Source organism: Vanessa cardui, chromosome 9 (genome assembly GCF_905220365.1).
Source record: "Vanessa cardui chromosome 9, ilVanCard2.1, whole genome shotgun sequence".
Taxonomy (NCBI): Eukaryota; Metazoa; Arthropoda; class Insecta; order Lepidoptera; family Nymphalidae; genus Vanessa; species Vanessa cardui.
The window spans coordinates 1,906,330-2,025,268 of record NC_061131.1 but is presented as its reverse complement, the minus strand read 5'-3'; the positions used below and the strand labels follow the sequence as shown (position 1 = coordinate 2,025,268).

Here is a 118,939-nt window from a genome sequence, read left to right as displayed (position 1 = left end):
TTACTTTTAATCAACGTCTTCTAAGAGATTTTTTTGATACGTTTGATGGGACTTGTTAATGGGATTGCACTTGTAGTTTGTAGCCTACTCCACCACATGGCTCTAATACGAGTTGGTGGATACCTAGATTAGATAGATTCCTACCTGTCACCGGTTAACTCTCGATGTCTTCATTCAACTCTGAAAACGAGATGAATAAAAAATTCAAATTTAACCACATGATACATGTCGCCCGGACTTGAACTTAGAATCTTCGGTTAAAGTTTGACTAAAGTGCTCCTTAGCAAATTATTTTGTATGTTATATTCATTGTTATGTATTATTAAATCACATGCTACGCATAATGTCACCACGACACGTTCTAATCTCCCGTTCTAAAGTGTAAATACTTTTGAAAATGGAACAAAAAAATAACATCAATATTTTGTTAGTACATCTAGATAAAATAAAAAAAAGTAATAAGCTGTCAAAGTATAACCACTATCGTATTAAGCATAATCCAGACTAACCTGCAACTAATGTGTTTAAATAAACATTTATTAAAATTGTTATTTTACAAAACACACTAACTTGTGTTCTGGTTTAGGTATGCCTGTGTAACTACAGGTCCAGGGGCATGACATCATGGGAACTCCCGAGGTTCGTGGCGAATTGGTGTGATGTAAAAATTAATATTTCTTACAGTGCCAATGTGGTGAGGCAGTTGGTATCTTACCATCAAATGATGCAAATTCTCATTAGCATAGCTATTTAAAAAATAAAAATAAAACGATTTAAAATTAAATTTATGAGAACTCCTCAACCGCTTACAGCACATATAAAAAATTTTGTCTATAAAACCTTGTCGAAGTAAACTTCTTTCCAAAGGTTGTCATTAAAAATATCGATTAAATGAAAATGCGTCACCATCACAAAACGACAACCAATACAAAAAAAAAAAAGAAAAACACACTCTCATATTTTTGTCATTTGTTTTAATATTTATTTTCCTTACGTTTCCATAAAAACTCAATAGAATATCTTATCGTAAACAACATTTTAACATAACAGAGCACTCGTATAATCGCCAAATTTGAAGCATGTTCAGGACACTGTTAAAACGGGAGTGCTTTGAATATTAACATCAGCGTACGTCACGGGACCCGTTTCATCGCCTCGGTGATGGATCAGAAATCCAATTTTAAGTTATTGCCTGTAGTATCACGTCCTCACAAGCTTGTATTCGATGTTAGGAAGAGGATTTTTTAACGTCAAAATTTCAATACATAGATTAGTTCACATCTGTGGAACTTGTTTTATTTTATTACGCAAAATATCGTATAATTTTTAATTAGAATTACATATTTATATCTATGTGAATTTAAATTTATAAATTCAATTGTCAGCTGATCGAAAATGATTTGAACAGATTCTAACGAGAAAAATCAATAAAAACCTCTTTATAATAGAACATTTTTTGTGTACATGTATGTATATACATATGTATGTAGCGCAGAACATAGGAAATAACGAACGTAATATCCTTTAAACTAATTTGAAAATTGATACTTCTTATTAACAGAACGAAAAAAGGGGGCATTAATTAGTCAACATTTTTTAATTTAAATACAAGAATATACTCTATGTGTGTAGGTCATACCACACACATAGAGTAACCCTTGACAGATATATGTTTTTATATTTATATATATTATATAGTTGATTACATAGTTATTTTATAGTTGACTGAATGATCGAATGACAACAAAGTTTTAGAATGTTTTTTTTTTCTTTTTCCTCTATCCGCGCTATGAATTGAAATTGTTTATACGAATTTTCTGACATAAAAAATACAAATGACTTATCAGTTCATATGAGCAATTGAACTTTGGAACACAAGATCCAAGATCTTTGGAACACAAGTAGCCTAGATCGTAAGCAATTATAACATTATATGTAATTAATTAAGATTTAGCAGCTATTTAGAAAAGAAAGTACATTATATTTATTATTATCGTTTGTAATAAAAATAAAGGTAGACCATAAAAACAGTGCTTACAGGAAATACATTTAAATAACACCTCTTTCGAGGTACACATTCTCAAAAAACAGTAAAATAGTATCGCCACAAATATCACGTAATCTAAACACAATTAAATTATTGGTTTATCAATGTCAAGTCAAAGACAAAAAACTTTTCTGAATATAGATCTATATACTTGCTTAATGGTGGTCAAAAATCTACAACAGGTTCGGAATTTAAAATCTGGGAACTGAGAAAACCGGCTAAAGAAAATCATTTTGTAAAAGAAAAAATATATTAACTCTTTTCATTGACTGGATTGTATTGCCAGTAACAAAAAACATTCATACAAAATTTCAATACTATCATTTGATTAGAACTAACCAATTGTTTTGCGGAATTAACACAAATAAATGTAACTTTAAATTAAATAAAAATTTGAATTAAGAACTCCTTACAAGTCGATCATAAAACAATAAATTTTCAACATACAACTGTTACTAAATAACTAAACTGTACTATTAATACTAGAAATGTGTTATGGAACTCAGTCTGTTGTCCACCACAGTACCGAATTTGATTAAATTTTATACAAAGCCAATTTGAACTTCAAAGAAGACATAATCATTTTTTATACTTAACATCAGACAACTATAAAACGCAAGTTAAATCTCCGGCGATACCTAGTGTTATCTATATATTACCAGACACAATTGCAATGACGATTGGATGTTTACAAGCTATTAATCCATTATTCCATTGTTAAAGGGTTAGGCTTCATCTTACTAGGTGTTTTGGTATAGAAATCCGATGATCAGTATAATTACAGTACAATAACACAGTTCCATGTAAACTCACCCTGTGCCTTATCGATTTTCGTTCTATTGCATAGTTTTAAGTCAAGTTTTAATGATCATACACAGAGTTTGTAATATGTATGTCACAGTTATAAAGAAAAAAATAAATATTGGACAACGACACATACGTTATTTTGATCCCAATGTAAGTAGCCTAGCACTTGTGGTATGGAAAATCAGAAGTAACGACGGTATCACAAACACCCAGAGCCAATACATAGAAAACTAATAAACTTTATCTACATCGATTTGGCCGGTAATCGAACACAGTACCTCAGAATGACGTACCAATGAATATAGGCGTACACACTACTTGACCAAGGAGGTTACATATTACAAAATTCGACAAATTTCATAACATATTGCTTTCTATAGATAAAGTGTCGGACAAAACAAAAGGTTGAAGAAGACGGATTAACGTTGTGCAAATACCAGGAGGTAGTGTGGAGTGTATTTGTAGTTCCATGAGCACCCTTTTTGCTTTGGAATTGTATAGCGATTTACTCGAAAATCGGGTGATATACATGACGCTATCTGTCTATCAAACTTCCACTACCGACTTTTTTGGCTGATGTGTAATATGGCAGCTTAAACTTAAGGGAAAGATCTATAAGACTATGATCAGACCTGCTGTTCTATATAGATCAGAATGTAGGTCTACAAAAAGGATGACTGAAAGGCAGTTGCATATTGCGGAGATGAGAATGCTGAGAGGAATATATGGTGTTACGCGAATGGACAGAGTAAGGAATGAGTACATAAGAGGAAGTTTGAAAGTGACACCGATAGCCGAGAAGTTATGTGGAAGGCGGCTATCATGGTATGGGTATGTTATGCGGACGATAAGGTAAGAAAGAATGTTACTTGTTCAAACATAGAAGTATGGAAGGAAAAAACATGCTGCGCCGACCTCAAATAAAATTGGGATAAGGGCAGGAGGATGATGATGATGTGTAATATAAGCAGCTTGGACAAAAACTGCGCTCAGGTGCCTTGTGCCATATTGTTGAATCTATATACACAAGACCGCTAACGCATTATAAAGATTATTTTTGAAATACTTCCATAAACCCTCTCCGGTGCATAGTCATAAATGAGATATATTAATGACAACAAAAATGGTTTGTGTCACAATTTTCTCATAAACAGAAACAAAAATGTTCACGGATTACAGATTCAAATTTGGATAATTTAAACTTTAAAGCAAACGTTTTTCATTTGTTTTGTGAGTAATTTGGAATCATCGATTTATTTTTAAATATTAATTCGAATGTTATACAATCCTAATATAAATAAATTTAATAATAAGTGCCTGAATAACTAACTTAATAAGGATTAATATTTAATTGGATCAAATTACTCCAGTAATTAATAATTTATAATAAGATCGAAGTCATAAATTATGAGTACCATTAAAAGAGAGACAGAGCTGTCACTTCTAGTGCACCTAGACCTTCTAGTACATTGTTTTGATGTATCTTGTTTCCATCTGAGTTTTATGGCTCACACTGCTTAAATCTTAGGAGTTGCGAAATAAACTGCTTTTTTGATAAAATACCTTTACAATTGAGTCATTACGTACAAAATATTAACAAGTCACATAGACAAATCATTGATAAAGACAGAGGCAAAAAGGGACTCTGTAATACTATTTATAGATATAGATAACGAAATTTAATGCACTTAAAATTTTTGAAGACGTCACAAAAATTGAATACTTTATTGACAAATCTACAGTGCGTTTTCTGAGTGTAAAGGTATTACAATTATTGGGAGAGAATCTGCTGATTTAATTACTTTGCTTGTTAATAACTTACACGATGTTACAAATTTCTAGTTAGATAATTAGCTCAATGAAAATTTAAGTAGAAAGCGAAATAATGTAAAGATCTGTAAAAAAGTAAATATTTTAATAAATATTTCTTTATTTAGAATCAGTGTGTTGTCACTTAAGTAACATCAATTGTAACCAAGATCAAAAGGAAATAAATTTCTAATAACGGGTAATTAGGAGAAGGCTAAATCAAATTCAGGAGATTTTAATTATCAAGTAATTTCATTGTGTCCTACAATTAATGTGTTGATTCTTTTAATTTCTTAATTATACTTATTATCATTTTGTAATTAAAAATATAAAACTGGCGATTAATAATTGTTATTAACAATTACCATCGTTACATGTAGCGCCATCTGTTGACAGTTTTAGTAAACTTATTTATATATTAAAAGTTGGACATACCGTAAGCAGCCAATAAGTTCGTCAATATGCAACTAGATGGCGCTGTCAAGTAATTTTTTTTACAGATATTTTATTTATATTTTTAAGTGTTTATATTTTTTATTGAACTGTTTGCAAACATTTTTTTTATCGTTTACTGGAATGTTTTTATTTAACTGTTTCGATCACAGATCGTTTTCATTCAGATCCATTAGTCACTAAGTCTCTCTTACGAACAAATCAACACGCTTTTTGTAACTGTGTGAAAATGGAAATTGGTACTTCATCTATTCGAATATAATTAAATTACTATTTATTCTGGAAAATGTACGGTTGCACTGGGTCAACATTAATAAAAAAGATTTATTTGTTTGTTATCCATATATTTTTAGTAAACTCATTAAACATATTTTAAATTAATAATATATATTCAATGAGCTTACTAGCCTTTTAATATCAGAAAACAATAACAAACAAGAAGAAAAAGCACCACCAAACTGCTCAATCCGAGTGCAACGAATGAATGTCTTAAATAACATTTTTAACATCTTTAGTAAATCTAAAATATAGCACCATTGTAACTATCTTTTAATAAATAAACCACAATATATCGGAATAATGTAGGTCAAATATGAATTAAAAATAGCGAAAATGACTAATCAATACCGAATTAACTTTAAAAATTCAGAACTGTGAGCCCTAGGATTGAACTTTAACATAACAGTAGTAACAGCCTCAATTTTAGAATTTTATTGCCTCATTAATTTATATATTTTGTATCTATAATTCAAATATGCTATCAAACTTCAAAACTCATGACAGCTTATTCTTAAAATGAACTTAGGATATGTTATCTGTGTTATAAATAAAGGCGGGAGTATTTGGCGGGTTTTTGACATACATCATTTTTAATCCATTTGAAGGAAAAAACTTTATAAAATAAGTATGAAGTTTATCATTGATTTATATCGCGGACTGTTTTAATAACAATTTTAGTAGCAGGCTAATTACAAGAATTAATCAATTAATTACATAACGTGCCTTTGTAATTACACGCTTTGTTTTTTAATAACATCTTCGTATAATTAGACAAAGAAAAACCTATATAGTAAGTTGTGGCGATGATAGTAATTATTTTAAAAATTGACACTGAACGAAGATTAATAAAAATATACAGGTCTAGGCTATATGACTGATTTTTTTATATCGTTTTTTATATTATTTAGAAGAAGTTAAGAAACGCAGTAAAATTTGTTTTTTTTTTTATTTCTAGTACAAAAATTCTATATTTTAATAGCGTACAAAACGCTACTTGGACAATATCGCGCTACCAATGGGGTCGATGAAGTCACTGCCTGTATTGTAATCTGTGATACATATAATCCACATACAGTAGGCAAACGAGGTAAACAAGCAAGTGACGTCATCATAAACCCGACCAATCAGGAGCGTTTTGTGTCAGGTGACAAACGTTTGAAATTTGCATTTTTATGTATGGATCTTTGAATGAATTAATGATTATTTTCAACGTTCGTAAATAAATAAACATTTTTAAATTCTTAATATATTCTTAACATGCTCTGGATAAACCTAACCATTTTATTCGATTTGATAAACCACAGATCCTCACTAAAGAACACAGATTCATTCCTAGAATGATACGCGAGGCTATTGAAATTCAAAAACAAACGAACTTCAATAGAGAACATGGTTGAAGACTTTCTAACACCTGGGATCCACTTATTAAAAAATCCCAAATCCAACAGACTGCAAGACCTAAAGATACAGTCAGTGCCTTCTGCGTGCAACCAGAACGTTACTCAAGATACCAATTGAGAAATCGGTGGCGGTAGTTGTAAATAATATTTCCTTTGTTCTTCAAATAGACAAATGCCACCTTAGTCTACCCGTGACCACGAACGCTGTAAAGTGCTCGAAACGTCGGAATGTCAAAAATAATTAATATACGCGATTCAAATCCGTTATAACTAGTTTTATTTCAATATGTAATAATCGCGAAAATTTAAGACAACATTCTTAATATATACTTATTACAAATATTGATACTTTATTTTTGTCGTTGTCAAATAGCCTAATCCCCACGTTATTATTTACACGAGACGACCTGCCTCATATCAGCGTCTGACCATTGTATTCGCATTATTGCGTTCACGATCCTCAGATGTTTTATATTTAGGGTTGTCGGCGAAGCAATAAACAGTACAGGCCGTGACGTACAAATTCATTTCTGAGCCTATTTTTATATCATGGTTAAGCTAATAGTATTTGTTCGGAGAAATGATGTTCCGTGTGAATTATGTTAATTGCAAACCCTAAATATATTATTCTTAGAAGTGGATGCCGATGGATTCATTGTTGTAATGAAAAAATTAATGGATAGGATTTTTTTGGGCTCTAATGGATCTTCTCAGCGCGAAGTTAAACAAGCGCGGGGCCTCAAGCAATATCTTCTAAATAGTAATTGGTTTGCAATGGGTTCTTAAGTTAAAGTCTTAAAAAAACAATTAAATTTAGATTAAGTTTTTTTGGTAATTAAAAGTATATTATGAACCTTGCTAAGGTCTGAAAAAGTATAAAAACCCAAACATTAGGTTTCTACCAAACTAACAACTAAAAACTGATTCATGAAAAATATTTCAAATAATTGCACTCACATATAGATGAGTGTTTAAAATGCGGGGCTCTCTTTCGCGCGGAGTCCTCTTTAGCGCGGGCCCCTTCTTCGCGTGGGGTATAAAGCAATAACAACTGTTGTTACGTGGTTAATCCGGCTCTGGATCTTCTTCATAGTTCTTGTTTCCTTGTTTTGTCCTTTCGCGATATTTTAATATTTGAAAATATATCTCAACTTTTGAATATATCCTTGATTTATAGATATTTTACTAGTTGCGTGATATATTGCTGCGGAAAATCGAGATGGCCCATTGGTTAGAAGGCATGCATCTTAAGCGATGAATGCGGGTTCAAACCCAGGCAAGCACCACTGAATATTCTTGTCCCTAATTTGTGTTTAAATTCATCTCTTCCTCGGCGGTTAAGGAAACCATCGTGAAGAAACCTGCATATGTGTAAATTAATGGAATTTCTGCCACATATGTATTCCACAACAACCCGCATTGGAACTACGTGATGGAATATGTTCCAAACCTTCTCCTCAAAGGGAGAGCCCAGCAGTGGGATATTTACAGGCTGTCACATGTGACGTTTCAAGAGAAGACCACATCCACACGCGTCACGTTGCGAGGTATACAATAATGAACACTATGGGAAACTCCCATAGCGTTAATTTGAATCAAAACAAACACTGTGATGTTTCAATGACACTCCATTAATAAACGTAAAAGCTATTAAATCATGCTTGACTGAACGAAATTTAGTAGGAGCTGATATAAAATCTATTACGACATGGAACAAAAGTCAAACAATAAGATATATTTTTGTTTTAATTTCAAACAGTTCTTTGACAAAACACAACAGGAAAGTGTTTAAATACTGTGTCAAAGTTTTCCTATAAAGAAAACCGATTGATGTATAGGTATTCTTTTCGGTCCATTTTTGTGTTTCCTAATATGTAAGAATAGTTTGTAGTCATACGTACTGATTTTATATGTAAAAGAGTACAGACTCCTAGCTTAGTTCATAATTAAAAGGGTTTCCCCAGCTGAATATATTATGAGCTAAATATAAGTCAAAAAATGTGGAGAATGTCCAAACGACCTTTGCCGGGTGCATGCCAATCACCTTCTTTGGTGCACCCTGGGCAACGAGGCCGACTTGAGTATGCCCGTCAACCACGGCTAAGACTGGCGGAAGAAAAGAAAGTAACTTATATTCTACCTAACCACAGGATCATCTTATACCGGCTATTTACCGGCTCCAAATATAACAATAACTATAACTACGTTATATAATCGTAAATCGACTTTTAAGTAGTCTAATATTTTTCATTTCATTTTACTTAGGAGGACTTTAAAAAATATGTTGAATACGCAATTATTTTTAATACTTTTTAGTGCATATTCATTTGTTTTATAAATAAAATTTTAACAAAAAAAAAAACCGACTTCAAACAAAACACTATCTTAAAACAAATGAATATGTACTAAAAAGTAATAAAAATAATTGCGTATTCAACATATTTTTAGAGTCCTCCTAAATAGAATGAAATGAAAAATATTAGACTACTTAAAAGTCGATTATAAGTATTTTGTTTGAAGTCGGTTTTTCTTTTTGTTAAAATTTTATTTATTTTTTGATTTTAAGTGAAGCTGATGTAGACTAACTATTTCTTCTTAATATGGAAAGATTAAGCGTGCCGTTTATAGTAATCAGAAACTACTTCGGTGACAATTTCAAAAGAAACTTTCGAATAAAGCAAATATAGACTTTCGAAAATGCGGCTTTAACACGTCATGCGGCATAAACTACAAGGTACCCTCGAAAGAGCTGTAATCGACCTCAGTAAAAAAACTTTGCAAAACAGCTAATATATGTCGTACATCATATGGCATCACATCATATGCACAAAATTTGATTAAAGACAGTAAGAAATTCTGCCCCAAAACGCACCCTAACTGTAAGCCGTTTAGGAGTTCCATCACTACATAGTATAAAACAAAGTCGCTTTCTCTGTCCCTATATCTTTAAAACTACGCAACGGATTTTGCTTCGGTTTTTTTTAATAGAAAGTTTAATTCAAGGGAAAGGTTTGTGTATATAATACATGAACAATATAGTAAAGAAACACAGACAATTTTAGAAATTTGCAATGTGATATCGTAAATAAACAAATTCTGTAGTATATTTATTAGTATCAGTATTGCACCCGTGCGAAGCCGGGGTGGGTAGCTAGTTGATTATAATATTCGATTATGATAATTATTTAAACATACCCACATTATGGAAGGCGACTTAAACATCCAAATAACCTATAAATAAAAGATTCGACCGAGTATCGCTAACGTGCTCGTCAGAATAGTTACGTTCCCTTCCGTTCCGTTACTTTGTCATGGATGCTATGCTCAGAACCTTACCAAACTTTCACCAAATTACCCTTGAAGTATATATTTTATAATAAAAAAAGAATTATCAAAATTGGTTAACGTGATTTTCAGTTATTCACCTATTTGTCGCGCATATACATAATGCAAATTTAAGACTTATGTCGTTTTCATATGGATACCATCATCGGAAAAAAATAAAAAAAAATGGGACCCCACGGGAAGCACTACCTTTCAAACAAAAAAAAATATCAAAATCGGTCCACCCAGTGAAAAGTTATGAGGTAACAAACATAAAAAAAAAATACAGACGAATTGATAACCTTTTGGAAGTCGGTTGAAAATGGTGTTTTGTTTGAAGTCGGTTTTTCTTTTTGTTAAAATTTTTATTTATTATTTAATATTTATCATTATATTTCACCACAGTACCTAACGTAGAGACGTTGGGTTATTACATTCACAAGACAATAAATTTAATCCCAGACATTAAGGTTTAATAACGATGTTTTTACTGCTCAGCATAACCTGAATTATGAATGTAAATTAGCACAGGAAAAATTTCTTACAACGAATATTCAGGTTTGTTATAGTAGATATATGTTTGATTTTCTTTTGCCACGACGAAGGAACATATGGTTTAAATAAAAAGTCTTGCTATTGGCTACTTCCCGCTACCAAACATGTTGTATAATACGACACAACTTAGATGTAGAATAGGCAAATTCAATAAAACCGATTACTGTCGATTTCTACAATCAATAGAAATAGCTCCATTCGACGCTACTCGTCGCTATAGATTCTCGCGTCGGTTCAACCTGAGAAAGCAAGTGCATGTAAATCGACGTGTCAAATTGACGAATATTGGTCATATCATATGACCAATATTCGTCAATTACAAGTTTATACGTTTGTGTAAAGATCATATTCACATAAGAAATAAATATTGATAATTTGGGATAGCGTACTTAATTCGGATGTGATTGGTTTTACGATTCGCCGATGCTACATCTAAGTTGTGTCGAACTATACTTAAATCACTTAATCTGTCATTTGGTTCAAAAACAAATAGTTAGTTTTAAGTTTTATGTTTTTTTTTCTCTGTTGACAACCATAACCTAGAATCTAGCACATGAAGATACATACATCCTCATTCACAATTGTGTGACGGAACTCGCTATATCGTTTCGTTACGAAATTACTCCCCGTACATTCACACTAAGTCTATTCTGTGTCGTTCAAATATAGCTTAGTAAAACCTTAACTCTTTTCGAAAGAACGAATGAGTGATTAAATGAGATAAATTCGTTCTTTCGCCTTTTATTTCTCTCAATGGTATGTCTTATGCTACATCTTACTCGTTTGAAGGATAGCTAGTGTCGCCTTAAATGGTAAATTTTTAATTAAGGAAATATTTAATTGTAAAGTTTAATAAAATTGTTGAATATGAAAAAAAAAGTTTATATTTATGTATTTATATAGTTAGCATATATGAGAAAGTATGCTTATTTGTTATTTATAAATACTGAAAACACAGAACCGAATGACAATTACTTTTAATAATTCTTTCCACACTGTAAAACTAAAGATTTTAGCCAAATAAGTATAATCTAATTCTCAATGTCCTTCAGCCAAAGAAAAAGCGCTTTCGAGCTTATATAAACAACAATAACAGTAAAATGATCTTTAGCAAATCTAACACGAATCTAACCTTGCATGCTTACCTCTTTTAATAAATGAGGAACAACGGATTTTATGTCAAATATACATAACAGTACAGTAAATACTATGAGAACATAAACAAGAATCAAATCAAATCACTTGTAGAATTCAAAAGTTAAGGAACGCTTGTATACTAAAGGATATTGTAAAACAAATAAATTTTAGACGATTGCACACTTTGGGAATAAAAAGATCGCATGTGTTAGAAAAACCGCTGAGTTTCTTCCCCCAGTTCTTCTCAGGTCTGAAGTGTTTTTTTCCAAAACGGTAGTAAATTTTTGACAGTAAAAATACGAGTTTAACGCTTCTATATTTAATAAAGATACTGACTTTGACTTCACTTCATACACGTACGTAGTAGCGATTAGACAATTAGCACATCTTGGTAGATGCCATACAATTAACATCTGAATTACGCAATTAAAGACACCAGAGATACAGTACTTGGTCGCATTCCTTACTGACAATAATTGTGTATACAATGAGCGATTATATTTATCTTTATATGTTGATGTATTTTAGTAGGTAGTGGTGTAGGAAACGATCTAGAGGTACCCTGCATGTGTGTATGTGTGTATATTCTAAACCCACTTTGGAGAAGCTTGTTGGAATAAACTCGAAACCTTTTATTCCAAACAACAACAACAACAGCCTGTAAATTCCCACTGCTGGGCCTCCTCTCCCTTTGAGGAGAAGGTTTTTGGAACATATTCCACCACGCTGTTCCAATGCGGGTTTGTGGAATACACATGTGGCATAATTTCTATGAAATTTGTCACATGCAGGTTTCCTCACGATGTTTTCCTTCACCGCTAAGCACGAGATGAATTATAAAGACAAATTAAGCACACGAATCAGCGGTGCTTTCCTGGGTTTGAACCCGCAATCATCGATTAAGATGCACGCGTTCTTACCACTGGGCCATCTCGACTCCATATATTTTGACACACATATTGTGAAAACATGGTAAGAAAACCTGCGTGTGTCTAATTTTGACGCAATTCTGCCACATGTGAATCCGCCAACCCGCATTGGAACAGTGTGGTGGAATATGCTCCAAACTTTCTCTTCAAAAGGAAGAGGGGGCCTTAGCTCAGCAACGGGTGATTGACAGGCTGTTGTTGTTGTATATATAAATAGTATGTGTATCTGTATATTAATTTATTTAAAGCTTACTCTAAATTTTAAATTACAATTAGTTTACAAAGATTTTAAATTATTACCATTACCCCTTACGGTACTATTCTATTAACTCACGGTTGCCTGGAAGAGATCACTGTATGATTTAATACCGCATCTTGTAAATGTTTCTTCTATGTAATTTATATCTATGTTTATTGATGTACTAGCGGCTCGCCCCGGCTTCGCACGCGTGCAATGCTGATACTAAATATGCTACAATTTTTTTCATATTTCTTTACACCTACAAAAACATTCTCGAATCACTCCATCTATTAAAAAAACTTCATCAAAATCCGTTGCGTAATTTTAAAGATATAAGCTATGTATATAGGGACAACGGTAAGCAACTTTGTTTTATACTATGTAATGATAATAAATAGTGTTTGGTATCGTGTTTTAGAATAGATACTCGAGCGACTGATTCGATAACGATTGTCCTTTTAGTAACATTGGGTCACATTTCACATAATAGTGTCACTTATCGAATTATTCGCAGCTGACCGCATCTCGTTTGGTCTTTCCCTGACCTTTTAGATCGAAGCAGGTGACCATAGCTTGTGATGAGCGGACCGGCGTTTGACATAAATGGCATAGTCTAAGACGTATTTAAAAAAAATGTCAAGATATATTGTTTATGGATTAAATATTTGATTTCCATAAGTACTATTAGTAAAGATATTTAAAAAACAACTGTCTCATTATATTATTACAAAAACTTCTGTTATTCCATTTAACATACTCATGTTAAATGGAATAATTGAAGTTTTGAAATCGTAGTGATTTTTGTTATATATTATTTGATGATTTGTTTTATTATCTCCAGTGATAAATCTAAGTACGACAGCGAATGTGTGTTAATTGTTTGTATTATTCACTTGACAAAAAAAGACCCGCTGAGTTTCTTTCGCCGGTTCTATTCAGGTCAGGGTGTTCCTTTTTCCGAAACGGTGGTAGAGTTTAATTTGACACTCAATTAATTCTAATTGAGTGTCAATTTAAACTCTGTACTATGTAATGATTCTACGTTGAATAAAGTAATTAGAGTTTGATTCAAATAAGTGATGTAATTTTCTTTATGAGAGTAAATAATCTTTAAACCTAAAAATTCATATTTCAGGACTGTTTGAAACGTCACCAATGTATGGAAAAGACTTGGAAAACCTTCTCGATGGCCTCGATTTTGTTTTCCATTGAAAGCAACACCTTTAATTTTAATCAATCTTTCAATCAGAACAAACACCATTGAGTACCTTGAGACATCCAAGTGGCACTTCATTATCTTATCGCAAATGTTTTCGAAAGATGTTAATTGAAAACAATTCTATCAATTCATTGTTCATTAGCTTTCTAGTCCTCTGTCGAATTAAACCATCCTTTATTATTATCATAATTGCAATATTTTAGTGTATCAAGATGAAGGGGGAACACAGCAGTAACGGGAAAGAAATTATGCTAGAAACGTATGGCCCACAATTGGAAATACTTGGTACGTAGTTTGATTTATTTTTAATCGACCTCCTTGCTAATTTGTAAGGTTGAATTCCAGAATATTCTAGAACTTGAGTACACTCAAATCGGGTCAGTAGAATGTATTCGATATTCAAAAGTAGTCTCTACTTTTAAAGTTGGACGTTATCTTTCTAGTGTCTTAAATCAAATCAATTTTATTAAAATAAACTTTGCAATGAAGCGTTTTTGAATCGTGAATATAATACAGAACCATCGTTTCGAAAAACAGCCCCGCGAGTAGAATCGAACACAAAATCGCATAACTGCTCTTTTTAAATAAACAGATTTAAAATGCAGTTTTTCAGAATAATTAGTGTCTGTGTTGGAACCCGAGCTCAAAACAGGCTTTTTCTAAAGAGTATTCTTTATTCTTGAGGCAAAAAGAGGCAAATGGAGAAGTCTGGAGGAGGCCTTCACCTGCTTGCATGAGAAATAACTAAAATGTTTTAACTTATATTTTAATTAAGATTTTATCATTTAATTTTAATATATATTATATATTTCAAAAAAAAAATTTACACGATTATTAATTTAACTAATATTATAATTAAAATGTAATGAAATGTAAATCGTAATTAATTCTACGCGAGAAATAAAAGTTGGTGAAAAAAAATTCAGTGGTGCTTGCCTGTATTTGAACCCACAGTCATCGGTATCTTAACCGATGATTGTGGGTACGTGTTCTAACCACTGGACCATCTCGGCTTAACAATAAGGTGAAACATGTTATAAAAGATTTGTCTTTAAAATAATATGACTGTAATTTGAATTTAGAACACAAAATAATATTTTTATAAAGAAAACTGCATTTGAAAATCGAAATAGATCACTAGTTTACAATAAATTACACCGTTCAAACAATTCATATTATCAAAACTCCTTCATACCATTAGATTAAAAAATCGCCTTAAAGCTAAATGCTAATAGTACACGTAATTGGTATAGTTGACCCGACCCATATATAAAATACCAATTTAACTAGATCCCTCCCCGCTCCCTCGTTTTATTAAAAATGTTCGGAAAGAAAGGAAATCAGTAGAACCATAGAGGCCGATGTTAACTGGATTAGACAAAGATAGCCCGTGCAGTGTTATTCCCATTGCTGTCAGGGTTATAATACCACTAAAAATAATCTTTGCTTCTTAAATGTTTTACGTATATTTTTATTGGGTTATCTAAGACATTCAATACGATTTACGTCTAAGTACAGTGTTTAGCTTATTTCAGGTCATGAGTTCACCAGTATTTTCACGATCCATTTATTGAATTTTCCTTAAAATATATTTAAAGTAGCCGCCCAAAATACAGATGTTACACTCCTGTGCTTTAAAAATCACGTTAATCTTTTGCATTTTTGTTAATTGTTCTGAACGCAGACTTTATTTAGGTTACTATCGTAAAAACCACATACAATCAAAACCATAGAGAACCACACACACACTCGCGCACCGACTCCTCTCAGTTGACATTCGATTTGACATTTAAATGTTTATAAAAAGGAAAATGAAGTAACAGCCTGTAAATTACCCACTGGCGGGCTAAGGCCTCCTTTTTCATTAAGGAGAGGGTTGGAACAATATTCCACCACCGGCTCCAATGCGGGTTGGTGGAATGCACATGTGGCAGAATTTCGATGAAATTAGACACATGCAGGTATCCTAACGATGTTTTTCTTAATGTTGTCTTAAATTTTCGCGATTATTACACATTGAAACTAGTTTAAACGGATTTTAATCGTGGTCACGGGTAGACTACCCGTCTACGCGTGTGAACGCTGTAAAGTGCTCGAAACGTCGGGATGTTAAAAATAATTAATATACGCGATTAAAATCCGTATCGTGGTCACGGGTAGACCACGGTGGTAGGTGGTAGGTAGTCTACCCGTGACCACGAACGCTGTAAAGTGCTCGAAACGTCGGGATGTTAAAAATAATTAATATACGGTATTAAAATCCGTTTAAACTAGTTTTATTTCGATGTTTTTCTTCACCGCCGAGCACGAGATGAATTATAAACACAAATTAAGCATATATATATATATAGTGGTGCTTGCCTGGGTTTGAACCCGAAATCATCGATTAAGATGCACGCGTTCTAACCACTGGGCCATCTCAGTTCTTTTTAAAAGTTTTGACGTTTAAAATTTTACCCATTATCATGAAACACATATTAATCCAATCGAGACAAATGCTTTAAAATTCTTTAATAACACTCTCCGTAATAGGTTCACCGCTCTGTATTAACATTGTACAATATATATCAATAATTGTGAAAAAAATCAAAGATAGTCGAGATGTAAGAGATGTTAACCGTCTAATCACCAACTCCGCACACACTTTACCGCGAAACAACAATACTTAGTACTTTGGTATTTCAGTTTGAATTTGAGAAAGTTAGTATAAATATGGATACAAGACATAACATATTCGGTTTAAAGGTTTGGCATCGGCATTTTAACAAGAACAAGTTGCTACACAAGAAACAATTTGGATTTACAAGGGGACGCTCGACAACTGACGCTGGTGTTGAGCTCATAAAGAATATCTACAGGGCTTGGGAGGAGTCACAGAATAACTTAGGGATTTTTTGTGATTTATCTAAGGCCTTTGATTGTGTGCAACACGAAACCTTGGTCAGGAAGCTACGACATTATAGAGTCAGGGACACTACACTCAGTCTCCTGATTTCGTATCTAAGCAATCGGATTCAGAGGGTTGATGTAAATGGAAAGAGATCTCCCGGGGCTCAGGTTACTGTGGGGGTCATTCAAGGATCAATTCTTGGTCCATTTCTCTTCCTTGTTTATATAAATGACCTACCACATCTCTTAGGTGATAAACTCGAGATAGTATTGTTTGCTGACGATACTTCTTTAATTTTTTAAATAAAAAGACGTCTTTTAATGTATGACGATGTGAACAATGCTCTCTCGGAAATAGTACATTGGTTTAGTGTCAATAATTTAATGTTAAATAGTAAAAAGACAAAATGTATTAAATTTACTACTCCCAATGTAAGGGTTGTCAAAACGAATGTACTTTTAAACGGGGAAGCATTAGATGTATTAGAGTCAACAGAGTTCCTTGGTATGACAATAGACTCTAAGCTCCAATGGGGCACCCATATAAGTAAATTGGCGAATAGACTCAGCTCTGCGGCCTATGCGATAAAAAAAGATTAGATTTTTGACTGATGTGGACAGGGTTAGTAACTTTGTTTTGGGGCAATGTATACGTTTTTACAACATGGATCCCAGAAAACGTTCATCAAATATTCAATTATAAAATTTAAAAGAATCGTTAAAGAGCGTTTGTGTGCTAAAGGATATTACAGCACTAATGACTTTCTAGTTAACTGCACACCTTGGGAATGAGATGATCGCCTCCAGGCTGTTTCAAATAACAAGAATATGTTTATTACTGTAAATTGTAAATTTACACGATAAAAAAAAATCCCGCTGAGTTTCTTTCGCCGGTTCTTCTCAGGTCTGAAGTATCATATTAAGAACCGGTAGTAGATTTTCGACAATCAATAAGAAAGTGTAAGCACTTCTATTTTGAATAAAGGTTTTTGACTTTGAAATTGACTTGATGACAGTAATACTGTCTGTAAGTTACCAACTGTTGCGTTAAGGCGTCCTATCCCTTTGAGGAGAAGGTTTGGAGCTTATTATTTGATTTATATGAAGGGATAGTCAATATTTCTTGCAGCAGACTACTAAGAATATCATGGCTATTTAAAAAATAGTGCGATTAGTGTTGATTTATGAATACAATAACGGGAGTACAGCCGGTGCGGCACTGGCTAAAGGTCGCGACCAATGACCCCGTCATACAGCACGCCCATTCTACACTGCTTTGTCTGAAAAATACTTATTTTTCATTTCTAATTCAACAACATATCGTGCTACTAAACTTTCTAACCCGATTATATGATATATGAAAGTGTAGTCGAGATAGCCCAGTGGTTAGAACGCGTGCATCTTAGACGATGATTGCGGGTTCGACCCAGGCAAGCACCGCTGATTCATGTGCTTAATTTGTCTTTATAATTCATCTCGTGCTCATCGGTGAAGGAAAACATCGTGAGGAAACCTGCATGTGACAAATTTCGTAGAAATTCTGCCACATGTGTCTTCCACCAACCCGCATTGGAACAGCGTAGTGGAATATGTTCCATACCTTCTCCTCAAAGGGAGAGGAGGCCTTTAGCCCAGCAGTGGGAATTTACAGGCTGTTGTTGCAGAGTAATATATGGAGGACCAACAAAATGTTCATCAGTGAAATTTAATATTAATATGTGTAACTAGAGTATTACCATCAAGTTAATATACATAACCAAAAACATTTTCATGTAAAATGTCTAAAAGATGATACAATACTACTCGCACTGTCAAAAAGTTATCAGATAAACATGCAGAGATTCCAACCCACTAACTTTACACGTCCTTTTTTTATCGCTCGAAAAACGCTGGACGCGCTACCCCCACGTGATGGAAAGTAAGGGGGTGTGTGGGACTCCCCGGTTTCCTCAACGCCTAGCGCCCAGGTCCACCGGGCTTACCCATTAAAAAACCAGCGGTACCCTAACGCCCTGACGGTCGGCCCGCCTATGTGGGCCTCCAACACCTAGGGGGGGTTCTCGGGGTAACTCTACACGTCCTAACTCTACTAGGCCTATCTACACCTTAGTCAAAAATAGCCAAAACAAAGCAACCTTTGTCATTTCACTACATTCAAATGGGCGTATGGTGAAAAATTTACTGTGATACAATATATAGAGTTCCTGTACAAACGAAAAGTGTAAGGCGCTGTGAGCTAAAATTTACTAGTTTTATATTTTATTTTGTTTGTGTATTAACTTACATATCAAATTTAAACTTTCTACGATATTAGGAAATACCTTAAGAATTTTGATGATCATCAGAAGTGCGATGAAAAAATTTTTAAAAGTGAATAATCTAATTTATAAGAGCTATGCGACAAAATATTTCGAGAATTTCGTTTATATGGTATAATCTTAAACCGCATCGCTTAGCTTGTTTTGATAGATCTGCAGGATCACTGTCCGCTTTTTTAACTTTGCCGATACGTAAATTCGAAACGCTATTAAAAAAAATTTAATCAACATGGTTATTTTTATTATTAAAGTGATTAGTTTCGGGATATTTACCATGTTTTTTATTTTTGTTCGGTGGAGCTCGATATTTCGACATAATCTACGAATGTCTTGTTCACGAGACATGAGTAAATATGCCGAAATTAATAACTTTAATAAAAAAAATTGTAAAAATTTGTGCCATATTATTCGATACAAGATTTTGTAGATGATTAAAAACGTTGAATTAATACCTGTTGACTTCCAGACATGATACATTACATACATATATAATTGTATTTAACTAACATGACTGTATTTTTTAAATTTCGAATAATTGTAACTACTGAGTTTCTTGCCGGTTCTTCTCGGTAGAATCTTCTTTCCGAACCGGTAGTAGCTTCATTTAATTGTTAAATGACGATTCAAAAGTGCTTGTAAAAGCCTACTTAAATAAGGTTTATTTTGATTTTCATTTTGTAACGAAACTAAGAAACAAATAATCACGTTGATATTATTTTTATACTTTTTCTTTCTGGTTGGGTGTGTAAATAAAACTGTGCATTTACTGACACCTAATACATCAGAATCAACATTTAATTACTAGCTTGTCTATTATACATTTGAAAAAGTATTCCAAATATGGCATTATTAATATAACGACTAGAGTATCTAGGAGTAGCATAAACATCTATTAGTGTCAATCGATATAGCAAATTGGTACCACTTACCACTAGGTAGGCTATTGGTCATTATACACAACAACAAATCTTTGAGTAAAAACTTCACACCATCAAACAGCTCTAAAACAGTTTACATGAAAATAAATCTCATAAACACACGAATGTCTAAAAACACGCACACAAGCAAAATATTTGAGGAAATACTTGGAAATAATTATATAGAAATTTATTAGTGTTTATTTAATAACGGTTCAGTCGAAATATCTATCAGAGGTTAATTTATTAATTGATACAAAACATCTGGTACTTTGAATTAAAACTAAGCCTACACGTAAACATAATCAAACTATTACATACTATATTGAACTAACAACCAGTCCCGGTTTCGCACTCGTGAAATGTGCAACTTAAACGAAAAAAAATTGAAGACATCACATTGTTTATCAAATTATCAGTGTTTCTCTACTATATTTTGCATGTGTTATACATATAAAACCTCTTAAATCACTCTATAAAAAACCGCATCAACATCCCATGCGTAGTTTTAAAGAATTAAGCATACATAGCAATACAGAGAAAGCGACTTTGTTGTATTCTACGTAGGGATTTTTTTTATGGTATAGGTTGACGGACGAGCATATTGGCCACCTGATGGTAAGTGGTTACCATCGCCCATAGACAATGACGCTGGAAGAAATATTAACTCTTCCTTACATCGTCAAGGTGCCACCAGCCTTGGGAACTAAGATGTTATGTCCATTGTGCCTGTAGTTACACTGGCTCACTCACCCTTCAGACCGGAACACAACAATACTGAGTACTGTTATTTGGCGGTATAATAACTGATGAGTGGGTGGTACCTACACAGACGGGCTTGCACAAAGCCCTACCACCAAGAGATTAGATTCGAATAGCTTCACTACGCACTTGACGTATGGTCTACTTGGTACCATCTGATTACCTTAGACACTCTGTAACAAATACGTATACTATCCTCATTGCTCTACCAATCTTGGGAACTAAGACGTAATAATCCTTATGCTTGTGGTGTCACAGGCTTATTCATCTTTCAAACATACATCGATACAAAATTTTGCTGTTAATAGAGACTTTTATATTGACTTTTTTTTCACGGTTCGTCTAAATACTCATACTATTTATTCAATACGATTAGTTTTAAACTAACTAACTTTTAGACCAGCAAACTCCCCGGCGTTGCAGATGTCTACGAGCGTGGTAATCACTTCCCATCGAATGAGCCTCCTGCTCGTTTGCCACCTACAACTAGAAATAGTTAAAATTGTAACTATATCATCATCATCCTCCTGCCCTTATCCCAATATTATTTGGTGTCGGCGCAGCATGTCTTCTCCTTCCATACTTCTCTGTCAGACGTCATCTCACTAGTAACATTCTTTCTAACCATATCGTCTTTCACACAATCCATCCATCGTTTCCTTGGTCGTCCTCTACCTCTATATCCGTCCACATCCATGCTCAAGGCTTTTCTCACAATATGTACCTATACTTATATTATAAATGCAGAAGTAACGCTTCTCTTCTTTGACACTCCCGTGGACAAAGCCACGAGTGAATTATAGTTGAAATATAAATATATCAAGTATCTAATTATTAATTTATAAATGTTCTGTATGTCTATTTGTTGGATTGTATTTCTTTCACGCAACAACGCGTATAGGATCAGCGCGTAGATCCGTAAAATGGAAGGCAGTGAAGCGGAGTATGAAATAGAGATATATGTACAGTCAGAGTAAGAAAAACCTTCGTCAGTTTTCAAATGCATTCCTTTATCAACTTTTAGTACCTTTTGAATCTAAACATAAAATCATTGCGATGCAACATTTCATTCTCGATCGGTAAAGCAGATTATCGCTCATTCTGAGCACACAAAAATAGATCTTAAGGTGACGAACCCTTTTTTACCCCGACTGTACTTGTAAGATCCTATGATTAGTGATGATAACTAGAATATGTGATACCTTCTAAGAGAATATGTCCCTTACAACTTGAACACAGAGATACAAATGATGCCATAATAAAATACCACAGACATTTTTAACTTTACCGTTTCATAAATTTAAATCACTTTTAAAAAAATATACAGGTAATGAAGGCATATTATTCAATACAAGATTATGCAGACGATAAAAAAAGCGTGGAATTAATACTTGTTGACATCCTAACAGGATAAATTACATACATATATAATTGTAATTAACTAACATGACCGTATTTTTAAAAAGAGTATAGTTGAAAAAGAGTAACCACTGAGTTTCTTGCCGGTACTTCTCAGTAAAATCTACTTTCCAAACCGGTGGTAGCTTCACTTAATTGAAAAGTGTAAAAGCCTACTTGAATAAAGTATATTTTGATTTTGCAATCTGACCAACTTTTTAGTAACAAACTAATTCTTAAAGCGCATTATCGCTGTAAGCGCGCGTAAAGGCCCAGTGGTTAGAACGCGTACATCTTAACTGATGATTGCGGGTTCAAATACAGGCAAGTTCCAGTATGTACATATGTGCTTAATTTGTGATTATAATTCATCTCGTGCTTGGCGGTGAAGGAAAACATCGTGAGGAATTTCTGCCACATGTGCATTCCACCAACCCGCATTGAAACAGCGTGGTGGAACATGTTCCAAACCCTCTTCTTAATGGAAGAGGAGGCCAGCAGTGGGAAATTTACAGGCTGTTACTTTACTTTACCTTTACGTTATTATCGCTATAAGAATTCTGGTAAACATTGTATCTAAGGTGTCATGTCATTCAAACCGGAGCTCTACAAACTATTCATCATTACTGTATGGGGGAAAAATAACTGATAAATATGCGCTCCACATCTAAATGTATCATAATATAGAAACCATTAAATACAATTATTATGACAATAAGTGAAATTTAATTAACAAATATTTACAAGATTAAAAATGTTCACGCGTTTTCGTTTGTTCGTGAATTAAAAAAATCTGAAAAAAAACTTAATAAGCCAAAATAATATAATAACATTCATTTAAATAAATAACACGTACGCTTCGTACTTTTTTCACGATTCAATATCATAATCGATATGGTTACACTTATACGTAACTAATAGTCATTAATGATTTAATTTCCTAACACACACATTACAGTATCGACAGTGTACTTGTGTGTATAATTTATTACTATTTATATTTGTGTTTATTCAAGATGAACATTATTATTATTATTTTGTGCTATTGGTTGGCGGATTATATGGGCCACCTGATCGTAAGTGAAACAGTAGTCATTCCTTTTATCGCCCATGCGCCACCAACTTTGGGAACTAAGATGTTATGTCCCTTGTGCCTGTTACACTGGCTCGCTTATCCTTCAAACCGGAACACAACAGTACCGAGCACTGTTGTTTGGCAGTCGAATAACTGACGAGTGGTTGGTACCTACCCAGAAGGGCTAGCACAAAGCCCTAAGAGGTATTAAAATTATTTACTTCATTAAATACAAATTATAGTATTTTGGTAAACAATTACGAAATAAAACAATCCTCCTACAGTTTTGCTTTTTATAATATGTTTAAAAAATAACAATTCATAAAACAATAGAAAATTAGTTATATTCAATTCTTAACAAATCGGTCTAAAAAAATATAAGACATAAAAAACAGGGAGCATTTGTTCCCGGTAACTGGCAACATTCGTTAATTGCTTGGAACTGACAAACGCCAGTCGCCGCGAAGTCAGCGCGTAGGTCAGAAGTGATATATAGAATTTGTGTTCTCCCGTTCTGTGCGACGAATTAGCAAACATTATCAAAGTGGACACAGTGTAAAAAAAACTACCCATAATCCTTTGTTTTAAATAAAACGGTAAGTAATTTTTGTGTATTATTAAATAAAAATTCGATTAAATCGTCACCGAAATAGAGATTTTTGAAATTCGAACGATAAAATATTAAATGACACGAAAAGTTATCGATGTTTCACAATCATAAAGAGACGTCATAAAGTCACAGTCAGTGAGAGTTATTTTGCGAAATTAAACAGTTATTACACAGCAATGAAAGCGATAAAGACTTTCTTATGTACTGTAATCGAGCAATAAATACTTTTTGTCATATCAAATCGAAAGATAACAAGCAAAGAGTTTGCTGTATTAAAAAGTTTTTAGTATAAATACAAATAGTTGTATTTGTAGCTACGCCAACTCGGATATATATAAAACGAATGGAGCTATTATCTGCGATTATAATAAAATAACTACGAGTTCGAGCAAAACTCTATTAAAGTTTATTAGGTTAATATTAATATGGATATTCCTTTCCTTGATTTGAAATGAGTAAATAAACTTAAACTAATTTTTAAATACAAAATCTAAATACTATTAATTGGATACTTACATTACGGTAATCATTACTGTAAATGTGAAAATTGTCGAAAAAGCCGCGCTAAATTTCTTTCACCGATTCATCTCTTTTCCGAACGATGGTAATCCATAATTTGACTTGCAATAAATAAGTGTTATGTTTCAGTATTGAATAAAGGAATTTTAGTTTAAGTTGGTAATACTTGCGTGACTCGAATTATTAAGCTTTAGTCAATTTAAACCAATCAAGCTTCGCATGCATTGCCACAAAACTCGGAAAGAGCCAATCAAGACGATTACAAAAGTAATTATCATTCGAGATTTAAAAAAAAAACAAATGCGGGTCAGAACTTGAGAGTAAACGTAGAAGATTCCATATTATTTGTTTTCTCTGGGCAATTTACAGTTTACGATTTTCGATAGACAATCGATTTGATAAAGAAACTCTTATTACATTATATTATCCAGTAAATCCGTTAAAAGAACAGCTTATCAATGTACTGATCTGAGGATTCGTATTCCATGTGAAACATTTTCAATCAACGATTCAAACCGTCACGATATTTTCACGATAAAATAATAAACAATAAAATTTGTAATTAAATGACAAGAAGAAAAAGACACGCTTTAACTGAGAAGATTTTTATGCCTGAGAAACAAATTTTGACAGATATAGAATATGTTAACCCATATGTATATTGTGTAAAGGATAAGCATTGTGAAAAACAACACACATAAAGAAACACACCTACGTGTTTGTATGTATGTGTGTGTTATCAGAATTCGGAAGACATTCGTAGTTAAAAACAAATTTTATTAACATATTCGTTGCTATCATTGACAATGGCATAGACAAATATTTGTTTTCTGTCACAAGGAAAGTTAGATGTACATAATCTATATTTTGTAAATATGAAGATAATTAAAATACAATTAATGAAAACGTTTTCTGAGAAGCCAGGAAGTATTTGATAATAGAACGATATAATTAGAAAAAAAAATGCTTGGATGCTAATTAGTATTAATCACCCAATCGATCTGAAAGTTAATGTTGCTCTGACTTATATTACTATTTTTATATTGGGATTAAAATAAAGAAAAAAACTATTTAACTTGAGCAGAGATGGCCCAGTGGTTAGAACGCGTGCATCTTAACCGATGATTGCGGGTTCAAACTCAGGCAAGCACCGCTGATTCATGTGCTTAATTTGTCTTTATAATTCATCTCGTGCTCAGCGGTGAAGGAAAACATCGTGAGGAAACCTGCATGTGACAAATTTCATAGAAATTCTGCCACATGTGTATTCCACCAACCCGCATTGGAACAGCGTGGTGGAATATGTTCCAAACCTTCTCCTCAAAGGGAGAGGAGGCCTTTAGCCCAGCAGTGGGAATTTACAGGCTGTTGTTGTTGTTGTATTTAACTTAGAATTGAATGAAAGATAATAATTGGCAGAATGTTTGTTTACCTTTACGTACATTCTAAAAAAAAACATCTTCCTTATCATTGTGAACTATCAAGTGTAAAGACAACATAGCTGATTATTTGTCTATATGGTAATTAATAATGTAAACAATCACTTAAATGTTACACACATCAATACAATGCAGCTTCAAAACACAAAATCATAGTCTAGGGACAAGTGGATTATTCAGGTCAGTCGGTCCAATTATCTTACTGTCAAACAAACATGCTTTATAGCTTCTAGTTTGAAGGATACAACCAGTGTTGCAAATTACAATACATCTTAAGTGCAGTGGAAATTGGTATTGATGGTGTACGAATTTATTGTTTGTATATGACCTTCTTTAACTGTGTCCTGTATACAACCTCTGTGGAATATGCTGTCGTTGGCACTTTTACCGAAACAACTATTATACCGATATGACTTGATACCTCAATGGTGGAACGCCACTATGACGTCCCGGGTTCGATTCCCGAGTCGATGTAGAAAGTTCATTTGTTTTCTATGTTGTCTTGGGTCTGGGTGTTTGTGGTGCCGTCATTACTTCTGATTTTCCATCACACAAGTGCTTTAGCTACTTTCATCGGGATCAAAGTAATGTATGTGATGTTGTCCAATATTTTATATTTTTTTGAGACCTATGAAAAGCGCCTACGCTATATTAAAACCAGCAACATATCTACTATCATTTAGGCATTGTAAATGTCCAATAGCAATGGTACACTTTCTATCAGATGAGCCGTCTGCAAGTTGACAGAATACAAACAAAAAAATGTTGTTAAGATTCGTTCGAAATTCGAAAAGTTTTTATACCAGTCGGATTGGCAGTCTTTTGTTTTTTTTTTTAACAAGTTAAGAGGAAAAATTGCAATGCAAAAACATTAATGCGAAAATAATTGAACAGGTGAATTCGTAAATCGCAAACAGCATTTACAAGAATCTCGAACTCGTTTTATATTTCGAAATTGGAACGTTGAAAATCGACTTACGACGTTTCGTTATTTTGATGTGTGATTAATTAATTAAATATCTGACATTTGACGATCGTTTTCAGCGGTGAGTTACGAATTTGATCTAACAGAGCTGTACTGAACCACGATTAACAATAGACATAGCCAAATATTTATACAAGCGAAAATAGATTTGATGCAAGCTGAATAAAGTGACAATGTTGATTGATGCAATTGATAACTTGTTTATGATATAACTAGTTTCTGCCCGCGACTTCGTCCGTAGATTTCGGATTTGTGTCAGGATTGGGTATCTCAAAAGCTCTTTTACACCTTGTCTCCGAAAATCGTCTATATATCTTACGGAACCCTATTTTTCCAAAATAAAATTTAGCCTATGTTACTCGTGAATAATATAGCTTTCAAATAGTGACTTGGTGGTAGTGCTTTGTGCAAGTCCGTCTGGGTAGGTACAACCCACTCATCAGTTATTCTACCGCCAAATAACAGTACTCTGTATTGTTGTGTTCCGGTTTGAAGGGTGATTGAGCCGGTGTAACTACAGGCACAAGGGACATAACATCTTAGTTCCCAAGGTTGGTGGCACATTGATGATGTAAGGAATAGTTAATATTTCTTACAGCGTTATTGTCTATAGGTTATGTTGACCACTAATCATCAGGCGGCCTATATGCTCGTCCGCCAAGCTATACCATAAAAAAGTGAAAGATTAAAATAACAACAAACATCTTTCGATGAGAAATAATATAATTTTCTTATTAAAACAATGAAATATCTTGTTTATAAAATATTAATATTACGAGATGTATTGCTCGATGAAAGTTTACATACACCTCAGGTAATAATTTGATAAATTAACGTATAAGATATTAATAAGTAGATAGGTACGTTGTTTCGTACTACCGACAGTTTGTATTCGCTTTTGTGGCGTCACTATAATAAGAAATATGATATAGAGCATAAGAATAGTTAGTTGATCATAAGGATAAATAACATAATCTATATGTATATTTGTGTTTTTGATATAGCTCCTTAAATAGCGCCTTAAATAGGCTTGCAAAATTAATTAGCTATACTTTACTGTACTAATAATCACTTGTTTGTGTTTAAATCTCAAACGGCTGTATTTAGTCTCTGATGGATTTGTAGACTATTAAACGTACGATCATAGTCACTGAACTGTTTTTACTCGAGTGTAAAACAATACACTTATACAATACTGGCGATCCGCCCGGCTTCGCACGGGTACAATACTGATTCTAAATACACTACAGAATATGTTTATTTACTACACATTTCAATAATCATGTATTATATACAGAAACCTTCCTCTCGAATCACTCTATCTATTAAAAAAAACTGCATCGAAATCCGTTGCGTAGTTTTAAAGATTTAAGCAAACAAAGGGACATAGGGACAGAGACAGCGACTTTGCTTTATAATATGTAGTGATATAAAAAAAAATATACATTTTTACAATTGTTTTTAAAAATTAACTGAATAGTAATACTCCAAAGGCACAGCGGTTGAAACAGGCCATTTTTTTTACAAAGAAATAAAAAAGAGCACGCACAGATTAACTCAATATTGCAGTTAAGAATCAGGCAAGCACCAGTGAGCATAATTAGAGCATTGGAGATTAATCTCATGTTTAGTGATGAATATATGGTAAGGATGCTTCCTGCACGCTCTCCAAAATTCAGTCCAGTAATCACCCAAATCCACTTTAATCAAAATTATCTGTAAGCCATCATCTCTAAAGTACAGAAGCAACAATAGGACATGTCTGTTATTTAACGAATATTTAATACTATGAAAAACTTCACTTAAATAGTACAATCGTTAATTTGAATTTTATTGACCCACAATTAGTATATGCCACCATGTTTATAAAGGTCAAACAGACTAAACTCAAGGGAATATAATACTTATTATTAAAGACATAAACTCGAAATTCCACTTTTAACCTCATCTTAGTAAAAATTGAGCTATTGACAACTGACATTTAATGCATCGACTTTTCAATATTACTATTGAAATTAATTTTAAATGTATTCTTTCGGAACATAATCTTCAAATATAGTTCATTTACTATGAAAGTTTATTAATGATATCATCATAAACATCAAGAACATCAAATATTATCGAGATTGATTTCAAGAATTTTAATATCACAAGATCTAACCCAAATTCTATCCATATATTTAATAATTATTGTCGCTAGTATTTTGCAAGTGGAGGAACTTTGTAGAAAAAAAATTGTTTCTATTTTTTTCATGAGATTAAAATAAAACTAAATAATTCACGTACAGGGGGTTCGGTATCTACAATGATGTATTAAGAAATTTACTTTTAATTTTAGTTTACTTGTGCTCTAAGAAATTGTTTCTTACCAAATTCCATGATTCTAGGTCAACGGGAAGTACCCTATAGGTTATGATTGCCTTTGTGATTGTGTTAGAAATGAGACATAAATAGTCATAGCTTTCGATTGAGTAGACTTTGATTATTTGAATTGATGACTTTCAAGGAACGACAGAAATGAGTATTTATTATTAATTTCATTTTTATACCATACAAGGTCTTGTTAGACGGACAACAAAGAGATCTTATAAGGGTTCCATTTTACTTTATATGCCAGAGTAAAAAATAAAAAGAAAATCGGTTACGAAACGGAATAGAACTCGTATTCTCAGTTCCTATTTATACCAAGATTCTCATTTTAAATTTGACTGTTTATAGAATCGTATACGTAGTTTATTAATCGTTCAATATTAAAACCTGTAGATATTGAATGCGTCAGAAATAACCTGATTGATAAAAGAATGTCACACCGATAGGATCATCTGTGATATCCCCGAGTACTTTTTGGATGTGGTCCAGGTATATAAATGGCCGAGTGCCGTCTCAATGCAAGTCTGCCTGGGAATCGCACTGTGTTGCCAGATTACTGAATTGGATTGACCAGATGTATAACGTATTTTGAACTCTAATTGTCATTAATTTAAAGTTTATTATTGTAAACTTTATGATGTTTTTATCGCGGTGCCTATGTTATGCGTCCGCGATTTTTAAGGTTAATCTTTGAGAGAATCGAGATGACCCATTGAATACATGTTCAGTAGAAAAATAGAAAAGCTAAACCACTAGGTACCATCATACTCCACAAAGGTACCATTTAGCGTTTCCTCTGAGCGTTTCTTTCTTTCCGCTTAAGACTTGGTTTTAATCAATAATCACAGATTAATTCCGTATTGGTAGTTTTGATGTGCCGTTGGTCTAATGGCCAGATATCTCGAGGTTCTGGGTTCAAACCTCATATGACGCTAATGACGCTGACAAAAAATATTGAGTTTCGCGACAAAAAATTCTTAATAATAACGTTAGGGTCTAATAGCTGTAGCTGTTATAGTGTATAATTCTTGAACACTTGAAGTCGTTAAGGTGAAGGACCAACTTCAAAAAATCAAAATCAAAATAAACTTTATCAAGTAGGCTTTTACAAGCACTTTTGAATCGTCATTTTACAATTAAGTGTAGCTACCACCGGTTCGGAAAGTAGATTCAACCGAGAATAACCGGCAAGAAACTCAGTAGTTACTCTTTTATAACATTTAAAAAATACAAAGTCATGTTAGTTAAATACTATTACTAAATTAATATATCCTACTTGGAAGTCAACTGGTATTCACCCGAACTGATCCCGTTCCTGTCGGATTTTCCACTCACACACACGCTTATGTCAGTTGATCAACCTTCGTAATGGCCACTATGAACAATATCGGTTGCTATTACATTATCGTCTTTTAAATAATAAATTATCTACAATACAAAACTTTTTCATGTGATTTGGGATACTTTTTTTTTGTCACTATTTATCAATAAAAAACCAAATATTACATGTACCTGTTATTTTGGAATCGTGGATTTAATTTTATTATTATTTTTTTTATTTTTGGAATGCCGCTAATTCGAGTTTTATATTTGAAATCATATGTACAAAATACTTGAGATTGGTAGTAGAATAAATGGACGTATCCATTTATTGTACCGCTGTATAGAATGATTAATCTCCCTTATTTTTTTATGGAATAAATTGGTGGACGAGCATTTGGGCAGCCTGATGGTAAGTGGTCACCATCACCCATAGACAATGACGCTGTAAGAAATTAGATTACCCGATGAAATACCCTATTTAAAAAAGTATAATTTTGGAAACAATATCAGGAACCCAATTAATTGTCTTAAGTATGCAGTCCCGTATTATTCTAATCGTTCACAGAGCGCTCTCTGAAAAATGTTGAACTATCATACAAACTTTTATCCGAATTGTCGAAAACATTACACCGAATTTCTTTAAGTAATTAATGGAACTTATCTTCGATTTCCATATTTCAAGCATTGAAGCAAAAAAGTTTCGTCCGCTTGGATGATTAATTTTCCAAAAAACATTAAAAACACTCCCTAACTCATTTACAGAAGCCTACATACGATTTGACATACTTCTAATATCAAAAATCAATTTTTCATTCATACTATAATCCCCTGTGTTCATGAACTTCCTTATAAAACTCTCCCATTGCTTACCTACTTGTTTTCAGTCAGTTATTTGAAACGTCGCTATGCAGTATATTTATTTTCCTTCAAGTCTCAAATCACACACGTTTAATTTGTATATGTTTTGATTGAATACGCAACACTTGACCACGGGTACAAATCATACTCGGACGGTTATCATTCGTTCTTACCTATCGAGAGTACTATAAATACGTAAGCGTTCCATAGAAATAAGCCTAAGGAAACTATTTTAATCTCGTGAACTACGCCGGTATTATTCGACGGAATAAAATTTTTCACATTCTACGTGTGACTGAAACACGTGTGAGGCGTAAGACGCTCATTACTATAATTGTCTACAGCTGTACGCTAATTTATAATTTAAAGATTTTCATAAAAGTATACTATGAACTCCGGAGTCTTATGAATACAACGGGTATTATTTTTTTCAGGGAACTAATGTCTTTTTTTTTTCGCCAAAGTCCACATCCCGAACCGACTGGTTCGGGATGTGGACTAAATAGTAGCATTAAATCTTATATCGTGAAACTAGCGGCCCATCCCGGCTTTGCAGGAGTGCACGTAAATGTTAAACACATGTGGGGAAAAAAACAATCTTTTCAAATGTCGTTCAATTTCAACTTATTTACAAAAAAATCTCAATAAATTATATACCTAAACCTTCTTCATGGATCACTTTGTCTATTAGTGCAAAACCGCATCAAAATCCCTTAGTAGTTTTGGAGTTAATCGCGGACACACAGACTCACGGCCAAGGGACTTTGTTTTATAATAATCATCACGTTGTTCACAAATGTTCATCACGAAGATGAGAAAGTCTAGGAAGTTGAATATATTACATGTTACAAACACTTTTAAAACAGGAGCAACATACATATTGTTTGACGGGAGACTAACTAATTCGTGGATAGTTTTCCAGACATCATAAATAAAACACTATCAGAATCGCGCCAAACCATCTATTCGCCCTTCTCAACGATCCTACTATGATAATAATGCGTATTGACGCACGTTCTATTTTTTGATGTATTCAGTATTTTAATTTACTAACTACCCGCCCCGGCTACGCACGGGTGCAATGCTGATATTAGTATCAGTATAATTAGTTATACTACAGAATTTGCTCATTTACGACATCACATTAGAAACTTCTATAAATAAAAATTTTAACAAAAAGAAAAACCGACTTCAAACAAAACACTACTTTAAAACAAATGAATATGCACTAAAAAGTAATAAAAATAATTGCGTATTCTACATATTTCAAGAGTCCTCCTAAGTAAATTGAAATGAAAAATATTAGACTACTTAAAAGTCGATTTACGATTATATAACGTAGTTATAGTTATATTTTTAATTCCTTTCTCTCGAATCAATCTATCTATAAAAAAAAAACACATCAAAATCTGTTGTAATTTGAAATATCTAAGCATACATAAGGACAGACAGCTGTAGGCGACTTTGTTTTATATTATGTAATGATGCACGAGCACACACTCTGAGGCTCCGCGTTGTAAATGAGAACTTATGTCCGTCCCAACCAGGAATTCGAACTTGGGCTTTTAGACCTGCGGCATTAATAGTCGCTAGATCAACGAAACAGTTCATTAAACTACAAACAAATAGAAAGACTGTTTCGTGATAAACAAAAGATAAAAAAGGTTTAAAGTTCAAACATAATCAACCCAAATAACTCCCGGGGGAAAAAATACCGTTCACATCACATCATCGTTATATTTAATAATAGAATTTTTGCATAATAATTCATAAGTCTTGTTTAAATAAGCCAGTACGGCTTTGACGGTAAGTGGTCACATATATATAGTCTCATTACACACTGATACTATGAATAACCGTGTGGACAGTAGGCTGTTCCTAAACTTTTATTGTATAAGAAGTCTAGTTGAATAGTTAATAATTGAAGTCTACTTGGTGGTAGGGCTTTGTGCAAGCCCGCCAGGGTGGGTACCACCCACTTATTACTCAGATATTCTACCGCTAAAAACAGTACGCAGTATTGTTGTGTTCCGGTTTGAAGGGTGAGATATTGCAGCTTCCCAAGGTTGGTGGCGCATTGACGATGTAAGGAATAGTTAATATTTCTTACAGCATCATTGTCTATGGGTGATGGTGACCACTTACCATCAGGTGGCCCACATGCTCGTTCGCCAACCTATTCCATAAAAAAAAAGATTTTTAAAGAGGTGTAGTAAGACATCTGCTTGGAACAAAGCTTCTTTTGCTACATAATATACGTCACCGTATAGTACCGTTAGATAATAATCTATCTCGCGAGATTGTGAACTATTGGAAGATTGTAAACTATGATATTTTACCTACAATTTAAGGCATTATTATTCGGTAGTTTATAATCTATCAGAGTAAATTTCGGTTAATTTATATTACTAACCTAGAAATATTACGAACAATCGAAATTATATATGTTTTATTGTGACTTGAATTAATATTCACAATATTTCGAACAACACACTAACACACAGTTTACAATTGCGCGAGATATATTATAATGTAACGTTATTTACATTTTAACGGTCATATACGTAATAAAAAGACAAGAAAATTGAATTAAAACAAAAACAAAAAAATAATTAAAAATAATTTTATATAAAACCGTATATGACAGAAAGAATCAATAAAGGAAAGAGAGATAAAGTTCATCTTAGATCCCCCAGACGATTTTTCCTTGGCTTGACGATAACCGCCAGTTCCCTCTGTAAGCCGGTAAAAGAACTTTATTTCAAATTATGATTACTAGCATCCTTGGCAACTAAGTTGTTATGTCCCTTGTGCATATTATACCAACTCACTCACACTCAAACCGGAACGCAACACTTTAAAGTATTGCGATTAGGCTTTAGAATAGAACTCCCGCGAGGGTAACGCCCTAGAGACAAAAAGCCAATTAATCATAAATATGGTTTGGAAAAAAAATCATTTCCAACTCCAAAAATGTATTCGGAATGAAAGGAATTTTCAATGAAAACGCGAAAATAGCCCGCCGACATAAAACCTGTCAAAAGTTCAAGTTTCAAGGTCAAATACTACAAAGACCCTGGCCGCATGCCGACAATCTAATACAGCAATATTATTTAATGGTATTAAGCCGAGTGCATATTTATAACTTGCTTCAAAAAAGTGACTAATAATCATGGAATTTTGTATACACGTTGGGATACAGGGATATAGAAAATAGGTATAGGATACCTAACAGCTGTCCCCTCTTAAACAACATCAATATGATAGTGATATCTATTAAAAATGTTCATACTTTTTACAGCAATAACCTCGGATTATTACAAGGTCATTCAAATCTTGTGTAATGTTATATAGCTGAATTACATATTTGTTTGTAGACGCTTATCTCAGAATTTATCTTTCTTTTTGGAAAAGGCTCTAAAAGTTAGATTCATTGAGAAATTTGTCCTTTAAATATTACTAAAGTATTCATCCAATCATGATGAAAAATTGGAAAGGTGTACGCCGGGGATGTACATATTGACAACCCGCATGGTCGAGTGGTGTGTGCACCGGTTTTCATGGGCCTAAAATATTATTAGCTGTCTATGTTGTCTTTAGTCTGGGTATTTGTGGTACCATCATTACTTCTTAATTTCCATAACACAAGTGCTTTAGCTACTTACATTGGGATCAGAGTAATGTGATGTTGTCTCATATTTATTATTTATTTATTTACATAGTCCAAATAACAATAATTTCTTAGTACGTTTATCCTATAATATAAACGAACCCATTGCAAATCGGGAAGGTTAGCTAATATTACATAATATCACCCTATGATTCACGTTGCTGTTAGCAGTGTAGCTAGTATGAAATATACCCATAAAGCGTAAAAGCCGCTGACTTGGGAATTACAAAGCAACGCTAATCGTCATACATAGCCAAGTCTTGTTATTACATTTAATCTGCACCACTTTATCGCTCACTTATATACTATTATTTAATCTCCTTTGAATCCATAATACTAGTATTTCTCGTACAAGACGTATCTTTACAGCTTGCATTGCATTTGTTTTGATTGTAGTAACATTTTAGAGCTTACAGCATTTTTTTAACACTGTTAATGAAACTGGAATTATCTTGTGTATTCACGGAAACAGTTATATTATGATGTTTGATATATAAAATTTACAAAAGTGCTTGTATCGTTACAAAACTAGGAACAAACCGTGGTGACATTTTAAAAAGTGATAACTGCAAAGTCAACGAAAAAGTAAAAGCACAAAAAATCTGAATACAGTTTATAAGAAAAAGTCAAACTTTAAATTACAAAGTATAAATTAAAAAATTAACATACTGTTCCTTGGTTCGATTAAATCGTTTTTTTTTTAGCTTAAACATTTCTAGCATTACCGATATGATATATATATATTTGGTTATTAGTTTATAACAAAACAAATATTTATTTCGTTTCGTCTGAGCATAGTTCAAGTCCTGTCCTTAGTGCCCTGACATTTTCCTGACAACTCAAAAAGTGAGAGGGATAGAGAAACAGAGATACATAATATATAGGAAATTCGAGAGATAGTAAGACCATTGGGCAACAAAAATGATGTCTAATGTGTTGATACATCCTGTCTCATATATGTACTTATATATTTATTACACATTTTTTATTTCCTTTTAATTAAGATTTAAATAATTTTCAAGTTATTATAGATTAAGATGTTGATTGTTTTATTTTGGTGCATTGTGTGTTCTTCTTTAAATAATTATGACACTTAGAATATAATTTTACTTTTGTTATATTTTATGAATGTAATCAATGTACACTTTACTTTACTTGGTGGTAGGGCTTTGTGCAAGCCCGTCTGAGTAGGTACCACCTACTCATCAGTTATTCTACCTTCAAATAACAGTACTCAGTATTGTTGTGTACCGGTTTAAAGGGTGAGTGAGCTAGTGTAAGTACAGGCATAAGGGAGATAGCATCTTAGTTCCCAAGGTTGGAGGCCCTTACCATCAGGTGGCCCATATGCTCGTCCACAAACCTATTCCATAAAAAAAATTTTTGGAAGGTTGATTGAAATTCGCATATTTAATTTGCCAAAAGAGTAACAAAAATATTGATAATGATGAACTATAACAAGAGGTTAACGATTGTTACAGTTTGATAAGTAACGAAAACATTTTGCTTAAATCATGAGATTGATAAATTGAATAACTTCCTTTATTTGTTAGCATATTATTATATTATTTTTTCGTTAAAAAAACTCGGAAAATCGCGTTATATGTTTCCACCAGTTAAATTGTGTGGTATACGTCTTGTATTTTTGTTTTGGTGGTGGTATTTTTTTATTTGGGGGCTTAAAGTACTCATGCTAACAAAACTTTTAAACATTCAGTGTGTATAAAAAAATAATGTTATATTAAACCGCAAGTAGTAAAAGAAAAAAAGGAAACGTCACCAGCTCACTCCACTGTAAGCCGTATAAGCCCTTCGTTTAATAAACAAACTATGTATTTCTCAAATGACGAAATTCTAAGATGAACATTAAAACCTATAACGGAATAACCTCTTTCTTATTTAAATTCATTTAATATAATATTGATTCGATTTTCAAAATCTTTATTATAATGTTGTGCCATCAAGTTCGGTCGCTGAAAGAATACATTTCTGACGTCTCTCAATTGGTCTGGCGACTAAGAGCTAGCGCGCACCGGTGATTTTTGTCATGGTGACTGTTTCGTCACTCTTGTCAAGTCCATAAATATGTATGGAGTTGCGCGCATGTTACGACGTAACAATTGGGTGACATTTGTGTACGCCGACCGGCGAACAAGCCCGTGACGAAACTGTCAGCGCCTTTACGTTTTTTCATAGCAATGCGCACACGCGTCAGTCTTTCGCCATATGCACCTTGACTGGCGACTTTGGCGCTCGCTAAATGGCGTCACCATCTATTCAAATCGTAAATATTCATGAAGACGATATTGATAATGATGTTCTAATAGAAGAAGTGGAAAAGAGACCACCTCTTTTAGATAAAAAAATTGAAAGAGTATTCAGATATTCACGTGAAAATTAAAGCGTGGGAAGAAATTAGTACCCAGTATACTCTTCGCTTTCTTTTTCTCTCGAGTCTCACGAGTTTACAGAGAACGACCGTCTCTTCGAAATCCATAGTGGCAAATTACACTTCGATTTCGAAAATGTTTTGTCACTGTCTCTATTAATGAGCGCATTCCACGTTGAAACGTGACATGACAATGACAAACACTTTAAAGTCACCGTGACAAAAATCACCAGTGCGCGCTAGCTCTAATGATACACTACCTTGTAAGATAGAAATGAATTTTCAAACAAATATATTTTTTTAATGATTTGAAATTAAATTATAACATTCATTATGATCTGACTAATGTTATCGTTTTTATTGTTATAATGGTCGACAATTAACCGAAATAATACCGCAATTTATTGCTAATAAAATAAATAAGATACAATAATCCGAAAGATAAGCAAACTAAGGCTCAGTATGATTAACCTTTGTCATTATTGCAATCAAAAACAAAAAAAAATGCGTTTTCTATTTTTAAATTTGACATTACGTGTATTGTCTTTAGCATGAACGTTACCTATTAATGTTTTTGTTTATTTAATATAATTAATTGGTGTTCCAATAATGTTCCAATACGAAGTAATTTTGCACTGCTTCTACATATAAACAGTAACGATGGACATCAAACAATATGCCAAAACAATATTTGTCCTCCTCGCTAGCGTAGACATTGAGAAGATAATACCGTTTGTAAAAAAAACCTGCGTCCTTCCTTTAAAGTTCAAGCTTGCTTCATAATTTCAAAAGATTCGTTTGAGCTATTTGGCCCTTAATGAGCAACAGGTTACTGTCCTATATTATAATATTAGTACAAATTCGCTAGCATCATCATTACATAATATAAAACAAAGTAGCTTACCGCTGCCTGTGTAATTTTAAAGATCTAAGCATACATAGTTACATATGTATGCTTAGATCTTTAAAATTACACAACCGATTTTGTTGCGTTTTTTTTTTGTATAATGTATAATACATTTACAATATATTAGAGAAAAACTGATAATTTTATAAGTTTAAAATTGAGCTTAAATTGCACCCGTGCGAAGCCGAGGCTGGCTAAATAAACGACATTAATATATTTATCTTAAATTCGTGGCGTCTTAAAATTAACATCATTATTCAGCAACTGCAGGTATTCTAGGGACAAATACACTTAGCAACCGAACATTTAGTTCCATGAAACGTGAACTGAAAGCGCCAGGAATATTTTATTTTAGATTCTTCCTAAAATAGTTTTAAATATATTGTAGACATTTATGAGATACACAAGATGTTACCGAAGATAAATAGAATAGTACTTATAAAATACATTTAAATACTAAAAGCAACCGGAACAGATGTTAGAGGAATGTTGGGAACGACGAGCGCGTAGACAGTTCTTCGCGCCAAAACATCTCTCCGAAGCTAATTTATTTCGTAGGATAACGAAAAGACAAGACATTACAGTATATTATTACTAAACGACTCAATATGCTCACTGCGAGACAGAGCTATATAGCGATAGTGTATTTCGAAATGAAATAATTATTCGATTTTCAACAAAACTTGACTAATTTTTTTGTACAGTGAAATTGGCAAATAGTTCTCTTGATTATAGATGATCAGAGGTCACGACCATCCATAGACAATAGCCATGCAAGTAACAAATCATTACACCACCAACAATATCTAAAATGTTATGCCCCTTGTCTTTACACTGGCTTACTCACCCTTCAGAGAACAGAAAAATATCAGATATTGCTCTCTGTATGCTTAAATTTCCCAGGTGGCCACGCACCCAGAAAAAAGCTGATCATAATTACTCGATTGTATCTTTGAGAATTAATGAGTATTCTTTAAATGGTATATATTTGGTTTTATTTGTAATTTTATTAAAAAATATAGGATATATAGCATACACACGCACGCACGCACGCACGCGTATTTTTTTTACTTTCCTTAACTTTTTAAAGTACTGTAAATGAATACATAGCTTCCTATATTCCAATTTATCAATATCAATCAGTCGAACCAAACGATTCTATGGCTAACAGCCGTATAAACATACGCTCATATACAAAAATAGAATCAATTAAACGATAGAACTATTTCCAGAGCACTTAAATACGACAATGGAATACTAGAACGTTACAAGTCCGTTGTCGTACGACATCACAATAATCTTAGTAGCATTTATAAACTCGACCCATTCTACAAATGTTTCATTTATTACGAAAATTGGCAGACGGTTCAGAGAACATATTCGTCTTCGAGCATGAGACGATTGCATCTCAGTGTTCAGAGATGCAGTTCATTGAATTACTCTACAACGTCGAATCATACGATTCTATTAATACTATATTTAATATTGATTGATTTATTGTATCATTGTTATTTTTGTTGTGATGTAATATATACGGAAATAGAATTAAATCAAGATTAATTTTCCGATAACGGCCATTATCAAGATGCTCGCCAATAACACGAAACAAATTATAGTGCGCTTTATGTGAGCAAATAATTGCACTCTGTATAAATGAAATGTCAATCTCAATGGGCCGGCAAACCCGAAAAGACCGGAAAAGTTCGAAAGCGAGATAAACAGTTTCCCCCCTTTCAAAACATGAGTGTAACTGGTTAAAAAGTTAATTACTAAAACAAAGTTTCGTCTATTGATGACCCGAAGAGTCAGTATTAGTGGTTAATCTATACATATAATAAAATTGGAGTGTCTGTTTGTAATATTAAAATAGCCCTTTTCTACTCATGCATATGTATTTATACACGGTACATATACCAAAATAACATTTTTTACAATTTTTGTCGGTCTGTCTGTCTTTTTGTTCCGGCTTATCTCTGGAACGACTGGACCGATTTTGACGGGAGTTTCGCTGGCAGATAACTTATATAATAGGGAGTAACTTAGGCTACAATAATTTCTTTTTTGTTAAATTCAAACGCGTACAAGTTCGCGGGCACAGCTGGTTGAAAAATATCATATATATTTATATCTTGATTCTTTTTAAATATATATTTTTCGTATCTATAAGTAGTATCATTACAATAAATACATTAAATTAAATAAATATATAATCTATTTAACAAAGACTTTTGAGCCGTCATTTGTATTGAGTAAATCTATCACCAGTTCGAAACGTAGATTCTAAACTGAATAAAGGCTGTGAGTGGGTGTGTGTGTGTGCGTGTGTGTGTGTGTGTGTGTGTGTGTGTGTGTGTGTGTGTGTGTGTGTGTGTGTGTGTGTGTGTGTGTGTGTGTGTGTGTGTGTGTGTGTGTGTGTGTGGGTGGGTGTGTGTGTGTGTGTGTGTGTGTTGTGTTTTATCTTAAAAATCTTTTTTTGTCTAGGTCCATACCCCGCGGGCACCATGTTCCGAAGCGAGGAGATGGTGCTCTGCCAACTGTTCGTGCAGCCGGAAGCGGCGTACGTGTCGATGTATGAGCTGGGCGAGGCGGGCATCGCGCAGTTCAGAGACGTAAGTTTTAATTCCTAACTCTTGAACTCATGGACAGCATACTTCCATAGACAATATCTAATAATTAATTCTATGTTCATTAATCTCTTATTCAAATATCGAATCTTTTTTTTTTAACTAATACAACTAGTAACTCATTATATAAACTATAATTGTTAATGTGTACATATGTTTCTAGAATTAATTATTATTTTGAGATTTTAATTTGACTTTCTTTGGTCCGATGTGAACTAACATATTTTTTAATAAATACGTATGTGCAACTTTTAAATCCAACCGTCCATCGCAGCTAAAACTACAATCAACAACTTGGAGGCAATTTACCAATAAAACGATATGTTAACATAATATATACAAAATAGCACTCATATATATATCTTACTATTATATCATTGATAATATCAAGTGTAAATGTATAGCTATTATTACAGTAGGTTGTGTTCGAGTGTAAATCAGACGCAAAAAGGTTTCAGTTCATTGAGGTGTGATAATTTGCTTGCGCTTTATTTATTTATAACTCAAATACCGCATGTGTCTTATGTACTACCTAATTGGTCCAGATATAAGGCGGCTGATTCCGAGGTACTAGGTTCAAACCCCAAGTTGAGCCTATAGAACACACCTGCAAACACTTTTACACTATAATATTAAATCGTAGAGATCTATTTGCGCTTCTATTTGGCTACCGTGGTCAAAATTGTAAATTTCCCACTGCTGGGATAAGGCCTCTTCTTCCATTAAGGGGAGGGTTTGGGACATATTCCACCACGCTGTTCCAATGCACATGTAGCAGAATTTCGATGCAATTAGACACATGCAGGTTTCCTCACGATGTTTTCCTTCACCGCCGAGCACGAAATGTATTATGAACCCAAACTAAGCACATATACATATATAGTAGTGCTTGCCTGGGTTTGAACCCGCAATCATTGGTTAAGATGCACGCGCTCTAACCACTGGGCCATCTCGGCTCTATATCAGTCTATATTATTATTATTATAATAAATGAAGTAATAAAACTAAAACACACCTTTAAAATAACAAACATAACATGTACATACCGGGAGATGCAGTGCGTTTATTGCGTCGAATAAATTTTTTTGAAGCAGAATTCTGATATATTTTGAAGACACTTTTCAACGTTTTTTTTTTTTTAAAAAAAAACTTTGAAAATGTATCAATTTAACAAAATATGCTGTGACCTGTTCATCAGACGGCCAGTGGGTAAGTATCACGTAACATAATTATGCGAATTAGAGTCTGCTCGCTACTGGTTGGAAGCGAACATATGACTAACTACAAACGTACATGGTTATTTAAATAAATAGGTAATCTTATTTCATTGAGTTACCACCATTCGTTACAGATTACGTCATAAAAGCTTCATTGGTCCAGATATATAGCGTTTTAATTTCGAATCGGCCAAAAAAGTTAGAGGTTAATAAAAAAACCCTCAATAAATTCTCAAAGTCAATGTGCCACCAACCTTGGGAGCTAAGATGTTATGTCCCTTGTGCCTGTAGTTACACTGGCTCATTCGCCCTTCAAACCGGAACACAACAATACTGAGTACTGTTATTTGGCGGAAGAATAACTGATGAGTGGGTAGTACCTACCCAGACGGGCTAGCAAAGTCCTACCACCAAGTAAAGCTATTACTATTATTCTATTATTTTAACAATAAAAGAAGTGGCCTCTCACAGTGTATATAGGTAATCACTTATCCACGATACAGTTTGTTAGTGTGTCCCTAAATAAATAAAAGATCTACGTAAAAATATACATCTAACATTATATTCCAAAATCTGTCTTTCTGTCTGTCAGTTGTTTCACACCAAAACGGTGAACTGAATTTGGTGAAATTTGGGTTTGAAGTCAGTTTGAACTCCAAAAGCGACAAATGCTCTTTTTAGTGGCAGATGACATCTGCAACGCGGGCAAATCTACAGGCCAACTAGTTACAAAAAATCATTGTATGTACTTCATGCTTGTATTTCACACTGCATTGAAAATTCAAAATTCACTAGCCAAAGCAATTTGTAAACTGACATGTTCGAGGCCGTTCAAGCTTCAAAACCAAACAATGTATAGAACACATTATGTACGGTATAATTAAGGCGATCGTCTGTTATTTTAACCTAGATGGGTACTTACCCAAATGGGCTATTAAGTATCAAAGCTTCTAAATATTATATATACACAAATCCACCCATAATGTATTGTTATGGTATTCTTAGTTTGCAAATCATTCCATATTCACTGTAAATTACAATTTCCGTCCACGACTTCGAGACCGTATAAAAATCCTATGTGCTTATACAGACAATATCTGCCTCTAGGTCAAATTTCATCTAAACTTTTTCATTACGGATATTACTAAGATTATTTCCTGTCAAATTAACGAATTATCTGTGCCCGCTACATCGTGCTCGATTGTATTTATAAACAAATATTATTGTAGCCTAAGTTAATCCTTATTACATCCGCTTTCTGTCAAAATCTGCCCAGCCATTCCAGAGATTAGCCCGAACAAACAGACAGAGAAAAATTAAAATATATTTGGTTTATATACTGAACAATTAGTAAAAGCAGTTATTTTAATATTACAATAAAACACTCCAATTTTATTATATATAGATACAGTGTATTCCGTAAATAATACTAAGTGCAATACATGAAAAATGTAACAAAACGAAATAAATGTAACTTATCAAGTGCCTCGGTCTAATTTAGTTCAACTAACTTCTAGAAGCAGGATATCCTACTAGGGCCCGTCGCCTCTCTCTATACAATATTAAAACATACTATAATGGCTTTAAAAACTTATCTATGACATACAGACATTCAACTTTCATTCCAGACATTTTTAACTTTGCCTTCTCGTAAATTCAATTCGTTTTTAAAAAATACATTGGTAAAAAAAGGCGTATTATTTGATACAAGATTTTGTAGATGATAAAAAGGCGTGGAATTAATACCTGTTGACTTCCAGGCAGGATATATTAATTTAATTAATTGTATTTAACTAACATGACTAACATGATATAACATTTTTTTAATGTTAAAAAAGAGTGACTACTGAATTTCTTGCCGGTTCTTCTCGGTAAAATCTACTTTCCGAACCGGTGGTACCTTCACTTAATTGTTAAATGACGATTCAAAAGTGTAAACACTTGAATAAAGTTTATTTTGATTTTGATTTTTTGATACAAATATTAAATTTATATATAGTGTTTGCAAATTTAATAAGAGTCTGAAAGTTAACGAAAAATTACTTTGAAAGTGTTACGGTAGAGTAGAATATAAACATTGAATTAAGACTGAAATATCAAACATTTCTTGCATCGCCAATGGCTTAAGAGCTAAGATATTGTGATATTAAATACGAAAACAATCAAAGTAAGTGTAATACTTCTATTCTGAAAAAAGAGACTACATTGGCAAACTGTTTGAAGACATATGACAACTATATAATATTAAATTGTGTTTTTTTTTATATAATTGGTAGTATTATATAGTAGTACCTATCTATATAAGTGGTTTGTATGCACTTGTACATTATAGATTCCGTATATTTAACATATTTTTCGTGACAATTATAAATCTAGCACACAAAGTTAAAATACTTTCAGTTATTCTCTAAAAAACATAAAAGACTAGCTTATATGTAAGTATATTTAACATAATAATTAATAACATTAAATGCTTAAATATATACAAATATGAACTAAACCTTAAATCTTTATCTTGAAAGATATTTTTCATTAATTTATCATCAATCCATAATTATAAAATTTAGAATATTTTTGATTTATTATTTTTAACTGATGCTATAAATGTACAGACTGACAAATGGAGGTACTAGGGAAAATCTTACGGCTACGGAATCCTAAAAAGCCGTAGTCTGTCCAGAACGGCCTACATAACATTTGCAATACCCCTACCATCAGATAAGGATGTAGCCACTGACGGAAACTAGGTTCTGTATTATTCACTATCTATATTATTAATGTGAAAGTAACTCTGTCTCTCTGTCTGTCTGCCGCTCTTTCACAACCAAACCTCTGAACCGAATTCGATGAAATTTTGTACGAAACAAACTTGAACTACGAAAGGACATAGGCTACTTTTTTGTCTGATACATGATAATCAACACCCTAAAACCCGAGCGAAACCGTGGGCGATTACGAGTAGCTCAATAAAAAAATATGCCACATTTTTATCAATGTAAATTCAAGGGTAACTTGTGAATAATAGTCATGGTCCCTTTCACGATCTTTCAAATTAGGCTAATCCCCGAATATTATATCCAACGAAATTGCTAGGCCTGTCTTGTGACCCTCCCAAATCGCGTGCCATCATAACGCATACGCGTTGAGTTCGGCACGCAAAGGAGTGGCTTGACTCGCTATATCGATTTAATACGATGGCATATTTTATTTTAAAATATTTAAGTTAACGTTGAGTGACGACCTGGAAATGTTTCACATCTAGACTTCAGAGTATAGAAATTTAGAAACTTTATAATTTATTAACATAAGAATTAATAACATTAAATGCTTAAATATATACAAATATGAACTGAAACTAGTTACTGTATAAATCTTGCGTGAATAGTGGCAAGAATGCTAGCAGCATTTCCCCGTTGAATCGCAATTCCGATCCTCTGGGCAAAAAGCGAACCAGCCTTCCTGTCACCTGGAGGCAATGAGGCGAGGTGTTATACTTTTGATGAAGCTTTTTGCACCACTACATTTTTTTAGTATAGAAATGAAACATATACAGGTGTCTTTACCTTAACAAAAATGAAACGTCATCCATGAAACAAATGAAACATCACTACAACACTATTATGTATGTATATGTATATTAATAGTAACATTGATCACTTTGATAAAATCTGTGATGATCATTGCAAGTGCACAAGAGTAATTAAGGTAAGTAAGGTAATAACCGTTGTTAAAAAAGAGTAACTATTGAGTTTCATGTCGTTTCTTCGCGGTAGGATCTACTTTCTGAACCGGTGGCAGCTTCACTTAATATAGTTGTTCAATGACGATTCAAAAGTGCTTCTAAAAGCCTTCCTGAATAATGTATTAGAATATTTTTTTCAGAAGATTTAATATTTTCGGCCAATCTTGAATACGGGAAAGTTGGTATCACTCGGATTCACAAATTGTCATCTGTGTTGTCTTCCTTTTTCCAGGCACGAAATAGACTGTAAGTTTGCGTCAAAAATAGAAATAATAATTCCGCAATGCTTATCCGGATTTGAACTCGCAAGCTTCTAGAACTTGTCTTTGATATTTAATCTATACTTATACCTATTATAAATTTGAAAGTAACTCTGACTGTCTGTCTGTCACTCTTTCACTACCAAACCGCTGAACTGATTTTGAGGGAATTTGATACGATGCAAATTTGAACTTGAAGGAAAGACGTAGGATACTTTTTGACGCTGTAAGAAGTATTAACTATTCCTTACATCGTCAATGCGCCACCAACCTTGGGAACTAAGATGCTATATCCCTCGTGCTGTAGTTATACTGGCTCACTCACCCTTCAAACCGGAACACAACAATACTGCGTATTGTTGTTTAGGAGTAGAATATCTGATGAGTGGGGGAGTACCTACCAATTCGGGCTTGTACAAAGCCCTACCCAACTATTCAGATATGATATATATACTAAGGACAATAAATGAAGTTTTCAAACAAATTCCACGTTTAATTATTTTTAATACAATCATCATTCATCTACGCAACTCCACAGTTATAATATAGTATAACACTGTACGTACAATTGTTTTTAATTGAAATGACAATGGCCAAGTCCGAGGCACATTTTTATCACACTTACGTAACGCGATAAATGTAATTGTTTACAAGGGGATAGTAGCATATTGTTCTTCAATGCTGTCTATTATCTGAAGGACTACATATTTGTCTCCTTCGCCTATATTATCGTCGAATGTTTCCTCTATGCGTTTTTTTTTAGTTCGCCTTTGTTCAAGCAAAGGTTGCACAAAGTGAAGCCTAGTGACGGTCTTTTAAAGAGGACCAATTAAAAAAAATGTCGTAGTACTTTTCCAGAGCTTTCTGTGATGAAATTTAAACTGAAACGAAAAAAGAATATTGTGTTTTATTGAAGCGTTTATGTATTGAAATTAGCCCATATGTCAAATTTTTAGAAATTTATTTTTTCAAATATACTCAGTTTGATACTTTTATGCTAAAAATGCACTAACACAAAAAAATGCATAAATTTCATTATCTGCTATGATTTGTCCAAGATAATATAATGCATGCATGATTTTGGAGTTTACTGTACCGCATACTGTTATTTTGGAGTTTACTATACTTACATACAACTTAGGTAAATTTCAGAAACGATTTTTCTTAGAAAATGTAGATCAAGAATATTTTTTGTAAATATTTGCATGATCTAGAATTTCTTTACGAGCAATTTCATGACAAAATAATCGATTCCCGGAAAAAAATCTTCCATTTTTTTTTGCACTAATGATATCGATAGTGTCTTAATTATTTTATTACAACCCTTACGTCCATGCAAATTTTCGGCATCTTGGGGTATTACGGCGGCTAAAATGTGTTTGTATAAGTTGACACGTTTACTGTTATCTCAAGTGCTATGAAACCTAATTAATAACAATCTTTCAAGTATCTTACTTGAGTAGAAAGGTTTGATCAGAAAGTTTATTTAGATAAGAATTATTAACAATTAGACTTTAATTATATAAAAATTAAAATAGTTTATTAAAATTAGTGATATAATTTTTTTAGATACAATTGTAAACTACAAAAATATACAGCAGAGTCGAATAAATACGCTTAAAAAAAACTTTCAGATTACCATAACCATCAAAGCATTAAGCCCGCCTTTTGTTAATACTTTTGTATTGTACAATAAAGCATTAAAATAAATAAATAAATAAAACTAAGTTCATGTAGATTGTTATATACATCCACATACTACTGGGACATTAGTACATAATACTTCTCAACAGTCATCTTACTCCAGAATATTGACATTATAAGGTTATTAAGTTATTAAAACGAAATATTAAAACTATATTCTGAAAACATCCAACAGCCAAAACAATGACATTTCATATTATGAAACACAGAGCAACAAGTTATAAATGGGAGCAATAAAAGTGATAAAGAGATAGGATGCTGCGAATGGCCAATTGATGCTCTATTTTTGGTATTAGGTGTGGTCTCGTTAGTATTTTTATTGGTGTAGTCATTTTTTATGTTGCAATAGTTTATTATTTATGACGATGTGGGTTACAAAACCCTTTCAAGACGAATGGGTTTATCAATACCTCGACTATATATTTATTTTATCGCGTTATATGTTGGGTACATTGAGTATTTATGGTACGAAAAGGCCTGGTGATTGACAAAAACAGAATAGGAACGCTTATGTGCAAAAGGTTATTAAACAATTAGTTACTTGATGGATGATAGCACACTTTGGAAATGATGTGATCGCGTTCCGCCGATAATACTTACAAATTTGACAAAAAATTTCAAGTGGAGTTTCCTTGGTCGGTTTTACTCATGTCAGACTTTACCTTTAGGGATGTAAGGGGGCGCAAACTACACCTTAGTGCCCCAAGCCAACCTCACCTGCCCGTGGTGCATCCTGCCGACCAGCAAACGAGGCTCTGGCGACCGACTGATGGCGGTATAACCATAAACATAATAGGCGTAGCTAAATACCACAGGCCGGTGACGGGCAGCAGCGTCACCGGTGCGAGAAGCTACGCCCTGCGATCGCCAACCCGCCTGCCCAGCGTGGCGATTATGGGCACAACCTCCACATACAGCACACACGCAAGCCACGGCCCCCAGTTCCCGGCAGCCCCGCTATTCCTCGTCATGGTGGCGACGATGGTAACGGCGGGACGGGGGGTGCTAAGAATCACCGGGCTACGGGAGGCCACCACAACCGACTGACCCTTGCGACGTACAACGGACGCACGCTACGGCTTGACTCGCATCTAGCGCAACTTGAGGTAGAACTTGGGAAAATTAGGTGGCACATATTAGGGCTATGTGAAGTCCGTAGAGAGGGAGAGGACACCGTAACCCTCGAATCAGGCCACCTAATGTACTTCCGAGAGGGTGACCAACAATCCCAAGGTGGCGTTGGGTTTCTGGTAAATAAGTCCCTAGTTGACAACGTGGTGGAAATCTCCAGTGTGTCGAACAGGGTAGCGTACCTCATTATAAAGCTCACCGAGAGGTACAGCCTCAAGGTGGTGCAAGCGTACGCACCGACCTCGACACACTCGGACGATGAAGTGGAAGAATTATTCGATGACATATCGAGGGCCCTCCACTTCACCACGAAAACCCACTACAACGTTGTCATGGGGGACTTCAACGCTAAAGTGGGAGTACAGAACTGCAGCGAATCGGTAGTAGGACCCCATGGACTTGGAAGCAGGAATCATAGGGGGCAAATGCTTGTCAACTTCCTCGAACGGGAGGGGCTCTTCTTGATGAACTCCTTCTTCAAGAAGCAGCCGCAAAGGAAGTGGACGTGGCAAAGCCCCGACACTATGACGAAAAACGAGATCGACTTCATAATGACGGACAAGAGGCATATATTCAGAGACGTCTCAGTGATTAACAGGTTCAATACCGGTAGTGATCACCGACTCCTCCGAGGCTCTCTGAATATCAATTTTAAGGCCGAGCGCGCCCGTCTGATGAAGTCCACGCTCCGACCAAAGCTGCTCCAAACCATTGCGGGATCTGAAACATTCCAGTCAATCCTGGAGAACCGATTCGCTGCCGTGGAAACCACAACGGACGTAAACCAGAACCTCGAAAATGTAGTTCGAATTCTCAGGGAAGAAGGCACGAGATATTGTGGCATGCAGCGTAAGGGCAGGAAGTCGAACCTTTCGGAAGAGACTTTGGGGCTCATGAAGAAACGACGTGAAAACCCACCTGTCACTTCGTCAGAGAAACGGCAATTAAACCAAGAGATCAGCAGGCGCGTACGACACGACCTCCGGTGCTCCAATACTCTTGCAATAAAAAGAGCTATTGAGCAGAATCGGGGGTCTAAGGTGTTCGTACAATCTCTTGGAAGGAGCCACCTGACGAAGTTGACCACAGCAAGTGGAGAAGTCGTTTCTTCTAAGCCGGCAGTACTTTCGGAAGTAGAGGACTTCTACGGCCGGTTATACGCATCGCATGCATCTCGACCTGATCCCGAAAATGAGGATCCTAGAGCTACATTAACACGCCATTTCTCCGAAGACCTGCCTGAAGTCAGTATTGGCGAAATCGAGACTGCTCTTAGACAGCTTAAAAATGGAAAAGCCCCTGGAGAGGACGGCGTTACCACAGAGCTATTAAAAGCGGGAGGTAAACCAGTACTTAGGGAACTTCAGACGCTTTTTAACTCTGTCCTCTTCGAAGGGAGAACTCCGGAGGCGTGGAGTAGGAGTGTGGTCGTCCTGTTCTTCAAAAAGGGAGACAAAACCCTGCTGAAGAACTATCGTCCCATATCCCTACTGAGCCACGTCTATAAGCTGTTTTCAAGAGTGATCACGAACCGTCTTGCGCTAAGATTCGACGAATTCCAACCCCCGGAGCAGGCCGGGTTTCGGACCGGATACGGCACCATAGACCACATCCATACAGTGCGGCAGATTATACAGAAGTCCCATGAGTATAATCGGCCCCTGTGTATTGCATTCGTGGACTATGAGAAGGCCTTTGACTCGGTTGAAATCTGGGCTGTTCTGGAGTCCCTGCAGCGTTGCCAAGTTGATTGGCGATACATCCAAGTGATGAGATGTCTCTATGAAGCTGCCACCATGTCCGTCCGAGTACAGAATCAGCAAACAAATCCCATACCATTGCATCGAGGAGTGAGACAAGGGGACGTTATTTCCCCCAAATTGTTCACTAATGCAATGGAGGATATGTTCAAGACGCTGAACTGGAAAGGACGTGGCATTAACATCAATGGCGAATACATCTCTCACTTGAGATTCGCAGACGACATCGTCATCGTGGCAGAAACGCTGCAGGACCTACAACAAATGCTGAACGAGCTGGCTGATTCTTCTATGCGTATCGGCCTACGGATGAACTTGGATAAAACCAAGGTCATGTTCAATGAACATGTTCTACCGGAACCGACTACGATACATGGTACCGTCCTCGAAGTTGTTCAAAAATATGTCTACCTCGGGCAGACTCTGCGATTAGGTAGAAACAACCTTGAGGACGAGGTGAATAGAAGAATTCAGCTGGGTTAGGCAGCGTTTGGGAAGTTACGACGAATCTTAACATCGTCGATCCCACAGTGCCTTAAGACGAAAGTCTTCAATCAGTGCGTCCTACCCGTCATGACATACGGAGCCGAAACGTGGACATTCACGACAAGGCTGGTCCACCAGCTTAAAGTCGCTCAGCGTGCTATGGAAAGGGCTATGCTCGGCGTTTCTTTGAGGGATCGCATCAGAAATGAGGTGATCCGTCAAAGAACCAAAGTCATCGACATAGCCCACCGGATTAGTAAGCTGAAATGGCAGTGGGCTGGTCATATTTGTCGTAGAACCGACAACCGTTGGGGAAAACGTGTTCTAGAGTGGAGACCGCGTCTCGGCAAACGTAGTGTAGGACGTCCTCAGGCACGGTGGAGTGACGATATACGCAAGGCGGCAGGCAGGAGCTGGATGCGAGTAGCCGGAGAAAGACCACAGTGGCGTGCACTGGGAGAGGCCTATGTCCAGCAGTGGACAAAAATAGGCTGATGATGATGAGACTTTACCTCTCTGTACCGATCCTTGTACTTAATTTGACAATCAATAAGTGTTTAGCTTCTACATTTAATGCAGAACTTTGAATTTGGATTGTCAAATAATTTGATATCTACGAAGCGATGTTCAAAGGGTTCCTATAAAAAAGGTTTATAAAAAATATATAAAAACGTTTCGTTGTTCTTTAAAGTCGTAGGTGTATAACATAAAGAGATACAGTAACTGAAACGGTTCATTACTCGTACCTTAAAAACCGGTAACTGATGTACAATATGAATTCGAAAAATAAAATATCGTCTTATTTCTTCCGCTCTTCTTTATATATTCATCAAAACCTGTTAGAGTAACGAATCGGTAGTGGAATTGGGAACCTAAACTTCTTTTCAAAAGAAGGAAAATCCTTTGCCTTATAGCAGGGACTTACTACCTATTAATATCATGTAAGTTTAAAGCACATAATTTTCTTTACAGTTAAATCCACACGTGAACGATTTCCAACGTCGATATGTAACAGAAGTCAGACGTTGCAACGAAATGGAACGCAAGCTGCGCTGGGTGAGCGGGGAACTGCCAGAACCACCGCCTCCGCCAAAGCCGTCGCCTCGAGTATTAACACCGAGGGAGATCAATATATTAGAGGTAAGTAAAATGTCTATACTTAACGAATATGATTGGCTATCTGAATTCCATGCCATACGCGTGATATACTAACTGATATATGCAGTAATACTTAGTGTATTATTATTTTTCTTCACAAATCTACGCGTGCTGACTCGCGATGTCATCGCCTAACTGTCACATCTATCCCAAGGGGCACAAATAAATTTGGCACCTCTTTTCTTTGTCGCACCCCCAAAAAATTGAACTCGTGATTGATTACCAGGACTCGTATTCCTCTCCTTTTATAACCTGAGTGCCTTCAAACGAGGCGTCAAGAGGCATCATACGGGCCGGCATGACGAGGGTGACTAGTGCAGCACATTCTTGCTGTCCGTACGAGTCATCTTCGCGTTTGGACTCCACTCCCACCTACTATCAGATGGAGTGGAGTCATATGCCTACTCGGATAATATAAAAAAAAAATTAAAACAATTACGGTTAAGTGCGATCCGGTTTGAAGTGTGAGCGAGCTACAGTCGTTGGGATCTTAGATCCCAACGTTGGTTCCAATGTCCCAATGGCAATGCAAAAGATTACCTCCAGTGTCAATTTATATGAGCATAGGTGACCAAATACTTGAAATTTTCTTACTAAAATACTTTTCTATTGATTTATCGAACAATTTTCTTTCAGGAAAGGATCGATTACATCGAATCAGAAATACAAGAGATAACAAGAAACGCCCAAAACTTAAAGACGGATTACCTTGCGCTTATCGAACTAAAATTGCTGATTGAAAAGACACAGACATTTTTTCAAGACCACAGCGCTCATAGAAAGATCTCCGCGTCAGTACAAATTTACAATAATGACGGTGCGTTAGGGCATTTGGGCTTCATAGCTGGTGTTGTGGCTACAGCAAGGGTACCTTCCTTTGAAAGAATGCTATGGAGGATATCGCACGGAAATATATTCTTTAAGCAGGCCCAAATCGATGAACCCCTAAAAGATCCGGTTACGGTAAGTTAAAACTAAGATAAACCTACTAGTTACTAAACCCTATTCATCATTGATGACTTAGTGAGCCGAGATGGCCTAGTGGATAGAACGCGTGCGCCTTAACCGATGAATATGGGTTCAAACCCAGGCATGTACCACTGAAATTGCTTGTGCTTAATTTGTGTTTATAATTCATCTCGTGCTCGGCGGTGAGAGAAAATATCGTGAGGTAACCTGACTGTGTCTAATTTCATAGAAATTGCCACATGTGTATTCCACGAACCCGCATTGGAACAGTGTAGTAGAATATGTTCCAAACCTTCCCCTGAAAGGGAGAGGATGCTTTAGCCCAGCAGTGGGAAATTTAGAGGCTATTGCTGTTGTTGTTGTTGCTGTTATGTATCTTTCTGTGCCCGTAACAATTTGTACGTAAAATGTTTAGTATGAAGACTTTAAATCTTTTGTAATAACTTATAATATAAATTAATATGTCATACGAACCTTACGAAATATTTTTACTTGTTAAAATATATTGCAAGTAAAAAGTATCTCAGACTAGATCTATAAACTAGATCTAGAACTATCAACAAATTACATAACAAGTCAAAATCCAAGTAAACATGCAACTAAGAAAAACTCATAATGTGTATTTTCTTGGAGTATATCTAAAAATTAAAACAATCATTGAAATGTAGTGAACACGAGCTCGATAATCACGCGTTTTCAGTAAACAATAGCCGCATGTAATCCTTGAAATACTTGAAAATATAAGCTCCGTATCGATAAAGCGAGTGCATTTTGCTGATAATCATATCAAATAATGATACAGTTCGAAAACAAATCGTTACAACATTGATTTAGAGGCTAGTTAGAAGTTGACATGCTATGGGCCACGCTAAATGCTATACGGTCGTTAACCTAAGTTTTTATTGATTTTTTTACCCTAAGGTTTACTTATTTATTTAAGTGGCCGACTGGCATTTTGTTATTTTAAGAACGACTTAAACGGAAACTAGCGTTTTACATTTACGACCTTACTTACTAATATTTAAATGTTTAGGTAATCAAACGTTCTCTCAATATCGTTTGTATATCTCGTCTCCTTATAGCATTTTTATATGAAACTGTTTGATGATGTCCCTATAGGTCGTCAGCATATACAGAATATAATTTTGCTTCTATATTTCTTTGCTGTCTTTGTTCTAACATTAGCACGCACACTAAGACACCCTATAAATACAAGCGTAACTCACACTATTACACGGTGACATTTAAAAGTAGAATAGCTTTAGTGATAGTGATGAAAAGACCCGTATGAGATATAATTATGGAAATAATAAACTTGTGAATTGTTTCAGAGTCACGAGTTACAGAAGACAGTGTTCGTGGTATTCTTCCATGGAGAACAGATAAAGCTGAGAGTCAAGAAAGTGTGCAATGGCTTCCAAGCGACCCTGTATCCCTGCCCGGCGACGTACAAGGAACAGCAAGATATGCTAGCTGGGATAGAGTCGAGGATTAAGGACTTAGAAATGGTAAATATTCTTATATGACTATATTTTTTTTATGGTATAGGTTGGCGGACGAGCATGGCCACCTGATGATAAGTGGTCACCATCACCCATAGACAATGAAGCTGTAAGAAATATTAACTATTCCTTACGTCGTCAATGCGCCACCAACCTTGGGAACTAAGATGTTATGTCCCTTGTGCTTGTGGAGTTACACTGGCTCACTCACCCTTCAGACCGGAACACAACAATACTGAGTACTGTTGTTTGGCGGTAGAATAACTGATGAGTGAGTGGTACCTACCCAGACGGGCTTGCACAAAGCCCTACCACCAAGTAATATATCAGAATTATCCTCGATATTTTTACTATATAATAACGCTATGAATAGCTTGAGGGTCGTATTGATTTAATTAACTATTTACTACTGGCTTGGAAATATATTCTTCAGATCTGAACAAGGAAATCAGAAAAGTAAACCGCAAAAAATCTTTGCAATTGTTATATTATTGGTATGGCTATAGTACAAATTTAAATTAAGGTGATCTTTTTCAAGCTGTCTATCACAAGAAATTGTAATCGTTATTTTATAATATACTATCGCTTTTCGGCGGTAGAGTAAATATAAATCCTAATCCTTATATATTATAAAACAATATCGCTTATCGCTGACTGTCACTATGTATGCATAGATCATTAATATTTCGCAACGGATTTTGATGCGGTTTACAATAGATAGAGTAACTCGCGAGGAAGGTTTTTGTAAATAAGAGGTTTACATTACATTTTACATGTTTCTAATCCTACAAGATATATAAAAGTATGTATCTGTAACGGTTTGTATTGTCTAATGACACAAAGCTATGAATTTTGTATATATACATTCTGCAGTATATTCAGTATCAATATTGTATCCGTGCGAAGACGGGGCGGATCAAAAGTTTATTTATAATTATTAATAATGTGTATACAAATATCAGACATCAAAATAGAAACGAACTTCATTACATCGTTAAACATAACTTCAATTTGCGTAATATTGTTATCAAAACTTAATAAACAACTATAAACGGTGTCAAGGCAGGATCTTCTTAAGTGGTGTACGTATTATAATTGTATTGTGACTGTTTACAATTAAATAGGTTTACAATATTGTTGACGGAACTTTTTGATAAATATCGTTTACATTATAATCTGTATTTCAAACATTACATCACTATATTAACTTTTTTTACTGTATTAAAAATAAAGTTATATTATCTCTCTCGCACAATGCACGACTTAGTATTTATTAGCTAATATTATTATATAGATATTATCCAAAAACTACCGTCAATTAAATGAGATTAAGAATAATAAGTGAAAAAGGTTTTATTGACCACATAAACACAATAAAGAAAAAAAACAAAAGAACAGATATTGTCTATGTCCAACCCCCTAAAAATAATCGAGGTCGTCCTGTGCTCTGGATCCACCCTAGATAGCAGTTTGCTTAACTAAAATACATATTGATTCGGCCAAAGGGTTACCACCTCAGTTGTATATTGCACGTGTATAATACTATAAATAGACAAATATAAATATGAGACAACATCACATACATTACTCTGATCCCAATCTAAGTAGCTAAAGCACTTGTTTTATGGAAAATTAGAAGTAACGAAATTACCACAAACACCCAGACCTAAGACAACATAGAAAAGTAATAAATTTTCTACAACGTTTCGGGCGGAAATCGTACCCGGGACCTCGGAGTGGCGTACCCATGAAAACCGGTGTACACACTTGACCACGGAGGTCGTCAAATATTGCAAAGCTGCTCAAGTCATTCAAATGTGATAATTAAATTCCAGGTGTTGGAACAAACGGAACAACACCGTAGACTGGTGTTGGCAAACATAGCGAGAGATATCAGCACGTGGATGGTCGTGGTGAGGAAAGAGAAGGCCATATACCACACGCTGAACATGTTCAGTATGGACATCGTCAAGAAATGCCTCATAGCGGAGTGCTGGGTCCCGAGGTGTGACTTACACATCTTGCAAAAGGCTTTAGACAACGGTGTCGTAAGTCCACTTTTACTTTACAAAATTATGTGTCTTGTTTCAAGGAGTTAAGCCCCATATTTGTATAACTACACGGCCGACATGTCATCTTTTGCTTTGCTCCATACTTTCACAAATATATTATATATAGCAACATTATTTAGGTATATTTAAATAAAGATTTTTGTCAAAGTATTAAATTTGAATCCAAAAAATCGACATACCCTAGTTCATCGTTTTCTGTCTAGGTATATATAACTGAAATGTTTTAATACGAAAATATATAACGTAACATGTAACGAACATTTGAGACATCGAGATTTTTTTTTTTGAATATGTACCAGGAAAATTATTGATATCTTTTAAAAGGAACGTAGACACTTTATGTTATTTTGAAATTAATTTTGGCAGTGTCATACTTCAAAAAACTATTAAGATTGTTTTATTAAGGTTTGAGGTTATGCCAAATACAAATAATTTGTAATTTTCTCTTTATCTTTCTATTACATCCATACCTAATGCACATTGAATGTTTATTTTCAGAAAGCTAGTGGTAGTCCCATCCCGTCAATTCTACACCACGTCCCAACGTTAGAAATACCGCCGACGTTCAACCGGACGAACAAGTTCACCCGGGGCTTTCAGACCCTCATTGATTCCTATGGAATCGCCAGCTATCGAGAAGTTAACCCAGGTAATAAACTGTCTTACTTTACCATATCGACAACTGTCAAAAACATAAGGCTCCGTTCGTAACATTCAATAATATGCATATCAATTAAATTCTACTCAACATTATCACTTAGCCAAGGTGTAAGAAAAAGGAGGAAATTACTCATAAAGTTTGTTAAAAGAAAATTATAATAAAAATTAAAATAAGAGTTTATTCAAAAATGTGTATTCTAAAGGGCACATATATATGACCCTTGTCTATATTTTTACATGATGGAAATTCATGAAAAATGATGGAAAGTCTCTCTTGTAGAACTCGATTACAGATACCAAAGACATACCGTATCCGTACCATATCCGTGATTGGGCGCATAGACAATCTCAGGATGTTTATGCAGTGACCATATCTGTAGGCGGTGGTGACACTATTTATACTATTTTCTTCTCAATAATTATCACAATAACAACTTGGATCAAATTATTGATTACTTTATCATGCAGGTTTATTTAAAATTCGATTTGATTCAACTAACAAAAAAATCACTGATACATGATATGTATTTCAGCTTTGTACACGATAATAACATTCCCGTTTCTGTTCGCTGTGATGTTCGGTGACATGGGCCACGGTCTCATTATGACCATTTTCGCCGCCATACTTGTTATATTCGAAAAGAAATTCGCAAAGAATAAATCGGACAACGAAATATGGAACATATTCTTCGGCGGACGATACATTATACTCCTGATGGGAATATTCTCTGTTTACACTGGCTTGATATACAACGATATATTCTCGAAGTCGTTAAACATATTCGGCAGTAGTTGGCAAAATGTCTACGATGAAGGCACTCTGAGAAATCATAGTAGTTTCGAATTGGATCCAAAAGACGCGTATACGAAGACTCCCTATCCGCTTGGAATCGATCCTGCTTGGCAAGTAAGTAAGGAACAGTAGAAATATTTTTTTTAACCTAAATCACATTTCAATATCCGTTTCAATAAAGCCAAAATATTTTGAAAACTTTTACATCTCTTATAATATTTGTTGCCAATATTTTATTCCGCGTTTAATATGTACCTAGCTTCAAGCAAACAGGAACATCAAATAATTAACGATATTTAATGTATTTAAATAAAACTAATTATAACGGATGAATCGCGTATATTAATTATTTTTAAACATCCCGACGTTTCGAGCACTTTGCAGTGTTCGTGGTCACGGGTAGACGACGGTCTGTTATAATTAGTTTTATTTAAATGTGTAATAATCGCGAAAATTTAAGACAACATGATATTTAATGTAGTTTACAATATTAATTTTTACAGTTTTTATTACATCCATTATCTTTCGTTTTTCAACCCAGATTAACGATTCCCATATCAAATTCGGTGATATTATTTTTCTACTTTTATTTGTAAAAATGTCAAACCAAAAAGTCCATCAATCATCAAGTCAATCCATTACTTTTATGTAATTCTGTGATTGAATATAACTTACGTGTGGCTTTTTTCCAGTTTGCCGCCAACAACATAATATTTCTGAACTCGTTCAAAATGAAACTGTCGATAATATTCGGCGTAATCCATATGGCGTTCGGGGTAACATTGAGTGTGGTAAACTTCAAGTAATTACTGTATTCAAGAAATTAGATACCATACTTTGATTTGAGTATTGAAAAGTTTTTATATATTTTTCCTTTTTTTAATTTCAGCTTCTTCAAGAAGGCGGAGTTAATATTCCTACAGTACATACCACAGATATTATTTCTTCTTCTCCTGTTTTGGTATTTGTGTATTCTGATGTTCATGAAATGGATCATGTATTCTGCAGATGCGACAGGTAAATTATGTTTGTTTAAATGATTGTTCACAACATATATTGATAATTTATTTATTTATTTATTTATATAATAAATAAAGAGGAATTATGGGCTGAACGAAATGTGGCTTTACCTACCGATTTCTTCCAGATCTCTGGGCAAAGACATTTCAAAATTAAGATTAAATAGGCTGGTTTAAGATTATAGATTGCACACTACCAAACATTGCAAAATTTAATTTTTAATGAGCCATCTCAGATGAATTATCAACTTTACTGTAATCTTTGACAAATGGTCATTTTATGGAATATATTCCATTTCTATCACCATCCTTGAGCCAACTATTACCTTTTATCTCACATTGAGTAATAACTAATAATAATAAATTATTAGTAATAGGTATCTTAAATCAAAGTCCAAAACTAAAGCACTTCTTGTTGATGTAACAATAGTCTATGGTGTCAGGAAGGAAACGGCGTCGTTGAAGACAGTTGATGCTCCATTTAAAAATAGAATTTGACGTATCCCTATAAAAATACTAACCGCCTCGGTTTCTTAATACTGGAAACAATAGGCTATTTGACAATGCAAAAAATAAATTGTGAATTATTGTAATCAGTGTAGATTATGAGTTTAAAAATGGTTATTTACTAACGAAACTTGAAAATAATACTTAATTTATTCAAAAATCAATAAATAAAAATACATTTTTTCAACGCGAAACGCTCCTGATTGGCAGTGCTTATTATGAAGTCACTTTCTTGTAAACCTTGATTTTCTACTATATGTACCACAGATTAAAATACAGCAAAGTGACATCACCGACCCCATTGTAGCGCCATATTGTCCAAGTAGCGTTTTCGCGCGTTATTAAAATATGGAATTTTTAATATGATATTTTTCGGCAAATATGTACTAGAATTAAAAAAATCAACTTTTACTAGATTACTTAACCTCTACTAAATAATATAAATGGATTTTAAAAACCAGTCAAATAGCCTATTGAATAAATTATCTTTCGTAACAATTTATTGATGTTGAATGAATTTTTTATTGTTACACTATTGAAGTATTGTAAGATTCATTTACTTTGATAAAGTTTTAAACCAAAATAAAACTGATCTTTTAAAATACCATGTTTGCAATTATTGATAAAATTTGAAACGATCTTTTTAATATTTTTTTTGCAGATGAAGCACTTGGGACATATTGCGCACCGTCTGTGTTGATAATATTCATTAACATGATGTTGCTAAAGGAGTCGACGGCTAAGGGACCTTGTCAACCTTTCATGTACGATGGTCAGGATATCATTCAGAAGACCTTCTTAGCTATTGCGTTTCTATGCATACCTATCATGCTGTTTGGAAAACCGGTGTATCAGATAATGGTGGCGAAAAAGCAAAAGGTACGATAATTATAATAAGTTTAATATGATTAACTCTAACCTTATTCTTTCTCTCTATCTCTGTCTATTCTTGTAGAGAGACAGAGAAAAAAGAAAAGAGATGGATATGTCGTCTGGAGAGGACATTACGCTTTTTCCTTACGTGATGATTTCTGTCAGTTCACTGTAAGCCACGTGAAATAGATTTTTCCCAAAAAATAACTCAGTACCAGCCAGTGATTTTTTTCATTAAGATAGAAGTGCTTCTTTCGCATCAATCGGCGAAAGATAATATGTCAGTGTACCATATTAATAATTTAACTTCATCTAATGTGGCCGACTCATGAGCGGGCGGAGGTGTGGTATCGGTTGGAGTGCAGTAGAGCGTGTGGTTGCAGCGCGCTGGCGTGGAGGGCGGCGCGGAGGCGGCGGGCGGCGCGGAGGAGGCGCTGGGCGAGGTGCTCATCACGCAGGCCATCCACACCATCGAGTACGTGCTGGGCGCCGTGTCGCACACCGCCTCCTACCTGCGCCTCTGGGCGCTGTCGCTGGCGCATGCGCGTGAGTCCCTAAGTAACCTAACCAGCCGCACCGATCGGCAATTTTTCCGGCACGTAATGATAATGTTGTCCTAGCCGATTTCGGCCGTGGCGGTCAAGTTCCTGGCCACCTAAGGGGAACATGATGTAGTGTACAGGCAGGTACACGCTCACTGGTTCGCAAATCCGATACTCGGTAACTTTTTGTGCCCTGTGAACTTTTCGTGCCTTACGAGTATGTAACTGACAAAACTGTAATTCTGACAATAAAACTAATCATATTTTCTCAACTTTCTCCATCAGAACTATCAGCAGTGTTGTGGCAGAGGCTGCTTAAAATAGGTCTCGGCGGGGGGTCTCCGGTAAACGCGATCTTGCTGTACTTACTTTTCGCTGCGTGGGCTTTCTTCACACTCGCGATCCTGGTGCTAATGGAAGGACTGTCGGCATTTCTACACACGCTGCGATTGCATTGGTGAGTTAATTTTTTCAAAGTCTTCACTCAATCTAAAAACCTCTTAATGACGACATTCCAATATATTATTTCAAACCATTTCATCACATGCATGATGCATGTAAAAAAGGTTCCCAACTATTTCATACGCTTCTAGTAATATAGCATAGGTCAACTTACATTGGTATTCATTCATGGCGTTCATTTTAATGGTATAGTACTCGATGTGCTGACCTGTCTAACGACGAAACACGTGTAAATGAATTAAATACGTAGGTATAGAATTTTTAAAAAATCTTTGCCAATTTTAACTCAAATTGCAGGGTCGAATTTATGAGTAAATTCTACGAGGGACAAGGTTATGCCTTCCTGCCATTTTCGTTCTCCGTAATCCTGGAAGCAGACGAGGTTGACATCAAGGAGAAGCCCAACGGTGGGCCACCCGAGTGACATTTCCCGAAACGGAAATTTCAACTCTATGACTACGAGAACTGTTTGGAAGTAAGACGAATTTGGCATACAGAACCGATCTCTTGATAAAACATGTCGATAAATAAAACTGCCTTACAAAATTGTATATGTATTTTTCTAATCGGTAGATTTACTATCAAAGTATATTTAAAATGCATGTGCCTTTTATATTATTTAAAGGTTTAACTAATATTATAGATAATTGAAAAATCAAATGACACCAATTAGCGAATTAATTTACTTAGTGTATGAATTAATTGCTGTGGACATTTGTTATATTTTCTTAACATGTTTAAATGATTAAGTTTTAAATAGTTGGTAGAATGTAGGAGTATCATAGATGTGTTGCCATCGCGTATTTTAATATTAAGTAAAGAATTGCCTGTTTTAAATATTACGAATGCGTTATTACTAGTTTTGTTAAATTTATTTTGATTCTTACAAATTTTATATACACATATTTAGATATAAAAAGGTTGTTTTATAAAATATTTTTTGTCAGTTTCGGCTGACTCAAAACGTTATTATCATGTTGTTTTAATTTCAACGATCTTTAAGATCGAAATTTAATATCAAATTAAATAAATAAATTCCCTGTTGTGCAATAATTATTTTATAAGCTGTGGTACAAGTTGTTTAGATGTTTTTTTTTTTTAATTTATAAAGATCAAGGTATGATGCTTAGGTCTTAATTGATTATGAACATAATATAAAATCATTTTAAAAACAAATCGTTATATTTCCGATGTAAGCCTAATTGTAAGTTGTTGTATTAACATAGTTTACATTTATCAATCGCTTGAAGCCAAAGGTCTATTGTACGTTCTTATTGATTGCATGTTTTTAATTGTTTATTGTAAAAATAGACTTTCTCGTGCCTTTTAGGATTTAGTGAAATTTTGAACTATTTTTATAATTATAAGTACTAATTAATATTGTAAAGACACTTTAATAAACTATAGTCTTTTTTAAGTTCATCTTTGAATATATTTAATATTGTATGTGTCCTTATTATTCAATTTAATATATTTTTTACATTTATCTCTTTGATGTTTTGCGTTTTATAATTTGATATATTTTACTTTTTGTATAAAAAAATCTTTGAACCAATAAAAGTTAATATAAATCAAATTCAATTTTACATATTAATATTATTGTACAAAGAGCGGTTCTCACTAAATAGTATAGTATAGTACGACACAACTTAGATGTCGCATATACCTCGCTATAATCGATTACCGTTGACAGCTGTCAAAATTATATCTTCGTTCGACTTTGCAATACAAAGATTCATATTCTACTAATTAATATTGGACATACTTTAGACAATTTGCACTCTTAAATTTAGTAGCGTTATATTCTAAAACTTTACAAAATTATATTTTATCATTGACTAGTGAGAATCCTTAGTGAATTAATTATTAGTCCATTGATAACTTGTACACGATGCCTTACTATGATAAATATATTAGACAATACTTTGTTATATATAATCTAGAAAAAGGTTATATATCTATATTAGTAAAGCAATAATATATCTGGACCAATTGTCATGGCCTTGAATTTTGACATATCGCTTTATTAAAACAATAATATCAGCAAAAGTTTTATTAATCACAATTTTACAGCACATTACACTATCCATTAATTTACATTACAGGCAGAAATTGTTAAAAAACCACAACACCATTCCTTAATAAAGCTATTTTAATCGAAAACGTTTCTTATTACCAATTTAGAACACAATTAAACCTTTGATTATTTATATGTCTAAATAGGCTGTCAAAGTTACCAACTCTTCGAAAAAATATATGACCAATAGTTGGCCACAAGTACACCAGTACAGTAATATGACGTTTGACAACTATCAAACGTAACTGTCACCTTTCTAGTGCGACATTCTATCTGGACATATAAATATTCCAAGAATTGAACACCAATCTTGGAGCAAATGATATAGATACTTTTTATTAAAACCTATTTTTAAAGGTTTTGTCTTATTCAATCCAAGGACACGTTCGATTTTTAAAAAAGGGATAGAATACTATTACGAGTCCTTTAATAGTGTATCACACTATCCTCAATTTACAACCTTTAATCACACATTAGAAAGTTGGCATCTTTTGTGTTGCCATTGGTGACAAGATTTTTTACTTTTATATAATATGATGGTTATCATTGCCACCTATAGAGATTGGCTCGTTAAGAAATATATTAAACACTTCCTTGCATCGCCAATGCGCCACCAACCTTGGCCTATGGTGATACACACTGATGATTTTCTGAATTGCCAACTTAATTGGAAACATTTTATTATAACTTGAATACATCAAAGATTATCACTCCAACACCATCGCGTCTCTTAAAACTAACGATTTATTATCCTTGAAACACTCCATAAATCATGAACAACAAATTTATTCAATAAAAATAAAAACGTTAGTAAAGGCTTATAAAGTTAATGATAGTATTTATATATTTTTAAATGTTAAATAGTCAATTCACTGTTACAAAATTTTATCACTTTGCACCTACTAATTCTTTAGGCACCGAAGTAGCGCTTTAAGCGCTTTAGCCCTGCGCTAGGAGCAGCCGTGCTTTTGTATCCAGGCGGTGTAACGCGCTACATCAGCTTGCGTGACGGTGCGACGCGTCTTCTCTATGGCAGCACTGATATCCTCTTTGGAGACTGGAGCATCCAGTTCCGAACGCTTCAAGCGACGAATCTGGTCAGGACTTTTGCCGGCTATCTTACGACGCATTGTCATCATCGCTGCGTCCCTAATTAATAAAATATTAAATTCCAGATTTTTTTTGAATTAAGATTGTATTTATTGCCATACTAGTGACCTGACCCGGTTTCGCACGGGTGTAAGCTGATACTAAGTATAGTTGATAGTTTCTTAATTATCAGTATTGCTTTACTGTATTGTCCACGTATTATATACAAAACACTTCCTCTAGAATCGAATCGAAAACTCTATTTATTTAAAAAAACCGCATTAAAATATGTTGCGTAATTTTAAAGATCTATACATACATAGCATACATAGGGACAGACAGCGGTAAGCGACTTTGTTTTATACTATGTAATAATATAATTACCTGCAGAGATTATTTATATCCGAGCCGCTGTAACCCTCTAACTTTGTCGCTAATTCTACAAAATCGACGTCGTCTCCCAACACCACTTCTCGTAAGCATAGCCTCAACAATTTCACCCTTGTTGTCTCTGAAATATAAATAAAATAATTAAAAATATAATCAATCTATGTGTACAGTAGTATGTATTACTGATCTATGTGAAAAAAATGTCACACGCACACATCCTTAAAACCGGATACCACACAATCATAATAATTGTGATTTTTGATGTTAAATGTAGCATTGAAATGTGGTAATATGGTGGTGGTATGTGTAAAATATAATTTAGCTTCACTTAACTGTTAAATGACGATTCAAAAGTGTCTTGAACAAAGTTTATTTTGATTTTTGATTGAATGAATGAATGAATTATATATTATTAGACACACAAAAAAACAAAAAAAAAATTAGAAAGTAACACAAAATTAATATACAAAAAAAGAATATAAAAAAAGGAAGTAGATTAAAAGTGTTGTACAACGGGCGGTCTTGGCTTATTAGCCATCTCTTTCAGACAACCCAATCAAAGGGAGATTTTAAAACCATCGGCGTAGGCGGTGCAGATTTTTCCTCTCTTTTCAACAATTAATGAAAGTAATTCCATGAAAAGGGACGGGATTGTGTAACAGGAAGCCAGTGAAGAGCGTGATATTTGATTTGACCAATAAGCACTTGGTGGTAGGGCTTTGTGCAAGCCCGTCTGGGTAGGTACCACCCACTCATCAGTTATTCTACCGCCAAATAACAGTACCTACTCAGTATTGTTGTGTTCCGTTTTGAAGGATGAGTGAGCCAGTGTATCTACAGGCACAAGGGACATAACATCTTAGTTCCCAAGGTTGGTGGCATATTGACAATGTAAGGAATAGCTAATATTTCTTACAGAATCATTGTTTATGGGTGATGGTGACCACTTACCACCAGGTGGCCCATATGCTCATCTGCCAACCTATACCATAAAAAAAAGCACGCGACTAGCTTCTTCGCGACTCGATAAAAGATATTACCATTTTCTGATATAATATAATATTGTCGTTCATACCCATGTGAGATGTCATATATTACAAATAATATGTTAGTTTCTTGTATCATTTATATTTAACGTCATCGTGAACTACTTAGCGTAAAATGAGTTGATTGGCAGATAATGCCTAGATTGTCAATAAAGATAAAATAAATAATGCTTGACCTACACCTGGGTAGACTGAATCATGACTCACATCATACCTTTTGCATATATTTGGTTCATATATTTTTATTATTTTATAAGCTCATGATTATTTAGTTACCGTCAGGCAATCCCACGTAAATCCGTTTTTCAAATCGTCTCCTAAACGCCTCATCGATGTCCCACGGGTGGTTGGTCGCAGCCAGCACCATAATTACCTTATCTTGATTGCTAATTGTGTTAATTAATAACAAACATTATTATCATTAATATTAAAAACCCTTCCATTAGTCATTTGTAATTTTGAAATCAAATATAAACTCAAAAACAGCATTTTGTTAGCCGTTTTTAATAGCTTCTTACTAACGGTATATGTCGATGATATTTTAACTGTCAGTCAGTCAATATTGTTGCATAATAACTTACAATGCTGCAGCCAGACCATCCATTTGAATGAGTAATTCCGCTTTGAAACGCCTCGAGGCTTCGTGTTCCGAATCAGCACCTCGGACCGCGCATAATGAATCGACCTCGTCCAGGAATATTGTACTCGGTGCGTAGAAGGCCGCCTGCGAATAACAAATGTGACACGAGGTCACTGTTTATGTTTTTCATTGAATTCACCTACTAACTGTATGCAATAAAAGTGCACTATGGTGCATAGGTATACGCATGACGAATAACGAATAATATTCGATTTAATTTTTACTTTACTGTATACCACACAACAGCTTGTAAATTTCCCACTGCTAGAATATGACCACGCTGTTCCAATGATTGAGATTCCTCGCGATGTTTTCCTTCACCGCCGAGGACGAGATGAATTATAAACACAAATTAAGCACATGAATATTCTGTGATGCTTGCCTGGGTTTGAACCCGCAATCATCGGTTAAGATGTACGCGTTATAACCACTGGGCCATTTCGGGTCAGTACACCACACAATAAATAAATACAACATGGATCCAGCCTAAATAAAAGAGGTGTACAGTTTTGGCGACCTTATCGCTACATAGCGATCTCTTTCAGGCAACCAACGCAAGTTAGGTCTACTGATAAGTTTACGAATTATGACTCTGTACCATATCAAATAGAAGTCTGACAAGTTTCTCTGAATCCCCGCGGTACTTGGAAGTTAGAGTCGCTGATGAAACATTGAAGAATGTGGTCCGACATTCGGTCGCTACCGCCCTTGCGAGAAGCGTTTTCCCCGTACCTGGAGGACCAGTCAATAGCACCCCTTTCCATGGTCGACGTATGCCCTGAGATAAAGAGAAATATTAAAAATATATCGTCAATATTAAAGGATGGATGGAGTTGTAAAACATTTGATATAAGGCAGATCTGAAATCGTATAATTTTCAAGTTTTATAAATAAATGTGACAATTAAAATTAATTTCAAATTATAAAATGGACTTCGAAGATTATTTTAATAGCCTTTCCGCCATTTCATTTCTTAGACGTTCGCTTTGTAGAAATAATTAAGCGTGCAGCGTGAATACTTAGATCCATGTAATCGCTCACGCGAATCGCCACTTAAAACTAGGCTAGACCAACGAATTTGGCCAGTCAATTGTTCTTTTCACTTTTTATTACGTATGCGGACGAAACTAAATCATTTAACTTTTCTAAAATTTATTTATGCATTTTTTCAATTAAACTTAAAACATAACTAAATATAAATCTCATACTTCGCATTTCTTGAAAAGATTTTTTATAAATTTCAGAACCTATGACAGGATTTGTTTCGATATCATTGTAAACTGCAAGTCACTCATCATTCGGCCAAAAAATGATGAAACCTCTTTTAAATAAATTTACTTTAATTTAGTATACTTTTTTAATTATTATTTTTTCTTCCGTCTGTCCGGCCAGTAAGTTCTCCGCTCTCTAAATTAATTCTTTATTAAATCGAAAATTGCAATCAAAAATCTTCTTTAAATTTCTGCTCATCAACTGGCTGGAGTTCTTTAAAATGAGATTATAACCGATATTTAAGTGCAGCTATTAATCCATAATTACTGGAACAAAAATCAGCTTACGCTTGTAACACGTGGCAAAATATTATTGTACCTACTAAAAAATAAGAAAATAAATAACTCTTGCAAGTAAGAAAGATAGAAATTAACATAAAACCAAAAGTGAACCGAAATAATATAAATTAACTACCGATATTCTACGAAAATACGTTTCATAACTGCTCTAAGTGAGTTGTTCGAGTCAAACATCAAAACATCATGAAAAATATCTCTTCTGTGAAAGTAATTTTAATTTTTATAAAAACCCGTAAGTAGCATTCAAATAAAAATAATGTTAATAACCCTTTTTTTATAATAAAGCTATTCTTAATTCAATAAGTTATTTCACCTTGAAATAATCAGGCATTACGAGCGGCAGTACCATGGCTTCTTGCAACACAGACTTCGCATCGTCCAAGCCAATCACGTCTTTCCAGCGAACGTCAGGATTTTTCTGCAATATATCTCTCTCCAAAGTTTCCACTAAATGCACTTCATAACCAGCCGTGTTGAATATTTTTTCGTCTTTTTCCAGCATGGTTAAATCTCCCTCTGAAGGTATATCAGTTTTTCGGACTATTGGTTTTATGGGTGCTAGCTGTCGGCGAGTTCGAGGAATCCGATCAACCGAGCGCGTCTTTCGTCCACTGCTCACTGAAGAGTTAGTAGAAGAAGTTTTACGAGATACAATAGAGGGTAAAGTCGGTTGGATGTCGGGATCTCTTTTCCTCAAAGTGCCTGCCCATTTTTCCGTAGTCGGATCCGTCGGTTTAGATGGTTCAGATGACTGTTCTTGGAATGAATTTATTGGCGTCGGTCGGACAACTAAAACAAAACCCATTGTGGGTTAACGTTGTGTAGACAGGAAAGTTTTATGTGCTAATTAGAGTGTCATGTGTGTTTTACAGCAATTTTGTTTGTAGTAATTACTTCATTGAAAGAAGATATAAAATTTTACTATACCTTGTGTTGGAGGATGTCTCGTGCCATTACCAAGGTGAGTATTGGGATTTTTCGCTCTCTCTCTTCTGTTATCACTTTTATCAGTTCGGAGACCGTCTCTTGGACCCTCACTGTTCTGACCTCCCTCACGTCGTGCAGTCATTTTTGCGAAACCAAATGGCTGAAGACTCTCTGACATCATGCGATCCATCATCCTGGCCATTTGATGGAACCCAGAGGACGGACTGTCAAAGAAAAACATAATGTAAAACTTTTGGTGAGGATGACTCTGGTTCGATAACTCTTAATAAACAGCAATAAATGCTTGGAGTCGAGACTTGTAACGAAGTAGATGACACTACAATATTTGTGTTTGTAAGAGACGATTGTGTCTTTGTATTAAAATGTAAGCGTATTAACTCACTCATGAGTTATTCTTCCGACAAACCTTATAAAATATCTTGTTTAACTATATTTTTTTGTGAAATGCAATGTGAATAAAGGAGTCTCGTGAAAAAGACATTCGTAGATAATGTTGAAATATAGAACACCACCAAATAAAAATAAAAAACATGGTAATATTTTTCCCCCCTTTAAAGTTACTGTAATAATAAAAATAACCATATTTATTTAAAATCGTAATAAAGAATTTAAGAAATTTATTTTTAGAAATTAATTGAAGTGGGAATATTTAATATTTTGATTGACGGTAAAACAAATGTTATCAGGACTATTTTCCCTAGTCTTTTCTTCTACAAATCCCTCATGTTCCATGATCAAACCAAAAATCAGGAATATAACAATATATTTTAAATAATATGTTAATATGACATCTGAAAAGGTTGTAGATATTGCCTTTCAAATTTGACGCCATTAATAGCTAACTAATTATATCCGTGGTATTCAACCATAATGAAAATTGATCCTTCGCAATATTTCAACGAATACATACCCAAAAAATGGATCATGTTCAAAAAATTGCCGTAATCCGCTGACATTGGGAATCAGCGCATCACCAAAACCGAAATTCATGGTTCGTTTGAAAAACTTCAGCCCTTTTAAAATGTTCATAGGTATGCTTGTATAGAATGTCACGAAAACATAATTTGTCTGTAATTATGTCATTTTCTGTTGGCCGGTCATGTTGTAAAAATCTTTTGGCAAGTCTGTTTTGTTCTCGTAGTCATGGTAACAGCGGAAACTCCTGTCGACCATACTTGTGCGTGCAATAAGGTCACACTTCTTGCAAGGTGTCAAGCGAATTTGAACCTTATGAAAACGACTTTCGGTGAGCTATGAATATTTTTGTCAATTAATATATATTTTTATACAGAAGGTCATTTCACATCCACAGATTTTTATCGTTATTCATATTACTGACCTAGTTTTTTGAATGTTAATACGTCAAGGGGCACTTAACGTTTTAACCTTCGTTTCAATCGAGGAATATTTTCTATTTACCAGGATTATAAAGTATTTTATTAATTTAAAAATTTAAATGAATATGATTTTTATTACTTACTTGATTCAGCAATTAATAATTCGAAATCACTATGGGAATTAAACGAACCTATAGAGGTAAAATATTGAATAATAGAGTACATAATTGTTTTAATTAATATATATATTTACTAAGTAAAAAAGAAGTATTATCAATTTTTCTATTAAATATATACGACTTATTTTAATTAAAACATACGAAAAACTCGCAGTAACAACGCTTTACGATGAAATGCAGTACGACGATGAAGATTCAATGAAAAGTCTACACTACAACACGATTTTCCAGAGGTCATTCAACTTTATGTTTGTCCATTGACGGATGTGGGGTAAACTTACAAGCTACAAGGATGTGTGTCAAAGGCCGTCGACTACCACGGGGTTAATGAACTGAAGATCCATCGATGGTATCGAAGGCATTTGATGTCTTTTTAAAATAATTATATACAACATCGCCCTTAAACAAGGTTATGAGGATATTAGGGTCTGACCCGATAGATTATTAAAGCTGATGTTCTAGTTTAATAATTATTATAACGTGTAAGTTATTTAGAAATAACAATTTGTAGGATATATATGTCCTACCAATTCCAGAACAAAGGATACTAAGGTTAGGTATTGCAGAGTGTGTATGTGTTTGTATGTGTGTGTGGCGTATTTTGTTTTGAAATGTGAGTGAGCTTGTACTACAGGAACAAAGGACACATACATTATGCATTATATATATCTTGGACTGCTTTTGGCGAAGGTCTCATCTCGTCAGATTTGTCATCATCGTATGGTCACTCACATCAGTCAAAATAAAGAAATATACTACATCGTTCTTAATATCACTGATTTATGTATAAAACCATTTTTATACGTAACAGAAAATTAACTAATTTATATTGAAATGACCAATAAAATCATTTGCTTGAATGTGTGTTTTATTTTTTAGCAATAATGTATTTTTTCGTCCGATACGTCATCTAAACTGTTATGCAAATTGTATGCTTCATGTTATTTTTCACGGACAAATTATCTATGCATGTAGTTACTTCCTGATTTGAAGAACTATAATTAAAAGTTACCTAGGACTCTTATGCCACAAATCTTACTAGGGTGTGTCTATGGATTATAATATCGTTACTCATGGTGTAGCGTGTTAAATTCTCCGAACATGGCAATTTGGAAAACCTAATGTAATAAAAACCGAATGTTTGTTTTTCTAGTTTCTGTATCCGGGTCGGTTTTTAGTTACACTTCAAAGGAGCCAAATAGGGTCAATATGCACGGGACGGCACTCGAGGCTAATGCCAAAGGTGACAAAAAAGAAAGTTGAGAAATAATTTTTCGTGGTATCGAAAACGCTTTTCTGGCTTCCAATTTATATATAAAATAATTTAATGAATTCTTTCGTTTTTAAACTAGTTATTTCTATAAAAAGTGCATCTCTTTTTGACATTACAGTAAATTTCAACAATGAAGCGGCATGTACAGTGCCCTCCCTGAACTCAGAAATGCCCATGTATTAACTACCAGTTAGAAAGTCGAAATAACCGACTTATGCGGCTTATTGATCGAACTACTAGCATATTTGAAATATTAGTGAATTCAGCGTAAGCATATATTATATATACATATGCGTATAATGTAAAGCAAAGTGACAGCCTGTAAATTATCCACAGCTGGGATAAGGCCTCCTCTTCCATTAAGGAGAGGGTTTGGAACATATTCCACCACGCTGTTCCAAGGCGGATTGGTGGAATGCACATGTGGCAGAATTTCCATGAAATTGGACACATGCGGGTTTCCTAACGATGTTTTCCTTCAGCGCCAAGCACGAGATGAATTATAAACACAAATTAAGCACGTATATAGTGGTGCTTGGCTGGGTTTAAACCCGCAATCATCGGTTAAGATGCACGCGTTCTAACCACTGGGCCATCTCAGCTCTTATAATGTTGTGTCATATGTGTATGGGTGACGATTATTTAAAACAAACGTTAACGCTACACAAATAAGCTGCTTAGCCTAACAAAGTACCATCTTTAACCAATGCTCAAACCCACATGTGGCAGACGGTAAATGTGGCATTTCATTCATCCTGTGAAGTATTACTTCACTGTCGCGTGATTATAAATTCCAAATACAAAACACGCATGATAATCAGTATTGATAAGCTGAATTTTGTCTGCGATCTGTGGTTATTTGTTTTTATATCCCTGCTCCCTATCGACTGCAAATGGGTCACCTGATCGGAAGTGGTAACCATTTCCCATAGACTGGTCACCGCTACCCAACATGATCGCCGTAAGAATGTTTAACTGTTACTACATTGCCAACAATGCCACAAATCTTGAGGACAAAGATCTTGTAGCCCAAAATGAATGAGATCTATCTTCAGGTCCTTCTCGATTACAAACTAAAAACAACATAAAATGGGTTGACCCCGCCTTTTTTGTGTGTTAAAACAAATCCAATTTCAATAAGCCAAAATAATTACAGGCAATAATTATATAAAATCCTAGATGCCGTGAGTAGCGCATTGTCGTTAGTAATCTGGGTGACAGTCCTCCTTTAGAGTTCATATCGTCCTTTGCTCATCTATATTCCTGAGATAAATAAACATTGGCAGACCTAAGTAAAGCAAGGACTGTGCAAAGTCCTCTCGAGTAAAACACAAAAGGCAAGGCAAACCCACGCAATCATTGAAGCAATAACACTTGAGCATATCCTTGCATATTGTTTTATCCTAAGGTCATTACTAATTTATTTTTAGTGTTCATGCCCTCAATCATCGTATCAGAGGTTGTTATAATTTATACCATTGCGAATTGCTTGATATGGTTAAATTTGAAATGATTGCCGACTCAATTCGTACGATAAAAACAATTTAGCAATGTTACTGCGTAGATTCTGAGAGCGTTAACCGAATGATAAATCTAAATTTGAAAATGTTGGCATTTTATCGCACTAATTTGAGAAGGAGTTTATTTTTGTTTTTCTGAATTATCGTATAAGGTTTCATTAAATTGAGACATTTTTTTGTAATTTGATGTTCATTATTGAGGGAGACACAGTTGTCACTAACGAATAATTGGTATTGTGATTTGGTATTCGGAAGAATATCTGATGTGTGACCTCCAACCTGCATGTGTCTAATTTCATAGAAATTCTGCTACATATGTATTCCACCAAACCGCATTGGAACAACGGTGGAATATGTTCCAAACCGTCTCATCAAGGGGAGAAGAGGCCTTACCCAGCAGTGGGTAATTTACAGGATATTGTTGTATTGGACGATAACAAGCTTGAACTATTATTGAAATCCTGAAATTTAAGACACTAACCGCAATTTATTTTTATATTGTAATACAATTATTAATTATCCAGGTAAGTAATAGAAATAAGCTCTGTGAGTACCAGGTTTTAGGATGAACTAAAATAGTCTGTCAGAATCTGCTATATCTGCTATGGATAATTTGTATCATAATGAAATATCATAAAACCTGAAAAATTTTAGGGATATCGTAAAAGTTATAGTAAATGCAATCTTTACTATACAATTTGGAAACGTAGACAATGAATATATAGGTACATCAAGGACGTAAGTGGGCGTGACTGCAGCTAGACCGTCAACGACGAAAACCACGTCATATTCAATATTATGTATTACAGGAATTTATATATGTTCGTGTCGTCGTAACGCAGTTCCGAAAAAGCATGACTGCTTAATCGAAACTGTGCATCTAATTCCTTTTATAACTCGAAAGCGGATTAATAGCATCTCACAGCATGCGTCTCTTAATTTTTAGTTAATTTCATAATGCTTCTCCACAATCAACAACGAAATAGAAAATTTGAAACCTAACCCACATACTTCCTATCACACCAGCACCCAATCGTTTATTTAATAACGATATTTACAAATGTAATATTACTTTGGATTAATGGTAATAGTATTTAATATTAAAGACCTGACACCTTCTTTCAAATTATTTTAAATCAGTTGAAAACATACTATTTATCCCCTGCAAAAATACACATATTGTTATAACACACAACTGTAATATACATATATTGTTTTGTAATGTTTTTTTTTACTAATAAAATTATCAACAGCATGTTTTTTGAACACAACACACAAGAAAGTTATTCCTTTGCATTGTTTTCTTTTACATAATAAACAATTTAATTTTAATATATTCACTTGATCAACAAAACTAGTATTGAGCTCGTTAATATTATTTTTGGAGACTGGAAGAAGTCACAAAAGGTTTTAGAGATATTTTGTGACTTACTCAAGGCATTTGATTGCGTGCAACATGAAACTCTGGGAAAGATGACGTCACTATGGCATCGAGTTTAGAATGTCATTTATGCGTTATTACTAAATCTTAAGTTTTGTACTTATTTTAAAATTGTATGTACTTTTATTTGTAAAGTCTCAATACCGTACAATCACTACATAATATAAAACAAAGTCGTTTTCTCTGTCCCTATGTATGCTTAAATCTTTAAAACTCCAAAACGGATTTTGATGTGGTTTTATTTTAATCGATAAAATGATTCGAGAGGAAGGTTTTTGTATATAATACATAGACAATATAGTAAAGAAACAAATTCTGTAGTATATATAGTATCAGTATTGCACCTGTGCAAGGCCGGGGCGGGTCGCTAGTAAATACATATATTACTTAATTAGTCAAATTCCTAAAAATAAATATGATAAATGATCAACTGTCTTATAATTTGCACCAGAATCTCAAAATATTGTTACATCAGGTTCAAATTATAATCTAAAAGTATCAAGTACCAAGTATCACGTAATGCATTTAATTGTGTTGTGTTGTATTACATTACGAGTTTCCTTGACAGTCAAACTGTGTGATCACCAACGCGGTCAGTTAAAAAAAATCAATAGTTTTATTCACGCCAGTAACTCTTTGTCATGACCAATGTGCTCGTCCGTCTAGACTGATCATTAGTGAATTAAATGCATGCAACACGTTATATTAATGTCAGACAATTTGAATCATTCTCCAGGGAACAGTTGAGTTATTCTGAAACTCGGAACTCACCGCAGACCATGACTGTGAAAATTCAGAATGCGATATGCAGCATTGACTATTTTATTATAAATTTATAGAATGCATCAAAAAGGCGTATCATCGTAACTGAGACGCGAAGTGAATTCTAACAGATCGAAATGCTGTCATCTAAATAGATTAAACTTTATACTTCAATTAATTTTCCTTTGTTGCCAATCTGTAAGCTTGAGATATGGGATATATAAAATCAATAATTACATTGACTACTTATAATATAGTAAATTGCATAAACATATAAATTTAATAGTGGGAAGATTGATAGTATTGATAAATAAATCAAACCGTGTAGTTTTTTATTTACCACAAAATAAAAAAATGTTCGCAAATCGGTCCAGACGTCATTGAGTAATGGGGAAACATACATAGATAAAGATTCCGACGAGTTGAGGAAGTCATACTTTTTATGAAGTCGCTTAAAAGAACCGTAGACTTGTTTTTTGTTGGTTTTAATGCTGGACATATATAAACATGTACTTTACCGGTATACTCTGTGATTAAAATTAAGGAAAAGAGTTACTTGCGCCAACGAGAAAAAGATAATCCCAAAAATCGCAATTTTTTGGATAAGATGACAGATGAAGAGAGAGATACTAAAAGGTTTAAAGATTGAGTGTATTATCACAAAAAATGACTCAGAGGGAAGAAAGTGGAAAGTAAGTATTAAAAAAAATACAGAGAAAAGAATAAAGCATTATCAATATGGGTTAGGGAAGTAATATAAATATTAAGAAATACATAAAACAATATGAATAATAGAACAAGAAAATTCTTAGCAAAATCTGAATTTCATGTCGATTTTCCTCAATTTAATCTACTTTCCGAACTGGTGGTTCATTAGTTCATTTAATTCAACACTGGGACATGATAATCCACAAGGACTTTTATGAGCATAATTGATTTAAAAATATTTTGATATATATTTTGATTTTTTTTAATTATATATTACAGTTCATTTTAAACCATGACAAAACAATGTTGCAATGTTAGAGAATTATATTGTCTTATCAAAAGAGATTTTAACATTTTCATAGACAAAGAAACTTAAATTTTCTTTCAACAACAAGTAACGTACGTGCCACTCATGTAATCATCATAAAGGTAACTCCTTTCTCATAATCACACCATGCAATTAGCTCCCATATCTAGAAATATCGCGTGATTTGACGAAAACAGGTCACATAAAATATACAAATAACAAGAAATAAGTACTCAGTACTAATGATACACCAGACCATTATCAAAGACCTAGTAAGGACTGTTGAATTTCCACGTATTTAATTTTTGTTTATAATAATTCATATTAAGAAGAACAAATGAGGCATATTCTCGGGGGTACTTTGTAGTAATAACAATATTATCTCTAAGCTTAATCGAACCAAGAAAATTAAAAATATCGGATGTGGCATTTCAACTTATTTCAATCCAATTTATTGCTTCTTTTTATATGTATTCTATATGCAGAAAACAGTACATCACAAACAATGACACAAAATATTTACATGCTACGAACAGTAACATTGTAAATCGGGGATATATTTTGGTATGGAGTAATCGGCTTATATACCCATTATATGAAATGATGAAGTGACCTGACCGAATTTCTAACACGACGTAACTTAATCGACTAACAATTTGTGCATACGATGTAATACTACTGAAGTTTGTGAGCAAACACAGAAACACTATATTCTTTCACATAATCCACTAACAATCCTTAAACACACAGAGTGACGGAACTTGTCGGAAGAAAAACTTGATTGGCTAATCTTCCATGAACCTCATAATTTGCAAACTTATATATTAATTCATGGGTACTAATGGTATCAAAAGGACGGAATAATAAGTAGAGTAATAAGCAGACACAACAAAAGCTGAGAAGATGAATTGCCAGAAATAGCTGACCCAATATGGAGCTGATTAGCAAGAGACAGGAATAAGTGAAAATCTTATGGGGAGGCCTTTGTCGACAAAACACGCTGTTTAACAAAAGCAACCAGTTGCCAATAATTTAATGCCACTTTAATACAAATTAGAAATAAAATGTATAATTAGCTTTTTAAGAAGTAGGCATTTATGAAGTAATTGTAAAAAAGAAGCAGCAGGAGAGACTATTTTATTAATTATACTAACCCATAGGGACCTGGCTTGGTTTGTATTACTTTACTTTTACAACTTACCAACCGATATCCCAAGCAGAGTGGAACACTGGATGGGCGGACATCGCTCCCAGTGGTACTCCGAATCCAAACTCGATCTTCACATCATTCTCCCGTCTACACCACGATCGAGACCCGTTGATATCCATTGATGCTGACTTCATATCATTCGACATATTATCTATTTAAACTTTTAAATAGATAAATGTAACTGTTAATTTTTTTTTTATTCTAACTTTATATTTTTTAGTTAGTTATAAAAACAACAGAAATATATAAGGTAATCATTAAACATATGTGATTCAATTGTATATTACATTCGATACATATATATGTATTACTTTATATAAGTTTATTTTTTAATTAACTTAAAAAACACGGAAACAACTCATTTATCTATAATGAGTCACTATAGATGAGTTATTTAATAATATCTATATTAACAAAACAATTAAAAGTTATATCAATAAATATTCACAATTAGTCACGAAAGTATTTAGAAGAAAATATAATTTCTAGTTTTATACATAAACTTCTAACCCGAACAATACATCTGCCTAATAGTATGTGTGTTCGTAGAGGTCTACGGAGCTACGCGCTGCCCGCACGAGCACGCGAGCACGACTGCGGCCGATGACCGCGACTCGCCAACCCGTCACTTCTCACTGGCCTAATTGCACTAGCCTCTGTAGACTCGTAAACTTGCAGCTTTGCGTTGAATTAACAATATATTTTATTTGTAACACTATTTAAGAATCATTTCAAAAGTGAATTACCTGTAATAAAGCAATGGATCGTAGGAACTAAATACTTGTGCCACAACTTTATTTTAAATAAATAAAACCACATATTAAAGCAAATGTATTTACATTATAATGCATTTAAAAACAACCAAGATTCAACAAGAACTTCAGAATTGAACATCAATAAGATATCAAACTGCCAATTAGTATACTTGATAAAGCAAGAAACTGACTAGACTCTCTGCCACTAGAGCTCGAATCGCCTAAAATGTTTTTCTCGTAATGTTTTAAATATGGCATATATTTCAGCACCATATTTAACATTGGTCCTCTTTCTAATGATTTATTCCTTTCTGCTTCAGCTGAAAGTATTTCTTGATTCCTCTTTAGGTTTTGTTTGTCCTGTTCCAAATTCCTTAATTCCCGTCGAGCCTTAAAAGAGATATTAAGTTTTTTAATATTTTGAATGTAAATTCTGGCACAGAATAATTTTATAATGACCTCAGAATAACTTAGATGTCTTCCTAGTTATCAGGCGGCCTAATAAAGAATGCGCAACTACCACGGACATACTATCATACTGCACAATCTTGTATCTAAACACAAGCACACTCTCATTAAGATTAGGAAAAGAATATTTAATCCGACCGGAAAGAGATCGACCCAATTACTCTTCGTTCTTTCTGAGACACACGATTCTCCGAGTCTCTTCTGAGAATTTCACAAGAGAATAACGCAACGTTTTTGTAATTGGCACGACCTGGAGTAATGCACCGAACCTCGAAAGTACCCTAAAAATTTCTAGATGCGATCATTTGATTCTCAACCTGTGCTAAAATCACGTATTTATATTTAAGTCTGCTTTTTATTATGTTTTGTCCCCATTATAAAGATACTTTTTTTTATGTTATAGGTGGCAAACGAGCAGGAGGCTCACCTGATGGAAAGTGACTACCATCGCCCTTGGACATCTGCAGCACCAGGGGACTTAAAGCCTTTTTTAACATTTATATAACAATGCAAAAATCACCTTCCCTGAAGCCGTAACTGGAACTGCTAACTTCTGCTCCATACGATTGAGGCTTGCTTGTATTTGTCGCACCGTTTCAGCTATACATGCAAATAAAAAGGTAAATTATCAAATGTCTGAATGCTAAGGAATATTTACTTCTGGAAACAATTTGTGTGAGCATATTCTGCTGTGATTTATATCGTTTATGGTTTTCTCTTATACGATTCATTTCTGTATTCTTATATATCACAGAAGTAAGTGACGATAAGGCCATAGGGATTTTCTGAATTCTCTGAAACACTTTCATATCGTAATTGCAAATCTTTTTCTTTTATATTTACTTACGATCTGAAAGATAATCTTCTAAGATATTTTCGTCTATTGCTGTTTCGTTAATAAAGCTTGAAATATTTAGATTGGCGATTATATCATCGATGTATATGTCCAACATTTTTGTTGTCATAATTGTAGATGTTTCAATATTTATTATTGTTGTGTTAGCTTTATCTATTTCCATAGCTTTCGAATAAGTGTCTGAAAATGCAGTTGATTTTACTTTAGAGGAACGCGTAGCTTAAATATAATGATTTTCATAGATAATGACAATTTATTGGCACGGCTGACACTTCTGTGGTGATTGAATGAGTCAGGCGCGTCGTATCCTCTTGGATGAATGTCAATTCGTAATCATCATCAACATATTTCGCATCGATTGTCGTTTCTTTATCATCTGCAACATTTGACAATACATTTTATATCTACATCAATATGTAATTAAAAATTTCAGTTTCACTATGACTTACTATTCGCTTCGTTTTTGTGCTGATCATTCAAATCGTCCATGTTGTAGGCCTTTGGGCGGCCGACAAAATTCCCCTTTTGTTTGAGTACTTTTTTATTCATACTATGAGTTGATTTATTGTTTTCGTTACTTTCACCAATAGGCTTAGTATCTATTTTTATGTTAGATTCCGCATTACTGCTTATTATTTCCTCCGTATCCACTATATCGCGTTTTTGTATTGTATTATAAGGTGTTTGTGTTAAAGCTGAATCTTCAATAGTAGCCACGGCTAGTTTCGTTAAATAAATTTCATCCAAAGTTCCGATGTTATCTAATTCTAAATTTTTTTCGATCAACATAACTGTATTCAAAAGCAAATGTTCTTCAACTGTCATAATATTATCTTCATCGTATGTTTCATCCAAATCATACTCTGTAATTTAAACGCGGTCTCTGATTTTATTCGTTATTCATCATTATTTATTTATTTCGTTATTGCACATCCGCTTTTTCTGCCATATTTTTGAAATAAAAAATAAAGTCCGCCCCTATAGTTACATCTACATACTAACGATAATTTTAAGGACAAATTTTCAGACTACTTTAATTAGCTAAAGAAAAACTATTGTAATTTTCCTTAAAAATAAATATTACACATAATAACACTGCAAACTAGCTGTGCCCGTACGCGTTTGAATTTAACAAAAAAAATAATATTGTAGCCTAAGTTACTCCCTATTATATCAAAAAAAATATAAAAAAGGGCTATTTTAACATTACAAACAGACACTCCAACTTTATTAAATGTATAGAAGATGTAAGAACCACCATTTTCGAGACAAATACCGTGCATATTTCACAGATCACATTTTTTTCCGTTTCAAGCAGTTCAGTAAAGTCACTTAAGTACTTACGAAAAGTGCACAGGCCGGGTAAGTCAATATCGGGTCGGGAGCGAGGAGGGCAGGCGGACGCGGGCGCGGCGGGCGACCACAGCGCGCGCCCGGCGGCGGGCCCGCGCGGCGCGAAGTTGCACACGAGCCGCTCTACGGTGCGCTGACGACCGCGCCATGGTATCTAACGATTACTATAGTCAGATTAACTCTTGTTATTCTACCTTCTTTCCTAGATATACAAGCTTTTGTATGTGACTCTATATTTTCTAAATAATATTGAATAAATTTCGTGATTAAAATCGTGGTTTCATGACTCACCCTACCATATATGTATAATTTGAATAGTTTTGTTTTACAATATAATGCAAGCACTGTTTCATTATGTTAAGAGTGGAACGGATACCTACTAGACTTCTATCTACCAAACCTACCAAAAAGTATACTTCTATCTACCAAAAAGATAATATTTTTAATGGTATATAATATTTTTATGAATTATTATTTGAATAAAATCGCTATAGTATAATCTGATCATTTGATACTTCAACTGCTACTAGTGTCCAACTATATATATCGATATAAAACATACAAAACAATTATAAGCGTTAAAAAGCGAGTATAATGTATCGTATAAAAAAAAAGCCTAAAATGAGAATGAGAAATGAGATGTTTTCACATGAAGTTATCGAATCATCTGCAGAAGTAAATTTACAATATGTATATTATTTTTAAAAAACTAGTAGATTTATTATTTTACCATAAATTTGCTCCTTCCGCATCCCACCATATAAGTTCGTGACCAAACCATTTGCGCAAAGTCATCGTAGTGACTCCTGTGGGAACTGAAAGATTAGAAATGGGGTGAATTTTATTACAAAAATATTTAAAGCAAGCTACTCAACATATGTATGTGGATAACAAACTACCACTATGTCTACAATATTTTAAAGATTCACTATATAGACGATAAAAATCCATATAAGTGTTTGTATATATATATTGCTAATACTAATTTGTTTGTTTTCTAGTAAAGAGTTGTCATGTGTTTAAATTATTATCTTTGAGCTATAACAGTTACCCTACCGCGATTCCCTACTAAAGTTTTATTTGTTGAAGGTCTTCTTTAAGAAATTTCTTATACCCAAATCCAATAATTTTATATGTTTTTGCCTTTTTTTTAAATATATTGGTTGAAAGGAAAACTAAAGACTTTCTTGCCGGTTGTTCTCAGAAAATTCTACATTCCAATGCGGTGGTAGTTATACGATGGGAACGATGTTTTAACGACGGTACCACAAACACTCAGATCCAAGGCAACTTGGAAAACTGATGAACTTTTTCTACAAATGACTAAACTTACGGTATATATGAAGTAGCATTTCCTTTATAGCTCATGCTTTGCGTGTACCACAAATCGACCATTGTCTCTGGACGAAGGCCTGGCGCTTCGCCCACGACTGACGCTATGCACTGTCCCACCGATATCGAATCTGAATTTATTATAATTAAAGTATGACAAATATATAGCACGATTTATATAACATAGCAGTTAGTAGTTAGTAGTAACAAGAGTACTCTTTTTATTTTTAGACTTAAGTTTTGGATATTATTTCAAAGTACTACGTCACTCATGTACAGTGGTGCAGTGCACCAGGGCCCCGGAGTTTAGGGGGCCCTCTAAATTAAACCTTAATCTTCTGAAGCTAGAAAAACACGACCCCGCACACAAGATTTCTTATTTGGTATCTATAAGTTTAAAGGGTAATTATTAGTTAAAGAGGGATGGGAAAGAGGGGGTGAGGGCCCTATCTTTTTCTATGCACCGGGGCCCTTCCTCACCTTGCTACGCCACTGCTCATGTAACTAAATTACATTCGAATCATACAGATTTAAGATGTTTTCTTGACTTGAAATTTATTATACTGATTAAGAGAATATGGTGCGAATGGTGGGTATCGAGAACTTAAACCTGTATTATACTAAAGAGTTAAAATTGAAGTATACCAGTCACATACATAAATCACGACAAGCGTCGTATAGCTCCGGGGTGTCTGGGGGTTGACATTGATCAGCCCAGCGCTGGGCTTCCCGCGCCAGTTCTTCCACCCATCGCTGTGATAAATAATTTTTTGAATTAGTTTTCGTGAATTTCATACAAAGAATAATTAGATCTCTGCCTCCAATTCAGTTCTGAATATAATAGGTTACTCACGGAGGATAAGCAATTCTAAGGGTTTATGTATGGGGGCACTAAATGCATAATAATATGTTTTAAAATTTTTCTTTCACTAACCAGGCACTCCAGAAATTTCTGTGTACAAATATTATACTTATTGGTATCAGATATGAGATAATAAACTTATTTATTATTTATAATTAAACTAGCGACCCTTTACTAAATTGTCTATGTATTACAAAATATATGTATACAAAAAAAATCCTCTCGAATCAGTCTATCTATAAAAAAAAAGCAAAAAATCAGTTGTATAATTTTAAAGTTCATAGCATACATATAAGGACAGACAGCGGTAAGCGACTTTTTTATACTATGTAATGAAGAAGATTTATACATTCAAATTTCTTCTTATTTATATTTGAATAAGGAATAAGAAACGTAATTTTCATAATGATCGTTCGAATCTTAACTTACCAATTTTAACATATCCCCAGCCGTGGGCAAGCCGCGAATGCCGCGCGCTGTATCGCTGCGTCTACGATTCAAACGCGCTAGAACACGAGCTTTTTCGTTCGGCGACAGCTCTGATTCGATGTAGCCCATACATGAAGGACTTGGACCAGGCTGAATAAATTTGGACATTTTATAGACCTCTTTTAAATACTGAACTTTAATAAAATTTGTATCGAGGCTGAATAGTTGGATATAGCTTTATCTCTTTTTGTCGCCAATAATTTGACATTGGAATGAAGGAGACAACTGTAGTTATATTCTATAACTAAACGCATAATACGATAACATTTGCAGCCAATGTTTGGACAAACGTTGATTGGTCTTGACAAGCCATTTCTCCAATTCACTTTAAGTTACCCACTGAACCAAAGTGTCTTCATCATTGGACAAAATACGTTGATTCTCCGTCGTCTATAACTACACTGCTTTTAAATAAAAACGACCGAAAAAACTATTTAAACTTTAAAGTAACATCTAGTAAATGATCCACTCCTGGGCTAAAACCTCTCCTTTATAAGAAAGTGGACTAAAACTTACTCGACGAGGTTGATATGTAGCAGATTCTCATCCGCAACATAAGAATTTCCACGCGATAATTTTCCTCCGCCGAGCATAAGATAATATATCAAATAATAACAATAAATTACGAACATTAAAATTCAGTGATGCTTGCTCAGGTTTGAGCTCAATCATTAAAATTCATGCCTTCCAAAAATTGGGCCATCATATTTATTATCAGAATATTAATAAAATAAATAAACTCATAATCTAGCAATAAGTTTATAGTTTTCCAATACGTACAGGATAACGACAAAATGTATGAGAATCAGTGTGCCCACACATTTTAGCTCCACAGTAATTAATTGGTCCGTCCGCAACGAGTATGTCTAAAAACATTAATATTAAAAAGATTTGCATTTTGTTACCCTTGAATTTTGACAGTATTTTTTTAGACTTGTTTATATTATATATGACATTTCGACATTAAGAACAGAAGTAAAGCCAAGCCTACACTCGTGTGAAAACTTACAATAGTTATCGGTATTGCGATTGATTGTTTTTTTTTTGTGTCTAAACTATGTATGAAGCACGAAGGATTTAAAAATTTAGATAGATTTTTAAATACGTTAAAATATTTTGGTATATTTTTAATTGAATACTTTATTTATTTGCAAAGTTTTCATGCACTTTGCATGCATTTCTGTCTACTACCGTACTCAAAACAAGAAGCCTGATACTTGAGTAAGAGTATGTATTTGATTTTATTATCACTTTTAACATAACTGTATTTTTAAATTTTTAAAAAGAGTAACTACTGAGTTTCATGCTGATCTCGGTAGAATCTACTTTCAGAACCGAAGGTAGCTTCACTTAATTATTAAATGTGAATCCAAAAGTGCTTGTAAAAGCCTACTTGAATGAAGTTTATTTTGATTTTGATTTTTGAGTGATGATTAAAAATTATAAGCGACTTTAAAAAGAACACACACGAAATTTCATGAAACATCTTTATTTAAAATATTACACATATAAACATACATTACAAGCACTAAGCAAAATGCTTTATAAAATTGTGATTTCAAATATACAATTACTATAGAAAACTTACAAAATGTCGGTTTTATTAAAGTACAAAACACTACAGATATTTTAAAAAAAGTGTAAAACTATTCCAACGACAATAAATAAAAATATGGCGGCCATTCGTGGTAACTGTTGTACTCAATATGTTTTTTCAAAAATATTTTATTGTTATTTTACAAATAAATGCATATAAGTATAAAATGTAGTTTTTCAATGTAATAGATTATCCCACACAATTCGAATGTACAAAAATAATTTCCCCTTTGACTTTTATTTACCGTCATTAAAAAAAATACATTATATGGCAACATTAAATTTAAAATATATTTTGCTATACATAAGTAAATATTCTTGAAACCACATGGTTGTAACTCGTAATCGGAATGTTTGATAATTATTAAAAAACTAAATCAACATCACATTAGTTATTTAAATAGTTAATTAACCATCCCTAACGACCGTAATTATAAGTAAAGCAATTCAATCGCTTAGCTAACTACCATTACACATAGTCACTCAATTGACGATGAAACTCCGAAGCCCTATTTATAGTCGAATGGCAGAAAGATTTATAGTCTAATATTTCAACAACGCTGATCTTGAATTACAATGACGTCATTGGTCGAAATCTTAATTATCTGTGCTATTAACAAATAATAATTTATTGTTATCTCAATTTGGAATTAAAAATAATTATAAATGCGAAAGTAACTTTGTTTCCTCTTTACGCTGAATCGGTTTAGATGCAATTCGTTATGAAAGATAGTTTGAGTACACGGTGAGGACTTCTTTTTAATCACTTCTTAATGGTTTCAAATAGGGGGACAGTTATGTAAAGGTAAAGAGGTTATGTTCCTTAAACTTAGTTGGTTAGCCGCACATTCAGCTTGTAAATAAAGAAACATAACTGTTAATATATATAACAATATACAATAAAGCAGAAATATCATTGAATATTCATTTATGGTTTGTTTAACTTTAATCCTTCTGCCGATTTAATTATATTGCAATTTTAATGTTGGTAGAACGTCAGGTTGAGCTCGTGTCATCCACAATATAAGACTAAAGTTTAAAAATTGACTAACCATCACAATCACGACTACAATGAACATACTTCTAAATTTAGTAGTATTCGATCTTGCAAAACTACTGGATGTATTAGGTGATAATTTTGTTCGAACGTGTACAATAAAATATACAAATTTATTTATTTATTTTAGTACAACTGTTATCAAACATCGCATACATCAATATGGGCAAGTTAAGTCGTTGAGTAACTTTTTCTTGTGTCTTATGAAATTAGACTTAATGCATTTTCATTCAATCACAATGACGCGTTTGTTTGAACCTTTCTTTTTAATAGGGAGGCATTAGCCCGATAATGGGACAAAATTAGGCTAAATTTCTTTTCTACCATTAAAAAGTTATGTAACAGCCCATTAATAATCCACTGTTGGGTTAAGGCCTCCCATCCTCGAAGGAGGTTGCAACTTATTCCACCACGCTTCTTCAATGGAACACGAATTTTTGGTTAATATGGTCCATTTAGAGTCGAGATGGCCCAGTGGTTAGAACGCGTGCATCTAAACCGATGATTATGGGTTCAAACCCAGGCAAGCACCGCTGATTCATGTGCTTAATTTGTCTTTATAATTCATCTCGTGCTCAGCGTTGAAGGAAAACATCGTGAGGAAACCTGCATGTGACAAATTTCATAGAAATTCTGCCACATGTGTATTCCACCAACCCGCATTGGAACAGCGTGGTGGAATAGGTTCCAAACCTTCTCCAAAGGGAGAGGAGGCCTTTAGCCCAGCAGTGGTAATTTACAGGCTGTCGTTGTATGGTCCATTGAAATTAGACACATGCATGTTTCCTAACAACGCTTTCCTTTACCGCCGTGCACGAGATATATAAACATAAATTGAGGACACGAAAATTCAATGCCATTTGTTTAGTCAAGAACACGCATTGTAACTCCAGGGATATCTCTGTCTCTATCAGTATATTGCTCTGAATTGTTCAAACTTAACTGTTTGCTGAATAACACGCCCTAAAAGGACATTAATCATATCGCCATTGGTACAAATTACTTAATTTGAAACGACGCAATGAGAAATATATATCTATCTCTTTTCGACAACTGGGTTTTTCTTAAGAGAAATAACCTTGTACGTATTGTTTCGAAATTAAATTGAATACCTTTTATTCATTTATAATATTGCCATTTCCCCACTAAGTCCTTTAATATATTCTACTGTTTAAAAACTCTTTGAGTACCGAAGACATTACGAATGTAATTATAGATATATCTTTTACATTATATTAGAAAAACCGGTTTAAACCGGTTTCAACCCTTTGAAAAATAACAGTCATTATATTTTAATCGTTTAATTCTCTTCCACGCTGTCTTCAGGCTTCGGTAGATAATACATCGAGTCGATGAAGTACTTGGTGATGTCTGACACGAGACTTCGGTCGGGAATGCCTTGAGCGACGCCGTATATCGCCATCTGAAAAAGAAAACAGTGCCAATCAACTTTCGACTTTATATACTGGGACAGAAAGTTCAAATTCGTCTGAAAAATAGCTGAACATTACGTTTCACAAAATTGAAGATTGTTTAAAATCGTAACATAAATTTCACAGTTGAAATTGATTCTTGCTTTTTATCTGAATTACATTCTCCTAGACAATTTACATACAAATGTTCAGTCAATCAAGAGAACTTAGATGTCGACTTCTATGCTTTATATGACTCACTCAACCTTCCAATGAAAATATTAATACATAATTATAATCAAATGGACGATTGCTTTAAAATTATTTAAAATTAATAAATAAATAAACGACTATAATAGATGCAGGTTAGGTTAGGTTACCTTCCCCTCCACGGGCGCTCCGCCCTCCTGCAGGCAGGCGCCGGTGGCGCCGCGCACGTCCTGTACGAAGCGCTCCGCCACGCCCGCCTGCGTGTGCGCATGCGTCACGGCGATGTGGATACTGGACAATGACATACAGCATATAGTATGACACAAATTAGATGTAGCATCGGAAAATGCAATGGAATGAAAATAAAACCGATTACTGCCGATTTACACAACCAATAGAAATAGCTCCCTATCGCGCCATTCGACGCTATTCGTCGCTATAGATTCACACGTCAGAGAAAACAAGTGCATATAAACCGACGCGTCAAATTGACGAATATATTAGGTCATATGATATTACAAGTTATTACGTTTGTGCAAAGATCATATTCGTGTGAGAAAATAAATATTGATAATTTGGGATAGCGTACTCAATTCGGATGTGATCGGTTTTACGAATTTTGCCGATGCAACATCTAAGTTGTGTCGTACTATACGTAACAAACCCTTCCAAAACAACCCGACCGATAGGAAAAGAGGGTTATTCTAGCCCCCCCCCACATTAAACGCCGCAGAGACTAGAGGGGTATCAGTTAAACCCCGGGAAACCACCCTAGGTTTTGGAGGCCGGATACTGGACAACAACATATCATACGTAGAAAAACCTTCCAAAACAACCCGACCGATAGGAAAAGAGGGTTATTCTAGGTTTACCCCCCCCCCCTTAAGCCCCGCAGATATTAGGGGGGTATCAGTTAAACCCCGGGAAATCACCCTAGGTTTTGGAGGCCCGTATAGGCCGACCGTTAGGGCGTCACGGTAGCATACGTAAGCGATTCAGTGGCGTCTGCTCTCAAAAGAGTAACTACTGAGTTTCTTGCCGGTTCATCTCGGTAGAATCTATTTTCCGAACCGGTGGTAGCTTCACTTAATTGTAAAATGACGATTCAAAAGTGCTTGTAAAAGCCTACTCGAATAAAGTTTATTTTGATTTGATTTGATTTGATATAGTGGGTACACCCGGTGGATCTAGGAAACCGGGTAGTCCCACACACCCTCCCACTTTCCATCACGTGGGGGAAGGGCCCCCTTTTTTTAAAAAAAAGGGGTTCAAATTAAGGCTTACCCTGAAGGGAACTGCAGGGCATTCAAGCTCCAACCCTTCTTGTGCAACTTGTCCGCCAACTTGAAAACGTCGAACTTCTTTGAGCCGAACGCGATCACAGTCGTGGCCGGCTTGCCGAATATAAATATACCTTCGATCTTTCGTAACCTATAAATTGTAAAATTAACATTATTAATTGTAGATAGCTTGTTTCATTATCTTAAATAACCCTTTATGGTCTATGATTGTGTATGAAAAATGGTCATACGTTCTACACAATCAAATCAGTGTGATGGCGAGACAATAGTCATAACAACAAACAACAACAGCCTTCATTTGAAGCTGTGGGATATTTATCCCACAGCTTAAGCTCAGCAGTGGGATATTTATCCCACAGCTGAGCTACGGCCTCCAAACCTTCTCCTCAAAGAGGTTTGAGGAGAAGGTTTGGAACATATTCCACCACGCTGTTCCATTGCGGGTTAGTGGAACACACATGGAACAGAATTTCTATGACAGACACATGCAGGTTTCCTCACGATATTTTCCTTCATCGCCGAGCATGAAATGAATTATAAGCACAAATTAAGCTCATGAATAGTCGGTGGTGCTTGCCTGGGTTTGTACCCGCAATCATCGGTTAAGATGCACGCGTTCTAACCACTGGGCCATGTCGGAAAATAACAATAATCATAGCACACGTGAACTCGCTAACACTAAAGATATTACGGTAATCAATTGACAATAATTTCAAAGAAAGCTTTTTTGTATGGTATAGGTTGGCGGACGAGCATATGGGCCACCTGATGGAAAGTGGTCACCATCACCCACAGACAATGACGCTGTAAGATATATTACCTTACATCGTCAATGTGCCACCAACCTTGAGAACTAAGATGCTATGTCCCTTGTGCCTGTAGTTACACTGGCTCAGTCACCCTTCAAACCGGAACATAACAATACTGAGTACTGTTATTTGGCGGTAGAATATCTCATGAATGATACCTACCCAGGCTGGCTTACACAGAATCCCACCACGAACTACCCAAATAATTATTACTATTCTTAAAAGTAAAAAGTAAAGTAACAGCCTGTAAATTTCCCACTGCTGAGATAAGGCCTCCTCTTCCATTAAGGAGAGTGATTGGAACATATTCCACCACGCTGTTCCAATTCGGGTTGGTAGAATGCACATGTGACAGAATTTCGATAAAATTTGACACATGCAGGTTTCCTCACGATGTTTTCCTTCACCGCCGAGCACGAGATGAATTATAAACACAATTAAGCACACATATATAGTGGTGCTTGCCTGGGTTTGAACCCGCAATCATCGGTTAAGATGCACGCTTTCTAACCACTGGGCCATCTCAGCTCAATTCTTGAGAGTTAAAACTCACTCAGCTTCGATGAACCTGGCGACGGTGACGATCTCCTTTGTCATCTGCACGTAGCGTTCCACGCCCACGAACATCATGGTGGCCCAGCACGCCGCGATCAGGCCCCCCGCGCGGCTGCCTGGACACACGAGGGGCCCCCGTTACGAAGGCAATAGCACGAAATACAATTGACTTAGAATTATACCTCCTCGACGACCTCCGTGGTCGAGTGGTATGTACACCGGTTTTCATGGGTACGCCACTCCGAGGTCCCGGGTTCGATTCCCGGCCGAGTCGATGTAGATTACCATTAGTTTTCTATGTTGTCTTGGGTCTGGGTGTTTGTACCGTCGTTACTTCTGATTTTCCATAGCACAAGTGCTTTAGCTACTTACATTGGGATCAGAGTAATGTATGTGATGTTGTCTCATATATGTTGTCATTTCGAAGTTTTTTAATTGCCTCTATAATTTAAAGCCATAAAAAAATTTAGAGTTCATAATTATCGGGTATCCCTGATGAAATATTTTTGGAAATTGTGTATTTAATTCACGTTTGGTGATAAAGGAGGACATTTTAAAGTCATAATGTCAGAATTCTAATAAACGCAATATCGATTCTAGCGAGAAGAACCGTCCATAGACTCAGATGGTACTTTTTACCAACATTTGTATTTCGAATTTTTAAAAAGTTCATCATAACGAATATCACCCAAATTACCAATCAAAGTGGTCAATATAACTGTGAATATATATAACATTATCATTGATATAATGTAAACCGAAACGCCATCTCTAGCTGGAGTCTCTAGCCTATACATACAGTCTTGGTCCTGACAATGTTCAATTCCCTATCAAAAGCCTTCGTCCAGAAGACAATGGCAACATTGGGATATCTAACAGTGATTTATCAGCACAGCGTTATAATTACCGTTGACTGTGGGCGAGCCGTAGACTCCACCTGGCCAGTCAGTAGTGACGGTGTACTGGTGATGCCGTAGGTTCGCGCGACGGTACACTACAACCGACGTGCCTTTGGGAGCGTAGCCGTACTGTGGACGACAAACCAATACAACGTGAAATTCACAATTGAAATAAAACTAGTTATAACGGATTCGAATCGCGTATATTAATTATTTTTGACATCCCGACGTTTCGAGCACTTTACAGCGTTCGTGGTCACGGGTAGACCACGTTAATATACGCGATTCAAATCCGTTATAACTAGTTTTATTTCAATGTGTAATAATCGCGAAAATTTTAGACAATTCACAATTGCACAAAATTCTGCTTCGCAGCGAAAGAAAACGTACAAAAAAAGTTACTTTAAACCATTCGTGTATCTTAGAAAATGCACCGCTGACATAAAGTCAGCCTTAAAAATCAGTGAAGTATCGTCAGCATACAACACTATATCACAAATACCTTTATCATAAAAAGGAAGATAATTTATATATACTAGAAATAGAAAAGTACCCAAAATCTGCCCTTGTGGAACACCCATTTTTAACGTAGATCCAGAAGACTGTATTCCATTAATAGAATCTTACTCTTTGAAAAGAAAATTAAAGAGGTTTCTTAATTGGAGTTTACTTAATTGTTACAATTAAAAAAATAATAATTTAAAGAGAGGAAAAAAGGTAAGAAAGTCCGAAAAATCTTTTGAACAAACACGAAATTTCGCGAGACATCCATTCTAATTACTGTCGAAGAGTTTACATCCTTATACGACACTATAAGCAAATTAAAATAATGGACTGAGTAATGGATGAGATTAGCATAGAGAAAGAAACCAATAATGGAAAATCACTGCGACAATTTAATATGTTATAAGAACAAGTGAATGGTGAGCTCATTGTATCTGTTTATGATGATGTATGGTAGTCATGAATTGATTATTTTCAAAAATGTCAGGAAGGAATTAAAGTATGGCTAGAAATTTTATATGATTAGCTCAACGGGTTTCGTTACAGGTGTCTGATAAGAGCTCGGCCTATTAGAAATAAAGATATATTACATTAATATTTACAATTACTAAATTAAATTTGACAAAGAAATCGATAACGTCAAATCGGAAGACGAATACTTCTATTAATTTGTAAATATTTAATCATCATCAAATTTCATTTAACAACAAATAAATTGTCTCGCACTTAACAATTTCAGATGAATTTCAAGAGAAGACGCCAAGCATTGGCTTCTCGTCTTGATATATCTATAATGCCATTATCTATCTAAACTCAATTATGAGCTATGAGCAAACAGAATGTAAACCTATGTAACTTATAGATAATAAGACCATACAATTATTCCCAAAACTATCAAATCAATCAAAAAATGGCAAATATATGATGACGGATATTTTTTTCTTATCAATATGCGATCAAAAGTTGGAATTTGGAAATCGATCAGATGTCAATTAACGGCATTTCATTATTAAGGTTATTAATTTCGGGATATTTGCCATGTTTTTTATTTTTATTCGGTGGAGCTCGATATTTCGACATTGTCTACGAATGTCTTGTTCACGAGACTGAAGTGTGCGGGTAGATGCTGATAATGTTAGAGGTGTCCGTATCCTACCTCCTTTCTTGTACGTTTGCCACGTAAACACCGGTCACCACTACTATTGTCACTTTCACCCCTACCATTGTCACTAGTCGAATTTATTTTATGTACACTCGACACTCGATCCCGTGTTTTGCAGACGAAACTCACCGTATCAATTCGCGAATTTTGGTAAAATGGTAAATTTTGGTAAAAATGGTAAATTTTGGTAAAAAAATGGTAAATTTTGGTAAAATGGTAAATTTTGGTAAAATGGTAAATTTTGGTAAAAATGGTAATTTTTGGTAAAAAAATGGTAAATTTTGGTAAAATGGTAAATATCACGAAATCAATAACTTTAACAATAAAAATAACCATGTTAATTTGAAAAACGGCATTCTATTTACACCGCGCTAGAGTAGGCATACCTTGTGCGTGTCGGCGGATATGCTGGCGACGCCGGGCAGGCGGAAGTCGAAGGGCGGCAGCGCGAAGCCCGCGCGCGACATGAAAGCGCCCGCGAACCCGCCCAGGCAAGCGTCCACGTGCAAAGGCACGCCGTATTCCTGCGCCAGCGCTGATAGCGCGCCGATGTCGTCCATCGTGCCGTACGGGAAGTTCGGAGCCGAGCCCACTATCTGAGGAGCCGTGCGTATCCAAAATCAAAATATACTTCATTCAAGTAAGCTTTTTCAAGCACTTTTGAATCGTCATATATAATATATATAAATATGAGACAACATCACATACATTACTCTGATCCCAATGTAAATTGAAGCACTTGTGTTATGGACAATCAGATGTAACGACGGTACAAACACCCAGACCCAAGACAACATAGAAAACTAATGGTAATGAACATCGACTCAGCCGAGAATCGAACCCGGGACCTCAGAGTGGCGTACCTATGAAAACCGGTGTACACACCACTCGACCATGGAGGTCGTCAATAACAATTAAGTGAAGCCACCACCGGTTCGGAAAGTAGATTCTACCGAGAAGAACCGGCAAGAAACTCAGTAGTTACCCTTTTTCAACATTTAAAAAAAAGTACAGTCATGTTAGTTAAAACAATTTTTTTAAATTAACATATCCTGCCTGGAAGTCAACTGGTATTAATTCCACGCTTTTTTATCATCTACAAAATCTTGTATCGAATAATACGCCTTTTTGATTGAGATCAATCGAAAACCTACCTTAGCCCCAGAGATCAGGAACAGGGCAACGATATTCGTAGGGAGAGGGGCACTATCGCAAGTACCAAGTGATTCACCCAAGATTCGGCCATGCTATGCTCGGTCCATTACGGAAATGTGGGTAGGACCGTAGATGGAAAGGAAATTTGTCGTCTTTGACCGCTAAAAATCCGCTTTGTAGAATTGTTTCGTGTAATACTTTAAATACTCGACATATTGCACGTCTGGACATAATATCTTCTCTTAGCTAATTTGAAGATATTGACCGATTGATATCGCGATTTTGTTCTAATACTTTTTTTTATCGTATCGGTTGGAGGACGAGCAAATGGGCCACCGGATGATAAGTGGTCACCATCACCCATAGACAATGAAGCTGTAAGAAATATTAACTATTCCTTATGTCGTCAATGTGCCACCAACCTTGGGAATTAAGATGTTATGTCCCTCGTGCCTGTAGTTACACTGGCTCACTCACCCTTGAAACCGGAACACAACAATACTTAGTACTGTTATTTGGCGGTAGAATAACTGATGAGTGGGTGGTACCTACCCAGACGGGCTTGCACAAAGCCCTACCACCAAGTAATATAGAACTTTGAGAAATAAATCAAACAATGATACCATATTTTTATGAACTACTACAAAAGCTGACTCACCATGCAGGTTCTCCTTCCAATCGCTCTTCGTACGGCGTCCACGTCGACGGTGTAAGTGTCGCTCGACACAGGAACGGTCACCACAGATATTCCCAAGTACTGCGCCGCCTTATCGAAAGCCGTGTGCGCGGTTACCGGCAACACCATTTGAGGATTGCTTATGCCGTTGCTGTAGGCCAAATCACGGAGGGCCTTACAAGCCATCATAATCGACTCCGTTCCGCCTGTCGTCACCTAAAATTAAATAAATAAATATGAGACAACATCACATGACCCAGACCCAAGACAACATAGAAAACTAATGATAATCTACATCGACTCGACCCAGGACCTCGGAGTGGCGTACCTATGAAAACCGGTGTACACATCACTCGACCACGGAGGTCGTCGTTCAAGAAAAATTAATTCTAAAATGTGAATTTGATAGCCTAATTTCCTAGTACTGTGCTAAGACAGATCTTCATTTCAATCATAAACGAGCATATTTTTTTAAGGCTGGATTCACGTGCTGTAACTCCTAGGCCCTCTCGGTTAATAAGCACAAATGTGTGTGTGTGTGTGTGTGTGTGTGTGTGTGTGTGTGTGTGTGTGTGTGTGTGTGTGTGTGAAAATAGAATCTTCTCTTATCGCGCACACTTTTTTTAACGTTTTAATAACGCGACAAGGCATTCATGTACAAAGCGGTAAGAATCTATAATCATTCATATTATTATATATTTTATACAGTTCAATAAAATTATTCCAATTTTAAGATTAAATAAAGAGACGCAATTAAGAAAAACAAATCATGGTATGTAAAAATTCGAAAAAAATATTTTTTCTTCATTTCGCCCCATAACCTAATTGTGATATGATGATATGACGATACAAATCATCCTTCATCTTACAATAGTAACATATTGTAGTCGTTTTTTTTTATCTCATAGTAAAACAAGCACATTTTTATTACCTCCTATAATCCTATAATAAAAAAAATGGTGTTGCCTAGTGCCTATTACGTGCTATATTAATCTAATGCTTGGGCAACATATGCTGCGATAACGAATATTCACCTTAGCTGTCGCGCATCAAATGATTTAACGCGAAAAGTTTACTCCCGCGCCAATAATTCGATCAGACACAAAACGCAATAAGTACAAATTCGATATTTTAGGACAAAATGTAACTCCGACGATTTATAGCAAGGGCCGGGCATTTTTTTCTCGTATATTTTAGGTCGGCTTATATTTTAAGGAAAAAAATCATTTACATGATCTGATTAATATATTTTTAAGATCGGCTTCAGTGTATGTGACTGCACACAGACATAACACTGCAATAAATTACTTGAAACTTGAACGAGTATAATTTAAACACTGCATTTTAATAGATGAATATCTAATCGATCTCGCTTAATTAGGCGTTACCGATAATAGAATCACATAGTTTTCTCAAACTATATATACCTACTCTGTACATGGGAAGCAAAGTATCACAAATTCTTTAAAAAAGTAAAGTAAGAGCCTGTGAATTTCCGACTGCTGGAATAAAGCCTTCTCATCCATTCAAGAGGAAGGAGAATTACAAAATAAGCACATATATATAGTGGTGCTTGCCTGGGTTTGAACCTTAAATCATCGGTTAAGATGCATGCGTTCTAACTACTGGGCCATCTAAGCTCAAATATGGTAAATATCCCGTAATTAACAACTATAAATAAATAAATATAAATATGAGACAACATCACATACATTACTCTACATCGACTCGGCCGGGAATCGAGCCCGGGACCTCAGAGTACCCATGAAAACCGGTGTACACACCACTCGACCATAGAGGTAGTCCGCCCTAAAATATAACTGTGTCAAAATACACACCGTCCCGCAGCAATCGTCGTCGCCGTGGAAGAGGTTGATGGTCATCCGTACAATTTCAGCCTCCATCTTGTTGATGCCCGGGAACACGTCAGCGTGAAGCGGATTCGTGTACGCAGTCAGGGAGTACGCCGAACACGCCACCTCGCTTATGTCCTCGTTCACGTGGTACACGGCGCCAGATACGTTACCACTTTTCCAATCATATGAACCTAAGACATAAAAAACATGTAATAATCACTTTTCAATCGTCTCTTAACAACATTTTATTTTAAAGGAAGATATAAAGAAATACGAGATACGGAAAATAGTGTTTTGTTAAATGAATACATTGACCAAAAATATAAAAAGTATTTTACGTTACGTTGGCTGTAAAATTTTGTAATTTTCATTACCGAACCGATTGTTTTTAGTATCGGTTCAGAAATGAAAACTCCCGAAAAACTGGCACGAAAATTTAATAATCATTTACAATTTTGAATATTCGAAAGTGTTCCAACTGGAAATTTAAAGTCTATATATAAAACCTTTTTGGACACTAACGTCTCTTCAGATCTATTTTATTTATGAACACAATATGTATCACGAACGTTTTCTAGGATCCTATTGTAAAATCGTATACATTACCCGTAATAGACTTAGTCTAAATATCCGGTAATAGAGTGATTAACATTGTTATTATCTATTTAAGAATTTTTTAATATTCTGTTGTTCTGATCTTGGAAGGTGGTTCAAAAGTTAAAATTGATACACCACTAATACATTCTTAAGTTTTTTTTTTATGATATAGGTTGGTGGACGAGTATATGGGCCACCTGATGGAAAGTGGTCACCATCACCCATAGACAATGACGCTGTAAGAAATATTATCTATTCCTTACATTGTCAATGTGCCACCAGCCTTGGGATCTAAGATATTATGTCCCTTGTGCCTGTAGTAACACTGGCTCACTCAAGTTTATACAAATCAAATTATTTTCTTTAAAATACATGGAATCGATGACTCTATTGTCAAATAAAATAATCTAAATCTATTATAATTAGGTAAATTATAGTGTAATTATCAATTTAAATCATGATATCTACTAAAACCAAGATACTAATTACAAACTAAAACATTGTGAAACTTCAAGCTTCTACACCAACAAATTTTATCTATGAGTTAGTTATAGCAAGAGTTTTTATTGAGTATAATCTACTCCAATCACTATACTAAAGACGAAAATCAACTATTATTTTTACATTGAGCCCTACCATCAAATAAATCTTGAATATTTTTTTTATTCATTCATTGAAACGTAAAAAAAAGCATCTGGAATGTCGGTGAAGTAGTTATCAGAACAAAAAATCTTATTGGATATGCTGTTAAACAAATAGATTAAACATATAAAATAATAAATAAAAATTTAAACCAAACGAATAACCGACTTCAAACAAATTAATATGCACTAAAAAGTAATAAAAATAATTGCGTATTCAAAATATTTCTTAGAGCCCTGCTAAGTAAAATTAAATGAAAAATATTAGAATACTTAAAAGTCGATTTACGATTATATAATGTAGTTACAATTATTGCTATATTTGGAGCCGGAGCCAGATTAAAATGGGACCAGCTAAAGCTAGCTTTCAAACAAAAAAACTCATTGAAAAATTATGTTGTGTTATACAGACGAATGGATAACCTCCTCCTTTTTGAAGTCGGTTAAGAAATTATAGTTCTGTATAATATAGATGAGCTTGCTAATCACATGTATTACATAGACCTAAGGTTTGTTATATTCTATGACCTTGATTGGAATAGGCAACATATAGCATACCTAGTGTCAGATGTTTTTTGACTTCTTCAGCGACCTCTGCAGCGGTGAGACCACGTTCTGGCAGTTCCCGGTGTATGGTCATACCGGCTAGTCTTTTCGCTACGTCTGTCTTGAAACCTTTCTTGATTTCAGTCATTCTCTCTTCTATCTTTCGACGGACTATCGGCACTTGACGAAGCCATCTGAAGAACTCTCTTCGTAGTCTCACGGTGACACCTAGGTCATGAAAAAAAATGTGTTTAATCCACTGTATATAATCGTATACGTTAAAATATGAAGATCGACAGTATTATTTATTTTTATATATATGTGTACAGTTTGTTTTAATATTATGTTTACTTGGTGGTAGGGCTTTGTGCAAGCCCGTCCGGGTAGGCACCACCCACTCATCAGTTATTCTACCGCCAAATAACAGTAATCAGTATTGTTGTGTTCCGATTTGAAGGGTGAGTGAGCCAGTGTAACTATAGGCACAAGGGACGTAACATCTTAGTTCCCAAGGTTGGTGGCACATTGACGATGTAAGGAATAGTTAATATTTCTTACAGCGTCATTGTCTATGGGTGATGGTGACCACTTACCATCAGGTGGCCCATATGCTCGTCCGCCAATCTATAACATTAAAAAAAAAATTTATAAAATAAAAAATACTAGTTTTTGCCTGCGTATTCGTTCGTGTGTTAGAGGGAGCGGTCGTATATTGTAGATATTAAGGATTTAGGACTCGGTAGCAAGATTTTTTTCATACCAAAAATTAATATAAAACCAAGTCAATGGTTTAACCGCGAAAGGATAATAAACATACAGACATAGTTACCTTCGCATTTATAATAATAGGTTGAGTTTAAAATTTCTGATACCCAAAAGCATTGTACGCGCTTTTATTCCTTATTTTAGTAATTTAACTACTGTTGAATAAGCCAATGGTTATACTGAATATTCTCACGAAATTATAGAAAGGATTCCAGGTGATAGAACTTTGGCGCTGCTAGCTTGGGTGGATAGAAAGAACAACACATAGCATCAGTGACTATGAGAGAAGAAAACTTGCCATTAGCTAAACTGTTTACTAATCTACCTTCCAAAAACAAATCAGCAATAATTACTTAATACGAACAAACAACAAAACACGATGACAGCAAGAGACGTAAACTGCATTTATTACTTCATTAAACTAAATACGTTTCAATTGTTTCGATTACAAACACGCTCATAATATAACAAAAGCAAACGTATCGTAGTAGAACAACGCTACTGCAACATTTAACGCATATATGGCACCGGTTTTATTTATGTTCACGTAATTATGTTGTTCGTGAAAGAATTTACACAATGTCTATACTAGTAATTTTTAGTCATCAGATTAAATACAATTTTATTATAATGAGTCTAAATCCCTATGAGGAGATAAGGATTCATATTTGAGTGCCGTCACTTTAATATAGGTTAATTGTAATAAAAAAAAAAAAAGAAAAAAAAAAAACAAAAATTGCAAAGTTAACGTAGATTTTTTTTATCACCACGTCTTTTTTCGTGTGACGAAGAAATACATATAGGTATATTTTACTTTTTTTTAATGGCTTTGCTTAAGGGGTAGCTCGTCCGGTGCTACAAAACAAAAGTAGCCTATGTTTTGTATTGGGTTTCCAGCTTCAAAAACAATTACATGAAATTCAATTTCGAGGTCTGGCCGTGATAGTGGCAGTGAAACAGACAGAAAGAGTTTATAATATTAGTATAGATAACTAATCAAAATGTAATCAAACGTTAATGATAGCGAAATTAATTCTTACGACATATCTCTCAACATTATGTTATAACAATAATACATTAACTCACACGCTTATATAATTAGAGTTCTTGCAAAAGTTAATATATTATAATATAATATATTTAAATTTAGAAAAGGAATTATAGGTCAACGGTTATTTTTATAGGGCATTTATATTTGACATTAAATTAAAAATAAATTAAGTAATTTAATTTAACATTAATCTTTGTTTATTTTATCAACTAAGGAGGTCATGGATTTGACGATTAGAACGTCAATTAAAATATAATCGAATACGTTAAGAACTAGTACAAGTTTGAAACGCACGTCATAAACAGGAAAAGTACGAGTTTTCCAAATAAAGTAAAATAGCCTCTCCCTTAAGGAAAACTTTTAATCAACACAATGTCTTAGCCTGGTGGAACATATGGCAGAATTCCATCCGATCACGAGTTATAGATGCAGATAGCATTGAATAAAAACCACGTGTACTATCTTCTCCGTCCTAGAACAGCTCTAGTTTTCTTTTTGTAATACTATTTATCAGCAAACGCTCGCGATTATCTTTTTTGACTACACAACAAATCTGTTATCTCTTATTATATATTTAAATGTTATCCTGTGATTACATTTTCATTAAACAAAGCTTAAAAAAACATGGAATACACGTTTAGTTATACCTATAACTCGGTATGTTGGTGGATATGTAATTGATTACATAAGGCAACTCAATAAAGTATTATATAGATGATAAAAAAACGTGAAGTTGTATCCATACGGATTATATGTAATAATAAAATCCTTGCTTTTAATGATCTACGTATACGTAACTGGTTATAGGAAACGAATAATTACTGAGTTACATGCCGCTTATTTTCGGTAGATACTACACTCCAAACTGTGATGGATTAAAATTATGTAAAGTGACCGATTAAAAATTCTCAGAAAAACCCATATTAAAAAAGAATATGACTAACATGGACAACCTCTACCATGAGAGACATCATGTAACAATAGACCGCTCCACAAACGATATGACTAATAGAATAAAATTACGAGCTCAAATAACGACAATAAAGTTGCAAGTCATGCTCATATGACAAATGTATTAGAATTGCACCATGATATATCAAAAAAAAATAGAAAAAAAAATATATTTTTTTTTATAAATTATTTATTCAAATCACTAGATACACGCCGATAAACAAAATAAAAGAAAATCTATGCCCAATGTAATACATATTTTGGTAAATAAATCGATCATTTAGATAAACCATATAAATGAGTTCACCTAAGAAATTAATGCTGTTTAAAGAAAATGGGCATCAAATAGTCCACACATATGTATATACATATATAAAACTTCTGTATTAGAAGTCATCTTGTCTATGGACGAAATGTGGAAAAAAAAAGTTTAAGAAAAAGTTAATGTTATTATCTTAATATTCAAGGATGTATTAAGAAATAATTGGGACTAAATTTTTTTTTTAACATATTTTTTTTTAACAAATTATTGAATAAACACTTCCAATAACATTTGTTTATGACCTCACCCATCATTAAATGCGATAAAAGCTGTGGACATCAACTAGCTCACAATATATATCATAGGGAGACCAAATATTGCTATCACATGAGTAATATACTTGGAAGTTATCTTTATAAATATATTTTCTTATAAGGCACACAGTGTAATTTCAGAATTTGTCTTAACACACATGAATTGCAAATTAAAATCTGAGCAAGCACTAACTTTCATGTGTTTAATTCATGTGAAACATAAAGAAGATGTGCATCTATTAGTATGCATATATGTATTAACCTAAGCTTTGAGTCTTCAACAGAAATTGATCGGCCTTATTTAGCACCGAAGAATTAAAGGCTTTTCCTTCTTAATAAATAAAGGAAGACTAACTTACTGTCTTTTGCATTGTAGAGACTGTGTGCCCATACTATTGCAAGCACTGATGAAGCCGTCATAGTAACTATCTGCCATGGTTCTTTGCCTTCAAAAAACCGATTAACGGCTTTCAGAGGCTGTGGACGCTCACTCATCTCTAAAGAACAAAGGATAACAGTAATTATAATTCAAATCTTTGTCTTATACTAAGATACCTAATATTTTTTTTTTTATTTATAATTGAGTAATAAATAGATATATGAAGTATTGAAAATAAAGCGAAATAAATATTTCTATTCAATATTTCTGATACATAAATTAATGTTCGTTAATTAATTGTAATTGATAACTATAACATTGTTTTTGAAATGAGAATGTATTAACTGTTATATAAAATATAATAAACCTATTTAAAATCTGAATCGTGAATTTAGCTTTAGTTGAAAACACTTCACTTACCTGTGCCTTCTATTAAATCGAAAAGAAGCTAATTAAGTACGATATCGTAAATCTTAATTTTCTTACTAGCAAATCAATTAACTTGTCAACATAATTGTTATCAAAATAATTCCAATGATAACAATAGTTGTAGATACACAAAATTTACGGCACAAGTTTGGTAATTAAAATAGCACAATAATCAACGAATTAATACTGACTGTTAAATTGTTAATAGATAACAAGAGCGCCAAGAGCAAATTTACATTTACATTCAACAATAAAACGATAAAAACAGCTGTAGACTGCTGTAGGCTCCAAAGGTAGGCTCGTGACGTTTAGTTGAACCTTGTACCTTGAAACAACTGTCATTGTCAAATTCATAAGACTCGATATCAATGATAATTAGCTTTTTTATGTAAAAATGGTTTCCACTAAATTAATAGAGTAGTAGAGATAAGACCAAAAATCTAATTTTTAATATTATCAATTATTTAAAGAATATTTCTATATCAATTTATAATTTTAAAAGGTTCTTTTTTAATAATATAATTATATAGTATTATATAGATTCAATTCCTTTCCAAAAAAAATCCAAACAGCTGTTATGTATCAAAAACAGGTTTAAAAGATTTTTATAAATAATATATTTAGTTATCTATACACTTTAACATAATATATTATATTATCTACGTAGATCAATTTGTTTTATTTGTATTTTGTCCAACCGAAGCAAAGTAAATAAAAAACAACCACCTCTTATTGGCTAAAATGTCTAATATATTGCTGTCGCTCCGAAACTCTTAACGACCCTGCAACAATGAGTCATCCTCCGCCAGTTTCCTGTATTCCAAACACTGCCAAAATGTCGAAAGCTAAAAAAGTAATTGAAGAAGCGAAAGAAATAAATAATCCAGAAATTGATTTGGTGGATAAAGGGATTTCTAGCTTAGACGAAATACCTGGACTATGTGAGTTGGACTTTCTAAAACTAGTTTTTCCTTATATAGCGTAGAACAAGTTTTGGTACTTAGTTTCGCAAGTGTTTTGATTTTTATACTTGTACATAAACATAATATATTGGTGCGCATAAATAAAATGAAAATAAATTGGATGAAACTCGTTTAAAAGACAATAAATAAAATGTTTTGAAATAATTGTTCCAAAATAATTGCCAATTTCGTTGATGATCTAATCCATTGAAATTACGTGGGTTTCCATAATGTTTTATTTAACATTTATTAAACCATGGAATAAATCCCATGGCCACGTAACTTCTAAATACTGTTTACATCTTGGTCTATTACTCTAACAAATATAATGTCTGGATTTCAGTTAGTCTTGAAAATATTACACGTTTAACACTCAGTCACAACAAGCTGCAAGTTGTTCCGGCTGGACTAGCGAATCTCATTAACTTGGAGATTCTTAACCTCGCTAATAACCACATCGAAGAGTTGCCAATAAGTTTATCATCGTTGCCAAAACTTCGAATTTTAAATGTGTCTCTCAACCGACTGTACACTCTACCAAGAGGATTTGGTGCATTCCCGGTGTTGGAAATTTTGGATTTGACCTATAATAATTTAAAAGAACAAACTCTACCCGGAAATTTCTTCATGATGGGTGAGTTCATAAACTTTCGTTTTTGGAAGTGTTAAATCCGTTATTGACTATAAATTCTATACATATTACATATATAATTTCTTTGGTTATCAATTATGAGAAAATTACTAATTGGACTGGTTTTAGACTAACCAATCCATGTAAAATCATCCATAAGTGGATAGTTTTTTATTTTCTTGAACATACCCTTGTTTTTACTGCCCACAAAAATGTGTTTATTATAAATGTGTCAGTGTATAGGGTGTATTACCTTTTACTGTGTCTGTTGTATAGCTGTATAATGCAAGGTAGTATTGATGTTAAAAAAATGTTTAAATTCATAGGAATAGAATAAAAAGGTCTTATATTATTCATCAATATTAATGGAGAAATTTGTGATGAAAAATGTTATTGATTAGTCATAATTCTTTCTTTCAGAAAGTCTCCGAGCATTGTATTTGGGAGATAATGACTTTGAATTCCTACCACCGGAAATTGGAAACTTGAAGAATTTACAAATTGTAGGTATTAAATACTTTAATATTTTCCTTATGCAAATGTTATGGATTAAAATTCAAGGAAAATATGATTATTAATATAATAATTAACATTAAATTTACGTAACATTGCTCTAGAACTCCATGGAACAAAAATATTATTCTTTTATATTGACATTGTAATCAGGACTAATATATTTTTTTGTGAATTGTAGCTATCAATGAGGGAAAATGATCTGATAGAAGTGCCAAAAGAGCTTGGTCAATTGGCACGGTTGAGGGAATTGCATTTACAGGGCAATCGTCTAGTTGTCTTGCCACCGGAAATAGGTAAAGAATATGCAGCTGCCATTTTGCTTATATATGCCAAGCCAATGCCAATCGAAATTTTTTTTAATAATTATATTTTTTTTTTAATTTCAGGTACATTAGACCTTGCAAGTAATAAATCTGTGTTAAGATTGGAAGGTAACTTCTGGGTTCCACCAATCGAAGACCAGTTGAAGCTGGGACCTTCACATGTGCTTGACTACTTGCGTTCAGAAACATATAGAGTGTAAGTATATTATAGTCCAACATTGCATTGTTAAATATATGAAGTGATAAAGTTATTAAAATTAGAATCATACATACCAAACAGTTGAAAGTATAAAATAGTTTTCATCATAATGTTGTCTTAAATTTTTGCGATTATTACACATTGAAATAAAACTAGTTTAAACGGATTTTAATTGCGTATATTAATTACTACCTGTCTACCCGTGACCACGAATGCTGTAAAGTGCTCAAAATGTTGGGATTTTAAAAATAATTAATATACGCGATTAAAATCCGTTTAAACTAGTTTTATTTCAATAGTTTTCATCATTCATCTTCATCTTGAAGTTATCAGTAAGAACTAATAGTATAGATAGATAGATAGAGAGAGAGATAGATGTATGCTTACAAAATAATTGGTTATGTAATGATGTTTGTGTATTGCATAGTAGACAAAATTGAATGTGAGTAAATAATATATGCACTTATTATACTATAATGATTATAAATAATGTTAAGATAGCGTAAATAAAAATCTATTTTAATTAAATGTAAATTGTTGTTAATTTAAACTTGTTTTGCAGACTGTACAGTCGCCACATGTCAGCTAAGCCGCCTCCGCCACCGCAGACACTGGACAAGAGCAAGAAGGCCAGCAGAGCTCGCTCCTAACTTCCTATTTTAATATTTGTGTTTTCATTATCATCATAGTCATAATTTAAGCATAACATTTTTACTAGTATTAAAGTTTTAATCTATACTAATATTATAAAGTAGTACGAAAGTATCTCTGTATGTCTGTTCACTGCCAAATCACTGAATCAAATTTGATGAAACTTTTATATGAAGCGTGCTGAAACCTTCAGAAAGTAGGCTTTTTTGTCGCAATACACCTGACAACTGACAAACGAACGCTAAATCGCAAGTAATACGGCGGACGACAATTTTTATGAATTGTTTTTAACTCAATATTTTTTTGACATTTTAAATATTGCTTTAGAATTTAAACAAGATTCTTTCAAGTATAAATCAAGACTGAATCAAAGATATTTCGATCTGTTAAATGCCAATTTTGCAACAAGACAAATTAAAACAGTGAGGCTATTTTATCAACATTACAATCTCGACGAAAATTGAAAACAATATAAATTACGATTACTATTTAATACAACTGATATATATGTTTTATTTATATAGTCTTAAGGTTTAAAATTTTAATAATTTATAAACCATACAGAAAACTAACTTAACTTTTAAGATGTTTCTTAAAATATATTTAATATTAATATGAGATTGATAAATATAATTATTCTAGAGGCCACTTATTTTAGGACATGACATTAATTTAACTTAAAAATATCTCAACTACTTCAAGATATGATGGAAATATTTACTGAAATATTATGAGGAACATTATTTAGAAGGCATTTTACTATTGTACCAAGCATTTAAATAGTTTAAATACAAAGTGGTCTCTTTAAGTGCCATAATTTAATAGATTTTAGAAACAAGTTGTTATTTATAAAATATTACAACCCGGTCACTCCATCAGTGCACTTGGAGTCTATGATATTGGTGTTCTGGTACAGTGTGAAAAACAATTATCCCTAGAAATATTAAAAAGTATCATTTTATTTGTATAACATTTGAAGTGACAAATAAATTATATAAAATAACAGGGCATGAAATTGATGGAAAAATATTGTGAGTGAGGGGTAATTTAAAAATTTCTGATTATCAAAATAAAAAAATAATCTTTAGTAATTAAAAATTTATTTGCATCTTAAAATATAAGGAACACAATAATTGTTATATAAAATCACACAAATTCATATATTTATTAAACACGAACACATGGTGCTAACTTAAATGTTATTTTGTCAATTAATAACTTGTCTGTATAACAATAATTGTAAGAAATAAATAATAACTAACAAAATGAGTTTTTGTGCATCAACCAAATATTTAGTACCAATCCCTAGTGAAGATTGCTCTCTGAAATATATTTACTTAATGGAAAGTAATATAATGGTAATGTTACTAATGTAAATGTATGACTATAAAATAGTTTGTTCTATATATCAACACACAAAACAACAGAAATTTCGAACGTCAGTAAGTCGGCATGTGGTAAGAAGGGATTTTTGAAAATATCAACTTAAAGGGTAATGATATGAGAACTTTTTGTGTATTATACTTGTATGGAACAGTACATACAGTTGGTACATTTTACCAAATTCTAAATGAGTTGTTTTCGAAATGGCCTATTGGACCAAATTTGTGTATTTGTTTCTGGCATCGGATGCATTTATAGCACATGTGTATACAAAACAAATGCTGGAATAAATGGAATTTATTCCCTGGCAGGAGAAAAATCATTGTGCTGCAGCAATGTACAATAATAAAATTGTTTGAGCAAATGTTTTAATAAAATAATTGTTAGGAGAAACTGAAGCCGAGAAGAAAGTAAGCATTATCGCCTATACATGAAAAAGTTCAAAGGATTTATCGAATCTTTTACATTTCCTTTGTGACAAAGTATACAAAAACGTTTTTAATTTCAATAAACTAAGTACAAGCTTAACACATAAGCTTGTTTTGAATTTGATCATGCAATCCATTGTAATTGAAATACAAGCCAATGAAAGTAACATGCTTATTAAAAATAGAATATATGATAAATGAGATCTAATATACAAACTAAAATTATAAAACTGGACGATCGTAGGAACAAGAAGTTCCTCGGATTATTCCGATGAAAATACACAAGACTTTTGTTGTAGGTTAATTAAAGAAGGATCTAGGCTAATAGTATTATAATGCTGATTTAGTAGCAATTCATATTTTGTTTAAAAAAGTATAGTAAATTTTTCAAGAAAGAAAAACCTACTAATGTCAGCGTAGAAAATGTCATTTGAGTTAAGGCACAGATAATAAATTGTATCGATAAAAAATAATTACATTCAGACTTTTTAAGTAGTAATAAAAAATATGAATATTAAAAAATACCCGAAATGAATATTAAAATATCTTTCGTTGATGTTATATTTGTTTCAAGTTACGCAGACACTTTTAATAACCCCCCAAAACCCTTCTAAAACGGGTCGACGTCCGGAGAAATCGGGACAAGCCTAGTCCACTCTGTCGCTCCGACGATCAATATTTCGAGAATCGTTCCGTTTTTATTAGAATCACAAATGAATCGGTAATTCATTCAATCGTCACCGTACTCCGACGAGTCGTCGTCAGATATCTCCATATTCCTGGTGGAGTTTGCGACCGGCTTGGAATGTTCCATTGAGAACGCATACGATTCATAGTCTATGACTTCATCGTCGTTCAGGTGAGAATTACCCTCCACGAAACTTGCAAACCTGGAAGAATAAGTTTATACAATTAAATTGTGATCAAAAATCAAAATAAACTTTATCTAAGTAGACTTTTACAAGCACTTTTGAATCGTCATTTTACAATTAAGTGAAGCTACCACCGGTTCGGAAAGTAGATTCTACCGAGAAGAACCGGCAAGAAACTCAGTAGTTACTCTTTTTTAACATTTAAAAATACACAGTCATGTTAGTTAAATACAATAATTTAAATAAATATATCCTGCGTGGAAGTCATACAATAAGGAAGTTTCATACGATGTTAGTGTCAGTGTGTATAAGTCATTCTAGTTTTAGATTAATTGGGTAGTGGGGAAAAAAACCATATATAATAAAGATGTCGAAACAAATGGTGCAGATCGGGGGCTTTGCTGACGTATTCTGCGTAAAAACGTTAGATGTAGATAATATGCCTCTGTGAAAGGTGATCGCGCACTTGTTTTGACGACCTCCGTGGTCGAGTGGTGTGTACACCGGTTTTCATTGGTACGCCACTCTGAGGTCCCGGGTTCGATTCCCGGCCGAGTCGATGTAGATTACCATTCTATGTTGTCTTGGGTCTGGGTGTTTGTGGTACCGTCGTTACATCTGATTTCCATAACACAAGTGCTTTAGCTACTTACAGTGGGGTCAGAGTAATGTATGTGATGTTGTCTCATATTTATTTATTTATATTTGTTTTAATCGTACATGGTGTTCATGCATAGGCGGTATAACAAGCTTATCTCGATGAGTCAAATGAGAATAAAAATTGTGTTTGGGGTCAAATTGGGGTGGTAAGGAGAGAGCTTATCTCGATGAGTCAAATGAGAATAAAAATAGTGTTTGGGATCAAATTGGGGTGGTAAGGAGAGAGCTTATCTCGATGAGTAAAATGAGAATAAAAATTGTGTTTGGGATCAAATTGGGGTGGTAAGGAGAGAGCTTATCTCGATGAGTAAAATGAGAATAAAAATTGTGTTTGGGATCAAATTGGGGTGGTAAGGAGAGAGCTTATCTCGATGAGTAAAATGAGAATAAAAATAGTGTTTGGGATCAAATTGGGGTGGTAAGGAGAGGGTGGTACCGCTTAATTGTGTTTGGGGTCAAATTGGGGTGGTGAGGTGAGGGTGGTACCGCTTAATTGTGTTTGGGGTCAAATTGGGGTGGTGAGGTGAGGGTGGTATCGCTTAATAGTGTTTGGGGTCAAATTGGGGTGGTAAGGTGAGGGTGGTAGGTGGTACCGTTTGGCGTCGTGCAGTCGCAGCATGACGCTCCACTGCTGGCAGTCGGGGCTGGCGCAGTAGCGCCGCAGTTCGGCGAGTGCGCGCTGCGTCTCGCGCGCGCCTTGCTCGTAGTACTCCTCGCTCGACAGCAGCCGCGGCTTGGGCGGGAAGCGGCGCCGCCTGCGGGGAACCGCGACATATTCCCGTGTAAAACAGTAGTCGCGTCTCATTTATATAATAGGCTATTCGAGGCTATTAGCTAATAGGTTGTTGGAATAATTTTTTTTTTTTTTATGGTATAGATTGGCGGACGAGCATATGGGCCACCTGATGGTAAGTGGTCACCATCGCCCATAGACATTGACGCTGTAGGAAATATTAAGTATTCCTTAAATCGTCAATACGCCACCAACCTTGGAAACTAAGATGTTATGTCCCTTGTGCTTGTAGTTACACTGGCTCACTCACCCTTCAGACCGGAACACAACAATACCGAGTATTGTAATTTGGCGGTAGAATAACTGATGAGTGGGTGGTACCTACCCAGACGGGCTTGCACAAAGCCCTACCACCAAGTAGATAGATGTATAATACAAAAACTCTCCTAACAATCAATACTTTATCTCTCCTGAAATGGTTCACGATCCTTTGAATTCGACGATTGGAGTAAGAATGACCATTTCTAGGCTTACTCCTAGTATTTAATGTTTACACGCCCCTCCTCCGACTGTAGCAACATCCGGTTTCGATCCATTTAAAAAAACAATTTAGTTTTTTCAAAATCGGATGTTGACAATCAACGCAAATTGTAACAACTATTTAAATCGAATTATTTATGCTGATAATACTTTAATACATTAAAACAATAAAATATGATCATAATAAAATAAATATGCTAACAAGGTATATGTCAAGGAAGGAAATGTTGTTTTTTTTCAATTTTTTGTACATATTTGGCGAAAAATATCATATTAAAAATTCCTTATTTAAATAACCCGCGATGACGCTACTTGAACAACATGGCGCTGCAATGGGGTCAGTGACGTCACTTGCCTGTATTTAAATCTGTGGTACATATAGTAGGCTAGCAATGTAACAAGCAAGCGACTTCATCTTAAGGCTGGATAATCAGGATTCAGGAGAGGTTTTTTGTGTCACGTGATAATGTTTTAAAAAATGCACATTTATTTATGGATTTTTTAATAAATGAAGTACTATTTCCAACTTTCGATAACAAATAACAATTTTAAACTCATAATATATACCTACTGATTACAATAATGGAAACTTTATTTATCGCATTGTCAAACAGCCTATTAAATTGACATTGTCAGATTTTACGCAAAAATATTAATAACTCACCAGTAACCCTGGATGTGGTAGAGGATGGATTTAGGGAAATACTTGGTCCCCAGCGTGATGACGGTCACGGCCGTCGACGCTTCTTGATATTGACTGCTGAATATAATCACGACCACACCTACACCCTAAAATAATACCAATAGTCAATGTTGATGATTGCAAAAAGTAACTATTATCAATGATTGGTATCATGAAAAAGGACGCCCCCCCCCCCAGATTTTCAAGGGTGCAATACTGGTACTAAATATTCTACAGAATTTGTATATTTACGACATCACATTAGAAACATCTAAAGTGATAAGTGTTTCTTTACTATATTGTCCATGTATCATATACAAAAACCTTCCTCTCGAATCACTCTATCTATTAAAAAAAAAACGCATCAAATTCGTTGCGTAATTTGCAATACATAAGATAAGCGACTTTGTTTTATACTATAAAACGATAATGATGGAAAAAGTAACTTTATTCCGCGAAAGTAATTAAATTAATTACGCCGAAAAAATAGATCTTCTCAAAAAAGGATGTACATATATTTATAACAATTTAATAATTATTCAACTATGATTTTTTTATCATTCATTCGAACGAGAAACTAGTCAAAGGAATTACCTGCAAAGTCCACATAACAAGATTCTTGCTTCTCTGATTCTTTGGCGGTCCGATCCTGTAGCAGACCACGAAACTGACGAAACCGGCCATCAGGATATACCAGAAGATGTACGATTGATACGCTGCCATGATGCTTCGGATGTTCTCCCACATTTGCTGCACCAGATACACCCCTACCGTCCAACCGCCGATTAATAAACCGTATGTTAATGTTCTCTGAAAAAAAAAACAGACGAAATACATATTAGTTTCCTGGTTGCATAAGCGATTTCATTGGCAAAAAAAAGTAGTTTTTTTGTGGTTTTTCTTTTTGTGACTTTTATCTGTGCAAAAAGGCATAGCTTATTTCGCCAATGTCACGTGCGATGGAAAAGACAAAAATAGGTATAAATTAACAATTTGACATTTATTTGACATAACATTGTTGGTCGAGGTCGAAATAAAATATTTCTAAATCGACCATATATAGCTGCATATAAGCTCACTTGGCAGACCCTTCTGCTGGCTCATTTAACTTACAACACGAAATTTGTGCCGAAAAAATATATATCAAACTCGTTAACATTGGTGGCGCATAGTTATGAAGACATTCATGATCCAAGCTTTGATTTGAACAATAAATCAATCACAATACACTTTATTCAAGTAGGCTAATTTAAAAATACAAAAAGTACATTCGTGTTAAAAAAAAGTACAGCAAAACATACATACCCCTGGTATAAACCTGCTTACGTAGTACACGAGAACCATGAACGATGCTGATACACCGATCACGATGCCGCAGAGATAGAAGAATACAGGATTACCACTCAAAGTACGAGATGCAAATATAAGGGTTGCAGCTACAACCATCATCAGAACACGCCATAGATCCACCCCTGGAATTACCAAGGTCATTATGAGTAGTTCCTTGCAATATAGAGGAGTACAAAATATTTATTATGTCGAATCAAGCACGGTCTTAATAAAATAGGTTAAACGAGTATCAGATATAGTTGCACAAAGATATATTCTAATGTAATCTTGAACACTACACAAATTATGAAGACAATTATATGCATAAATCTATATTATTATATAATCTTTATTCTTTCAAAGCCAAACTACTGAACTGATTCATATTTTTGAGTGAGCCAGTGTAACTACAGGCACAGGTGTCTATGGCTGATGGTGACCACTTACCATCAGGTGGCCCATGTGCTCGTCCGCCAATCTATAACATAAAACAAAACATTTATATGAAATTTCGTATGAAACAGTTATGTTACTCAAACAAATATATCGGGTTGACGACCGACCCAAAAATCCCGAGTAAAACTGTGGGTTACGACTAGTATGTAAATAAAGATGTTAATGTATTAAAGTATGTATTTAATAAGTTATCACATAATTAATCCCAATTTGTTGATAGATCATACTATGCACGGCTATTGTTTTTTTTTCTAGTAATAGTATCATCCATATATGTACTAAAAGGGCACGAGTTGAATGAAAAAATATTTGTAAACAAATTTGCAATACGTTAACGCCCTAATATATATATTTTTAATTAATTTATCTTTAAATTTGTATATATAACAAATTATAAATTTTAATTCTCTGATTACATAATTTATGTATGGTTTCATTTATAAAAACTAGGTCAATTCCACTAATTACCATAGAATCAATACACCTTATTTAAAATAGAATATTTTAAAGGAACTTTATGTCACTTTTTATGAAGCAATTATCATTATGTCTATTATAATTCCTGTTATACAGCGGTTGATGAACTCATTTTATAATTTTTTTACGATGGCAATATTTTTTCAAACAATAAATCAATTAATACGCACACATGACGAGTTTTATTAGGTACAATCCAAATATGTTTTCTAAATTATCTCTTAACAAGTGTTTAAATGTAAAGCTTCCAATTTCAAAAAATAATGAAAGCTAATTAGGAACTTAGGAAGGTAAATTCTACTGAAATGTAGAAATAACTAGCAAAAAAATCAGCAGGCACTCTTTTCAATCAATATCATTTATTACTTGTTAGTAAGAATAAAATTTTATTCTCTGACTGTTTTTTAAAATCTATTTTATATTATTTAGTAGAAGTTAAGGAACCCAGTAAAAGTTGTGTTTTTTATTTCTAGTACGTATCTGCCGAAAAATATCATATTCAAAATTCCATATTTAAAAAAAAAGCGCGCATAAACGCTACTTGGACAATATGGCGCTGCAATGGGATCTGTGACGTCACTTTCCTGTATTTTAATCTGTGGTACATATAGTAGAAAAGCAAGGTTTACAAGAAAGTGACTTCATCATAAGCCCGGCAAATCAGGAGAGTTTTGTGTCACGTGAAAAATTTTTGAAAAAATACATTTTTATTTATGAATTTTTGAATAAATTAAGTATTATTTTCAACTTTCACTAGTAAATAACCATTTTTAAACTCATAATATACACTGATTACAAAAATTCACAATTTATTTTTCGCATTGTCAAATAGCCTATTGTACAATAAAAGACTCATCACCAAAAGACACTGGGCTTGACAGATACTTGATTATAATTTTAATTGTGCAATAAAAGGAAAGACAGTGGACTTCTTTTGATGATGACACTGTTAAGCATACTGGACCAGGGTATTTTCTGTACTGAGGTAATAAATATATTCACTGACAATATTTTATTACTAACATAGTCATAAAAATATAAAATTTTATAGTACCTAATATATAATAATCAAATACATGACCATTGAAATTGAACATATCACATGTAATTGCCAGAATTTTAATTTTATAAAATAGGTATATAGTGTAGCTAAGAGGCCACTTGATTTGGCTACTTCTTAATTAGTAACTACCCCCCATAATCATTGTAAAAAAGTAAAGTAACAGCCTGTAAATTTCCCACTGCTGGGCTAATGGCCTCCTCTTCTATTAAGGAGAGGGTTTTGGAACATATTCCACCACGCTGTTCCAATGCGGGTTGGTGGAATGCACATGTGGCAGAATTTCGATGAAATTAGACACATGCAGGTTTCCTCACGATGTTTTCCTTCACCGCCGAGCATGAGATGAATTATAAACACAAATTTAGCACATATATATAGTGGTGCTTGCCTGGGTTTGAACCCGCGATCATCGGTTAAGATGTACGCGTTCTAACCACTGGGCCATCTCAGCTCCCATAATCATTGATGATGCAAGAAATATTAAGTATTCACACTGCCCACAAAAAGCCATGGGTTCCCATGGCTTTTTATAAGTGATTATGTCCCTCATGCCTGTGTTAAAATGGCTTACTCAATATTCAATTTAGAACACAACAATACTAAGTTTTACTGTTATCCAGTAGATGATGTTGTGATTGTGTGGTATAGCTTATTTAAAATAATTTACTAAAAATTACTAATCTTAATAAAGTTCTAGTCGACATAGCCTGATCAAATTAAATTTGAGTAATTGATTTTAAACTAATTTGTAGTAAAAAAGTAACCTACCAAGCTTGCTTCATTTGAAATACATAACATTAACATTGATAGATATTTACTTTCACATTTATAAAGCTTGTTTAAACAATCCTGTATTTACTTACTTTGAATATGTAATTCAATGCTGTGTCTCTCCTTTGTATTGATGGCCATACATGTTGGTGTGAAAATATCCAGCGATACACTCCTGTATGATTTCTTTTGGAATGGGTTAATAGCCCATCCATAACTATCTTCTGTATAATCTTTGTAAACTTGTTCTGGATTGTCACCAAGGTACTGACTGAATTGATCATTTTTTATCTTTATGTGGAACTGAAGTCATAAACAGTTATAATATATTAAATATTTACATATCAACACTATTTAATACAATTGCTTTGGGCAAAATTAATCATTATTTTAACTCTACTACTTATTATTAGATAATTTATTTAGCTTTGATAACTGACAAAATTTGATTATTTACATAAAAAAACACAAGTAAAAATTGAAGTTTGGAATTATAAGTAACAAATCCTAATGATTAAACTGACCGGTTAACTGCCTTGATCAGAAATAGACAGCCCACAAAAAAAAAGAAAGCTTGAATATTTTGACAATTATTTTTGTCAGAAAAGTGAGGTTATTTTAAAATAAGTGTTTATAAGATGCTCAAGTACTATTGCAAGTATATTGTTACCTTGACAGTTTGCCACAATGTTAGTAAATTCTTTGGTGTTCCAGTGTAACAGTATATGTCAATAGTTTGCTTTAAAGGCTGCACATCGCGTTCAATGGTAGCAGGACCACTGAGCCAGTGAACTGGAAATATTATAATCTTGAAATGTTAATCAAAACAATAATTATAATCGCAAATATAGTTTTATAAAGTTATTTGATTAAATAACCAAGACATTAGTATGTTTCGATTGCTTTCGAGAATCAATAGGTGCCTTGTTGATTAAATAGTCGTCAATATCAGATATATTACATATTTAAAAGAATAAAAGTCTTACCATCATAAGCTAGTGAGTTTACCCGAGTAATAAAAAATAGTATCAACAAAATAAATCGTCCGATAAATTCCATTATTTAGTAACACAATTCATACACAGATACTCTGAAGTTAATGAAGCACGGTGTCCTTATAACACATAATAATTAATTAGGTAATATGAAAACTTTTTTTTCATAATGAGCCCTTGAACGATCAAAAATATCACAAATCTTAATCTATCGTAATATCTTTTGGTTTTGACAAATATACGACAACAATGTCAACAAATAATGCATTACTTTTGACATATTCAACTGGTTCGCAATGGTTATGTTCTGTGGTGTTTAACAGATACAAAATAAATTTCGTTAATAAAATTACTAATACTATTTTGATTTACTACTAGCTGTAGTCCAAGGCTTTGCTTGTGTAGAAATTATATTTATAACTTAACAGAATTGTTTAAAATATTACGTCAATTTAAGACCCCTTTGTAAACTTTAATACTTTACGCTCAGCGATGATGAATCAGTCAGTCTGGACTTGTAAAAGTAAAGTAATGTATATAAGTATAATTTTGCCTTTATTTAATTTTTTTTAAGACGCATCACCAGCCGATTGCTAATCTCACATACCGACAATATTTTTATTTTGTCTCGTGTTATAATTTTAATAAGTCCTGAAATCTATATTATTACCCCAGTAGTTTATTCCGTTAGGCATAGGCGGGTCACAGTCAATTCAAAAGTTTACTTTATTAATCTTTAATTCGTTTAATAAAAAGTTAACTTCGATAATAGACAGAGCGTTAAATTGTCGAATATTTAACGCAAGTTAAATATAACCATTTAAAACTTATACTGCTCTTGAGCTCTTTGCATCTTTGCCCATAGAAAAAAGACGTTCTAAACGCACTAGATGGGATGACAATATTATATTTAAAAAAATGTTATCAACACTGGTTGACCTAAAAAGGCGGCATCCAGAAAAGATTCTTTTGACTTGGTGTCCAGCCATTTTCTCACCAATTTCTGAGCTTTGTTTGTCACAGATTTCGGGCTACTAAACCTTTTTTCTTCAAACGAAACGGTTGAGTAAGAGTGCTGTAAAAATCATCCCCCTTCTTCTTCATTATTGCTCTTTCCGCTGTTACTAATATTTTTTTCGTTTACTTTCTTTCTTTGAACAGAGCATCTTCAATTTTTGCTTTCATAAGCTTCCTGATTGTTGAGAAATTGCAACTATCGTACTTTTGAAGCCACAGTAGTCAATACTTTGGGTGAAAGGCTGCAGCCAGCTGGCATACTTCGTCATCACTCAAGTGATGTCATGGCGCGTAATTAAAAAAAAAAAACAAAATGACGACAGAATATCAACAAACGACAAACGAGCTACTTAAAGTTAACGGAAGTTAAAAAGAGCGTTAACGTTTTTTGAAGTTAATTT

General features: G+C 34.1%; 6 protein-coding genes across 9 annotated transcripts; 2 read left to right on the top strand and 4 right to left on the bottom strand.

Annotated features, from left to right (window-relative positions):
* Positions 1-24,017: 24,017 nt before the first annotated feature.
* Positions 24,018-63,596, top strand: LOC124532312 (V-type proton ATPase 116 kDa subunit a 1-like). Its single transcript, XM_047107162.1, has 14 exons — positions 24,018-24,155; positions 41,111-41,238; positions 52,526-52,693; positions 53,348-53,674; positions 55,012-55,188; positions 57,018-57,230; positions 57,753-57,903; positions 58,448-58,821; positions 59,400-59,509; positions 59,597-59,724; positions 60,895-61,112; positions 61,490-61,652; positions 61,934-62,105; positions 62,408-63,596. The coding sequence occupies exons 2-14, from the start codon at positions 41,131-41,133 to the stop codon at positions 62,532-62,534; spliced, it is 2,436 nt and encodes an 811-aa protein (XP_046963118.1). The 5' UTR covers positions 24,018-24,155; positions 41,111-41,130; the 3' UTR covers positions 62,535-63,596.
* Positions 63,597-64,148: 552 nt separating this feature from the next.
* Positions 64,149-79,229, bottom strand: LOC124532313 (katanin p60 ATPase-containing subunit A1-like). Of its 4 annotated transcripts, XM_047107165.1 has the most exons (9): positions 79,119-79,229; positions 78,600-78,789; positions 69,851-70,074; positions 69,237-69,712; positions 67,951-68,130; positions 67,294-67,436; positions 66,989-67,098; positions 65,661-65,787; positions 64,149-65,336 (listed from the first exon to the last, which is right to left on the bottom strand). In XM_047107165.1, exons 2-9 carry the CDS (start codon positions 78,752-78,754, stop codon positions 65,138-65,140), a joined length of 1,614 nt encoding a protein of 537 aa, XP_046963121.1. In that variant the 5' UTR covers positions 78,755-78,789; positions 79,119-79,229; the 3' UTR covers positions 64,149-65,137. The 4 variants fall into 4 exon arrangements, with proteins under 4 accessions (XP_046963121.1, XP_046963123.1, XP_046963120.1 ...); XM_047107167.1 differs by having other exon boundaries at positions 69,237-69,541; positions 78,600-79,222; XM_047107164.1 differs by having other exon boundaries at positions 78,600-79,221.
* Positions 79,230-79,501: 272 nt separating this feature from the next.
* Positions 79,502-85,620, bottom strand: LOC124532428. Its single transcript, XM_047107331.1, has 11 exons — positions 85,504-85,620; positions 84,664-84,813; positions 84,029-84,125; positions 83,374-83,503; positions 82,771-82,855; positions 82,032-82,194; positions 81,137-81,550; positions 80,938-81,063; positions 80,679-80,867; positions 80,352-80,431; positions 79,502-79,753 (listed from the first exon to the last, which is right to left on the bottom strand). Exons 1-11 carry the CDS (start codon positions 85,618-85,620, stop codon positions 79,502-79,504), a joined length of 1,803 nt encoding a protein of 600 aa, XP_046963287.1.
* A 1,493-nt stretch (positions 85,621-87,113) lies between these two features.
* Positions 87,114-104,132, bottom strand: LOC124532261 (sphingosine-1-phosphate lyase). The gene is made up of 11 exons (XM_047107054.1): positions 103,842-104,132; positions 103,402-103,539; positions 99,712-99,927; positions 97,898-98,106; positions 96,042-96,275; positions 94,615-94,824; positions 92,571-92,691; positions 91,662-91,779; positions 90,283-90,429; positions 89,169-89,289; positions 87,114-88,799 (listed from the first exon to the last, which is right to left on the bottom strand). Exons 2-11 carry the CDS (start codon positions 103,535-103,537, stop codon positions 88,677-88,679), a joined length of 1,635 nt encoding a protein of 544 aa, XP_046963010.1. The 5' UTR covers positions 103,538-103,539; positions 103,842-104,132; the 3' UTR covers positions 87,114-88,676.
* Positions 104,133-104,593: 461 nt separating this feature from the next.
* LOC124532260 (ras suppressor protein 1) lies at positions 104,594-107,378 on the top strand. The gene is made up of 6 exons (XM_047107053.1): positions 104,594-104,791; positions 105,156-105,446; positions 105,864-105,946; positions 106,138-106,252; positions 106,346-106,478; positions 107,044-107,378. The coding sequence occupies exons 1-6, from the start codon at positions 104,641-104,643 to the stop codon at positions 107,129-107,131; spliced, it is 861 nt and encodes a 286-aa protein (XP_046963009.1). The 5' UTR covers positions 104,594-104,640; the 3' UTR covers positions 107,132-107,378.
* A 1,697-nt stretch (positions 107,379-109,075) lies between these two features.
* LOC124532366 (nuclear envelope integral membrane protein 1) lies at positions 109,076-117,796 on the bottom strand. Its single transcript, XM_047107257.1, has 8 exons — positions 117,513-117,796; positions 117,197-117,318; positions 116,619-116,829; positions 113,736-113,902; positions 113,025-113,240; positions 112,413-112,537; positions 111,069-111,230; positions 109,076-109,833 (listed from the first exon to the last, which is right to left on the bottom strand). The coding sequence occupies exons 1-8, from the start codon at positions 117,583-117,585 to the stop codon at positions 109,674-109,676; spliced, it is 1,236 nt and encodes a 411-aa protein (XP_046963213.1). The 5' UTR covers positions 117,586-117,796; the 3' UTR covers positions 109,076-109,673.
* Between the last annotated feature and the right edge of the window lie 1,143 nt (positions 117,797-118,939).

Bases quoted from the DNA above. Each gene is read 5' to 3' on its own strand.
- LOC124532312 (XM_047107162.1), top strand. From the start codon at position 41,131: ATGTTCCGAAGCGAGGAGATGGTGCTCTGCCAACTGTTCGTGCAGCCG. The intron at 52,694-53,347 runs GTAAGTAAAATG...ATTTTCTTTCAG, and splicing joins GGGAGATCAATATATTAGAG to GAAAGGATCGATTACATCGA. The intron at 61,113-61,489 runs GTACGATAATTA...GTGTGGTTGCAG, and splicing joins TGGTGGCGAAAAAGCAAAAG to CGCGCTGGCGTGGAGGGCGG.
- LOC124532260 (XM_047107053.1), top strand. From the start codon at position 104,641: ATGAGTCATCCTCCGCCAGTTTCCTGTATTCCAAACACTGCCAAAATG. The intron at 105,447-105,863 runs GTGAGTTCATAA...TCTTTCTTTCAG, and splicing joins CGGAAATTTCTTCATGATGG to AAAGTCTCCGAGCATTGTAT. The intron at 106,253-106,345 runs GTAAAGAATATG...TTTTAATTTCAG, and splicing joins TGTCTTGCCACCGGAAATAG to GTACATTAGACCTTGCAAGT.
- LOC124532313 (XM_047107165.1), bottom strand. From the start codon at position 78,754: ATGTCGAATGATATGAAGTCAGCATCAATGGATATCAACGGGTCTCGA. The intron at 69,713-69,850 runs GTATAGTAAAAT...GTTTTGTTTTAG, and splicing joins GAGACATCCTCCAACACAAG to TTGTCCGACCGACGCCAATA. The intron at 68,131-69,236 runs GTGAAATAACTT...TCTTTATCTCAG, and splicing joins TAATGCCTGATTATTTCAAG to GGCATACGTCGACCATGGAA.
- LOC124532366 (XM_047107257.1), bottom strand. From the start codon at position 117,585: ATGGAATTTATCGGACGATTTATTTTGTTGATACTATTTTTTATTACT. The intron at 112,538-113,024 runs GTAATTCCTTTG...GTATTATTTTAG, and splicing joins TTGTTATGTGGACTTTGCAG to GGTGTAGGTGTGGTCGTGAT. The intron at 111,231-112,412 runs GTGAGTTATTAA...GGTTCCCCGCAG, and splicing joins TACCACATCCAGGGTTACTG to GCGGCGCCGCTTCCCGCCCA.
- LOC124532261 (XM_047107054.1), bottom strand. From the start codon at position 103,537: ATGAGTGAGCGTCCACAGCCTCTGAAAGCCGTTAATCGGTTTTTTGAA. The intron at 90,430-91,661 runs GTGAGTTTTAAC...TACAATTTATAG, and splicing joins GCCAGGTTCATCGAAGCTGA to GTTACGAAAGATCGAAGGTA. The intron at 89,290-90,282 runs GTAAGCCTTAAT...GTCATTGTCCAG, and splicing joins GCCCTGCAGTTCCCTTCAGG to TATCCACATCGCCGTGACGC.
- LOC124532428 (XM_047107331.1), bottom strand. From the start codon at position 85,620: ATGCAAATCTTTTTAATATTAATGTTTTTAGACATACTCGTTGCGGAC. The intron at 84,814-85,503 runs GTACGTATTGGA...AAATTTATTCAG, and splicing joins ATACATTTTGTCGTTATCCT to CCTGGTCCAAGTCCTTCATG. The intron at 84,126-84,663 runs GTAAGTTAAGAT...TATTTATCACAG, and splicing joins CTGGGGATATGTTAAAATTG to CGATGGGTGGAAGAACTGGC.